Source organism: Rattus norvegicus, chromosome 3 (assembly GCF_036323735.1).
Source record: "Rattus norvegicus strain BN/NHsdMcwi chromosome 3, GRCr8, whole genome shotgun sequence".
Lineage (NCBI taxonomy): Eukaryota > Metazoa > Chordata > Mammalia > Rodentia > Muridae > Rattus > Rattus norvegicus.
In genome coordinates this window covers 35,795,283-35,917,178 of record NC_086021.1, presented here as the reverse complement: position 1 = coordinate 35,917,178, position 121,896 = coordinate 35,795,283, and the positions used below count along the sequence as shown (strand labels likewise).

The window sequence follows — 121,896 nt, the reverse complement described above, 5'->3', positions numbered from 1 at the left end:
CGTCAGACCTAGGGAAAAGAAAACTCCATGCGTATCAACTAATGTCTTTGAATATGTACTAATTTGTATAACCTGCAGCCCCTTCCTGGCTTAGAGACCAGACACCTTGCTCCATTTCCCCAAGTCACCCTCACTCCACATTGAGGACATCTTTAGAATCCTGTCTTAAGGTTTTAAAATAACCAATACAATTATGGGAGACATAGTGACTGTCTGTGGACCCCACCACAGCACAGTGTGGCGTTCCCTAAGGTATTTTGGCCTCTCCTAGGTTCCCAGGAAGCCATGAAACAATATTCTTCCAATGACAGAAAATGGACAACCTGAGAAAGCATGTTTGGCTTTATTTTTTTTAGACTTTTTTTATTTAAATAAGGAGAGTTCTTTCATATGGAAAGACCTAGTACAATCACATATTTGAAAGGAGAAACAACAGGGACTGACCCGGAGGGAAGGGAGGGTGATTTCACGATTCCATTTCCCATCCGAAGTAAGAGGTTCCCCATATCACGTCTAAACAAGCTGCACAGGACACTTTTAGCATCGTCTGCCCTTTCAGATAGCTGGTCTAAGTGAAAGACAGAGGGAAGGCCAAAAGAAAAGCAAAAGAAACAAAAGGACCCTCAAAAAGAACAACCCCCCCCCCCCAAGTCCTTTTCTACAAAAGGTATGAGTTGGAAAGCAGCTGAGGGCACAGGACCCCTTTCCAACAGGAGCCTGCAGAGCCTCCACAGGACCTGCTGCTCCGAGACTGTGACATGCCAAAGACGGGGCCTGGGGACGTTGCAGGTCTGAAGCAGGCAACTGGGAGCTGCAGGTGTCATGCGCCTGGAAGATCACTAGTCAGAGCTAGTAGGCCTAGTGGAGAGCACAGCTGGGTGACTGTGCTCGTCCCCAACCAACACCGATGAGTCTGTTCCAAATGACCTAACTTGTCTTAGAGCCATCTCACAAAAGAGCTCGCTTCCCCACTCATCAAAGAAAACAGAAGATGGACTCCTGTGCCCTTGCTTGTAAGATTCCCCCGGACCCTCTAACCCAGACTTGCTGGGAATGAGGGCAAGGTAGACTGAAAGGAAACATGCAGGATGTTTCGGGGCAGACTTAGCCAGAGTTGCCTCATGGCCTCAGTGGGCACACCCTTGTGCCCTGGGCCCTAGGTGTCAAATCCTTCATGACTTCATCATGGACCCTCTGGAAGGTGGCTCCAGAAGACAGAACGGCAAGGTTGACGTTGACACATTATCCAAGAATCTAGAAGCAGCAGAGCAGCCCTGGCTTTGAAAATGAACCAGCTTTTCTGAACGTGCACAGCAGCCACCTGCTATTTATTCCCCGTAAGGAATCAGACCCAGAAGTGTCCTGTGAACTCTGAACTTGAAGATGGTAAACTTGGGAATAAGACAAGGAAAGCAACTGCTGAGAGACCAGACTAAATACAGCTGGCGGAAGTCATCACCAACAGATGCTACACGCTGCATCAGGACCAACAGACTGAAGAGTCCTGGTTGCCAAACCATGGATTTCACCGTCAGTGGCACCAGTGAAGCCACTGGCAGGAGGAGGTGGCTTCAGCAGACAGGAGTAAAGGATTCTGCCCACCTCCACCCATCTCAGCAGTAGAAAAGGCAGGGACTGGGCTTTATCTGTTCCCACCAAAGGCCATGGCACCTTGACAGACGTTCCTGTTTTTATGTGTGATCTGAAGATGGGGGTTTGAAACCAAAATAAGGCCCAAGTCCTATTACACTTTGAGCTTGACTCTAACAACCACATGAAGAGATAGATATTGCACCTTAAAACCTCTGTACTAAAACCTTGGCTTAACCAGATCATCTGAGGGCAGGGACCTTTGGCCTGAAGCCTGCCCTCTGTCCCCAGAGTCTAGTTGCAAATGTGCCTCTCAGAGGGGAGGGGCCCACAGCCGAGACCACAGAGGTGATGAGCACACCAAATTTCACATGCAATTTCCTGGCCTTCCCTGCAGAGTAATTCAGACATTATATAAACAGAGCAGTGGGACATTTACTTTTTTTTCCATCTAGACCTACAACATCAATACATATAAATAAATTCTAGTGTTTCTTGTTTTTATTTAGGGTGGGAGGCAGGAGGGAAATACAGGGTGAGAAAGGACTGAAAACAGGTGACCTCCTAATTTTTCTTAACAGGGAGTACTGCCATTCTGACAGCAGGCTCACCTAAAGGGCACACTTTGAGTTTGTAACAGCATCCTGTGAAAATTCTGAAGGAGAAAATGTTTGCTTCTTTTGACACATGCCCACCAAGCATTAGGTGAGGTGGGTCTGGCCGCATTTCTAAGGAGGACAGGTAGAGGTGACTGTGTGGCTTTTACTGAGTCTTACAGGGTAGAGCTTGGCAGTGGGGCAGAGGACTCAATCACTGGGACAGTAACCAGACACTTACAGGGGAGAGCAGTAGGGGCACAGGCAGATCTGTGCCAGCGACTCCTAAGTGGAGTGCTTTTGAGGAGGGATGCAAGAGAAGAGATGGGACAGAGAGTGGACAAAGGTCGGAGAGCAGAGGCGAGAAGGAAGGAGCGGACTGCTGCAGTTGCAATGGAACTCTGCACTAAGGCTGCCCTGTCTGGTAATGCTGGGGAGACTTGTGCTTCCTTCCAGCAACCAACTAGACAGGGCGAAGCCACTTCAGAGCTCCTAAGCTGCATTTCTGCTCTCATGCCCCTGGTGACACTTGAGGACAGACCCACACATTTGTCCCAGCCCTTGTCCAACTGTGAGCTCTTTGAAGCAGTCAGTCTTCAGCATCCCCAGGCGGATGATTAAATGGGGATCCCAGACAGCAGCTGAGCACCCTGAAATCCCCCTTCATTCTCCTTTGAGCAACGGGGAAACTTCCTCGTTCTTAGTGGAAGCAAGAAGCTTCGCACACAGGAGCTCACACAAACAGCAGCAGTGGAAGACGCCACCCTCTGAGGGAGGCTGTATAGGCTTCTCTGCAGGCCCTCTTATACCTTGACCCCGCCCAGTTCTCTAAGGAAGGGTAACACACTTGTTGCTTGGCAACCCTACCCCCAACAGCCTGCCCTGCTGCCACGGGTGAAGGACACAAGATGAGCGCCACAGTCTTTCCTGTGGCAAACTTGGTTAATGGGTGTCTACCTGTGTCCTTATATTGATTCTGGTGATAAGCCATGAGGGGTGGATGGATGGACAGGGATCCAGACGGACACAGCAGGCTGCACAAAGAGGAAAGGAAGTGAGTGGGGAACAAAGCCACCCAAGGGGCTAAAGCACGGAGCCTTAGCTCACAGTCCCCGAGTGGGGCCAATCTGGATTACAAAATGGTGACTAACTCCAACATTCCTCTGGTGTGCAGTACTCAGTGTGCCCCACGACAGCAGAAGGGCCCAGAACAGATCATTCTTATTCTGGAACATTAACTCCATGCCAGCGGCTGGAGCTAAACTCAGATACCAACTTCACAGTGCCCAAGATGGTTAGGGGCCAACCAGAGTGTCCATTCATGTCCTCCAAACCCCAAAGATTAGCCAACCTGTGTGTGTGTGTGTGTGTGTGTGTGTGTGTGTGTGTGTGTGTGTGTGTGAGAGAGAGAGAGAGAGAGAGAGAGAGAGAGAGAGACTGTGACTCTTAAGAATCACCTCTTAAGGTAGCGCTGTGACATGTCAAACAGGACAGAGATAAAAGGCGACCACTGGGGACAGCAGAGCAGAGAGGACAGCGAGGACTGTATAAAAGTTCAGCTATACAGACGTAGCTAGCATTTTGTTCTCATTTCCCCTTTGTAAAAACCTTAGCTGCTTTTTAAAACAAAAAAGCCTCCAGCTAAAATGACCCTGCTGCCAAACCACTGTGCCTAGGGAACGGGGCGGGCAGGCAGGTCTGCACTGCACTGAGGCTCACTCCACAGTCACCGGGCAGAGGGGCGGGAAGGAGGGAGTCTGCTCTTTTGTACCAAAGCAAGCAGGTCAATGCCATATATCCACGATGTGGGATGGCTGACGATGGAACTTTCAGGAGCTTTCGGGAGTGGAAGAGAGCTCTGTCCAGGCCAGGTGGTAGGACAGTGGGACGGTGGATCTGGCAAGTCCCAGGTGGTGGCTGTCCAAGCTGGTGTGGTGCACCATCCCTGTTAGGGTGAGGCAAGAGATGCCAGGCACCTTCAGGCTTTACTCCCCTCCACCTTGACTGCCCGTGGCTTGATTGCTCCAGTTCGCTTCATCTGGGAGGTGGCTGAAGAGGCCTCCTGCAGCTTCACGGTTCCCAGACTGGGCTTTTCATCCACTCGCTTGGCCTTGGGATAGATGGACAGGAAAATCAAAGTGACTGCAGGGCAAAATGTGTAGAGACCACTCCCTTCCTGCTCCGGTGTCAGACCAAAAGCTACCTTCACAAGACCAGGGAGGAGCCTGGTGTGCAGCCAGAACTGCCCTGGTCCCTCCCACGGGTGCAGTGATTCAGAAAGGCGGTAAGACACCCTTAGCGAACATTTCATGTCCCAATGCTGATGATGGGAAGGGCCTTTGCAAATCAGTGCACCCTGTGCCCCACTGGCAAGCAAACAGCCCCTTCAGCAGGCCAATCTACCCCATGGGCCTGGGTACCCATCTAACAGTAGAGGGATGAAGCCAACAGATCGCCTAGATCTTGGCACACGATTCAATCAAGCCCCCACCCAAGTATCCCTTGGCATTTCCCCAGGACCCCCTCTCATCTCAGGGTTCACTGGCCAGGACTCTGCATAGCGGCTGCCTGCGCGAGGCCTCGTCTAACTTCTGGGGTAAACTTTGTTGGGTGGTTTTTGTTGTTTTGTCAGCTGGAGTTGGAACCCAGGGCCTCACACAGGCTAGGCAAATGCTCTGCCCCTGAGTTATGCCCTCAGCTCTGGGAGAAAGGGTAAGAAACCCATCCAGGAGCAAGAGCAGTGACCTCCAAGGAACACTAGGAAAGGGAGGCAAAAAGAGAGCCATCGACCTCACAGTCTCCACCTGTCACTGACAAATTCATTAAGTTCCAGGCCTGACCAAGGTCCTGAGCTCTGAAGGCCCAGCCCAGCTTTACGGGAGGAAGAGAAAAGGGCGTACGGGGAGAGAGAAGCCGTCACTGTAAAGTGGGGGGGGGGCTGCATCCTGCCTGTGACCCCACCCAGGCAGACAGAGACATGCCACAGCACTCACTGACGCTAGCACACACACACCAGCCTCTGAGCTAACCCCGGGCCTAACCGTGTCTCCTCGAGCGCCAGGACAGCCGTAAATGGCTGCACATAGTACACCTTCTGGCATCTCCTGTGGGAACCAGGCTCCTCCCTTCTCTGCAGGACAAGGAAGGATCCAAACACCCATCAAGAGAAGTGCTTTTGCCAGGAGAAACTCAGGTGGCCCAGCTCTAAGCACTAGGGCACATTTCCCTTAATAAAAACGGTCCATCAGTTGGACGGTCCCCTCTCCTTTGGCGCTGGGAGACAGGCCTAAGTGTCCAGGGCTGCAGGGTCTGGGAAGCCATCTTCTACCTGTTGAACGTAGTGTCCCTGCACAGAGCCCATGTTAACTGCTGATCCAGAGGGCTTCCCACTGGGGCTAGCAGAGCTAGGCCTGAAAAAACCAAAGGCAGGGTTGAGAATACACACGCGTCACCACAGAGAAGGAGTCAACGCCTAGCAGCACAAGGAGGCAGATGGAGACAGGGAGGCTCTCTGGCCAGAGGCCTTAGCAGACGGAAAGCACAGATCTGAGACAGCCAAGAATGCAAACAGGGAGGAGGGTGGTCACACAGTGCCCACAGTGTCCCTCGGCACTCCCCGGAGATACACCCAGGAGAGGAGCAGACAGCCAGTGCCATCCTCGGGCTGTGGGATCTGGATCAATGTGATTCAGTGTCCACATGAAGGCTTGCAGTGGCTTCCCAGGAGCTATACCAGGGGTTGCCTCGTTCTCACTTGTCGGGGAGGGGAGAGATCTACAACTGCATTTAGGCCCCAGGGCTTAGATGTTTCATGAGAAAAAGATCTGTAAGAAAGAGTACAACGCAGAGGCCAGCGAGTCTCCCAGGGACGAGGCTGTCTAGTGCTAGGTACCCTCATAGCCCAAAGTTATCATGGGGACAGCACATCCCTTTAATTTCTAACTGAGGACTCCTTTTTTGCAAGGCATGTCTCACTTGCTCATTTCCTGAAAACCTTGGGGCAGTACACAAGAGTCAAAGCGATCCCTCTGGTCACCATGATGCCTGTGTCTCCCACCTCCAGCAGCCCCTCCATCATGTCACAGTCTGTCCCAGGCCTCACAGATAATTAACACGGTATGTACATGTAACTAGCCATGTTCTCCAGGAGATGGGTTTTGTCTGTTTTTTTTTTTTTTTTTTTTTTTTTTTGTTCTGTTGTTTTTTGGTTTGGTTCTGGGTATGGAACCAAGAGCCTCATGAAGTACACCTGCCCTCGACACTGATCGACTCCTAGCTCCTCCTTACCCTTGACAAATCCTCTCTCGACTGCTAACAGTCATTATGCAGACGGCAGCCATACCACACAGGTTAGAAATGGTGACAAGAAACCATTTTGGCCCCTTCCCACTCCCAAATATTTTCAATCTGTGGACAGAGTGCCCAGTTTCTTTCAAGACTGTTCCCTCCTTACAGCCTACTGAGCCCAGGTTTCCGCAGTCACACTGGGCAGGCAGGACTATGGTGTGTGCGCCTTCCTGAAGGTTCCTCCCTCCCTTCCTCCATTCGCATGACTCCGCTGTACGGGCCCTCGGCCAGGCATTGGCAGCAGAATAGAATGTATTCATGCACAAACAAAAGCCACAACAGCAGGGGTGTTAAGACAGACCAGGGGCCTTCACTTTATGGCCGTGACTTGGGGGAAAGACGGAGGCCAGCACGCCGGAGTGTCAGGAGAGTGGGGCCCGGCCGGTGGGACTCGACCTGCACGTGTGTTGCTGAGTGACCTCTAGAAAGACTACAGATCTGTCTGTCCCACTCGGTGTTTAAACACGAGGTATGAGGCTCTATATTCTCTCAGGCCCAGGCCCAGAGCGACATCCTCAACCCAGCAGGATGGAATCAGGAGCCCCTGCCATGATCCAACAGACACCTCTGAATCAAGCCAAGGGGAACCTCCAATGGTTACTGGAGGCAGAGAACCCAGACCAAGGAAGTAAACAGTAGGTACCAGTTTGTGGTTTGGGAAGAAAGGCCACCCACATCCAACTTTAAGAAGTTCTCTAATAGGGATCAGAGGGTGAGTTTGGATATGAGACCGTGGGGCTGTGGCTGACACCCCAGAAAGTTCTCACCTCTCGGAGCATCTTACCCTGTAGAATTAGAAACAAATCTGTTTTCCCTAGGACTCACTCTGCCATAACTAACAGTATGAGCACGTTGCAAGGATGCCTCAGTAACACTCAGGTATACAAGGGGGGCCATGCTACAATGCCCTTCCCTGGGCCCATGGGCTCTCTGAAGTGACTTATGGAATACTTGGCAATGAGCCCCAGCCCCCAGGGCTCATCTTACCTGTAGGCCTGCGGGGATGGTGCGGAGCCTCCGGTAGAAACATTCTGTTTATTGTCGGCAAAGTGGAAGCCTTTCAACTCCATCTGAGTGGACTAGAGTGGCCAAGAAGCAACAGAGTCAATCAGCAGCCCAGAGACAGCCTAGCCCATGGTGGCCCCCAACCCCAGCCTGGACCCAAGGGGAGGCCTGAGTCCTAGTGTTTATTCTTCCGAGACTACGCCTCACTCCATAACTAAGGCTGTCCTCGTCCCTTGACTTAGCTTTCTGAGTGCTAGGATTAAAAGCAGGCTCAAGAGTACAGGGACTCTTCCTTGAAAGGCCACGAGAGGTAAATATGCACAGCCATGGGGACTGGCTGCTCTGTGCACATCACCCAGACACCAGCCACATCAGAGCCAAGACCTGGCAAGACGCAGACTCCTGTTCTTATACAAGATTCTAGGTCCTGCATCGGTGTGGCTCCATGTGGCTCCTCCCCATTGGCTAAGACACTGGCTGTCTACCTCCCTTGCTGCCTGGTAGTCTGGCACATGCCCACGCCTGTCTTCCTGACTAGTTTACACATAAGCAAAAATAATCTGGCATCTGAGACGGCAGCCTTTGTAGTGGGAGAGACTGGAGGCGTGCCCTTTCTATAGTTGTTCCATGGTAGAGGCTTTGGCTGCACAGCGCCCCTCTCTGGGGCCACCTTTACCTCTCTGCTGGTGTTCAGGACTGGTGGTTGGGAGCCAGGTGGAGGAATCCTCCGGGGGGCTCCAACGGAGAGACTCTGTCCTGGAGGCAGCTGAATGGACTGTGGCAGGATCAGTGGCTGCTGCCCGGAGCCATACCGAGGCAGTGGCATAGTTAGCTGTTGGGTGACAGGACAGTCAGGAGACAGAAGGGACACTGGGGAGAAAGCTAAAACATGCATCTGGGAGGGGATGCAACACTCCTGAGTGGCCTCTGCACCTGCAGGAGGCTGTGTCCTCAGGCGTTCAAGTTTTCACTAAACGAAGGGTGCTGGAGAAGGGACAGGGCACTGTCAGGCATACGCAGTGACACCGACAGGGCAATGTATGTGACATGCTGCACACAGCTGAATGCGGCAGAGAGCTTCCCCACACAACAGCTGCACAGGAAGCCTGGCCTCACAGAGATGGGAACCACAGATCTTTGAATCAATGATGGCAGAAAAGAAAGATAACTGGAGCCTTGTGGAGGATGCCAGACAGAACACACAGCCCACGGGGCACAAAAGATCATGTCCCAAGTTCAGAACAAGCCTGAGGAGGAGGATAAGCACTGGGCAGAGCTGGGCCACTTGGGTCTCTCAGTCGCTGTCCTCTTCATCTCCCTGCTTTGAGTCCACAGTGGAGGGTCAGAAGGATCTATTGGAACCACATCACTGAGACTTATAGTGACACCAGGACCTCAGAGCAGAGCGCAGCTGGGACAGAGTAAAGATAAGCAAGGACGATGCCCAGCAGGAGACAGCCTGGCTGGGCTGCTGATTGCACAGGGTACTGAGAACCAAGGGCAAAAGCAGAGCAAAGAGTAAGGCTCTGCAGATCCGGCACGGCCCGGGGCAGGGTAGTAAGGATGGGTGTGTGTATGAGTGCATGTGTGCGTGAGCGTGTGCGTGTGACAGGAGCCACTGAAGGGCCAGAGGGGTGGGAACAGCAGGATGGAGTACTGCAGCTCAGATGAGCAGGACTGGAGGGAAACCAGGCCTTGGAGGCAGCATGCTGGAGCTGCCATGAGATACAAAGTGGCGATGCTGGGCAGCCACAGGGGACCCACGGTTAAACCTGGCAAAGAGCAGTGCTTGGATGACAGTGACCAGGAAGGAATGCAAAGACAGGAATGAAGGGCGCACCCACAATTAGATGGGGACAGGGAAGGAAGGAAGGAAGGAAGGAAGGAAGGAAGGAAGGAGGAAGGAAGGAGGAAGGAAGGAAGGGAGGAAGGAAGGAAGGAAAAGGGTGTAAGGAGACAGGAGAGCCAGGGAAAATGTCTTGAAGATGATTTTAGGAGTCCAAAGCAAGTGGGTGATGCTGTGATGGGGTGGCTGAGGGTGGGCTCTAAAGAAAACTCCTCAGTGAAGAGGTCAACAGTGAGCCTCCCTCTACACGGAAAAGACAGAGAAGGATACCACTAGGTGGCCTGCTGGACAAGGGGTATTTGAGGGATAGGAAGCAAGCAGTCAGGGGGACGGAGGACAGTACAGCATGGGGGAAGCATCAGGAAGTGACCCCTAGGACATAGGACTGATGGAGACAGAGTGCGTGCACGGCTCTGTGGGTGTACTCCCGGGGGTTGTGAGAGGGGCAGGTCCGGGAGTAGCCTGGGGTCAGAGTGCTTAGAGCACTGAGAATTATCAGGTAGATAGGCAGAGCTGGGGACCACACATGATCCTTACACACGGGCATGGACAAGGGCATCCTGATGGAGAAAGAGCGACAGGCCCTCAGGTGCCACACAGGAGGGAGGTACAATTCAGCAGGGGAAAGCTCCAATATGCAGAGAGGGCAGGCCCAGGTAACTCTGACTCAGGTTCTGAAGTGAGGACTAGGGATAGAGGAACAAATATGACACCTGCCCCATTTCCAGTCCCACAAACACCATTTCAGTGCAGACATCTCTAGACCAGAGCTCTAGAGGAAGGGGAAGCCAGGAGAACATGGCGCTGTGGGACTAGTAAGAGTCTCTGTGTCTAGGATATACATTTGAACATCAGCACACAAGAGGCAACTGAGAGGCAAGGAAGGAGGAGACTAACAAGAAACCAAACTGACCTGTGGGAGCTGGGAGTCCAGCATCTGGGAGGCACCCAGCCCAGCAGCCTGGCCGAGTTGGCCCTCATAGACCAGGGCCTGGTTTCCACTCATGGGCTGGTAGGGTGAGCCAGATTGTGGCTTCACCATCTCCAAGGGCTGTATGCCGGGAAATGCAGAGTATGGGGGTTTCAAGGCCGTGCCCCCAGAGAGGATCATAGTGCTGGGTGGTGACAGGCTGGGGTGCATGTACACCTGAGACCTGCAAAAGCCAGATGGAGGTCAGGACAGGTGAACAAGGTACAAACCTGTCTCCGACATGGGTGAGCACAGGGACCAAGGACTTGCTAATAGATCCCCACTTCCACAGAGAATGACTCAGAGGACTGGAGTGATCCTGATATTGCTGACCAGGGGACCATACCCAAGCTGTGGCAGGCCCGGAAGAGCCAGAGAGGCCCAAGACTAAAGCCACTGCACACACAGAAGGGATTCTCTGGGGCACGGGAGACGGGACAGTGAAGAGGGAAGGGCATGGGAAGAAGACCCAGCGGTCTGTGGTACACTGGGAAGGAGTACGGCGCATCTAATGACCCAGTCCACAGCCCCGGAGCAGCACCCAGGACAGCAGGGCAGCACGGGGGGTCTCACACCTGGCTGTCTCACCTGAAAGGCTGCAGGGAGCTGAAGATCTCCTGGGACTGGGAGGCGGGAAGTCCACCCCTCAGCCCAAGCTGCGCCTGTGCCTGCAGAGACGTGTGAAGGGATATCGGGATCTGCTGGGCAGTGGCGGCCTATGAACAGGAGCCAGGTGATGACTGCGTTGTCTGCAACACACCTCCCCGCTTCCACCCAGTCCTGGCCTGGCTGGCAAGGGCACCGCTCCACTCATCTGATCTGTCTTCCCACAGCAAAGGTCAGTGAGTGGTAAGACCAAGGCACGGTCGCCCTACTGCTGGAACCACATAGTACAAATGAGTCCAGCTCCACACATCAATGGAGGGGAATTCTGAGGATCCTTTTTAGGATATATGCAAGCTGGGGGTTGTGTCTTACTCGTGTAGTATCAACCCTTGGGTTGAGGCTACAGGACCTCTCTAAGTTCCAGCTCAGCCAGGGCCAAATAGTTCTAGGCCAGCCTGGACTAGAGTAAGACTTAAAGAAAGTGATAGAAAGACAGGTCAGTGTTTAAAAACACTGGTTCTTGATGAAAACCTGGGCTCAGTTCTCAGCATCCAGGACTGACTGTCTGCAGGTCCCGTCCCAGAGGACCTCACACCTTTGGGCTTCTGTGGGCAGTGTATGCACACAGTGCACAGACAAATGTGCAGGCAAAATCATCATAAAATAAAAACAAAATGAAGGGATATACTCAGATCCATTTAGTGCATCAAAATCTGAGAAAGCTAACAATGCCACGTCATAAGCGCTGAGGATAGCCCCAGCCTGTCTGGACTGGACCTGGAGTAGGAACACTGCCGGGCTTTGGGCTTTATGGGAGGCCAGCACCAGTCTTTGGAAGGAGGCTCCAAACCACAGCAGCCTCACACAGACAGAATCTCAATCGTGTGCAAAGACAGCACCCTACCTATCAATAAACCCGGCTCTTTCTAATGCTTCTGTGCCCAGAGGCTCAGGCCCGTCAGGCTCCCCTTCGCAACGTAACCCCACTGCAGCTAATCCTACGAGTCTGGGGTACCCCCTCCATGCCTGTCATCTCTCAGATTCCGTCTCCAAACACTCTCTGGGTGCCATGGCCTGCCAGTGCCGTGTATCATGTGGGGTGGGGGTTGGGGGGGGCAAGGTCACCAGCAAAGAAATGCAGTGACCACAGCCATGCTGCCTCTGACCACTGACCTCTGGCTCCCCGGCTTGCTACGCTCACCTGCTGGTAACTCTGTTGCTGAGGTATCGTCTGAGGAACCAGTCGGGGCTGACTTGCAAAAACGTGGCCATCCAAGTACAGAGGTGGGAGGTGGCTGCCTGGAAACAGAACACAGACAAGGAAGGAAAGGATCAAGCCTCCCATTGCACACAACTATGTTTCCCAGGGGACTCAAAGGGGATGAGGACATGTGTGAGCAGAGGCTGTGTGGCTTTCTGACACAGCACACCTCCCCAGGCAGGTGTAGGAGGAGAGCACCTAAGCCTTCAGCTACTCCCCTGTGGGAGTGCTGGGCCATTGGGAGGGCTGTTTATTATGGGACCAAGTTGCCTCGGTCTCTCAGTCACTGTCCTCTTCATCTCCCTGCTTTGAGTCCACAGTGGAGGGTCAGAAGGATCTATTGGAACCACATCACTGAGACCGTGGCAGCTGGGCCCTCAGAATCCCTAGTCACAAGCGAGCCCCTGCTTCAGGGGTACACTATCCTGTGGCTGTGTCATCAGCCCACTTTACTGGAGAAGAGAGCAGCTCGCCAGGGATTTGGCAATGACTAGAGTCTGACTCAATGCCATATCTTTGCTCACTCCTCTATGGCAATTCCAAATGTTGCCCTATGGCACGGCGATCCTGCTTCCCACAAGAGCAGGGATTGCGCTGGCCACAGCACGTGGGATGCTGTAACTACCTGACCTAGACACAAGTGTCACACACGCCCTGTGGGTGAAAGCAGAGATAGCAGAGCTTCTCCACAGCGAACGGAGAAGGCTCCCGAGCCTAGCTTAGGGGATGTGATACCTGGCATCGAAGCAGAAGGCGCTACAGAAGCCACGGGCATGGGCGGTATTGACACGCCACCAAAGGAGCTGTAGTTGACCCCGTTGGAGGCGCCCACAGAGGATGGAGGCTGGATGCCCGAGCCTGCACCGCCTGGAGAATTCTGCTCCGGCAAACTGGGGGAGTTTTCCCAAGCCTTGCGTGCAGACTCCATCTTTAGAGGCAAGAGGAGGGGAAGGATGCAAATTACTACTGGGGACAAAAGGGGACAAAAGGGGAGAGCAGCAACCTAAGGCCTGGGCGGGTGCGGGGGGGGGGCTCCCCCTCCCCCTCCTCATAAGCTGAGGTGTCCGTGAGGGCCCTAGGCCAGCGCAGGCCTGGCTTTACCTTCAGCGTGAGGTCTGCAGTGGGGAAAGACATGGGGGAGAGGCCGATGGCTCTCTGGATGTGGTGATCCCGCCGAAGGATGGGAATACTCTGTGTCAGTCCTGCCTGGAGACGGAAGAAAGAAAGTCATGGGGCACAGGCAGGGCTCAGACACAGGGCGGCTGGTCATCCAAGCACACCCTACATCGGTTTCCATGACGGAAGTCACCTCCGTACCCACACTGGCCCTCCAGTCACGTCCAAGCTGCCAGAAAGCAGACACCTGGCTCGGCAGAGACCTACCGCCTGGCTTGGAGATGGCCAGGTCCATACAGGAAAAAGTGGTTGGTGGCTGTCAATCAGCTCTTTGGGCTGTCCTAACATAGGTGGGAAAGGCAATGACTGGACCCTAGAGTGCTGGGCTCATTAGCCAATCCTAACAACTCATTCAGGATTGAAGCCCAACAGTTTTCATCCAATGACTGGCAACATTCTAGAGCACTAAAGCTCCTCCTCCAACCCTCTTGGGAACACTGTCTGGACCTCCTCCCTCAGCCAGCACACCTCCAGAGGACAGGTCAATGAGAGAAGCTATTGGCTGCTTCTCCAAGCGCTCACAGGGCTGAATCTCTCACTCTTTCTCCAGTGCACAGAACCCACCATGGCAGTCACACCTGCATTGAAGGAGCCTGGCTCCCAGGAGCCACCTCCTGCTTAACCAGAGTTAGTCACTAGGATAGTCTGTGCCCTGCGTGTGTGCGTGTGCGCACATGAATGTGCACGTGCGTGAATGGCTCAGTGTTAAGAGTGCTCGCCCCGAGCTCCCTCTCTAGGGAGAGCAGTCTGCACCATAGCTAGCAGCACATCATGGAGATGGAGCTAAAGCAAGCCAAATGACCCATTCCTTAAAAGGACTGATATCATCTCAGCCAAAGGTCCCCAAACCGCAGAGCCAGCATGGGCGGGTGCACAGGCAGAGCCGGAAGAGGACGTGATGACTTACATTACTAGCCAAGACATCCTGAAGCTTGGCGACTGGATTCCCCACGGGACCAGAAACAGACCCAGGTGGCAGGCTGAAATCAGAGTCCTGGAAGAGAAAAGCGCACAGCACCTGAGCCGCGGACCAGCTCACCCACGCTGGGCCCACGTCAGTGAGCGTCCGCTATGCACTCACACGAGAGGAGATGGCCACACACAAGAAAGGAAGGCACCTGACTTGTCTCCCCTACCCTCTGGCTGGCCTGAGTCCAGCTGTACCCACTGGTGCCACAGAGCGATCCAGTAACACCTGCCCAACCCTGCCTCTGTACTAACTTTCTTCCCAATAGCACTCAGTTCCCAGCTTCCCCTTCTCCTTTAGGAGACAACCCTAAGCGTTCACCTAAGTACAAAAGGGAAAGACTCAAAGCTCACTTTTGGACTGACTCCAAACTCGATGGGCGGCACAGGCAGCACGGAGTCCACATGAATCTCTACCCCATTAACAGGCGGGACGACGGCCCCTTGTAGCCGCTCGGCCCCTTCCGAGCCCTTTCTGTTTTTCAGAGACCGCTCATTGCCGATGGGTCCTGGTCTGTGTTCCTTGCTCTGTCCAGAGCCTTGTTCTGAGTCCTTGGTGGGAGAGCAGAGGGGTTGAGTCACACATGCTTCCAGGAAGACAAGACCAAGAAGTCCTCTTCTGCCCAGGCCCTGGCCCCCGTGTAAGGGACTTCTAGGTTACCTTGTGCTCAGACTGCTTCTGAGCTTGGTCCTTGTGGCTGTCGGCCTTGGATTCCGCCAGGCCAGGCCCACTCATCTCATCTGGCTTGAGAGTACCATAAGGGGAACTGCGCTGTGAGGAGGTCGCAGACGACTCCCGAGACTCCGCGCTCAAGTCAACACCACTATCTCCCTGGCTGCTCTTAAAACCCTGCTGTGCAGAGCACAAAATGGGTTAGATCCCTGACCCCAAACTGCAAAGCACGAGCATCCAAGAGGCAGCCTGTGGACGCCATCAGCTGCCTTCCTCCCCGACCACCGACATCCACTCCAAAGTCCAGACCTGCCCACGTGACAGTGGCCCATGGCACATACCCCGTGTAATGAATGAGCCAACCCTACCCAATCCTACCCAAGCTCAAGATCACTAGACCCTGCATGGATCTAAGACAAGGGCCGCTAAACTCATTTCCCTCAGAACATACAGGTGCCGGGCAAGCCAGCTCAAAGGCGGTTGTCAACTCAGCTCCTATCCAGGAATCTCCCCTTGCCTCTCTGCTCTTGTACGCACCACACAGAAACTAGAGACCAAAACTGAAGAGGGAGGGTGTCAAGCTAGGGACCACAGTAGGGTGCTTTGTGCAGGCCCAGCGTCGGGGAGTATGCTAGGGCACCAGGGCCCTGGGGTGGTGGCACTCACCTCTGAGGTGCCAGGCTCAGCACTGCTGAAGGCAGTGACAGCTGTCCTCCAAGAGTCGCTGGCGGCGCCCTGCACAGGGAGGGCTGCCAAGGAAGGGAGGGAGGCAAGAGTCAGGGTATCAACGGGGGACAGGAAGCTTGTGACTTCCTTTCCATCAGAGTGAACAGCGACTAAAAACGAGTTAACAGAACACCACTGCCCCCCCCCCCAACCCCTGCAGACGAACGAGCTTTGCGAATGAATCGGACGCAAAGGCACTAATGCAAGAGCTTCTCTCAACAACCAACCTCCTCACACAGCTCTGCCTAACCGGGAGCTCACGAGATCCTCCAGCCTCTGCCTCCCGAGTGCTGAGGTTAGAGGAGTGTGCCAGGATGCTCAGCCACACTCTGGTCTGTCCCACTTCAATTCTGAGTCCAGCTATGCTGACACTCTCCTACGGCTACTTCAAGGCCTTGAACGATGCAGGGAGGTAGAGCTCAACTCTGTGAGCCGCCTGCAAACCTTTCCTAGCATCCAAAGCCCACGAGCCAGAGCCCAGAAAAACACATGCACAGGATGAAGCACACAGGCCGTGGTCTGAACAACTGAGACCCTGCAGAAGCGCTGACCCCTGGAAGACTTCTGCGCTGCACTCAGTCTGGTGCGTGTGGCCTGCCCATTTGGCTATGGGTGTTTCAGGCAATGGTGGCAAGTTGGCTGCCATACACTGGCAGCAGGTAAACAAGTATCCTCCAGCAGCAGAATGTCACTGAGAAGAGCTGTTCTGCATCAGGACCAGAAGATGAGTGACAACTATAAAGACACCGATTTGTAGGAACCCGAGTCATCCATGGTAGCATTCGCTCTAACCTGGACTCAGCCACCGTTCTGCAGGGTGGAATCTCCCAGCTCCCTTACAAATTACAGAAACTCCAGGCAACTGTATGATCTTCTGGGTGCACTGTTGTGCAGGCCCCGCTCACTGCAGGCCTTCAAGAAGAACCTGATCAATTGGAGTGGCTTTATGTTTTAAAGTAAAAGTTTACCAGAAGCACAGCTCTGAGTGGGGCATTAAAAACTAACGGAAAAGCTTTAAGGAAATAAAAATGTAAGAAGGAAGGTGGAGGAAGGTACAACCCTGTCAGTCTGAGCTTTCTCTTTCCACAGGAATCAGCAGGGGGGATTCACAGGGCTTTCTCTATGTCTGGGAAGGGGCCCCCTACTCCCTACTGGCCATCTGTCAATCTTCCACTAGATAAAGAAACAGGATGCCTCCCCGGGGTGGCAGGCGTACAGAGGCTCTGCTAGTCTACTGGAGTCGTACGGAAACCAGGGATGCATCGCCCATCTGTGCCTGCCACACAAGTCAGCTCAGGTGCCACTCAGCACTGACTCTGCCTGGAGTCCTAGAAATAGGCAATGGCTCACTTAGACTGACGGCTCAAGGGTGGGGGTCTCAGAAGGCACCCCACCTCTACTGAGCCAGGCACCCACCTCACCTTGGCTGCTGCTCTCCCAGATCTCAGTGCCCAGGCTGCTGCCAGGCACGGCCACGTCTCCTTGCTCCAGACACAGGCCATTCTGCTTTTTAGCAAAGCGAGGAGGAATCCGTGAGGAAAGGCCTCGACCTTTGACCTGCAGGGGAGGAGAGCTGTTGCAGCCCAGCCGGTGGGACTGCCGGCAGGGCCTCCTAGGAAGGGCCTTGGCCCGTATTACTACTCAAATAGCTTGAGATGCCTGACACTGTCTTCAGAACCCCAGGCTCAGGGTGTACTGTCAGGATTGGCTCCAGGAGCAGGCTGAGAGAAGTGGCCAAATACAGGGTCTAGCCTCAAACACTTGCAGGAACAGGGGCCACCTAGCTAGTCTGGGGCAGTGAGGGAAGAGGAAGACTAGGGGTGCTGAGGCTGATCTCTGACCTGGCTGGTCACATTTTGACTGTTAGATCCTGGACAGGTCAGCCCCCCTGTGACTCCATTTTCTGCTGTCTGTTGCAGGACAGTTGTGACAGGTACCAGGAGACAATGCATGTCTGACAGGTATTGCTCCCTCTGCCCTCTGGCTCAGGGCGCTTACCTGAGCAGCCTGTTCTTTTTTCCTTCTCTCCTCCTCCAGCAGGCGGCGCTGCTTCTTGGTCAGGACTTCGATGAAGCCTTCGCCCACCATGGAGCCTACTTCATTCTCTTCCCCAGGGCTGGAACCACAGTTGTCAATGATAGCATCTGAACCAAAGGTCACAGAAAGAAGAAGGGGAGAGTCACCCAACAGTCACCTGATGTACTACTGCATGCTTGCCTCAGACGTCCACTTACCAAGGAGCAATTTCTCCAATGTCTGTGCAAATCGAGACACGGTGCCCTGCCCTTTCCCTGCCCACGTGAGCAGAGACACTGCAAGCACAACCCACTGGTGCTCAGACAGCACCCGCTGGAGATAGAGGCCTTTAAAGATGCAGACTCACATACCCAGTTCTGTTTCTTGCAAGCTCTGGCTGCCCCTTTTAAGTCGGGGAAGTCATACAGATGTCAAGGCTGCTTTGCAAGGCTGAAGCTATCATAAGACAGGAGTCTGGATTATTTTGCACCACCCTTTACTCCAACTCACTTCCATAGCCCAGGTCAAACTGCTTCCGGGCCTCTTCCTGCTCACCAGCCCTCTGGGCAGCCAAAGAAACCTCTTTCTCTGTTTTCTTACTGGTAGTTTCAGAACCGTCAGAGCTGCCATGAGTGGTCCTCTCCAAGGCATAGGGTGAATGGCTTCCAAGGCCTCCAGGCAAGGCCTCATCTGGAGACCTGCAAAGGAAGGAGGAGCGCATGAACTCTCCGTTACTCGAGGGCTAGAAAAGAGAGTAGGAGAAAACTCTGAATGCACAAGGTCCACACACAGACACAGCAGCTATCTAGTTCCAGTTCCTTCTACTGAGCCGTCATGGGTCACAAGAGCCTGCTCACAGGGCGTTCCACGTGCTGGTCCAGTTCTGTGGGCAGGGTGACGGCTGTCAGAGCACCCTCTTCCCAGCACTCTGTTCCCTCCCACTGCATGCTGCCTTTCACAGACTGCAGTGGGGAGAAGAGGGCAGGCGGAGGCACCCAAGAGAGGGCAGCCAGCCTTTCTGCACTGGGCACAGAGCAGAGAACAGCACAGGCTTTCTCAGCGGCAGGGCTCTTGAGCATTCACGATGCCTTGTCGGGGCTGGAGTTTGGTCACACAAACACTTAAAAAAAAAGAACAGACACTTTCCTGACTCAACTTCTTTGGGGTATGTACACCTGAGTTGTGAACTCTGGATTCTAAGGACAGCAGGGGTGAAACCTCTGCACCCCAGACACCTCAATCTCAATCTGAGGCACTGATTGGGAAGCAAGTTCATATTCTCCCTACAGGCAGCCTGGGCGATGAGCCAATACCCAGTGGGCCACCCTAAAGGCTTCAGTTTCTAGAAAAGCAGGCTCTGGCTGAAAGCGGCCTGCTCCCCTCTGTCCCTAGTGGCTCCAGCCATGTCCAGGCGGCAAGAGAGAAGCAGGGCCACTATGGGCAAGAGCCATCTCCACATGACCAAAGGTGAGTGATGCCTTCTGGCCAGCTCCAAGCAGTAACAAGCAGGCAGACGGCAGAGCTTGCCGGGCACCATACACAGGCAGTAGCCATCAGTGTAGAGTTGAGAATACATCCGGAGGCTGGCCTCTAGGAACACGGGCTAGAGCAGCAGTCACAAGAAGGCCTCTGGGGAGTAGGGCATGGGGAACTTTGGGTTTAGTTGATCAAGCCACAGCAACAACATCAACAATGACACACCATGGAGAAGCAGACAAGCAATGCAGGAGCAAGTGATGGAGACGCTCACACACAGCGGCCAGGGCCGCCTGGCTTGGCAGGGCGTGCATGCATGGACTTGATGCTGCTGCGAACAGGACAACGACAAAGGACCCAAGATGGTGCTGACGTGTTACCTTTTGACTTTCAGAGGCGTCCCACTCTGCTGGCTCTCGCAGCGGGGGGAAGTCTCACCCCCACCTGGCCTAACAGGCTTCTCCCCAAACCCTCCCGGCTCCAGCTTGCGGCTCTGTCTGTCAGCCAGGGGCCTCTGGCTGGAGAAGCTCCTCTTGGCCAGCTCTTTCTTTTCACCCAGACTGGCCCCAGAGAGGCCACCATCCCCTTGTGCTTCAGGTTCAGCTGCGAGGCCTTCTCGCCGCTCCCTACGCTCGCTGAAGTCGCTACTCTCGGAGGCGGTCTCCCACTCTTCATTGGCGTGATCAGAAGAATTCTGGTAGGAAAGCTCTGGGGATCTGTGACCTCCAGGACCACTCTTGTCCCCAGGACAGAGTTTGGACCGGCCTGGCCACTGGCTTGCCAGCAGATGGGACTCTTCTTCAGGTCCCCACAGGCCTAGGGACTCTCGCTCTTGACGGAGGCGCCGGAAGCGAGGGGGCTTGTCTTGACGTGGTGGCCGCCTCCGACGGAAGGGCCTGTTTTCTGCACCTTCAGAATCTGCCCCGTGGTCATCTTGGAAAAAGGACTTCTTGTCCTCCGTGCGGCTGTCCTCAAAAAGCCTGCTGCCAAATGTGTCAGAGTGTCGGTAGGAGTCTGGTATGTAGTCTCTGTCAGTGGCTCGCCGTGGGCCACACGGGTCAGAGGAGCCATATTCCTGCCAGGAGTTGCCTGGGCTCCTGCTCTGCCAGTGGGGAGGTTCTTTGGCAACAAAGGTTCTGCGGCCATAGCTGCAGTTGCTCAGGCGAGGTGGGAGGGCTCTCCCGCATGTCCGGGGTCCCCGGCTGCGGGCGTCTAGACTACCCTGGTCCTCTGTGTAAGTCCTGTTGGAGCGCCATGAGTCCTTCAGGGCGCCCTCGTCCCTCTCTGTGAGCATGCCCTCGTGGCTGGGCTCTGAGCCCCGCTGCCGGCGCCTCTTGGGTAGCTCTTCGTACTCGGAGCCCTCGCTGTGGGTCTCGCTGGCAATGCGCCGTCTTGGCTTGGCTCTGGGGCAGTCTTCTGGTGGGGGGAAGTCACGCAGGCCCCTGCCTCGGTTACTGCGCTGGCCACCACTGTACATGCCACGAGACCCGAGGACGCCTGTGCCACAAAGACCACTTGTACTGCTGCTTGTAGGCCGGCCGCCCCGGAAGGTGAACTCTCTGAAACCACGGCCACGGCTACGGGCCTGGGCCCGGCCCCCAAAGGCCTGCTCCTCATCAATGAAGATCCAGTTGTTTCTCTTGGGTGGCGGAATCTCACTGGCCTCCCTTGAGGGCCTGCTCTCCCAGGTCTTGTCAGTCTTTGCTTCTTCATCCAGCTTGCTAGCCTCATGGCCAAACCCACCCCGGGCAGCAGCCTTATCCTCCAGGGCCGAGGAGGCGTTGGCTAGGGCAGGGTTGTTCTCCTCATCCTCGTCCTCTTCCGCCCTGCACGGGGGTTCTTTCTCTGTGGCCCTCTGTGAGCTCTCCTCTCCAAGGCCCTGCCTGACTCTCTCCAGGGCTTTCTCCTTTTCTTCCACCTTCAGGGCCTTGAGAACAGGTTTCTTGATGGGCCCTGACCTCCGGGTCCTGCCGGGCTGCTCCTGCTGCTGGCCGCTGGAGCTCCGGGGCTCGGGTGTCCACTCGGGCTCTGGGTTTGGCTGTTTCTTGGGGCTCCCTTCCTTCTCCCAAGAGGAAACATGAAAGGAAGGCTCCTGCCGGGGCGCCTCCAGCTCGACACTGTTGGCCATGTCGGCAGCCTTTGGCTGGTGGCCAACATCCCAGCTGCCACACTCTGGCTTTTTCTCAGCCGGGACAAAGTCAGGCTCCAATGGGGAACACCTGAGGTTTGGGGTACAACCCCCAGGAGCACCCACCTCCTGAACATTTTCCTGGGGTGGAAATAAAAGCTCCTGGCCTATTCTTTGAGAAGAGATACAGCTGTCAAAGTCTGCTTGGGCCTTCTTGTCAAAAGCACTCAAGAACTCCTCCCCTCTCTCCTCAAAGAGATCGCGCTGGGCACTTATGCCCCCTGACCTTCCGGGGGAGGCACAGTAAGACCTTTCATTCCTGAAAAGGAACCAGAAAAATCAGTCAATGTGATTGGAGCTTGGTTCCTGGCCTCCATGCTGAACGGGGCTTAGTTTTGCTTTGTTTTGTTTTGTTTTAAAAAGAAAAAAAGAAGTTTTTTAAAAAGAAAAGAAAACACAAACATTTGGTCTAGCTTATGACACGTTGCTCGGTGGGCCTGGAGTCCGTGAGCGTGGAGACGTCAGTGGCGGCTCAGTGCGCCACCCTGGAGACAGAGGAGCTGGCGGTCCCCTGGAGCACTGAACAAGCTGGAGCCTGGGAGTCGTGAGCCTGGGCCTGGGGTGGCAGGGCTCTCAACCCCCTGCCTGGGAGCCCACCCACTGCCCCTTTACTCCATGCCCACCGTCCGACGACCACGGGGTTCCTCCTGTGCCTCAGTCCGGCCATCAGAGAGAGCCACTCACATCACACTCAAGCACACCCGCTCACACTCCTCCCCGCCCGCCCGGGGGCTGTGTCTCCTGGGGTTTGGCCTCTTCCTGGGGCCCTCCACTGGGACTGCGGAGTCTTCCTTCAACCGCAGAGGGAAGCTCACCTGACGTGCATGCCCATGGCCAGAGTGTCGGCAGACTTCGGGTGGGACAGTGAGTAGCCCTTGTTCTGCAGTGCCATGTAGCCCTCTGGGCTCCACACAGGAGCCGGGTCGATGGCGGTCACTTTTCGTTCTTGGAGTGAGGGCACACAGTTTTGATCTTCAGAGCGACAGCCAGTCCCACTGAGGGACTCTTGGGGCATCATGGGTTTCATCAGTCCTGAAGAAGGCAAAGGATCAACCTCTCTCATCTAACACAGAATGTGTGCCAGCAGCCGCAAGGCAGATCACAGCCTCGAAAGACGTAGCTGTCCCAAGGCCACACGGACAGCAGCTACCCCGTACACAACTGAGTCTTTGCTCTGCTCTGACCAGGAGAGCCTGCTGGCATACAGGCATACCATCTGACCCGTGTGTGGCCCCTGGAAGCCAGTGCTGGTTCCCAGAACAAGAATCCACTTGAAAGGTAATGAAAACAATAGAGGGAAGCCAGACCTCAGCCCAGCAGGGCTGGTCAGCCAGCACACCACAACACGGCACAGCTGTATGGACTGTATGAGCCAAATCCCAGCCAGCACTCAGCTTATTTAGACCCTCCTAGGAAGATTTAGACAGGGACTGGACTTCACTTCTTCGTATCCCTGCGGGAAGATGGACAAGGACACTGTACATTGTGTATTTGGAAATTCTGGCTGTTGGGGAGGGAGAGCCTGGAGTGGCCCAGATGGACCAGGACACTGTAATGTCAATCTACCAGCTGCATCGGGCTTCCCCAATCTCGCCACGTCTGCAGGTCTCGTCATCAGCATCCTCTCAGAACCAGGCATAAGACTTTCAATGCTTCTAAAATACTACCAAGTGTTAGGACGCCTGTGTCCTTTGGTACAGGGACTCCTCGGGAAGGACTCCAACAGACAAACCTTAGGAAACCTTTTGTTCCTTTGGGTTTCAAGGAGGGGTGGATTCAAATTCTGCCTCCCAGAAGAATGCAGAGGTCTTCCAGATTAACTAAGACTTGTTGTAAGGGTGGGAAGGCTCTGAGAGGAAGGCCCTGAAAGGTCGTCCTCATGTCTGAACTTAAAACCCAAAATGTCCTGAATGGGTATGAATGTAGTTTACTACAACTGACACTTTCTAGAAGAACACAGATATTAAACTTTATATTTTAATGATTAAAAAAAAAGATAAAAGAAAAATGAATTAAGCACTTGCTGTAGCAAACCTGTAATCCCAGAACTGAGGAGGGAGAGGCAGGCAGATCTCTGAGTTTGAGGTCACCTTGGTCTACAGAGGGAGTTCCAGGCCAACCACACCTACACAGTGAGACACTGTCTTTTGTCTTTTTGTCTTTTTTTTTTTTTTTTTTTTTGGTCTTTTTTTTTTTTTTTCCCGGAGCTGAGGACCGAACCCAGGGCTTGCCTAGCAAGCACTCTACCGCTGAACTAAATCCTCAACCCTGACATTGTCTTTATAAACAAAGAAAAAATTTCAAAATGGGAGCTGGTAAGATGGCTGAATGGGTAAAGGAGCTTTTCCAAGTCTGAGTTTGCTTCCTGGAACCCACACAGTGGAAGGAGACCTTCTGACCACCTGACCCAAAATGAGTAAATACATATTTTTTTTTTAAAAAAGGTGAGGGAAAAAGAAAATACAGAACAAAACGATTTGAGAAGTAAATCCTACTTCCAAAAATACACAGGCACTAAAATTTAAGGGGGTGGATCAGACATTTATGAAGAAACAAGAGAGCTGTGGACATGGTAGCACGGGGGCGACCTCCTTCCTACTGTTCATTTCCACACTTCCGTGCCCCCCCTCCTGTCTCCCGCTGGGAGCAAACCCAGCCTTCTTCAGGACTGGTGCCTTCCTGTGAAATGAACTCAAAGCAAAGTCCATATGGAAGGATCGCCTGCAACCCAGCAAGAGGCTGAGGAGAGGCTGGCACAAGCTCAGAGGTTTCAGACCAACCAACAACACAGTAAGAAACGGGGACAGAGGGAGGACAGGGACACAAGCACCTAAACAACATGAGAACAGAGGCAAACAGAGACCTTTAAAAATATTGTTCTTTGTGTCTGCCTGCATATGTATGTATGCACATCCGCACATATGCACATAAACGCTTGCCTGTTACCTGTAAAGGCCTGATCTGGAGAGGTTACCACGTGTGTGCCGGGAACGCTTAACTGCTAGACCATGTCTCCAGTCCACAAAGCAAAAATCTTATTCAGGGGGCAGGAGTGGGGGACCATGGTGGAAAGCAATTTAGACAGGGTTTCTCTGTGTAGCTCTGTCTTTCCTAGAACTTACTATGTAGACCAGGCTGGCCTCAAAGTCAGAGATCCATCTGCATCTGCCTCCCACTTGCTGGGGTTAAAGGTATGCACCACGATGCCCAACATAACAATAAACCTAAAGGAACAAGTTTTGGCAATTAAAAGCTACAGACTTTCAGTCAGCATCTTCTTACACAGGGAAAGATGCACTACTAAAAACCAGGGTCTGGAAAAGTAAACAGTAAAAAGCTGGAATCAAACAAATAGTGAAGAAACCTGATTGTGCTACTTTTAGCCAAAGTAGCAAAGCCAGAAAATACAACCAATTCCTTTCTATGTGTTTCCTGATACAAGAAGCAAAATCTGACAGTTTGCTGGGTGTAATGGCCCCAGTCTGTAATTTCAGCATATGGAGGATGACCCCAAGAGGACTTCTGTGAATGTAAGGCCAGTCTGGGATACATAATGACTTCTGGACCAGCCTGAGCTAAAGTGAGAGACCATGTCTCAAAAACAAGCAAAAAAGCAGGTGTGCTGGTGAATACCTTTAATCCCAGCACTCGGGAAATACAGACAAGCTGATCTCTTGTTAGTTTGAGGTCAGCATGGTCTACACTGTGAGTTCCAGAACAGCCAGGGTTACAACACACACACCACACACACACACACACACACACACACACACACACACACACACACACACACACACACACACACACAGAGGAAGTTTATTTAATACAGACAAGCTGATCTCTTGTTAGTTTGAGGTCAGCATGGTCTACACTGTGAGTTCCAGAACAGCCAGGGTTACAACACACACCACACACACACACACACACACACACACACACACACACACAGAGGAAGTTTATTTATAAAGCCACAACCGGGGCTGGGGATTTAGCTCAGTGGTAGAGCGCTTACCTAGGAAGCGCAAGGCCCTGGGTTCGGTCCCCAGCTCCGAAAAAAAGAACCAAAAAAAAAATAAATAAATAAAAAAATAAAGCCACAACCACACTGGATATTTATTTATTTATTTTTGGAGCTAGAGTTGAACCCAGGTCCTCATGAATATTAAAAGAATGGGCACTAAGTTAAACTCCCAATCCTGTGGCAAACAATCTTAACACCGTCAGTAACTGATCACAGGGATTTTAAAAATGAATGATCTGTATAACACAATTGGCAAACGCAATTTTACGGACTACTTCAATATGACTGGTGAGAAAGAGACTGAGACCACCTAAGAGTCTAGCCTGTGGTACCACCTGACAGTGAAACAAACAACATTGAAAACAGCACTATAAATATCCTATTGAGGGGTTGGGGGTTTAGCTCAGTGGTAGAGCCCTTGCCTAGCAAGCACAAGGTCCTGGGTTCAGTCCTCAGCTCCGAAAAGAAAGAAAAAAAAGATCCTATTGAAGTGAGGAGAGACAAGTGAGCACCCAACAGTGTTAGCTACAAAAGGAAGCACACGGTAAGACAAAAGCTTGATGAACCCCAAATATGGTTTTAGAGAAAAGCATTAGAGCCACTTTGGGCAGGAACAATCATGGCCAGAGAGACCCAAAGGCAAGGACATGGGGCCACAGCTGAGGACACACACGTTCATACTCATGCCAACATTGTTTGTTTTGGTTTGCCTTCTTTGAAGACAGTCTTAATACTTAGCCCAGGCTGGCTTCAACCTCACCATCTTTCCATCTCAGCCTCTCAAGGGCTGAAATTACAACATGTCTACCCCACACTCAGGCCCCAATAGCTTTCTGACAGGTGCAGAAGAATTGTGTCTTTATCTTTGTAAAACTCAAGACCAGTCAGACGGCCTGACAAAGGGGCCAGCCTGGACCACAGTGGGTCTAACCCTGCTGGTGATGTTCCTTCACTGTCCATTCCCTGGGCTCCCTGGGCTCACCTGAAGGATGCAGGGCTGAGGGGTAGAAGTCCACGGGTGTGCGCGTCGGGGTGATGCGCGGGTCCATGTAGGAGGGCATCATCATCCACCGTGGGTCAAAGCCCAGCATCTGGGGGTGGTGTGGGTAGAAGGTACGCTGGGGGTGAGAAGGTGGGGGGTACACCGGCTGCCAGTGTTGCATCTTGTACAGCTGCTCCTGGGGGAGAGGACAAGCAGTGAACAATAAGGGCGGGGCATGCAGGTGCTCAGGGCAGTGCCCTCCACAACAGGCACACAAATGCCCCTAAACAGAAAGCCAGAAAGAAGCATGCCCACAGCTCGCGGGCCTGTTCCTACTCTCAGGCCGAGGTCCCTCGGAGCTGGATGGAGTCATGTTGATGTCACCACACAGGCTGTGTGCACCTGTGGGAGCCCCATCAGATGAGGATTTCAGTTTGACTCAAAACCTCATAGAATCGGATGCACTTCCTACCAGGAATGCGCATGACTTCTATCTATAGCTATGCGTGTACTTTCCACATTTGCTGGCCCCAGGCTTCAGAAGAGCCTCCAGCACCTTCCCTGCTTTCTGCCCAACAGCCTGATCCCACAAGGTTATCGGCAGCCTACAGGGTTCTGTCAGACCTTGCCTCCTTGACTACTCCTCCACAATGCACTCCGCTCTCTGCTTCACAGTCCCATGGGCCCCTGGTCGACCATGGGAAACCCTGGACCTTGGACTATGATGCTCCTCTCCCCTTCATCCTCAAACTAAGTTTCCAGCATACACCTGCTCCCTCTAGAAAGAAGCTGCTACCAGACCTGACCAGATTCCCAGTGTGTGCTCCAACACACACTCCCGGCCCTTTCTCTGCTCTCACAGTAGCAGCCTCTCTAACTAAACCGTAGGAGTCGGTCAATCTGTATAGCTTGCTGGGGGCACTGTGCTCTGAGGTGTCTGAACAGACACAAACCATCGTGCTTATAAAGCAGTGAGACTCCACCCAATCAGCCATGAATCTAAAACTCAGGATTCCTGTGTTAGATCAGACTTCAAGGATAAACTCCACTGACCTGCCTAGTCCACTCTGGGAACAGAACAGCCTCGCTCCCGGCCTGCTGCTGGGGTGCAACTCTTGCAGGCTGCTGTCAGTGCTCACAGCATGTCTCTGAGGGGCGCTCAGTCACTGCGGTTCATTGATGTGAGGATTTGGGGAGCTAACTTCTCAGTCTACACAACACCCTCTGGCTAAACTGCAGTCCCTGAGGACTGGACCAGCCTGGCCCGGCTGCCCTGTCGTTCTCACACACTCTTGAGGAGAAACACACACGGCCACCCCCACCTCCCATCCCTACCAAGAGCAACTGGTGCTGTCTGGTTCGGCAGGTGTGACCGCTAACACTGCCCACTGTGCCTCCACTCCAGCCTCGAGTGACTGTGCGTACTTACATACCAACACCATGCCTCCTACGACCCCAAAGCAGAGAAACAGGGATGGGGTACAGGAAATGAAAAGAGATCCCTGGTCTCTAAGGCACACCCGCTCAGAAACAGTTTCAGATGAAAACACTGTAAGCCAGCGGCTGGGCTTCCAGCACCTACCCCATCATCTCAGTCTCCGTCAAAACGCATGGTTCCTACGGCTGCTGCTCCCTTGCATGCTGGGCACCAAACACTGAACCCAGACCTCACTCTGACGGTGAGCTACATCCCTGTCCCAATGACTACGCAACTGCTACCAGGCCGCACCAGCAGAGATCACCAGGCCCCAGGGACTGCTATGGTGGCGCCCTCCAGAGCAAAAATGCAGGCCCCTTTCAAAGTTTCACAAGCCGACACGGGCAATGCTCTAACACACTCCTAGGTGCCACTGGGTGCTGAGGCAAGCACCCAGTCTCTCCAGTTTACCAAAGAAGAGAGCAGACTGATGACTGACATTACCCACCTCAGCTACCCAGCGTTTGGGTGGGAGCCCTGGCTCTCCAACACGAACCCTACAAGATGGACATCCTCAATCCAAAGCTGACTTGTCCTTCTCCAGGAACCCTGAGACAGTGCAGAAGGCTACAGAGGCCTCAGAAGCACCACTGTGTTTAAAGGGGACCAGAGGGATGCTACTGAGTGACTCCCCACAAGCCGCAGCAAATGCAGCTCAGAGAGCACAGGACTCAGTGTGTAAGAGTTTGAATCACGCACGGAGCCTCTACTGATGGGAGATTTTCCAGGTACTGAGGTGTCACCTCTGGCCTCTGTAATGGCGGCCGTGATGTAAGGAAGGGTACTGCTACTTCTTTAAACTGGAAGTGACGGGGCAGGCATCTGCTCTGTGGTTAAGTCCATTAGTTTACCTGCTGTTGCTGCTGTTGCTGTTGCTGCTGCTGCTGCTGTTGTTGTTGCTGCTGCTGCTGCTGCTGTTGCTGGCGCTGGAAACGGGGAGGAAGGGACTTCTGGTACTTGCTGAACTCCTGTGCAGGGGACCCAGCCTCCCGGACTTCCTCCTCGATGCTGCTACTGCTGCTGCTGCTGCTGTTGTTGCTCTGAGCCACTGTTGGGGACGTTGCAGGTGTCTCTTCCAAGAACATGGTGGGTGCTTCTTGCACAGGGAATTCTGGGGAGCCTAGAGAAAAGGGAAGGAAAAGTCTCAGCGAGCTCACAGGAGCGCAGCCAACTGTGTGGTGAAGAGCAAGGGCTTCGGTCAACCGCCGCACACACTCCACTGGGGACCAAGTCACCGACCCAGGTGTAGTGGCCTCCACCCAGTGCTCTGTGGGCTCATGAATTTCTCACAAAGCACAGAGAGAGGGTCCTACCCCAAAAACAACAACAATAACAACAACAACAACACAGGAGCGGAGAGAGCAGCGCAAACTCAGTGACCACTTGCACATTCATCATCCGAACACAAAGGATTCAACGAACGCAGGTGGGAAGCCTGAGTCTTTCCTCAGCCCTGCTTGTTCAACGCAGTCTGAGTGCTGAGAGCAACCGTGTCTCCTCACCAGAACTTGAGGAAAGATCCAGTGAGATCCTGCACTGAATAGAGACCAACTAACAGCTTGTTCAAAACAGTTTCTGCACAGCCATGACCATAAGCACTGTGGCGGGCAGTCTCTACTCAGGCTGCAGAGAGCTGGCGTCATGAGGACACGGGCACGTCCCCGACACCGGAAGGGTACTAATAGCATAAGATGGCCACACACCTCGACACGTGTGGTTTACAGGACTTTACAGGGGCTGAAGCTCACGAGAGTCAGTCTCCCTGAGCTGACTGGGGGGACTGTCACAGAATATAGCCAATGGAGGACGTCTTCAGTCCTGCGGCTCATTACAGACGGCAGCCACTCCTATTGGAACTGTTACTGCCAGAAGTATATCCAACATTTGGAAAGACCCCTTCTCGTTTCCCGTGAAACAATGCTCCCCTTTTTCCACAGGCTCCCTGCCACACGTTTGGTTGAGCAGCACAGGAAGCAACAATGACAGCAAGATGGAGTCTCTGTACGCCACAAGCTTCGAGTAAGGCACCTGACACGGGCATCACAGTCTGGCAGGCAGGCACACAAACTTTTGGGGGGATTTATTTTATTTGAATTTATGTGCATGATGTATGTGCCTGGCAGCTAGTGAGACCAGAAGAGGGCATCCGATCTCCTGGATCTGGAGTTAGAGATGGCTATGAGCCACCACATGCATACTGGGAACTACACTCAGATGACCGTGAGAACGACCCGGGCAGCCACTGGGCTCCGTCTCCATTACCCACATTTTGAAATGAATTTACATCTGTGTCTGTGTTAGCATGCATGCAGACATCATAGCACAATGGAGGTCAGAGAACGATTTGCGGCTACGTGTTCCACCACGGGTCTATCAGGCTTAGTGACAATCTGAGCTACCTTGTCAGTCTGACACGTCTATAGATGAAGATCTATAGATGGTTTGTAAACATGTGAGACATTTACCCAGATCATTAAAAAGTCAAGATGGGGGGTTGGGGATTTAGCTCAGTGGTAGAGCGCTTGCCCCCTGGGTTCAGTCCCCAGCTCCGAAAAAAAGAACCAAAAAGAAAAAAAAAAAAGTCAAGATGGGGTGGCAAGATGGCTTAGTGCAATAGGAAGAATTGACTCCACAAAGCTGTCCTCTGACCTACACACACACACACACAGACACACACACACGCACATGCACACACACACATGCACGCGCGCACACACACACACACACACACACACACACACACACACACACACACAAATTAAAAATTAGACCAACAGCTGACGTGGGACCAGACAAGGTCCCAGGCCCACATCTGTCACATGCGTGTGTGCATGTGTTTAAGACTGGGTCTTATCAACTGCTCTGGAACTCTATACAGACCAGGCTGACATTAACTCACAGAGAGCCTGTCTCTGCCTTTTCCCAGCATAATGTGCTTTAGCCACAGGTCTGGCAACCTCATGGCCAGTGAAGCAGAGTCAACAGTTCAAGGCTCCCGGCTGTGGGGTATAAGGAGTCCTCTCACCTTTACGGACAACAGGGCCGTTCTCTGGTGGGGAGAGCTTCTCAATGCCCGGGGATCGGGGGACCTCCTTTTCCACTGGTTTCGGTGTCTCACTGGCCTTCTGAGCCTGCCTGCACTTCTGGTCTAGCTGCTTGAGTTTGGCAGCACAGGCAGCTAGCCTTTCCTCCCGGGCCCGGCGCTCCTCTTCTTCCCTGCGCTTTCGGGCTCGTTCCACGGCCTCGGACATCTCTGACTGGATGAACTTCTGCCGTGGGGGTGGCTTGTCCTCCTTGTCCTCGATGGACTGTGGGCGGAACATGCTGCCCATTGTGGGCTTCTGTCAAAACGAAGGAGGAGGTAAGGGTCAGAAGCCTGAGTCCATGGCTCGTTCCTCCCCCCCAGGCCCCACACTAGGAAAACAGTAAACGATGTTCTCAGTGACTCAAAGGGGCACAGGGCTGGTGATTCCACAGGAGCAGAAGGTAACATGCACCCTTCCTGAGGCACAAAGGGCTCCATGAGAATCCATGAGCCCTGTGTTGTGGCTTCAAACCCAAGCATCTACAGCAATGAGAAGGCGAGACCACAAAGATCTCTTTCGGGTACTTTCTCCATCCCTAGGTCTCCTGCTGGCTGCCAGTTACAATAAGAAACACATGGGAATTAAGGAGTTCCTCCTAAAAGCTACGTTTTCAGATCCAGAAGCAAGTCCGATGAGGAGAGAGCCTGGGGTGCAGTGCGGAAGCTCAGATGCACCATTTCACACTGCTCACTGCACAAGAAACTATCCTTTCACTTTGCAATGGAACAAAACATCTACCCATGCTGCAGAAATGGCCACCTACGCCCCAGTTCACAGCTCACCTCACAATGTGTGTATGTACACGTGAGGGCTATCGGCTTAGCGGCCAGAAGAGGGCGTCGGGTCTCCTGGAGGCACTTGTGAGCTGTTGAACCTGGGTGCTGGCAACCAAGCTCAGGTCTTCTGGCAGAGCAGAAGACACCACCTGAGCCATCTCTACGGGCCCTTCCACTGGAAAAAACAATTCTGTGTACGTGTGTCTGTGCACATGCACATGTGTATGTGCATTACATATACAGCTCTGGGGAGCTTGTTCTCCCTTTCATCGTCTAGTCCTGAGGCCCTTACTCAAGTAAGTCACCAGGCTTGGCAGTTGCCTCCTGTACCCACCAGGCCATTCTGACAACCCGCCTTTGTGCAGTCTATTGTTTTTTTTTTTTAAGATTTATTTTATTGGGCTGGACAAACTGCTCACCAGTTAGAAGCACTTAGCTCCTCTAGTGGACCCAGACTCAAGTCCCAGCATCTGTATGACAGCCCCGACTGTCTGACTCATTCCAGTTCCAGGGCATCCAGGCATGCGTGTGGTGCACAAATATCTAACTGCAGTCAAAATACCCATGTACAGGAAACATTTGTAAAGATTGATTTTTATCGGTATGTAGTTGTGTCTGCATTGGGTATGTGTACTTGAGTGCATATGCCTGGAGAAACCAGAGGTGTCCAGATCTACCTGAAGCTGGAGTGACAGGCAGTTGTGGGCCACCTGACTTGAGTGCTGAGACTTCAACTTGGGTCCTCTGCAAGAGAAGCATGTGCTCTTACCCACTGAGCCATTTCTTCAGTTCGCTTTTCTGTATTCTTAAACCTGATCCTCTCCTGCCCAAAGACCTAAGCAGGCTCAGAGGGTTCACAGTCACTGTGAGGCCTTCAGCAACACGGCATCTCCAGGTCGGAAGGCACAATGTGGTTTCACATGTGTCCTCTGCAGCCAGCACAGAGCCCAGGAACACGGAGAAGACAGGAGGAAGGCCTGGGCACTGGCCGCAAGGGCCACTATGTTTTTCCAGGGAATTCAATGTCCTTCTCTGTTTCCCAGCACTAGATAACTGACAAATCACTGGGTGTGGCAGGAGAGGTGGACGTGTCAGCTGCCAGGGAGTCAGTCTCCCGTGGGGGCAGCCAGAGCCCAGCAGGGTTCGAGAGGTGCACTGTGAGTGGTGGCTTCATTTGAGACGAGCATAGGATAAGGGTGTGGCACTGTGCAGCAAAGGTGACCCGAGTGGGTTTGGGGCGGTCACCTGTGCAATGTGAACTGTTCACACACAACAGCCGACCAAGGAAGCATCAGTGTCAGGACAACATGGTTTCTGCTGGAGGAAGGAGGGGCTGAGGGGAAAAGCACTTAACTGTACAATCATGAGGACCCAAGTTCTAATTCCAGAATCCAACAAAGCCAGATGCACAGTGTGAGTGACTGTAGCCCATGTTCCAGGCCCGCTAGTCAGGCATACCCATCAGAAAAACCACCAACACCCTCTCTTAAACTGGGCGGAGAGCAGAGATGGACACCAAAGCCGACCACCGGCTTCCACAGTGGAACCCAAGCTCCTACGCGCGCACACACACACACACACACACACACACACACACACACACACACTATAATGAGAATATAATTACATTATACAATACAGTAGGCTTTCAATGCAGACAGGACCGGAGACGGAACAGTCAGAGGCCATGTGTGGCCCCGTCCTCCCCAGTGAGAAGGCCCAAGAGCAGTGACATCCAATAGTAAGGAGCACTCAAAGGAAGCACAGTTCTTAAAAACACTGACCCAGACAGCAGGACACCCAGTGGATGAATTTTCCCTCAGGCAGCAAGGAAGAGCTCAAACTAAGATAAGAAACTGCCAAGGACCTGAGTTAGGGAAGTTAAATCAAAGATAGCATAGCCTGTCTCACACTAGACATGAGAGATCATCAACTGCTCAAACAGATGGATAAATTGAAAGTATGACGAACGGGGCCAGCGAGATGGCTTGGCAGGTTAAGGTGCTTGCTGCCAAGTCTGGCAATCTGAGTTCAGTCCCCAGACTCCCAGAAAGGTGGTCGTGAAGAACTGACTCCATGATGCTGACCTCTGACCTCCACATGCTTCCCCCTACACACACAGCACACGTACAGATGCACACAAGGTTTTAAAGACAACAGGCTGGCCGGTCTCAGCATTCTCCCCACGTTTCTCTATCATGGGAGAGAAAAGGACTGTCCGGTGTAAGCCTTGGCAAGATTGCATTCACCAAGAGACCAAAGTGCCAGTCACCAGAGCCAAGAGAAATCCAGAAAACAGCCCAGACGATCCGGTCAAAGTCAGAAACCCATGGGCCTGACAATGAGCAAGCCTCTGACCAAGGCAACCTGAGGGGCCCACCCTCTTCCAAAGCATCCGGGCAAGCGCTGAGGAATGAGCAAGATGTCAAGTGACTCACAGGTGACGTCACACATAGAGGGCTGCAGCAGGATCACCGCCCGCCCAGTGAAACAGAAACACACATTTGCAGATTTGACTCTAGAACTTAAAAAACAAACAAATGGAAAAAAAAAAAAAAAAAAAACAACCAACCACTGTCTGGACAGGAAGAAGACACTAGCATGGCCTGCAGTGAAAGCCTCAACAGGTAGGTGGCGCACTCCTCAGTCGGCTAGGAAAACAGACGGATTTTTGAGGGGAGGGGGAGTTGGGTGGGAGATGATGACAGGGTTTCGCTGTGCATTCTTGGCTGGCCTTTAATTCACTATATAGACCATTTTGGTCTTGAACTCACAGAGATCCACCTGCTTCTGCCTCCTGAGTGCTGGGACTAAAGGCATATGTTACCATGCCCACACAGTCTTCATACTGAATTCCATTTCAAATAAGGGAGGGCTAGGCACAGCGCAGGAAGCAGAACCTGTGTTTTGAAGCGAGACAATTTATGCTTCGATCTCTGGGAACCACATAAAGATTAAAGAAGAAAACCAACTTCATGAAGCTGTCCTCTGACCTCCACACGCATACCATGACACGTATGTCAGCACACCACCACATGGAAAATAAAATTAAATTTAAAAAGAAAGGAAAAAGGGAGAAGAAACATGACCCAGCACTTTCTGGAAAACCAGCCATGACATCAACATAGTACACGCTCTTGAGACAGTAGCTGGACGCCCCATCGCCTTCAGGAATGCTCAAGTGGATTGGTGTGTGTGTCCGTGTGTGTCTCTGTGTCCATGTGTGTCCGTGTATGTGTCTGTGTCCGTGTGAGTCTCTGTGTCCGTGTGTCTCTGTGTCAATATGTGAGGGTAAGGAGAAAGAGCATGCGTTCACTAAGTGCCCATGTATACACCAGGGCTGCAGGGAAACAGCCAGGTACAGACCCTGGGACCACAGTACCTGGTAGTCGGGGCCTGAGGCCCAGCTGTGAAGCTTCCTGGAAGGAGGCTGAGGCTCTGGCACCTTTCGGACGACACGGGACACACCTGCTGTTCCACTCCAGTCTTTTCCTTCCTCCTGAGTGCGCTTGGCATCGGTGCTGTCTGCAGAGCTCAGCGACAATGCTCTCTGACGCCTGGGGTCCCAATTGTTCCTAGGACAAATGGCAACCGTTAGGTTTCCCCAGACAGACAGGCCTGGCTGACTCCACTGGTCAGGGGCCTCTGGGGTGAAGAGAACTATTACACCACTTTATAGACTAATTTCCTTCAACACTGCAATCACCAAAATATGTGAAATGCCAAAATTCAGGTCCAAGTCACCATCAGTCATAAAGCCCTGGGAGAGGCCGGATCACTCGCACCTAAGGAGCTAGGAACTGGGGCTTCAGAGCCAGCTCTGTGGTTAAGAGCACTGGCTGCTTTTGCAGAGGACCTAGGTTCAATTTCCAGCACTCAGGTAGCTCACACCTGTTTTTAACTCCAGTTCCAGGGAATCTAACGCCCTCTTCTGATCACAGACACACGTGCGTGCATGTGGTACATGGACATATTTGCAGGCAAAATACCCATAAGGGAAAAGTTAATAAAAAATCTTAAGAACGGGAACTGGGCCTCAGGGAGAAGAAAGGAGCTGCTACCTCGGGGAACGGCAGGGCAGGGGGCTGTGCCTCCAGGCACCCTATCACTTCCCCTGGCTCTGCCTAGGGCAGGGCAGGGGCCCAGGCAGGGTTCTGCAAAGGTGCAACAGGCAGATACTAAAGGGCCACCACAGGGATTACAGGAAGCCACCAGTGTAGAAAAGGAGACAGTCCCACCCGGGCTGCTGTAAAGGCTGTGAGAGAGGGCGTGCTGGGCAGAGCGAAGAGCTGGGGCTAAACTAAACACAACCAAAGTCTCTCTCTCTCTCTCTCTCTCTCTCTCTCTCTCTCTCTCTCTCTCACACACACACACACACACACACACACAGACACACACACAGACACACACACACAGACACACACACAGACACACACACACAGACACACACACACACACACACGGTGACAAGTGGCTGGAGAGGCACACAGAATACAGAAAGATTAACAGCTGCCAAGGAAGCTAGGCATAGTGGCACATGCCTGTAATCCTAGCACACAGAGGCAGACAAACTCTATATGAGTCTGAGGTCTGCCTAGTCTACAGAGTGAGTTCCAGACAGCCAGAGCTACTCAGAGAAACCCTGTCTTAAATTAAAAAAGGAAAAAGAAAAAAAGAAAGGAAGAGAAGTGTTGGTAACTTCTGACTTGACCTTTGAGAATGGTCTTAGCCTCCCGGAACCAAACCGAGATCTTAGGAGATACAGCTACATATGTGTAGGGTGCACCGCAGGAGGCGGGGCAAAGGGAAGGAGACACACAGCCTGACCCTGGGAGCCAACCATGCACACAACAATAAGAAAGCTGTCCGAGGAGACGCCAAAGCTCCAAGTGCATCCTGGGAGCAGGACGTAAGTCGGGTATCGATACCCCTAAAATGCAAGCCAGTAACCACTGCTGATGTTAAGATAAAAATAGCAATGAGACATGCCTCCGTGTTTAAAAGCACTCGCTGCGCCCGCAGGGTGACTCACGATCACCTGCAACCCTGGCTCCAGGGAAGCACTGCCTCTGTCCTCTGCAGGCACCTGCCACCTCGCACGCGCACACGCGCGCACACAATTTTAAAACATAAAATAAAATGAAAAATAAAACCCTAAGTACAATGTCTTATTTTCCAAAGGGCACTAGGAAAGCTAGTCCAATGGGAAGGATCCCAGAGAGAGAGAGGAGGCGGACTGAATGCGGGCACTCTGGTGTGCATTGCTGAAGAAGCCGGTCTCTGAGAGTTCATGGGTTAACAAAGATGAGCCTTCGGTGGTATCCCACAAAAGCTTTTCAGGGTGCCACACCCACGACCATCAGAGGGAAATTACGTGCAGAGATTTAAGGACCAAGACAAACGACCAGACAGTCAAGCCTGGATGCATGCTGACTGGTTCCTGCATGCTCTCTTGAGCAGGCCTCTTTCCTGCTGCCATGGAAACCAGAAACTGCTCCTAGCACAGTGACCACCAGGCAGCAGCGTGAACTACCCGGTGCGAACTAGCCTGTGTGGGGTTGACAGCGCCACGCTAGGAACTGGAGTCGGGGTACTCACCACTTTGACCGGCCATCTTTCACGACGTCCTCCTCATCCTCATCGTCACTGAACTTGAGTTTCTCAGAATAGTCCACTTCCTCGTGGAGGCCTGCAACGGCAAAAGGACCCAGGAAGGTGAGAAAATACAAGGACAGTGTCCCCAGTGCGGCACAGACACTCTACAATTCCAACCTGTGGTGCTCCATCTGAGGTGAGGAGCTGCCTACCCCGCCCAGCTGCAACTCCTGACTGAGTCCTAGGTAAAAGCGATGGGAGGTGCCACAGACAAGACACCCTCCCTATGTGGCCCCCTAACTCACAGTTGTGGGTGCTTCAGAGTGTTGAGCCTGAAACTGTATGTAATCCAAGGCAAAAGAAAGGGAAACCAGATGGGGGTCTACCTCTACAACACAGACACTCTGTCAGAGAGGCTGTGAGTGTCCCCTGCCCCACACCCCGAATGGCACAGGCAGGGAAAGTCTGCAACCGATGTACAAAATGTGGTGGGTCCTCATAGCACCCTGTATTGTTGGGTTGTGAATATGAATGTGGATGACTGGGGAGATACATCTGTGCACGCACACACACACACACACACACACGCACACGCACACGCACACGCACACGCACACGCACACACCAAAGACAAACACGGGTGTCTGTATGCTAGTCAGACATTAGCAAACTGAATCTCAGCATGTAAAAAGTGGAGAATTTCGAATGGAGAAGGTTATTAACACATGTGCCATGTTGTCGAGACAAAGAAGGGAAGTCCTATGAAAATGTGCATGAGATCTACCCGCTAACACTTACAAAACCAAACCCAAAATGCTCAGCAAACTAAACCACAGGGGAAAGTCAGCATCTCACCTCTGGGTGACGTACGACCTTAGCACCACTCTAGAAACACTACAGCATACATCAGGAAAAAGGCATAGAAACTGGCAGAAAAGACAGCTGTGTGTGTCTCACACTGAAGCATTTGCTTAGCTTGAAGCCCCAGGCTCCATCCCCAACACCACAAAAACAGCAATCCTAAAATTTATTATTTAATTAATGTAAAACAGTTTTATGTCTATTTTTTGGAGCAGAGTCTATGTAGGCCCAGTGGTCCTGGAACTCTCTTTGTAGACCAGGCTAGACCCACCTCCCGATCGCCGGGACTAAAGGCACATGCCACCACACCAGGCTCATGAAACATAGGTTTAAAGGGTCAGGGATGTAATTTAGTGGCACATAACCAGCAAACCACGAGTGAGGTCCTGGGTTTGCTCTCCAGCCCCATCAAACCAAAGCACCTTTATTTACAAGTGACATGAGAGTTCATACAGAAAAGCCTAGGTCACGAAAAAAATAGTAAGGCTGGTGGCCCTGTTCTACGAAGACCAATGGAAAATCCAGCTGATATTTGTTTTTTAAAAAAAAAAAAAACTTCAAAATGATGGGGGGTAAATGCACTTACAGTAGTATCTAAAACAAAGTACCTGAAAACTATTTTCTGTATTTATTTGCTTAGGAGACACTGTCATGTGTCACAGGCTGTCCTTGAACTTGCTATGCAAAGTCCCATCCACTTGCCACCACAGCCCATTTATATGGTCGAGGGGATTGGACGCAGTGCCTTCTGCATGCCAGACAAGTGTGGTATCAGCGGAGCCACTCACACGCTCCTACTACCACTGTCAAAAGCAGACAAGGTGGCTAGTGCCCAGGCTGGTAAGGTGAGCTCTAACCTTAGCAGCCCAGGAAGCTGAGGTTAGGTCTGCAGGATGAACCACACTTCAGCTTGTTCACGTGCTGGGGTCGGAAGAGCATCTACAGAAGCAACTGAACTCTGCACCTCCATTCAAACGCTAAGCAGGCCCTCTATCCGTGTCCCTGTACGTGCTAAACAGGCCCTCTACTCACGAGTAAAATTACCAGAAAACATCAAGATCCTCTCCTCTGGAGCAGAGACACAGCTCAGCAGATTTTCCTAAGTTCAAATCCCAGAACCACATGGTGGCTCATCCATCTGTATGGGACTGATGCCTTCTTCTGGTGTGCATGAAGACAGCTACAGTGTATGTGTATGTGAATATATATATATTCACATACATACATACACACACACACATACATACATACATACATATATATACATATATATATATAATCAAATAAATTAATTTTAAAAAAGAATATGTATAACTCTTGCAGAGAACTCGAGTTTGGAGTCCAGGAACTATGAGTAACTACATCGTCAAGTGATCTGGTGCTCCCTCCTGGCCTTAGAAGACATCTGCACTCATGTGCATATAGCCACACAGAGACATACACATAAAATTAAATAAACCTTTTAAAAAAGATACTCTCCATTGACAACTCAGAACACTGATGAGAGAGAAGGAAAAAGACCTAGCAAGAGATTCACCAGGGTCCTGGAATTCAAGAGTCAAAACGGAGCAGCTGACATAGAAGCAGACTGTAAATTCTGCCAGGGCCGAGTACAAATTTGCACAAGTCCACAAAGAACTTTAGGAGTCAAACGTGCAAAGACCCAAGGTGGAAAGTTCATGCTCTCCGAATTTAGAATAGACTTTAATTTGCCAGCTGAACAAACAGCTTCGTGGAAATCACAACCTCCAGAAATAGGCAAGAATTTATATGGTCAATTGATGTTTGCAATGTGTGGGCAGCAGGACCGACGGACACCAGGGGACATCACTCCTGCCAAGGGAGGCAAAGATCACCTGGATCGGATGCAAACGGTGATTTAGAAAATTGTATTTTATTTTTACTCATGTGTAGGCAGGTATCTTCGTGTGTGAACGTCATGTGTGTGCCGGTGCCCATGTGAGCCAGAGGGGGCATCAGATCACCTGGAGGTCGAGGCTCAGGTGGGTCTTCTGCACCAGGACATGCTAACCACTGAGCCGCCAATCCAGCCTACTAACTAATGCACATCTCTTTCTTTTTAATTATTCATCATGTATGTGCGTGTGTACCTGTATGAGTTTATCAGTAGCACACGCATGCAGCAGTCCAAGGGGGTAGTGAGCTTCAGACCACTAGGCACGGGAGTCTCTGGTAATTATGAACTACCTGCTGTGGGGGCTGGGAATTAAAACCAGGTCCTCTGCAAAATCAGTGGGTGCTCTAAACCAATGTGTTATCTCTCTAGCCGGGGGTCTATTAATAGCCTGACCCCTATTTTTGTTTCTGGTTTTGTTTATTTGTTTGTTTTGTTTTACTGAGGTACGATCTCACATATAGCCCAGGGTAGCCTCAAACTCTGAGATCTGCCTAACTTTGCCTACTGGTGTTGGGATTAAAGGTGTGGGCCACCACACTGGGCTAGATTTTTTGTTTCTTAATTGATTTTTGTTTTTGCTTTTTATTTGTGTATTCTGCCCATCTGTAGAGGCCAGAGATGTGTTGGCTCCTTTGAATTACAGATGGTTCTGAGCTCCCATAGAGCAGCCCTGCGCCTTCTCTCTAGTGCCCTAAGATCCTGTTAATGAGACTTCTAAACAAAGCACAGTACACCGGTATGTCACAGGAGCACCAGAAACTACAGAAACATACAGGAATGCTGGCACATGCCTTTGATCACAGCACTTGTGAAGCAGAAGCAGGTAGAGCTCTGTGAATTCAAGGCCAGTCTGGACTACAAAGTGAGTTCCAGGACAGCCAGGGCTACACAGAGAAGCCCTGTCTCAAAAATCCTTAACACACACACATACACACACACACACACACACACACACACACACACACACACACACACACACACACACACACACACCCCATATGGGTGGGTACCTCTTTCCTGCAATCCTAGTGCTTAGAAGGCTAAAGCAAGGCCATGTCAAGGTCAGTCTGGGTTACATATCAAAACCTTACCCCTAAATCAGCAGGGTGTGGTCCAGCAAGGTAACTCAGAAGGTAAAGTGCCTGTTCCCAAGGCTGAGCTGGACCCCCAGGACACACATGGGAAAGAGAATCAACTCCCCTAAGACATCCTCTGATCATACGTGTGCCAGGACACAGGCAACTCGAGCCCATATGTATACACACATGTAACACAAGAAAAAAGAATCTTCAGGGAAGGGGAGCTCCTTGGGGCTGAGTAGGCAAACAGCCTAGCACATCATCAGCACCAGAGGATTTCTAGACAGGCATATTGGTAAATGCCTGTAATTCCAGAACATTCTTTTAAAACAGAGTATCACGATCTCCCACAGCTTTACAATTACGAACATCCACCGAAAGAAGAGCCAGTCATTCAAGCAGTGCCCTCTGGGCCGGCTGCATACAAGGGCTGCTGTCCCTCCCACCACTCACCTGCCCAGCCATCATCTGCGTCGGTGTCCAGATCATCCAGGCCCTTCAGATTTTCTGCGTTGATGATGGTGGGCCGTGGTGCCCGCTCCACCAGCTGCCTGAGTGGGCGCACAGGCCTTGCCACGCCTGGTCTTTCTTTCCTGGTGAGACAGACAAAAATGGTGGGCTTATGCCAACCTACAGGCAGGAACAGTCGCTTTCCAAAAAGGAGCCCCACCTTGCACAGTCCGGTGCCTGTGTGAATAACCGAGTTACTTCCTCTTAGAAGAAACATGCAATGAACAGTGACAAACCTTCCAGCTAGGGTTCAGTTCCATCCACAGCGCCCTGCTCACTGCCAGCCCCACCAGTCCTGCCAACCTCCTGCACAGCAGGGAGTTAGCCCTGCAAACCATGCTCCTAGCCAGGCCCAGCCCTGCCACCCACCCCACGGTCTCCAGAGCACAAAGCACTCATGTATGAGCCGTCTCACGCTGACACACATATGACCACCAGGTCACAGCCTTACCCATCTTGGTCATTCATCTGGAACTGTCTGAAAGGAACACGGGGTTCCAGGCGGAGCTGAGGAAGGGGGAATGAGCTTCGTTCCACCGTATTCTGGTTCTCGGATGACTGTGGTGAACACATCTGAAATATAGGATCAATCAGTAAGATTTTGTAACAATGGTCCCAATTACATGGTAAATGAGAATTCATTTTGGAAAGTGGAAAAGAGGGGTGAGGGGAACAGGAAAGAGTGGAGGGTTTTCTAACGAATCACAGTGCTCCATCTGCCTTGGGTTCAATGAAGCTGAGAATACTGCCTTCCCTTTTTCTAAAGAGTCAAAGCTACAGTAGCATTCAAACAACAGGGGCAGAAGTCAGAGGCAGTGGATCGGGAAAGGCCAGAGGGAGAGGACTCTGCTGCAGGCCACAGCGGTCTCTGGCTGCTATCCTGAGAGAGCTCAGGCTGAGTGGTGAACAGGAGCATCCAGTTATGGGACAGGATGCTCTGAAGACTTACAAAAGCTGGAAGCATGTCATGGTATGTGGGCGGCTGGTAAACATGTCCCATGAACTGTGACGCCCCTTTGCGGCTGGGCTGAGCCGGGCGGAGAGAGGGGTCCTTAGAATCGCTGGTGCATGCCGAGGAGGAGGCTCCATCTCCCCCACTGGAGTTTCTGCTGCCCAGCTCTGTTGGGGAGGCACTCAGAGACACGGCAGAGATGATGTTTCGCCCACCGCCCTCCCTCCAGCTTGACACATCTGTAAAGTGGAAAAGGACAAAAAGGAAAGGGGAGGAAGATTTGTAAGGTTCCGAGGGGCAATGGACACTACCCCTTCTTAAAATAACATCCCCAAATCACAGTGAAAACAGAAAAAGAAACCCAAGTGTTGTCAAGGCAAGTGGGGAGCAGGAAGCTATAATTTCTTATAGGGTACTGGATATGCCTGAGGAACAAGTAAGACCTGCTTCGGAGAGACACAAGAGGAAACAGAACTGGATCCCTATGGCTGAGACCACCCAGAGGGCAGAACGTGGGATCATCAGGACAGCCTGACTCCCTCCTTCAGCCAACACTGCCCCACCCACCAAGGCTAGCGTGACTCTTGACACGGGCTCACATTTAAACCACTGCCCTGGGGGCCTCTGTTTGGAACGCTGGCACCCTGTGATCACATGCGGCATACCCAGAGCACGCATTCAGTCCACAGGTAAAAATCTGAGGATGGAGCCTGTGACTGTGGTGTCTGTGTGGGCTGCCGCCAAGCTGATGACCTGAGTTAGATCCCCAGGGTTGCTGTGGCTAAGGGGAGGAACTCCCACAAGCTGTCCTCTGATCTCCACAAGCATGCTATGGTGTGTGTGTTCCCCTGCCCGACAAACACACACTAAATAAACGTCTGAAAAACTTAAAAATCTGACAGCTATCTGTCCCTGTGAGATTGGGCTTCCGGAGCCCACTCACAGACCCACACAGTCTGGCTTTTCTTTTTGGAGAGGGTCTCCCTTTATATCTCTGGCTGTCTTAGAGCTCTCGCTGTAGAGCACACTGGTTCAGACTCAGAGACCCATCTGCCTCTGCCTCCGAAGTGCTGAGACTAAAGGCACCGGCCGCCATGCTCGGCCAGATTGACTTTTCTTATACACACTTAAGATAATTTATAAAAGAAAACAAACATCCGTGGTGTGAACACGCCCGCTTCCACAGCGTGTGGTGGTTGTCATTGTTTCTCTGAACTCAGTTACTGCAGGTAACTCATGTGCCCATTGCATACAACAGGAAGGAATCCGGACTCCCCTCCATCCACTTCTGGTTAGGGGCTGAAACAGGGAAGGACCAGCGCTCTCCACCACCAAGAGAAAAAGAAACCAACATGAGACCAGGCTCCTCCTCTGCCACAGTCCTGGAAAGCCAGGATCACCCGTAGGCCATCTGCTTCTCACCTTCTCAAGGGAGGGAACTGCCTAGAAGCTGGTTCTGTCTCTACACTTTAGCCCCACAGGGTGACCCATCTCAGTCACAGCAGGGCTCCGCTAACACTGACCACCCAGTCAGCATTGTGCACGTTCAGCAAAGTTGCTGTTTTGCCCGAGTGGCACGGTGGTCACCTGGCTTCAGGACAGTGTCTCTGACTTGCCGTCAGTGGTACCTTCAACAGGAGAGGCCTCAGGGGCTGGGGATTTAGCTCAGTGGTAGAGCGCTTACCTAGGAAGCGCAAGGCCCTGGGTTCGGTCCCCAGCTCCGAAAAAAAGAACCAAAAAAAAAAAAACAGGAGAGGCCTCAGGACCAAACAATACAGGCGGACAAAAGATCCTTGAATTTCAAGAGCTGAAAGGAGCTAGTTCAGCTTCTTTGCTCAGGCCAGACAGAAGAATCCACACGGAAGGCCTGCTGGCAAAGCACCTACAAAGCCTGCCCTAATCCCTGGCACCAGAGGGCGCAACAGTGCCAGCTGCTGCAGAGTCACCTGGCCAGTTCTGATGTGGCTGGGGAAGGTGGAAGCCGGACTGTGACTGGTCCTGGAGTGACAGGCAGCATGTGGAGGGGCATGGGAACGGGCTACAGAACCAGGGACTTGATCAAGTTAGCCACAACCTGGATGTATCCATGAAGCAAAACCCAGCTTGGTGGAAGTAGTAATGGCTGATAAATGGACAAGTGGCCAGACCTGGCTCAGCGAGAGGGACGAGAGCCAGGTGAGAAACAGGCCAGAGGCAGCCAGGACAATCGTGTCAAGCAGCTACCTGCTTCCATGCTCTGATACCTAGGCCCAAGCAGCTGGGGGACACATGGAAGGGTAAAAGAAAGGGGTCTGGTGCCCACCGAGGACCTGAGGACAGGGCTGTCCTCCACTTACTCTGAGGGCGGAGGCTTGGTCCTGGCCCATACGACAGATCTAAGGCGCCCTTTTCTTTGCCAGCCTTGTCCTGCCCGCCAGCTGCTTTCAGCGTCGGAAATTCCTCGGGAGAGAAGGATAACAGTCGGCTTGAGCCCCTTAAACCTGCAGAGAGGCAGAGAGGACACAGGGAGCAAATGAGACAGCCAACCGTCCCCGCTGCTTCCTTAGCCCCATGCGGCCCGGCCGGGCTACAGGAGAGGGGCATCTGCACTGCTGGGCAGAGATAATGACTCCCTGGGCTGTCCCCAGGAGCTGGCAGGTGCCCACACAGGATGAGGGAACAGGATGTCACCTCTGCTCCCACACGTGTACCTTTCCACCCCTCGGAGTCACCTGGTACTTGTGCCTGCTCAGGGTGGTAAGACTGCTTCCTAAGGGGCAGCAAATGACCCTGCAAGGCTGTGGCCTGTGAGCTCTGAGGCTCACCTCTCAACCTTCTCCAGCCCTGCAAAGCCAAGCGTGGTCCTGGTGTAACCCCCAAGGCCATTTCTCCCTTTGGCTGTCATTCACTGCTCAACTACAACCCCCTTGGAAGGAAGGAGCAGCCCTAGTTTAACTCCACTCCTGACACACTGATCCCATCACTTCCTGGATGAACAGAAGAGAATGGCCCTTTAAGGTCCACGGTGGGAACTGGTCCTCTCTCAGTCATAGAGCCCATGCTGAGTATCATATGACTGAACTGAGAAGGGCCACACCACTGTCCCGCTGTGCCAATCTGCTGCTGGTACGGTCAAGCCGCACCACCCCTAGGTTTTCAGGACAATACACAGGCACCTGCTGACTGAAACCAGTGAGCACAGGGAAATGGTCAGGTCACTGCAGCAGTGGCCTGCTTGCTCCCACACTCGGTGACAACGCTGGGTGGCAACAGCCTGCCAAGTGACAGCATCAACCAAACACACCCTCTACCGGCAAAACTGAGAAAAGGTAGGAAGGTGGTCAGTGTTAGCTGTCAACCTGACACTCTACAACAGTGGCTGTCAACCTCTGAGGACTGAACAACCCTTTCACAGGGGTCACATCAGATATTTCCATCACAATTCTTAAGAGTAGCAAAGTCACAGTTATAAAGTAGCAATGGAAATAGTTTTATGGTTGGGGGATCACCACAAGAGGAATTGCATTAGGAGAGAGCCACTGCTCTAGAGCCACCCAGGAAGGGAGTCTGAAGGAAGGACTGTTTGGATCATGTTGGCTAATGGGGATGTCTGTGGGGGATAATTTTGAAAATGTTAATTGGGTGGGAACTCCCCACCCCTCCACTGTGGGTAGCACCATTCTCTAGGCATGGGTTGTCATGGATTGTTTAAGAGTGGAAACCAGGGTTGGGGATTTAGCTCAGTGGTAGAGCGCTTGCCTAGCAAGCGCAAGGCCCTGGGTTCGGTCCCCAGCTCCGAAAAAAAAAAAAAAGAACCAAAAAAAAAAAAAAAAGAGTAGAAACCAAGCTGAACACTCATGCACTCATTCATTTCATTCATTCATTCACTCATTCATCATTCTCCCCTTCTGTGGTGTGGCTGGCTGCTTTAGTGACCGACATCTTCACTCTCCAGTGATGACCAACCATAATGGAACTGTAAATTAAATAAACTCTTTTCCATCTTTTTATCACAGCAACAAAAAACAAAACTATGACAGGTAAATCAACCCCAACCACCACACTAGTGACCCTAAGATTTTAGCACTTTTACACGCCTGGCAATCTACCATGGGACAGCAAAGGTAATCAGACAAGGGGGAGGGGCACATGCCTTTGATCCCTGCCCTAACACATGCAATGCGTTCCTGATGAACCGAGTTAAAGATCATCTATGTGAAAAGCTGGGTGAAACGACAGGGATCTATAATCCTAGCGCTCCCTAGGAGGCAGACAGAATGTTCCAGAAACTCCTGGGCCAGCATGGGATGCAATGGCAAGAAAGGAGACTCCACTTTAACAAGGGGGAAGGTGAAAACTGACTTCTGGAAGCTGTCTTTTGACCTCCAAATATGTGCACTGTGGCACACGCGCGTGCGCGCACACACATGCCTCCCTAAGATTGTAGTTTAGTCGTCTGTGAGGCACTTTCTTGATTACTGGCTGTTGTATGGGACCCAGCCAACTGGAGGCAGCACTACCCCTGGGCAGATCACATATTAAAAAGCAAACTGAGGGGTTGGGGATTTAGCTCAGTGGTAGAGCATTTGCCTAGAAAGCGCAAGGCCCTGGGTTCGGTCCCCAGCTCTGGAAAAAAAGAACCAAAAAAAAAAGCAAACTGAATTGCCAGGGGAGTGAGCCAGTAAGCAGCATTCCTCTATGATGTCTACCTCCTGCCTCCAGAGAGGTCAGCCCAGAGTTCCTATACAGACTAATGGGCTGTGAGCAAAAATAAACCCTTTCCTCTCGACGTTGCTTCCAGTCATGGTGTTTTGCCATAGCAATAGAAAGTAATTTAAAACTGTGAGCTTCAAGGCAGAGAACCGGACTCAAAAAATGAAGTGTGTCACTCATGAGGCGCAACACGCAAAACCATCCTCTGACCTTCACACGAACACATGTGCACACACACTACATACCTCCATGCAGCATGGAATGACCACATGTGCGGACATGCATACACACACACACACACACTTAACCTCCATAGAGAACACAGACTGCCAGGCCTCAGCTAATCGTGCAGTCACTGCCCTGCCAGCCGCCTTTCTGAAGACCTCAGTCACCTGCCCTCCCTGCTGCCCATCTGTCACCTCACCTCCACCAGCAAAGTGCTCACGTGGTGTGTGGCTGAACCACCTATCCTGAGTGAAGCCATGCCCACTGTGCCCACCGTGCCCCAGGAGACGCTGGGACACTCACTTCTAACACAGCATGGACTTTCCTCTCCATCACAGTGGATCTGGAGAGAGTCATGTCCTCTGTGTTGCCCGTCCCTATCCACCAGAAGTCAAGTGCGACAAAGCCCCGGCTTGCAGGAACACATGGGAGTGGGAAGGCACCTCCAGGGCAGAGGACAAGACTGAGACAGGCTGCCAGGGCTGTTTCCCCACAGAAAGAGCAACGTCAGATTCCACCTAAGGGCTATACCAGGCTCCTCACCACTCTCCGTCCCTCACAGGTAGGGTTACAGAGCTGGGTCTTCACTGGGCATCAGAACAGACATAACCAGCTAACATAGAAGCCCCAGAAGACTTCATGTATGCTTCTACATTTATGGTGCTCTCAAAACCACCGGCTGGGAGCTAAAGAGCTAGCTCGGTGGTAAGAACAGTCTGCTCCTACAGAGGTCCTGAGTTCAATTCCCAGCACTGTATGTCGGCTCACAAACATCTGTAATTGTAATGTCATAGAACCAGATGACCTCTCCTGGTATGCAGTCAGATATACATGCAAACAAAACATCTATACACATAAAAATACATCTTAAAACATACAAACAGACAGACAACCTACCTGCTGACATCGGCCCCACCTCCAGGGCCACAGGGACTGTGCTGTGTGCCCAGCACTCATTTAAAGCATTTCACCTAGTCACACTTACCTGAGCCACTGGAAATACTCTGAACACTTCGTCCTGCAGCACGCTAGCCCTCCACCTCTGTCTCCACAGTGGACTGACCTTTTCAGAGCTCCCTGCCAGTCAGGATACTAACAATAACCAATCCCACCCAACCCTCCAAAGGCTTTGGGCCAATGTCTGTAATGGCTGCTCCTTCCCCATCCTGCCTTCCTTGGGACTCATGCCTAGAGCTGGGGTCAGTGCCAGGCCAGTGAGGGAGAGGCAGCTGTGTGGTAACATGGCACTGGCAGTCATTGAAGAGCCATCAGGGCCCGTGTTGGGGTTCCTCTGCCCCGCTTAAGAACACTTCCAGTAACCAATACTAAACTCAAAAGAGGCCAACGACCGCTGAATTGGCAGCCAACTTCACTCGCAAAGGACACCACAACACCAACACTGGCCCTTTGTGGAAGATTCCACAGCTTCTAGGGTCCCGCGTCTAACTGGACTGACTAGTCAGGGAAAGGAGCCATCCCTCCTGCACACCCACCCCATCCAAACCGTCAGCGCCCACTTACCACCTTCGTGTCCGACTGGCTTTCCACTCAGCTGTGCCCATGACTTTGGTCCACCTGGCACTGAACTTGTGTTCTAAGAAAAGGAAGGAAACAAGAAGAGACAGCTCAGCCAACCTGCTGTGCCTGGGAATGTGCGCCCCGCCGAGGCAGGGCCCAGAAGCACAGCCCTGGCCTGGCATGCTCGGGACTGGGGTCTGCCCCCAGCACCACAAACAGAAGTGGGGAGGGGGGGTGAGAGTTGCATTTTAGACTTAAGCCTCATGCAGAGGATAGATGGCCACTTTCAGGGCTCTCAGGGTAGCAGGCCCAGCCAGAGTCAGGAGCTAGTAGCACGGCAGATGAGCAAATGCCTGAGGGCTCACACCCACGCCCACACCCACGGGCACGCAGAACTCTGCAAACACTGCCAGGCTGTCCTGTGCCTACACAGCTGCCTTGCTCCTGAGACAAAGTTCCAACCCTGATTCCAGCCTCACATCTGGATCACTGATGAGTGTGGAGCACACCCAGGGAAATTAACGTGCACAACCATCCTCACACAAGTGCTGGTCGCCACAGTCTGACTCCCGAGAGGCCGTCCTCTTCAGCTCATCCACACTTGCCTGTCTCCGCCTTGGCCCTACAGGCAGCCTCTGATGAACGCTCACAAGGATAGCAACCCACGAACCAAGCAGTCCTACCATGTCCCTGGAAGGTCTGGACAGAGTCCTCATGCAGAAAATGTCTGCTATATCTGCCCAGCCCTAAGCACAGACAACAAGGGCTTCTTAGCAGGCTCCTGTGGCAAGCCTACAGATGTCTCCTGATGGACCACACAAGACATGCCCAACAAACATCGTGTGAACAGAGGAGCACCAGGGCCACCACCATTCTCTCTCCACACACGTCACCTGTGTCTAGAACCGCAGGGTGACACAGTCCTTACCAGGACACTAATTGGGGAATGACAATTCTGCTGGTGATTTCTATCTCTGTCAAGACCCTCTAAAAGTCCATTAAGACATGGGTTGTCCCTCTTCCTTTCTCCTCAAGTAAGCAAAAATCCCAGCGCTTCTAAGAGTTGATTGCTAGAGGAAATGACCCGTGTGGGGCAGGCTCCTTCCTCCATTGGCCAAAACTGACAAAGCCCATGCACTCCTTACAGTGGTTGCCAAGGACCCTACCCAGGGTCAGGGCAGAAGTGTACTTGCATATTCTGTTCTGCATAGCTAACTCTGAAGCCCCAGGGCTGTAATCCTGCTTAGCTTTAAATCTGGTTAACAGGAAGCCAACGCCACGCTGTGCTGTCACAGGCCCAAGGAACTGAGGCCAGTGTGCACAGAATGGGGTGGACACAGCGTCTTCTACGGAGGGAGGTGTCCTAAAGAAGCCAAAGGCTCCCAGACACATACTCTTCCAGTCACAGCAGACGACAGCTTTGTACCCAGGGGACAAGACAGAATCAAGGTGTCACGACGGCTAAGAGTCAGGCATGCTGACACTTGCCTTTAATCCTGGCAAAGACAGTGGATCTCTGTGAGCTTAAGACTAGCCTGGCCTGGGTTGGGGATTTAGCTCAGTGGTAGAGCGCTTGCCTAGCAAGCGCAAGGCCCTGGGTTCGGTCCCCAGCTCCGAAAAAAAAAAAAAAAAGAAAGAAAAAAAGACTAGCTTAGCCTACACAGTGAGACCTGGTCTCAGGAAAAGAAGAAAGAAAACAAGACGTTGGTGTGTCATGGCCAGCTGGTTGTGTTTTTGAACACACCAGTGCTCCCAGGAGCGGTGTCCACAGAGCACGTTGGGAAGCACCCAGCTCAGCCCAAGCTTCACCCAGGCTAAGAACCTGTCTTTTTCCAAACAGCACCGCCTGTCCTCAGCAACAGGCCTGCCTGGGGACCCAGCACCTACCTCCTGACTGATAGACTGTGTCGGTTTCTGCAAGTTGGAGACAGATTTCTGCAAACCCGGCTGCGGCTGCGACTCCGGCAGCTGAGAGGCTGTCACACTGGAACTAGAGAAGGATGCACAGTGAGTCGGACCCTGCCTGGGGCATCTGCCTGCCTCAACGGTGACCCATGTCCTAGGCTGACTCGATGACACTGCCCAGGACACGGGCCAGTCGGCTGCTCGCTCCCGACAGTTGACAAATGAGCTCGAGGGAAGCAACGGAAGATCTGTCAGTGGGGAAACTGAGTCACTGCTGTGCGGGCCAGGGCTCCTCTCCACCTCCTCAGAGCAAATGCTTTGACAACTGACAGACTCCTATCCTGCCTCAGCATATGCCTGCACTCAATAAAAATAAATGTATAAAAATCAGTAACAGACATGACCATCTCATCCCACATAGATAAACTCTGATTCCCACGTTTCCATATACATATGTTCATATAATATTTTTAACACGAGATAGCCCCATACATATAATTCCACAATCTCTTCTTCCAGTCCATTATATATATATATATATACATATATATATACATATATATATATACACATATATATATACATATATATATATATATATATACATATATATAAACTTCCTTTAATGGTGACTAACAGCCGTTGGAGGAGCTATAAGTTAATTAGTTCCTGCTCCTCTTTCTTCCCCATTACAGACAGAACTGCAACAAACATGTTAGACCACACGGGCACAGGGCTCTGGGCATTCTGGGTAAGTAACCCAGTCACACCATCACGGAGATGAAGCTGTCAGACCAAGCTACCACCAACTACCTCCACAGAGGCTGCAGCAGCGTGTGCCCACTGTCTGAGAGGACAACAGGAAGGGCTACGTGGAGCCTTCCGCTCTTCCACAGCAGAGCTTTGTACTTGACAGCCCACTCGGTGAGAAGCAGCCATTGCCAGGGGCCCGGCTGATAGCCTAACTCTGCGGACACTGCTAACCAACTCCAGCCACTCACCCATCACAAAAATGGCAAAATGAGGCTTCCAGGTAGTGGCACTTCTGTATCCCCAAGTCCCCACAGGAGACCAGGCCAGGGCAATGGGAGCCTCTTCAAGTGCTCCTCACTCCCTCCTCAGCAAGAGGCCTTCATCAGGTGTCTGCACTGCCCCTGCCACTGCTGGGAGACCAAGAGGGGTGGCCCTCTGCGGCTCTCCCCTCTGCAGCTCCTAGAAGTGGAGTCCAGCATCCCCACTGAACTGTAGCACATCTTACCATGGCTGCCATGCAAACGGACGGTGGTAACAGCCGACCCCCATGCAAACGGACGGTGGTAACAGCCGACCCGTGCGCACCCTCGGCGTCAGAGTGCACCACAGTGCCCTGGTGGCCACCCCTGGAGCTAGGGACTATTTCTCCCTGAAGGTGGGACCCCCCAGGTTCAGAAGTCCCAGCAAATCACAAATGACCTGACTGGAAACGGCAAGTGACCCTGACGGTTGTGTTACGCCCCCAATCTACAGCACCCCTCACAAACAGTATTTTTTGTTGTTTCTGTTTGAGATGGTGTCTCGCCATGTAGCCCGGGCTAGCCTGGAATTCACTATGCAGACCAGGCTAGCCTCCAACTTGTAACGATATGACCGGCTCTGCCTCCTGAGAGCCAGGGTTAAAGGCGTGCTCCACTCTCCCTGGCTGCAAACTGTTTAAATAGCCCAGGACCCAGTAGCAAGCTCCAACGGGAGGCTTTTGCCTCTGGAGCTCCTCCCCAGACTCGGCTTCCTCCCTGACACACACAGAGACGCAGGGAGCACAGAAGGCTCACCATCTGAGGAGCTTGTGCAGGCCAAGTGCCTGCTGTCTCTCTAGAGACGCATGGCTCGGGACTTCAGTCTCCTAAGGCTGTAGCTGCTAAGCTACATTCTCCTAACATGGAGCACACAGGGCCCTACCCCAACCTAGTGGTTCTCCGGGGACAGGTCTCAGTCACTGCACACATTCCCTTGGGGATATGGTTATCCAAAGAAATGCTACTTACCGAGCAGCTCAAAGGCCCAGCCAAACAAAGGCAAGCAGCAAAGAGCACAGAGTCACAGACACCTGTCCATACTCCTTACCCCCAGAGCTCCCTCTACACGGCCACGCCTGCGTCCCACAGAGCAGAGGGTGCAGGGCGCCCTGACAGCCCAGCCCCCCACCATCAACGTCCTCCCCAGTAACCTCCTCCTGCAGCTAGCTCACCTCTTTGGGTCTTGCTGGTCCTGCTTGTTGGCCCATCCTGTCCCGTCCTTGGGAACTATCACGATGTTGGGGTCGTTTCCTTTGTTTTCAGACTTCAGGCTTGGCAGGTTTGCAGGCGGTGGCATACGCCGGGCTGTGGCAACTTTCCCGAGACTCTGTAAGCCATGTCTAGGAATAACTGCAAGGAAAAGAACATGGGAGAGAGCACACACCTCACGGGAGGAGAGAGGCCAAAACACACACCACTGCGCGGGCTGAGGAGAAAAACAAAAGCCAAGCTAAGACAAGCATGGTAGTCGCTCCAGCCTCCGCCAGCTCCTCCCCCAGACTACAGACAAAAGACTGCGGGCATCTGCACTCTACCTTGGCAGGAAAGAGCTGGAGGAGCTCTTGCCAGGAAGGAGTCAGGCCCAGGAAGCTCAGCCCACAGTGACCACCCCCTGCACCATGACATGGTCCTGGCTGCGCCCCTAGAACCCCTAGGAAGGCCTTGTGGGTGGCGACAAATCCTACATGAACTTGTTCCACCAGGGTCCAAAAGTCAGACCCAGGAAAGTAAGAGGGGTGAGGCTATGTCACCCCTGCTGCCTGCCCACACTGACTAGTCTTCAGGGACACATGTGCCTGGCCGGGCCTGGCCATCTTACAAGGGAAGGAAGCGGGTGAGCATACAAGGGGCCTTCGCCGGGCCTTACCTGAGGATCTGACTGCGCCTACTGACCTCCCTTTATACTTGTCAAACAGGCTGAGAGTCGAGTACTTGCTTTTCCCATCCTTGCCCTGGGTTATTTGCCCCAAACGATCGGACATTGCGATGAAATGTCATCTAGTAAGGAAATTTTTCTCGGCACCGCTCCCGATTTGCCTTTGAAATGGAAAAGAGGAGGTCAGTCACCAAGTGGACAATACAGAGGATCGAATCCCTCAGGAAGAGAGGACATCCTGAAGGTGAAAGGACAGCCATGGACTCTCCCGAGGCAAAAGCCCTCAGCGTTTACCCACAGGTGCTCGCTCCAGGCCGCCGGCTCTGCAGATAGCCTGGGCTACCACACCCACACTCAAGCCATGCTGGTGAGACAAGCTGGAGAATGCTGCCGTGCCACACTGTGAATAGATTTTGACACACTCCGTCACTCTCCAAATCCAGGACAACTCTTTTAAGAGGAAACAACACTCCTGACTTCCAGCTCTTACCAAAGGCAGCAAGTTAGCCTGAGGGAGGAGCACAGCCCGCCGGAGCCACAGATCAAGGGAAACGCACCCCAGCAAGTGACCTGGGACCAAGGACAGCATGGGCCAGGGAGAGTCAGCACCTGGAGAACAGCAGCCATGCAACAGAGCGGGGTGGCTGTGAGAAGCTGTACCAGCACCTCCCCTCCACGAAGACAAAACCTCAAAAAGACTGGAAGCTTCTACCTTCCAATATGCCTACCAGCACTCTCCTTGTCTGCTCTTTAACTCACCCGTTCATCCATCCATCCACTCATTCCAACACTAAATGCCTGTCTACCATCGGTGAGCTCTGTGCTCAGTGAAACCAAGACCGAGACCAACCTTCCCCACCTTCTTCCCGCTCTACACCAGCCCTGAGTAGAGATGCTGAACTTGGCTGTGCAAGGGCCATGACTTCCTAACCCCGAAGCAAAGTATGGAATAAAAAGCAAGAGTATCCACCGAGTATCACAGTCACATGTCCTTCATGGCCTCACAGGATGTCTAGGAAAAGGGAGAAGGAGGAGACAGCTGTCACAGCGAATCTGCCATCCTGTGACTCTGTCCTGAAGCTACCTGGGCCAGGAGAACACATCAGTGTTCCTGGGAGGCATGTGGAGCCCAATAAGATGGGTGTCTGGGACAGATCCGCACACCACGACCTTAGACTATGAAGCACGAGAAGCAACACTCGATTACGACAGCTGAGACAGAGTCACTGATGCCACATCTTTGTCTCCTGACGCATCAGAGGCGCAGGTGGCAGCTCGGGCACAAACCATGAAGACTGGCCAGGTGCTGCAGGAGTGTGCGAACACAGTGTGTACCAGGAAATGCCCTGAAGAACTTCAGGTGAGCCAGGAGGTGGGGGTGCACACCTTTAATCCCAGCACTCAAAGACAGGCAGGTGAAGCTCTGTGAGTTCCAGGACAGCCAGGGCTACACAGTAAAATCAAAGTGGGGGGAATGCATGTGGGAGCTGCAGATACAGCTTAGTGCAATAAAGACATTTGCTAAACAAGCCTAAAAACCTGAGTTCAATGCCCAGAACCCACAGTGACAGAACAGAAGTAACCCCTGGAAGCTGTTCTCTAATCTCCACAGACACACACCATGGCATCTGTAAACACACACACACACACACACACACACACACACACACACACACACACACACACACACACTTTAAAAATACACATGGAGAGCTGGAGAGATGGCTCAGTGGTTAAGAGCACTGACTGCTCTTCCAGAGGTTCTGAGTTCAATTCCCAGCAACCACATGGTGGCTCACAACCATCTGTAATGGGATCTGATGCCCTCTTCTGGTATGTCTGAAGACAGCGACAGTGTACTTATATATAATAAATGAATAAATCTCTAAACAAATGCACATGGAAGGCTGATACTCATGTATGGGACATCCCTCTGGCCATTCTCCCCCCCCCCCCCCGGAAAGGCAGCACCTCCTCTCCACATGGTCACAGCCACCCTGGGTGTGTAGTAATTCCCTTCCTCATTCACATCCTAGTCCAGCGCTGTGGTGGAGGGGAGAGGTCCAGGAACACCAGGCTATCTGAAAGTGAAGAGTACGGGGAGTACCAGACCCTTTCACGGCCAAGCCCGAGCATGCAAAGAACTATGGCGCCCTGGGGAACTTTTACAGCACCTGACCAAAACCATCCAGTGCTCACTGGCCCAAGATCAGTGAGAGCCCTCGGCTCCATGTCCAGCCCAGAATCAGAGCATATGGGGCAATGAGCACCCAGGACCATGAGGGGCTGAGCACAGGTCAGATGTCCCTGTCCTAAACCTCTGTGGATGAGCTCAATCTACTCCACTCCACATTCCTCCCCACGGCGGGACCAGGCCTGGATCTGAGCCACGTCAGAATAACTAGCACTTCACAGAACCTCAAGTATATGTTGACTGAAAGTCTCCATGATGGTGGAGACACCATCTCACCCCGGTCACAAATGCCAATCACCAAAAAGAGAGGAAAAGCCCCACAAACGCCAGAAGACGGTGCGAAGAAGCAACAGCTGCTAAGAGTTGGAGGCACCAAGGCAGGGGTGGAGGGTCTTCAAGTCACAGGAGTCGATGTGAGCAGTGCTCCTGAGTACTTATGCCGACGCTGAGGGCAGCGAGGGAAGACACGGTGGCACCGCCATGTTTGCACAGCTCTAGTCACAACAGCCAATCTGTACACAGTCAACTAGGGTCTGTGGGCAGATGAACGGAAGTGTACACGGAACATTACCTAGCCATAAAAAAAGAAGAAAACTACGAAGCTAACACCCTCAGCACCACAAACAGAAATAGAGATCACTGTGTTAAGTGTGGAGACCCAGGTATCAAAAGACACACTTCCCACGTGGTGACTCACCGTGGAGGTGAGACGGAGCCCGCTGCCAAGCCTGACAACCTGAGTTCTGTCCCTGGAACCCTGGGGTGGAAAGAACCAGCTCCCAAGTTGTCCTCGTGATTTTACACACAATGCACGTGTAAACAAACACATCGAGGTTTTAAAAAGAAGCAGAAGGAAAGCAGTGCCTACCAGAGGCTGGGAAGTAGGGAGGGTAAAAGGGCAGGAGTGGGGAGAGAGGATCAAAGGGCAAGAGGGGGGAGGGAGGGAGGAATGCTAGGCTGGAGGACTGAAGTCTGAATAGTCTGGAGTGGAACAGGAAGGTCGGGGTGGACAATTAAAGGAGTACTTCAAAAGAGCGGGAGGAGAGTACGCACAGGTCCTGCCCAAATAAACAACCAACTTCTGCAGTGATGGGGGTCCGCTAGCCACACAGAGCTAACCGCGCACATTGCACACACATACTGAGATGTCAGACCACATTCCAGAAAAAGAGGCAACTGACTTGCTAAAAATAAAGATGTAAGGGTTGGAGGCGTGGTTTGGTGATCACGATCACCGACTGCTCTTCCGAAGGACCCAGGTTTGAATCACAACACGTGTCGCCTCAAATCAGCTATTACCCGCAGTTCCAGGGAAATCCAATACCCTTTTCTGGACTCCACCAACACCAGGCACACAGACCCAGTACACAGACAAACACACAAGCTAAACATTCATACATATAAAATAAAAGCCTCAAAAAGTTAGTTTCATTATAAACTGGCTAGGATTCAGTAGTGGACGCTGGTGTCAAATCAAACTAATAATCTGAAATACAATAGATGACTTGGGCAGAAATCCCCAACAGTCATAGTGAGAGTTCTGGTTTTGTGAAAAGCCCAGTGATGTGAATAAGTTTTTGTTTTAATTCCAGGGGTGGGATACGGGGCTGCTTCAGTTTGTTCCCACCCCCTAACTACGGGCACAACCTTTGCAAACTACGGATGGTTTAATCCTGGGAACTCTGGAGAAGGTATACACGAGAGAGTGGAGAGAGCCCGTGGCGAAGGCTGCTGCTGCAGTCTGTCACGAGCAAAAGAGACGAGAAGTTGGAGGTATCCTGCCGACAAAGACTGGACTTGCCCCAAGGAACCCAACATCCCTAATCAGCAGAAAGTAGTCTATTTTGTTGCCTGAAAGAGGTCTATGCCCCCTTTCCCCTCTAACCTTTCTCTCTTGCCTAGTGTTGGAAGGGAAGTAAGACCCCAATAAAGTAGCCTAAAAAAGTAGTCCCAACAGGCATCCCTGAAGGTGCACACTGTAATTCCCACAAAGCAAAGGCTGAAGCAGGAGAGTGAGACTTCAGGGTCAAGCCTGGTCTGCAAAGCAAGTTCCAGGGCAGCCAGGGCTACACAAAGAAGCCCTGGGTTGAAAACAACAAAAACAAACAGAAAACACTCGGGGTGATAGCCCTGGTGGTTAAACTGCTTACTGGTCTTGCACCCACCTGGTACCTCAGAACCACCATTTTCTGGCCCCCAGGGGCACCTGCACACATGTAGTGCACACAAATTCCCGGAGACGCACGCCCAAGTGACTAAAACTGTTATAAAAAAGACTAGATAGAACACGCACATATGCCTTTACCTTGAACGTAGGCCCTCAGACGCTCACCATGTGATGGGACCAGCACCTTAGGGCAACTTCGAACCTGAAACACAGGCCTAACGACAACCTATCTTTTTACCCTCAAGCCTAAAATGGCAGATTTTTCTTGTAATATTTGTCACAAAGAAATATAAATGCCAAGGGTAGAGTGGGGTGGAGACCTGTCCAGAGGTAGCAAGATGGATTACAAACAGGAACTGTGGGTGGGTGTGGTCAGTGTTGCACGGTCCCTAAACCAAGAACAAGAGTCCTCATTCCCTGAGCCCACCAGCAAAGGGAGCTGCCCAAGCTAAGGTCCTGGGGGGGGGGGGGGTGGCAAACCGGCTTGTACAGTGTCAGATGCCCAAGGGGGTCATGAAGGGTCCTCCAACAGGGTCAGTCAGAGATGTGGGAGGGTAGAGGCAGTTGGGAAGACAGAAGAAAGGACTACGAGCTGCAGGAGGCAGGCCCCCAGCACACGGCAGCCCTGCTGGCAGCCTTCGTACTGGGAGGCACAGCTCTGGTGTCTAAACATCAGAAGCAATAGAGAAGAGACCTCAATGTATGTAGTGAGTTACCACAGAAACAGAAGCTATCACATGCACGTGCTAACCCAACAAGGCCAAACCTGGGCACAACAGAGGACAAAGTGGGCATAGCCCCACCTCACGGTCAGTGTAGGGGCATGCCACCATCTCTGGCCTTGGTACAGGGACACACACTAAATGGCAGCCACATTCCTGTGGTCCCTGACCACAATGACCAGTGAGGAGGATGCCTCCTTCCCAGCCACACAAGGTGCAGCACGAGACTTAGCAGCATTAGTTGAAACTGAGATGAATTATTAATTAAAAACTGAGCCACGGGGTTGGGGATTTAGCACAGTGGTAGAGCGCTTGCCTAGCAAGTGCAAGGCCCTGGGTTCGGTCCCCAGCTCCGAAAAAAAGAAAAAAGAAAAAAAAAAAAAAACAAAAAAAACAAAAAACTGAGCCACAAGAGGAGACCTATGTCCAAAAAAAGGAAAGGACAGAAACAAAACGGACACTGGTGAGAAGGGGGCGTGAAGCCTTTTCGGCCACTCTTATGAGAGCATAGCTGGGTTGTTTTTTTTTTTGGGGGGGGGGAGCTGGGAACCGAACCCAGGGCCTTGCGCTCCTAGGCAAGCGCTCTACCACTGAGCTAAATCCCCAACCCCGCTGGGTTTAATTCTAAAGTAAATGTTGTTTTTTTGTTTTGTTTTGTTTTGTTTTTGGAAACAGTATTTCTCTGTGTAGCCCAGGCTGTCCTGGAACTCACTCTGTAGACCAGGATGGCCTTGAACTCACAGAGATCCACCTGCCTCTGCCTCCTGAGTGCTGGGATTAAGGATGTGCACCACTGCAGCCCTACTAAGGCAAATATTGTTTGCGTCAAAGGGCAACTCACATGACTCCGTTCTCTCCTGCCGTCAGGTGGGATGACAGGACTAAACGTGGGTCTTCATGCTTGACAGCAAGTGCCTTGATGAGTAGAGCCATCTCGTGCCCACATCTTTGATCTGGTGGGTGACAGTACCCTCAGGATGCCTACCTGGTATGAAACAGTGAGGCCAGGGGTCACCCATCCCCCAGCCCAAGGAACGGAAGATCAGAAGCCTGAGCAAATCCCCACACCGCAGGGGAAAGGCACAGGCCCCTCCTGAGAATTTAAAACATATCTGGGCGGTGATGGTCAGTGGCAGCAAGCTTGGAATTTTGGTTTCTTTAAAAACAGAAATATCGGGGTTGGGGATTTAGCTCAGTGGTAGAGCACTTGCCTAGCAAGCGCAAGGCCCTGGGTTCGGTCCCCAGCTCCGAAAAAAAGAAAAAAAAAAAAAAACAGAAATATTGTGAGACCACGTTTTCGTTTTGATCCCAAGTGTGGGATACGAAAGGGGCCACTTCAGATTGTCCACGGCCACTGCGGTCTGCCTTGTGCTCCGGCTCTAGGGGAGGTGTGATTCTGCCAGCCGCAGAGTTTCTGTGAGTGTGTAACGTTTTGCATTCCGCGGACTTTTCAGAGGGTATATAAATGTTGCTTTGTTGTTGTTGGTCATCGTTTGTTAAATAGCAGTGCACAAAGAAGAAACAAGAAGAAGAAACTCTCCCCTAAGGAACTCAAGGCCCCTAATCATCAGGAAGGAAGTAGTCTAACAGACCCCTGACCTTACTCAGGGATCGCTTTCTTTCCCCTCTCTTTCTCTCTCCCATCTAGTGTTATGGGTTGAAAGGGTGACAGGAAGATCCAACCGCAATGGTTTGTCTACAACTGCTTTTTTTTTTTTTTAAGAGTTATTTAATGTATGCGAGTACACTATAGCTGTCTTCAGACTCCCCAAAAACAGGGCATTGGATCCCACTACAGATGGTTGTGAGCCACCCTGTGGGTGCTGGGTCTTGAACCTGGGACCTCTGGAAGAGCAGTCAGTGCTCTTAACCACTGAACCATCTCTCCAGCCTCCACCCACAACTGCTTCTTGAACTGTATGTTCCCAGTAAATGCAACCTCACAAAAGACACCGTGTTCCTGTGACATCCCAAGCATGGGAAGTGGGTTGCCTGGGAATCTTAACCCAGGCCTGCCACAACTGCACAGCAGTCCACTGAGTTTGGCACCTGCTGGCCACACCGTTGGTATCACCAAACTTCAGTCACCTCATTGCTGGCTGGCTACTGATCAAGAGCTCTCAAGTACAGGATGACACCTCTAGCCAAATGCAGCCATGTGACTTTCACTTCTCTGTCAAACCAGCCATCTCTTCTCAGGCACAGGGGTTGGGGAGGGGCCTGGCATGGGTTCCATCAACAGTCACAGGTGGGGACCACACAAGTGGCATGTGGTCTGCTAGGCACACTGCACCAGAGGAATCCTCACTGGGAGTCATGTGCACCCCAAAAGATGGAGACGACTCTTTATAAAGTACATTACAGTCCCTGCTTAGAACACTATATGGGTCTAGTGAGCTACCATCCATAGCTGTTAAATTCCCACATTAACTTTCTTTCCCCAAAGCCTGTGGTGTTTGAGGCCTAGCCCAGCCCACACCCGCCTGGCTCTTCCGCCTGCCAGCTGGCTTTCACAAGCCCCTGGCTGTCAGTGGGCTTTCAACCAGCTCCAGATATCTGCCCATCTTCTATCCATCCACACACACACACACACTCCCACCCACCCCCAGCTTGGGGGCCAGGAAGACAGGAAACAAGCCTGGGCAGGCATTGCCTGTCAATCAGGAAGTCGCTGAGGCCTGCTGGGCAGGTCAGGGCCCAATGCCTTGCAGCCTGACTCACACCTGGGTCTATGGGACAAGATTGGCCCAGACACTCCAGGTCCTGGCTGGGAGCGTAGCCCAGCCTGGCGCACAGCCACAGCCGTCTGCTGCCTTCTGTTCTTTTTGTAGGTGACAACCTCTTTTTATCTCCAAACAAAATCTAATCTGGAACTTTAGTACTAGTGGCCAGCCTGGGACCGACCCTCCTGTCCCGCAGTAGCGGCCTTAAGCACTTCTATGGGGCCCAGATGCACTGTGGAAATCACTGGCTAAGGAGAAAATACTGCTTTTAGACAGATGAGGAAAAAAAAAATCCCTCATGAAGACAGGTCTAGAGAAAGAACTAATAAAGACAAGCCATTTAGAAGTCTAAGTATGCACACTTTGGCACATGATCTAAAGACAGCAGAGGCCCAGGCTGGGATGAAACAAAAGCCACCCAAGAGATTCTGGCCAACAAAGGCACTGACACCCAGGCCACGCCTCTCCAGACAGGGCCCGCCTGTCCAGCAGGTTCTGGCTGGCTGTCCTCCACAGGGTCTGTCTCCCGGCACACTATTTTATCAAAAGCCATTTCCGGGTAACAGGATTAATTTCACTCTGCATTTGGGTAGAAGCCAGTGTCAGATGACTGACCAGGCAATCTGGAATGGCCTGACTGGGGGTTGGGGGCAGCGACAGCTGCCATGGGCATTCCTGAGCATTGGACCCCCGCCCCCCAGGCACTCACATGTCACTGACTCTTCACAACACCCTTTTAGAAGATACCCCTGTGTCAGCCTGTTTGACCGGTCGGGGGGGGGGGGCAGTCATGTCCAGTTGCTGGGACAGAGAGATCTTATCCAAGGTCAAAGAGCCCAGGGCCGAGACTCCAGGCTGTGGCTGTGGCAAAACCCGTGTGGTTGCAGTAGGCAGGAAAGACATCAGATGGATCCTGACAGCCGCAGTCAACCCAGGCACTCAGGGGCGGCCTGCAGATGTCAGTACTGATGACAGAGCTCTAATTCACACCCTGACTTCACAGGCCAGGCGTTCACAAGGAGAGGCCGTTCTTTTCACAGCCTCCCTGATACTAGGACCATGTCCTGCCTTCTCAGCCTTCGCCCTCAAGACCTGGGAACTGCGTCACCTACAGATGGAGCACCTCTGCACCTCAGAGCGCAATGGCCGCTTGGAGAAGCCACACCATCGAGTGTAGCTAAGGCCTTGGCTGGGAGACGCCCATAGAAAAGGGGGTAGATGGGCTCGGTGTGGAAGGTAGGGGAAGCCATCAACAGACAAGATGACGGAACCATGACCTGCCCAAAAGCGAGGAGGTGAGGTAAATGACCTAGGAAACAGCTACAGGGTCTGTGGGATGGCTCGGCAGGGCAATGGTGCTTGCAGCCAGGCCTGATGTGCTGGTGTGAATGAAAACTGTCCTCCTCCAACCCCCGTAGGTTCACATATTTAAACACTCAGTCCTGGATTACGGTGTTGTTCAGGAAAAGTCGTGGAACCACCAAGACACCAGTTCAAATATTTACATTACGGTTCATAACAGCACTAAAATTATAGTTATGAAATAGCAATGGAATAAGTGTACGGTTGGGGTCACCACAACATGAGGAACTGTGGGCTGCAGCACTGGGAAAGTTGAGGACCTCTGCTCTAGGAGGGGCAGCCTTGCAGGGGGAAGTTTCTCATGTCAGTAGAGTTTTATAGCCTTGGCCCACTTGCTTTCCGCTTTTCCTGTTGAAGATGTGATCTCGCTTCCTGACTTGGTGGCCTGCTCTCAGGTCCCGAGCTTGCTCCCCAAACCCACGTGGTAGACAAGAGAGTAGCCACTCCTTCAAGGTGTCCAGATTGCCTCACAACATACTGTGGCATGGATGACCTCAAATACATTACACAAATGCACGAGCGCACGCACAAACAAACACACACACACACACACATTTTTAAATGCAATAAAAATTAAACTAATTTTCATAAATTTACTTATTATATCTCACCAAAAAAATTAAAGAATAACACAAAATCCAGGCAGAAGATCAGAACAGCCATCATTGTGGCAACATCTGCCAAAAAGCTATTGCCTAAGGAAGGCCCAGAGCCAGGGGCAGGGATGCATGTAATCTCAGCAGTTCAGAAAATCATTCATTCTAGGCCATCCTCAGCTACATTGGCTAACCTGGGCTATGTATATGAACCCTGCCTAAAATAAAGTTTTTTAATTCCACTGTTTATTTTCAGACACTTCGATGCTCACAGACCAATACATGCTGCAAACACTGGACCACTTGGTGCTGTGGGACACAGACACAATGAGTAGCCATCTGGTACACGGAGAGCAGAAAGTCCCCTAACGTCTCATGTATATACAAGGCCAGACAGCAAGCACACTGAGCTGTGCTGAGACCTCCTGCCTGATGTATCACCTTAGTGTCTAAGCATCCCAAGTAAAGAGTACAGGGGGGATGGGGGGCTCGTTCACAAATGCAGGGTCAGGCCAGCCTTGAGGCGGGGTGGCTTCCTGACTGGCTCTCATGTTCGGGTAAAAACAGCAGGGAAATGAAGGGGACTCCACGATGTCAGCGTGCACCAGTCCAGCTAGGGCCTCCTCCCTCAGGGCCTCTGTACAGCATTCAGTAAAGCAGGCCTTAGGGAAGGAGGGAGGGAGGGCAGCTCAGAGGTTGAAAGCATACTGATTACAGAGGTCTGGGCTGTAACTCCAGCTCCAGGGGATCTAACCCCTCTTCCGGCCTCTATAGGCACCTGCACGTGTCCACACCCTTACACACACAAGCACACAGACACAGACACAGACACACACACAGACACACACACAGACACACACACACACACACACACACACAATTTAAAATAAATAAAAAAGGAGTGGAAAGACGGCTCAGTGCTTAAGAGCATTCGCTATTCTGGCAGAGGCCCCAGCACCTACGTGGTGGCTCACAACAACCAGTTAACTCCAGTTCCAGGGGACCTGACCCCCGTCTTCTAGAATCAGTGTGCGCTATACAGGTAAACCACCCATACACACAAATAAAAGTATATCTTCTTAAAGAATCTAAATACATCTTCGAAGAATGAAAGGAGCGCGGGTGTGGGGCAGGCAGGTAAGATGGCGAAGCAGGTAAGTGCTTGCTTGCCTCACATGCCTGATGACCTACCTGAGTGCAATCAGGAACCCACGTAAAGGTGGGAGGAGAGACCGATTCCCAAGCTCTTATACACTACACGCACGCACACACACCACAAATAAATGTTTAATAGAGAAGCAGGGGTGGCCCTTAGAAAATGACAGTGAACCCACACGTCCATTCCGAGTCGGAAGCTGCTCCCTCTAGAAAGCTGACCCAGGCCTGAAACACCACAACCGAGGATCTCTGTCCTCTGTGGAAGAACAATCTGTCCTCACCGAGAACAGTCTGCCTGAAGCTCCCTGAGTTCAAGGCCAGCTTGGTCAATAGAGTACAGCCAGGGCTACACAGAGAAACCCTGTCTGGATGGATGGACAGGCAGACAGGCAAGCACAGAGGAAACCGTATGAATGCGGGGTTCTAATGAGCTAGGGTTATGACAGGAGATAGCACCAGAGGACCCCGAGCAAAACTTAGCACCCACAACTACAATAAGAAAAAAAGCCTCTTCCCAGGCTCAGCTCTCGGGCACTCAGTTCAGCCTTTCCATGGCCTGACACACATCAACCTCCATCTGTCGTCCTCAGGACCCTTCCTTCATCAGGGCTGCTGCTCAGACAGCAACTAGCTTAAGCTCACACACCCTCCCATCAGCCCACTGCCAAGCCTTAACGTAACACTATCTTACTCTCTCCCCAGTCGCAGATCTGAAACACTGGGTTGGCAGCTTGTCCCAACCCCACACCAGCTGTGACTTGAGGCCAGATTCCTCAGGGATTAAAGGATGAAAGGAGTCAGGAGTGTAGCTGAGTGAGTGTGATAGGAGGACCTGCCTGGCCTGCACAAGGCCCTGGGCTCGATGCTGAATGAGCACGCACGCACGCACGCGCGCACACACACGCACACACATGCACACACACACACACACGCACGTGTGCACACATACAGGAGATGAACTTGCTAGGTCTATTTTAAGGAACAGGACAATGAGCTGGGTGTGTGATCTACAAAGCCCCACACTAAGACTGAAGCAGGAAGGTGTGGAGTCAACCTTGGGCCAGGGCCACACAGAGCATTAATACCACATCTGAGCCAGGCTTCACTCTCTACGGGTTCTAGACTTAGAACAAATGCCCTGGGGCTGTTGTCTACCTAGACTGCCAGTGCCTGCTCTGTGGAACCACAGCAGCTCCCATTTCTCCACTCGTATAGCCTGTGAGGCCTGAGCTTCCCCAAGACAGCTTCTGTCCACCTCGAGGCCCCTGCTGTGCTGGACAGACCTGCTCCTCCATATACGAAACCTGTCCCCACACTGGAGTATACCCTCAAAAATCATGAGATCCAAGTTGTGATTGTACAGGATCTGTGTGAGTCAGGCCCTGTATGAGCCCTCAGAAGACAGGTGTACTGTAATTCTCAGAAAATTCTCTTGAGATCAGCAGTCCACTGTGGGCACACTTTAATCACCACCAAACTGTCCCAGTTCCAAGGCTCCCACATCAAGAAAACAGGGACAATCTGCATGGGTGCTTACCAGCGCTGCTTGGTTTTCTTTCTGCAACATCTTTTTTCTTTTTGCACACTCAATATAGACTCAAAGTTCCCATGCATGTGTGTGATGTGTGGTATCCCCAGCACTCACATAAAAACATGGTTGTACGAGCCTGCAGTCCCAGCACCAAGAAGCTCACCAACCAGACACTGCCCGAAATGTCCACCTTAGGCTGTGAGACCCTGACTCTAGACACTAGGGTGAGCGTGACAGAGAACAGACGCAACATGCTCCTGGCTTTTCACACCTATGCACAGCAGATACCCACACAGTTACATGTATGCATCATACAAACATGTAACACTAACACACACACACACACACACACACACACACACACACACACACACACACACACACACACCAGGTCCATGGCCTCACCTCCCATCACCTCCCATCTCCATCAAGGCCACCTGGACTCTCAGAAACAGCTCTGCCATGATGGCAATCAACTGCCTCCAGTTTTTGCTCTCTGTTCTGCTATGGGTTTAGGTATGCAGTTCAAGAGGTCACTGAGGGGTGGTATGGAGCTCAGTGGTGGAAAGTTTGCCTAGAATAAAAAAGACCCCAACTATCATCCCAGCACAGCAATAATAATAATAATAATAATAATAATAATAATAATAATAATAACAACAACAACATTTTTTTTAAATCATGGGTTGGGAATAATGGGGTAATGTCTTCAATTCCAGCATTTGACAGATCTCTGAATTCAAGACCAACCTAGTCTACATAGAGAACTCCAGGCTAGCGAGAGCCACATAGTGAACGTCTATCTCAAAAGATAGATGGGAAAAGAAAAGAAAGGCAGTGGTGGCACATGCCTTTAGTCCCAGCACTCAGGAGGCAGAGGCAGGCAGAACGCTTGTGAGTTCAAGATCAGCCTGGTCTACAGAGTGAGTCCCAAGACAGCCAAGGCTACAGAGAAAACCTGTCTCAAAAAACAAATCACCAAACTTGAACTCACAGGGGCTGAGACTAGACAGACAATCAGGGAGCCTACACGGGTCTAACCTAGACCATCTGTGAATGTTATAGTTGTGTGGCACCTAACAGGACGTGGGCTGGCTGTTTCTGACACTTTTGCCTGCTTTGGGGGACCCTTGTCCTCTCACTTGATTGCCCTGTCTATCCCTAATATGAGGGGAGGTGCCTAAGCTTTGCAACATGGTATGGCGAGTCTGGTTGATAACCCTGGGAGGCCTGCCCTTCTCTGAAAGGAAAGAGAGGAGCTGTGGATGGGGAGGGAGGAGCGAGGGGAGTGGAGGAGGTCAGGAGCAGAGGGAGGGAAGGGAAATTGTGGTACGGATGCAATATATCAAAGGGTAAATTAATTTAAAAAAAAAAGAAAAATTTAAAAAATAAAAGAATCATTTAAAAAAGAGAAAAAGAAAAAACTATCATCCACAAAGCTCACACAGCACTGTATCCCAAGTTCTAAATAGAGTTGCTATTTGTGTGTGTGTGTGTGTCTATGAGAAATTTTAAAAAGACACTAGAGAGGCAGACAAGCGGAGGAACACTCTGAGGCCACCATCCCGCCAACGGCAGCTGTCTCCGCGCCGCCGTCCAGCTGTGACTGTTTACACCCAAGGCCTCTCTGTGGATGACGTCACCCACAGCAAGCTGGAATCTGGGCAAACAGGAATGAGGCTGTGGGCCTCAGGCAGGAAGCAACTTTCTCCAGCCTGGGAGAAAGCAGTCCAGTCTACCACACGGGCCCTGCCACCTCAGTTCAACCCGAGGCAGCACAGACAGGCAGACCCAGGAGCGCTGGCACCCCAGCGACAACCCGCTCCGCTGGGAATTCCCGTGCCACAGAGGTGAAGTGGGGCCTCGGGCAGGGGACAAACTCCCTGCAAAGGCTTCTCTGCCAAAACAGCGGTGAGGAGCCAGGAGCAGGGAGGGGACAGATGGCTATTCACGGCCACTGCCAGGTGTCATGTCAACCCCAGGTGAGCACGGAGCCCTACGCCACAGAAGGCATCAATGCCGTGCCACACTGGGTGGGAGGGCTGGGAAGGCATTGTGAGAAGGCTGTGACTCAATGCTCAGCAACAGGAGATGTCCTCAAAGTCAGAGCCATGACGGACAGAGGGGCAGTGCCGCAGACACACCAGGGAGAGACTAGTGCACCAAACAGTCACACACACGTGTGCGTTCATCTCAAAGGGCCACTGGTCCCATCGGCTGGACTCAGAGCAATGATCTGGACACCCAGGGGTGTTCTGCTGAAGGACCACATACTCTTCTAGAACCCTCTCAGGTGAAGATGAATTTTGGGCGATTTTGGTGGCAGCAGGCCGACATGCTACAAGATGAGGGCTGTGGAGGGGACTGTCCTGTAACTCAGAGGAAACACCCTGGGATGGTGCCAGAAAGTGGTGGCTGCCTCTAAATTGAACAGGTCCAAGACTCCCTACTGAGTACACTGGCTAAGAGAGATCAAAGGGCACGGAGACAGGAAAGGAAAAAGCAAAAAAGGAAGCTAAACAAGAAACTAGGAGGGTCCACCACACCCTGTGTCCTCTCTGCATATCCCAGCCAGGCAGAAGTATGCTCCAGCAAGCAGGCAGGCAGGCAGGCAGGCAGGCAGGCAGGCAGGCAGGCTGACAGACAGACAAACCCCCAATCTCCCTCCCCCCACCACCACTTCTTCAGGAGTGTAAGAAATCATAAAATTAAAAATACAAGAAAAATTCCCAGAGTTGAGAAACCGGATTACCAAGGCACAGAAAGAACGCTCAAAGACACTAGGAGAACAGGCAAGAACGGTCGTGTTTTCTCACAGTCTGCCTCCATCCCAGAAGGGCCCCCTTAGAATGAAAGGAAGCAATGACTCCCAACCCTCCAGAGTTTCCGGTGAGAGTCACCATGGAGACCAGCCTCAGGGCGTGTCCAAGGGAGCTTCTAGATTAGGGCGGCAGCATCCCTCCGGCCCAGGGTCCCAGACTAAAGAACTTAGCAGGATTCATCTCATGCTCTTTCTCCTTCCTGGTTACAATGAGCCGTGACTTCACGCTCTACCACAATGCCTGCCTTGCTGTAACACATCACTCTTTAACTGGGGCCAAAATAAACGCACCCTGTTGCTTTTGTTGCAACGAAGTGAGGTCACTAACACAGACCTAGACTCCAGCGGCCAGCAGGCGTTATGAAAATGTATGAGAAGAAAAACGCCTCTCAGACTCATAAGCCAGGACTCATAGGTTCCTCCACCCCTCAGATGGTGCTGAGGCCCCATCCTCTTATCAAACAAGGCAGCCAACCCCCATGGCTAACTCAGTACCCAGTTTTCAGTGATAAATAAGACCTTGGAGCCCTGAGGAACAGAACCACTGGACCAGCAAATTCCAATGCTGACTGCTTCGAGACTTAACTTCACTCGGTGAAAAAAAAAATCCTCATTGTTTAAGCAGAGGCTGCCTTTTGATGCCTCATTTCAGAAAATGACACCCACCTGTAGGAACGGGAAAATAAGGGCTCAAAGAGACAATCAAACAGGTCCCAAAATGACAGTCATAGGTCACCTGAGAAGACAGCAGTGCTGTAGGGGAAGAGCCCAGCCAAGACCAGAACAGAGGCTCCAAGGTGTGACACTATTGATGGCAAAAGCCACTAAAGGTCACAAGTCAAAGCCTAGACTCCCCCCTCCCCCACTAAGGGAGATGCTAAGTAGGGCTTAGTAGCTGGTCTTCAGCTCAGAGTAGCCAATGCCCTTAAAAGGGACAGTGGAAGCCCAGTTTCCCCCATCCCCCTTCTTTTGAGGCTGTCCTGGTGATACTGGCTTTGTACACCAGGCTGGCCTTAAACTCACAGAGAACAGTCTGCCTCTGCCTCCTGACTAAAGGCCTGTGCCACCGCCTGGCTTTCCTGCCTTGTTACTCCCTGGTTAGTAATGAGTTGAGCATCACATGCTCCCCTCAACACGTGCTCCTCTGTCAGCCAACCAGCCATGGACGGGAAGCTGCAGAACTGTGGACCAAAATAAGCCTTTGTCCTTATTACGTAACTTACCACAGGTATGAGTTAACAGCGACCGGAAGCTCGCCAGTGCGAGGCAGAGACGGATAGACATCCTTGTCCTTCAGCTCCCTGGCCGTCCCTTCTGCCCCAACATCACTACCTCCATTACTGTGGCTTCCATGGCATCCTCACACCTGGTGGGACAGTCCCTCAGTTCTGCCTTTCAGGAATGCCCTCATTGTTTTTGGCTTTTTGCACTTTCAAAGAAATTTAAGGAATTGGTTTGTATATTTCTAAACAAACAAATGCCAACAAGAGGCTGCCGGGATTGTTCCTGGAGTTACACGAATCTGGAGATCAGTTTAGGCAGAAACTACACCCTCTCAGGACCACGATGGCGAGCCTGTGGGGCCATGGCAGCTCTGGGCACTGCTGGTGCTCTGCTAATCAAGCCACACCCCGCCTGTGACTGACAGAACATACAGGCTCCAACACAGAAGACCCGAGACTGTTGATGCCTCCGCGTGATCTAAACGGAAGTAGGCCAGATGCCCGTCACCCCTACAGTGGGTAAACACTATTCACTGTTCAGCAGTGAGGACAAATGAACTCAAGGACTCGTGGCTGAAGCCCACGATGGAGCGACAAGCAGAGAGCTACTCTGTAAAGGTCGGGGACCAGCCACAGACAAAAGAGTGTACCTGATGTGACTGCAGATACGCAGAGCCATTTTAAAATGAAAGTCACAAACACAAAAGCATACACACATTTCCACAGCTTGGTGCTCAAAGCTCACTCAAATAGGTGCAAGGAAGACACCAGCTCCTTGGGGCAGAACACAGATGCATTCAGAAAGGAGTTTGTATCAGCCTTGAGGGGAAAGTCCAAAGGCGGTCTGTGCCTAGACCCTAGCACTCAAGGGGAATGAGGCAGCAGGGTCCTATTAGTTCCAAGCTAGCTTGGGCTACGTATGCAGCAAGGCCTGGTCTAAATAAGGAAAGAAAAGACAGAAAAGACTGAAGAAAAGTCTCAGTAAGTCCAAAAACTTGATTTTGGGGGTGAGGAGGAACAGGATGGATGGTGGGGGGAGCAGGATGATGGTGGGGGAAGCACAGGATGGATGGTGGGGGGAGCAGGATGATGGTGGGGGAACACAGGATGGATGGTGGGGGGAGCAGGATGATGGTGGGGGAAGCACAGGATGGATGGTGGGGGGAGCAGGATGGATGGTGGGGGAAGCACAGGATGGATGGTGGGGGGAGCAGGATGATGGTGGGGGAAGCACAGGATGGATGGTGGGGGGAGCAGGATGATGGTGGGGGAAGCACAGGATGGATGGTGGGGGGAGCAGGATGATGGTGGGGGAAGCACAGGATGGATGGTGGGGGGAGCAGGACGGATGGTGGGGGGAGCAGGATGATGGTGGGGGGAGCAGGATGATGGTGGGGGAAGCACAGGATGGATGGTGGGGGGAGCAGGATGATGGTGGGGGAAGCACAGGATGGATGGTGGGGGCAGCAGGATGATGGTGGGGGCAGCAGGATGGATGGTGGGGGGAGCAGGATGATGGTGGGGGAAGCACAGGATGGATGGTGGGGGGAGCAGGATGATGGTGGGGGAACACAGGATGGATGGTGGGGGGAGCAGGATGATGGTGGGGGAACACAGGATGGATGGTGGGGGGAGCAGGATGATGGTGGGGGAACACAGGATGGATGGTGGGGGGAGCAGGATGATGGTGGGGGAAGCACAGGATGGATGGTGGGGGCAGCAGGATGATGGTGGGGGAAGCACAGGATGGATGGTGGGGGAGCAGGATGATGGTGGGGGGAGCAGGATGGATGGTGGGGGAAGCACAGGATGGATGGTGGGGGGAGCAGGATGATGGTGAGGGAAGCACAGGATGGATGGTGGGGGCAGCAGGATGGTGGGGGCAGCAGGATGGATGGTGGGGGAGCAGGATGATGGTGGGGGAAGCACAGGATGGATGGTGGGGGGAGCAGGATGATGGTGGGGGGAGCAGGATGATGGTGGGGGAAGCACAGGATGGATGGTGGGGGAAGCACAGGATGGATGGTGGGGGGAGCAGGATGATGGTGGGGGAAGCACAGGATGGATGGTGCTCAGGCTACACATGTCAGACAAGCCCTTGACCACTGAGTTCCACCCCCAGCTGCTAAAAACCCTTGAATCAATGAAGAACTCACACCCTTTGAAAAGCCCACTCCAAGTTCAAGGCCTCCCTGGTTTACATAATGTTTCATGCCACAGAGGGCTATATGGGACAGACACCTCCTTTCAACAAAACAAACCAAAACGGATTTTGAAATGGAGAACTTAAACAACCTGGAATGTTAAACACCCCTGTAACCCTGGACTCAGTAGGTGACTGGGAGGGCCTGCCTGACCTATGCTGCAGCCCCTTTCTCAGAAACCAGTGCAATGGGGAGGCCCTCTGGAAAGACAATTCTGCAGGTAAGACCAGAACCTGGTTGCCAGCATCCACAACAGGCAGCTCGCAGCCACCGACGTGCCAGGACACCCAGAGACTGTCTTCTGGACTCCTGGAGCCACGCCCACACACAAAAAGCGAAACCCATCATCTAAAACTAAACAAAATCAAGGCCGGTAGAAGACCTAGAAAATACCACAAATCGGGCCAGGACATTATTAACAACAAAGATTAAAACAAAAATACATGTGAACTCGGAGGGCATGCTGTGACTTCAGACAGGATGAACTGTGTCAAGCAAAGAAATCCAAAAGGTCACCAGAAGGTCAGGAAGAGGCACTGGGGAGGTGGCTCAGTGGTTACAACCACTTGTGGCTCTTGCGGAGGTCCCACTCAGGCCAACTCAGGAAACTGAAAATCATGAACCCCAGCCAATCCAACACACAGATCCACTGAGGACATGCTAGACAAGACAACCATGGGGCTCTAGGAATGACCACAACCGTCCACAGTGTGGTCAGCTCTGAGTGGCCCTCTCCACCCCCCATAAGGGTCCTGCTTTTATCAGCGGGGCCTGTGTTGCCAAGATCAGACTGATCCCGCCCAGCCGGTCTGCAGCACTCCTTGGCTCACTTTCCCTGGACCACTATTCTCCGAGGACCACGGCTATTACTAGGACTCCAGTTGAAGGATAATTTGTAACTCTACATCTGTAGAACAAAAGCTGCAGCCAGGGCTAGGGCGTGGCTCGGGGGTGGGTCCCTCATCTACCATTCAGGTCACCAGACCTAAGTTCAATCCCCAGAGGCAAGAGCAACAAAGGTTTTGTGACTTAATTAAAAAACAAAACAAAACAAAAAACCATAGGGTAGCATATACCATAATCCCGGCATTCATGGAGCAAAGTAGGAGCACCTCTAAATTCCTGGCTAGCCTGGTCTACACAGAGTTTCAGACCAACCAGGATATATACACAGTGAAACCCTGTCTCAAAAACCATAATTTTTATTTGTTATTGTGTGTGTGTGTGAGTATGTATGTGTGTGTGAGTATATATGTGTGAGAGTATATATGTGTAAGTGTGTATATGAGTGTGTGTGTGAGTGTGTGAGAGTGACTGTGGAAGGGGTATGGTGTGTATGTGTGTGTATGAGTGTGTGTGTATGTGTGTGTGAGTATGTATGTGAGTGTGTGTGTGAGTATATGTGTGTGAGTGTGGGGGTGTGTGGGGTGTGTAAGTGTATGAGTGTGTGAGTATGTTTGTGTGAGGTGGGGGGGGGGTCAGGACCACATCCACCCACCCATCCGTCCACTCGCCCACCCATCCACCCACCCATTCACCCATCCACCCATCCACCTATCCATCCTTCCACCCATCCATCCATCCATCCATCCATCCATCCATCCATCCATCCATCCATCCGTTCACTCACTCACTCACTCATCCACTCACCCACCCACCCATCAACCCATCCATCCATCTATCCTGTGGATCCTGGGATTTCACTCAGTCCAACACTATGCCTAGAGGCAAGCACCTCCACTCCCTGGGCCACCTGACAGGAGCAATCAGCCACCACACGCCATCCACTCGGACCAGTACATGTATACCACCAGACATTTCTTCAAACCACATTTCTTAGTTTGCATTCAAAGAATCGGAAGGCGGGAGAATGGCCGGGCAAAACCCCATTGCTCTGGGGATGATAAAAAGCATAGTCCACTCAAAACGAAGCAACACCCACTTTCTCTTTCTGCACCTTGGCCTGCTGAAGGAGGCAGAAGCTAGCAATGGTGGCCTCCAGAGAAGCCCCAGGGGCTCAGAGGTAGAGGCATGGGACCCATAATCTATTTTGAGTTTGAACCCCACCCAGGTTTCACAATGAGACTTTAATATTTTTTAAATCCCCAAGGAGACTCCTTCCCCAAGAGGCTATTCTGAGAGTCCCTCTGACTTGGGTGAGGCCTCACCTACCAGGCTGGCGCAACACCTTCACCCACAAAGAATTCTGGGGGTTGTAGTTCTCACAGCCAAGATGGCGCTCCCCCTCCCTCCCTACTTCAGAGCCACATACCTCTCCAGAGGACTGTTTACAAAGATGCTCACCAGGAACCAGCCCCCCCCCCCACCCCCACCTCCCAAGGCCTGGCTTCTCTCTGAGGAAAATAAAGGTTGAATTCTAAAGATAAAGGGCTGAGTTGGTCTCAGGAAGAGTTCTACAGGAAATTCACACTCTATTTCTTCCCCATTGTCTTAGAGAAAAGGCAGGGCAGTGGTGGCCACTGGCCCCCCTCAGACAAGATGGTGGTCAGAGGGGACAAGGCAGGAGAGAACTGAAAGAAAGCAAACTATGAGCCTGCAGATACCTCATCTGCTTATTCATAAGAAATATCACAGCCAGATGGAGAGACAGCATAGCGGTTAAGAGCACTGGCTGCTCCTTCGGAGGACCTAAGTTTGATTCCCAGCACCCACAAGGCAGCTTTTTGTAAGACCAGCCCCAGGAGAATCAAACGCCCTCTTCTGGCCTTTTTGGGTACTGCATGCATGTGGTACACACATGCAGGCAAGTGAAATCATACTCATAGAAAAAAGTAAATATTAAAAAAAGGAGGGGGTTGGGGATTTAGCTCAGTGGTAGAGCGCTTGCCTAGCAAGCGGAAGGCCCTGTGTTCGGTCCTCAGCTCCGAAAAAAAAAAATCACAGCTAGGTGTGGTGGTGCCTTTAACCCCAGCACTGGGGAGGCAGAGGCAGGTCTGACTTTGAGGCCAGTCTGGTCTATAGAGAGAGTTCCAGGGCCACATAGAGAAACCCTACTTCAAAAAAACAAAAACTAAAAAAAAAAATAAAACAAAATAAAGCACAGCACGCACCCACAGACATTCATCACGCAAACAGAACTGCCCACCACACCGCTCTGTGCCTATAAAAATCTTATCCTAACCAGTCCATATCTCGGCGACTTGGTTCACTTTGACCCATCTCTTTTGGGCCTTGAATGTCAGCATCAAATGGTGAGCCCTGACACCTCAGGAGAGCAGAATTCACCAGCTAATTAAATCTAGTCTTTCTTCCCCGTGAACTTGGCCAGCCCAGCACCATGATTCATCCAGGATGTGCAAAGATGCACAGTGGGCTCTTCCCGAGGGAGGTGCATCCCACAGGTCTTTTACATGAAACAAAGGCAGGCAGAAGCATGCTGGGTGTCAAAGGCTCAGAGTTCTTGTGGTAGCTGGAGCAGCCTCGCTGGGGCCTGTTCCCAGGACAGTAGTCCTCCGGATGGAAGAGAGGGCCAGCGGGGAGGAGCCATGGCTCCATTTTCTACTTCCCGTGTTTATGCTGCACATCTTTGTCACAAGTCTGGATGTTCACTGGTGCCTTGCTTTGGGGCGGGCAGGGGGCACCTCAGTGACATATACCATTGCTGTTTGACCAGGTTCCTCACCCTGTACCAGTACGTCCGGGGATTGTGTCAACATGCACGACAGTGAGATAGGACAGTTGGTGATGTGAGACAGGCTGCATCCAGCCCGAGCAGCTAAAGAAACTAAGTCTCCAGGCCGCTACCTGCCTTCATTCCCTCCCCCAGAGAAGAGACTCCGTAAAGGGCACCAGCCAGCGTTTGACACCCTTACTGGGTGGAAAAGAAGATGGCGGTGGAGATCGTAGAGGTGGGAACGGTGGAGAGAGCCCAGGGCACCGTAGACAACCCAGGAAAGCCAATGTTGGTTCAGGGGTCAGAGCTGCTAGAGGAAAAGGCAGGGCTGTTGGATCTGGGTCTGCAGCTGAGTTTAGTGCAATTAGAAGCCTCAGCATCTAGTAAACAAACGAGTCCCAAGTGTACAGCCTGCCTACTCCAAACCCCTAGGCCCTCCTTGAGTGCTGAGTTCAGGGCCATTAATAGCTCTCCTGTTTATTGAGAGCCTGCTTGCCTCGTGCCAGGTACCTTGTAAACGTTTAAGTACACGACCTTTCAAGTCTCCTCCATTCTATGAAGGTCTAACGCAGCTACAGCGTTCTACAAGCAGGCAGAACAGGGTAAAAAGATTTAAGTAGCTGGCCCCAGGTCACCAGTTCGGTGTTAGAACCTACGGACTTGAAGACAGTGGACCCCAAAGCAGGTCACCGCAGAGGGTGGCAGGCGGGGTGGCAGCCATGACTCTCTTCCAGTAAATGCCTAGATTTGGGTTCACAAGACACAACAGGGGTGGGGGTGGGGATGACGGCGCTCAAGTGTGAACTACCTCCTCTGGGCATGCTGTAGCCCTTCACAGATGCCTGACAACCACACCCCAAGCCTCTCCTGCTATACTCTTTCTCAGTCACTCTTTTTTTTTCTTTTCTTTTCTTTTTTTTTCGGAGCTGGGGACTGAACCCAGGGCATTGCGCTTCCTAGGCAAGTGCTCTACCACTGAGCCAAATCCCCAACCCCTCTCAGTCACTCTTTAGGAGTTGTAAAGCCGCAGCCAAGTCAAGAGCATCCTCAGCCACCCCACAACACACACACACACAAAAAGAAGATTTAAAAAAAAAAAAACAACAACAACAACAAGAGGCCAGTGAGATGGCTCGGCAAGTAAAGGCATTTGCTGCCAAACCTGACAAGTCAAGTTCAATCCCTGGACTCTATCTGGGAGGAAGGAGCCACCTCCCTTAAGTTGTCCTCTAACCTCCACACATGCACAGCGGCATGCATGCCTACCCGCACACACATACACATTTTAATAATAACTTTAATAATTTTATAATAATGTTAATAACAGTTACTAGGAAGGAGTTGGGGGAAATCTATGCAACAGCCATTATAGGAGCTTCAACTGCACACCACGGAAGGCCGCGGAAAACGCCAAAGGGAGGCATCTCTGCACTGCCTGCACCAGGCGCCAGTAAGGAAGGGCAAAGTTAATGTCAAGGACCATCTCTTTAGCCCCTAACAAGAGCAAGCTGGCCGTGTCCCACTACACTGTCTACGGGCCCTCACCTGACAGACCAGAGCAGCTCCCGCCACCGCCCTGCACTGCAGATACCTATCGGCAAATCAGCTCTGACACACCGACCTGCAGGTCACGACCTCTAACCTCCGAGAGAAAGACCTCGCACGGGGAGCACGCCCTCACAGCTCCGGTTTACAAAGAGAAAGAAAAGCAGCAGAGTCTACAAGTGCCCTTACAGTCTACCTAACGCACTTCACACTTCTGAGGGGAAAGCCGTCCTTTGACACACACCCCACACACACACACACACACACACACACACACGCACCACGGCACCGATCTCGCTCGAGCACACAGTTTCTGAGACAGGATCTCACTACGTAGCCGCGATTGGCCTGGAGCTCAAGAGATCCACCTGCCTCCCCAACGCTGGTGTCCAAGGTGTGAGCTACCGTGCTTGACTAGGTAACCTGGGTTAGCCTTGAATGGCAATCCTCCTGCCTCCACCTCCCAAGTACCAAGATTACACTGTGTGCTACCCATCTTGGTCTTGCTTTTCTCTCCATGACATAGTTTACAATTGTAAATAAAGTTTGTTTTTTTTTTAAGACTTTTACTTTTTGCCTGCTGGGTGCTGAGATTAAAGGCTCACACCACCACGCCTGTGTATATTAAGCTGGGCATGGTGGCTCATGCCTTTAATCCCAGCACTCAGGAGGTGGAGGGAGGTGGACCTCCTCGGAGCTGAAGGTAACCTGTATACAAAGCCATTCCCAGGCCAGCCAAAAAACAAGTAAGTCTACTGGGAATATTTGGGCCATGGGACCGAGCTATATATAGATGGTTGCGCTATTTTGTTTTGTTTCTATACATTTGTGCGTTTCTCAAAAACTAATAAGCACGATATCTAAAATATTAAGAATAAGTCCTATCTGTATCGATTAATAAGAAGAAACACTCAGTATGTTTGAAAACGCACCCTGTGATACAGATAGGTGACTCCATGGTTGATCTGTTTGTTTTTCTGTGCTGGATCCAAAATCCAAGACCTTGTGTGTGCTCTGCTTCTAAACTGCACCCCAGTCCCCCAGCTGCACCCCAGCTCCCACACCCCCGGGGTCTGTTTTCTGAAACAGCCTTTCCCTAAGCCCTTTAAGCCTACATTTACCCGTATACTGAGTCTGGTAGGATAAACACGGCGAAGTGTAAACAGTGCTTCCTCCCCGGGCGGGGGAGCTCGGGGGAGCTCACTTGTACTCCTCTTGGCGCCCCCCCTTTTCTTCTTGTGTGTAAACCGGTATTGTATATATGCATATGTACTTTTTAAATTAACTTGCTGGAAAAACAAACACCAGAAAAAGTCGTATTGTGTCTCAAAACAACCCCCTGCTCTCCCTAATGACTTCTAAACACTGAGCCCACTCAGTCCCACAGACGGGTCACCCAGGCAGGAGGGACCTGGCCCCTCCCAGACAGGGCTGTATTTTCTGTCCTTGTGGGAACAGAGCTGTTCTTTAAGCTCTGGGCTGTCTGTAAACACCACCTGCCCAAAAAGGCTCTGGAGAACACAAAGGAACCTGGGTAAGGGCGCTGGCCACAGCCCTTCTTCCACCCCTTCATCTGTACAAAAGCATGACCCAAGGCATGCTGGGAGGTTGGGCACTTACAGAATGTCCAAATTCAAAAAGGCCTCGGTACCCTGAAAAGCATGGGCGCTCTCCAGGGATCTGCAGTTTCTGATTTCAATGTAAGAGCCGTGTTTATCACCCCAGGCCTCGGCGTGCTGCTTCCAGAGGAGTGCTTATTTCAGTTCTGCCACAAACTCCAGGCAGGGTAAAGCTGATGCTGGTGGCCTCTAGTGAGACCCCCTTTTACAGGTGACCTGAGAGCACAATGACACAGGGAGCAACAGCTCATACTGGCGTAAACAAATCCCACAGACTAAAAACAGCTGTGCTTACTAGCTGTCATCCACGGATGGATGGACAGACGGACACGGACGGATGGACGGACGGAAGGGTGAAGAAAATACAGTACGCGGGCACATGCAAAAACAGTGTATGCACAGGGGATAGGGAGTAGATGTGGCAGGACTGTCACCTCTTGTGTGTGTGGGGTCAGAGGGCAACTACTGAGGTCTGGTTTTCTCCTGCTTTACCAGAGTTCCAAGGCCATCTATTGGGCTGGCATGGTCACGTGACATGCACCTTTACCTGCTGAGCCATCAGCCCCCGTCCTGTTTGCTTTTAAGATAAGGTCCAGGGGTGGGGATTTAGCTCAGTGGTAGAGCGCTTGCCTAGCAAGCGCAAGGCCCTGGGTTTGGTCCCCAGCTCCGAAAAAAAAGAAAAAAAAAAAAAAAAAAAAAAAAAAGATAAGGTCTGGCTCTGCAGCCTAGACTATCCTCAAATTCTTGATCCTCCTGCCTCTGCCTCAGGAAGTTCGGCAACCTACCACACCATGGAGTGAGCCAGTAACAAGACGATGAACGGTGGGTCATTCTGCTTATACAAGGGACCCAGAACCGTCAAACTCAACGAAACTGACTGGTGACAGGAGGCTGCCTGAGGCTGGAAGACTCAATCTTTAATGGACGGCCTTTCAGTTTGGGAGGATGATGCCACCTGAAGATGGTTGGTAATGAGTGTGTGCCCCACTCCACTGAGCTGGAACCTTACAAACAACACATTTTTACCACGGTAAAAATCATTTGTAGGGGTCGGGGAAGACAGTTCTGTGTGTAAAGTACCTGTGTATAGGCCTGACGCTCAGAGTTCAAATGCGCAGCACCCCATAAAGGTCAGGTGGGCACCCTGCAACCCAGTGCACCCGAGAGACAGAAGGCTGCGTTCCTAACTACACTGACCGGAGCAGTGAGTTCTGGGTTCGAGTGAGACCGGGTCTCATGTGAGGGGGAAGAGTGAGCCAGCAAGACGTGAAATATGTAACCTCAAACCTCCACAAGCATGCATGCATGCACACATGCATATGTGCAGGGACACGGTACACATACACACAGAAATTAAAGTAAAGGGTATTTTTTAAAACTTTACAAATTGTGAACAAGGAGCGAAGAAAAGCAGGACCAAGGCCGCAGCACACACTGTGATCTTGCTCCTTGGGAAGTAAAGGCAGGATTGCCAAGGCAAAGCCACCCTGGCTTATAAACCAGACCAGAGCACGTCAATCCCAGCACCCAAGAGGCAGAAACAGGCCGATCTCTGTGAGTATGAGGCCAGTCTGGTCTACAAAGTGTATTGCAGGCCCCATCGAAGGAAGGCTCCAGAGAGAGATTCTGTCTCAAAAAGAAACCACCACCCACCCTCTAGCTGGGGTGGTGGCTCTCACCTTTGATCTGCACACATCAAAAAAAGAAGTAATGACAGTTTGGGACATTCCCCCCAATGCCTCTCTTGGGGGGGAGCTTCCTGCCAAGTACCCACACGCCCCTCCCCCTCCAGAAGGACTGGGGGTTTGGGCCAAGCACCTTTCTACACTCAGTCCAGCATGTGATGAAAACCTTGAACCGGGGACTGGGGAGACGGAGAGGCACTAAGATCAATCAATTATTTTCTTGGCTCCTAGCGGGCACATCAGGCTAACAATCACCCGTAATTCCAGCTCCAATGCGTCCAGCACCCTTCTGGCACCGAAGTCCCGTGCCCACATCCACACGGATAAACACTAAAATAATAAAAATAAATCTAAAAAAATAAAAAGACCCTAACCCAGACAGAACCACCCAGAACCTGGTGATTCATGACGGAAGTCATCTCATGCTCACCATGAGAGAGGAAGGCAGGGCTGGAGAGATGGCTCAGCCGTTAAAGGCTAGGCTCACAACCAAAAATATAAGAGAGGGGTTGGGGATTTAGCTCAGTGGTAGAGCGCTTGCCTAGGAAGCGCAAGGCCCTGGGTTCAGTCCCCAGCTCCGAAAAAAAGAACCAAAAAAAAAAATATATATATATATATATATATATATATATGAGAGAGGAAGGTAACGGACAGGACTGGAAACTTAGGAGCTCATCGTGGTGATGAGCATCTTCAATCCCAGCACTCAGGAGGCAGAGGCAGACATCTATGAGTTCGAGGCCAGAGATGGTCTACGGAGCGAGTTCCAGGGCAGCCGGGGCCGCACTGAGAAACCCTGTCTCAAAAAAAGAAAACTTCGAAAGAGAAAAACCTTAGGAATTCCACTGCAGGAAGGAAGATAACCAGAAATAAAAACCAAGACAGAAAAGTCGTAAGAGAGGGGAAAGACGGGTAACAACCACCGAAATGCCTGGCAAATTGCAAGAATAAATAAATCAACAGATACATGGAACGCAACATCCACGAGGACAACCAGGTTGTCCCTGGTGCACAGTGCATACGTGTAGAATGTTCCAGTTGTAAAGACGCCAGCACGCTCAGGGCAGGCCTCTCCAGTCTAGCAGGTGGGGTAGGTAATTAATTGTATCTGTCTTTTCTTAGTAATCCTTGTCAGTGTCTCCTAATAATTTTTTCAAGGATCACTTTTACTAGGGGTAACGTTATTTTATAGGACCTTGCACAATGGCGGGGAAAGCCCTGTGACCACCGGAGTATCAGCTCCTCCCAGAGCCAAAGAGGAAGAAGCCAATGGTCAGAGAGAAGGGATAAAGGACCTAGGCTGGCTAGAGGGAGAGACACAAAGGCAAACATGCCAGACCACAGCCCCTGCCAGTGGACTTCACCCGGCATGGCCACCTCCTTCTGCTATGAGAAACCCCACACGAGCGTCACTACACAATCCACGATGTTCTGGAAAGATTATAGTAGAAGGGGGGGAAAGTACAGCAGAAAACAAAGCTCAAGCAAGTCACCAAGGCAAACACCCTTCTGGAGCACAGATTCCCCTCAGGCCCGCCTGTGTAAACAGCAGTGTCACCTGTGCAGAGACCCAGGCCTGCCAGCTCCCAGGTGAGGATGCCAAAGGGTCCCTGTGAAACCCAAATGCTCGTGGTAAACAATGTCCCATGTCCCCAGCTCCAGGAGGCTGTCCACCTATCTCTCTCCACGGCTCCCAGCACCACTAGCCCTCTCTGGCCCCATCCCAACGTGCCCAGGTCTATCCAAATCCAAGTAAGAAAGACTGAAGGCCGAGAGATGGCTCAGCGGTAAGGGTGACTGCGGCCAAGCCTGACAACCTGAGTTTGATCCTGAGGAACCACAGGGCAGAAAGACAGGGCCAACTCCCACAGGTTGCCCTGAGACCACCACTGGAGTACCATCGGACACAGGCGGAGACACAGACTCGATAAATATAATCGAGTATAATTCGAAAAACGCCTTAAACTCACTTAGCCCTGCCTCTGTATACTATACTCGTTTCAAAAGCAAACAAAACAAGGCTCACAGCACAGAGCCCAACGGATGTCTGCTGGCAATGTTCTTTCTTTCCCCCTTTTTTTTTCCCAAGAGAAAAAAAAAATGTACTGTTTTAAGACCTGCTATGGACAGGCCCTATTAATACCTGCTGGCCTGTAACTCGATCCGAACATTTGACAGCAGAGGAGTCTCATTATGGAATTTAGAAATACATGCACTGGCCCTCCCAGCCTATTCTGGTTTGAAATAGAAACTAACCCCGAAATGATCAATCTTAAACTCTAGAACAATGAGAGATGGAGCCAACCCACAGCCATTAGCTGTGAGCTGGTATTTTCTGTGAGGTGAGGGGGGTGGGGTGGGCTTTAAAATACAATAAAATAATCTTTTATTTTAAAGGAAAAAGGAACGGGGTGGGGGGCGGGTGGGAGAGAGCAGAAATTCAAACAGGATGGAGGGCGGCAGGGCAAAGCCCAAGGCTCAGGAACCAGTTCTGACCGGCTGTTCCAGAAACTCCACTCTCCCAAGGCTTTTGACTCTTAAGTGCCCTGGGATTTCCCCGTCCCTCACCCTCTCCAGACCAGGGAAGAGTGGGAAGGACAGGAGCAGGTCCCACACAAGCAGCATCGGCATTGCTAGAACTCCCCAAGAATTAAAATCCTGTGGCCAGGACCAGACAGGGGAGGAAGGTCAGACAGCAAGGATGAGCTAAATGGCAAGCAAATAAAAGCCAGGAGGGACATGAAAGTGCCTTAAAACTCAGCAAATGGCTAAAGGAAATGAAACGACACAACACACACACACACACACACACACACACACACACACACACACACACACCCCTACCTACCTCCTGGACTGCAAGTCACTGTTTATCCAAGTGGGGATCAGCAAGTTACCCAGGGTTGTCCAAGAGGAAATCTAGGCCTCAGTCATCACTCAGAGCGAGACCAGTATCTGTCTCCACATTGTATTAGCAGAAACCCTTTTGTAGTCTCCCATTAGCAGCAGCCCAGGTTTTAGGCACAGGGTGATAAAGAAATATCAAACAATTTGCTGGCCACGGCATTTGCGGGGGGCGGGGGTCCCCAATTCCATAAGCCACACAACAGGAGGGAAAGTCAGGAATTAAAAGGAACCAGCAAAACCAAGAAACCTACGAGAAAGTACAAGTCTACCACCTTCCCGGGCCGGAAACACTCTGCTGTGAACCTTACCTGAGGCTCCCACGAGATACACCGGCAGTCTTATTAGTCCCATTTTATAGATGCAAGAGCTGGGGCTCAGAGACTCGGATAGAGTCACTCAAGAGAAACTGAACAGGGCTCCGAGAGGCACACTTGCCTGAACAAGCTGAAGGCTCCCCAAACAATTACTTGCCCATCCCCAAGGAGGGCAGTTACCTTCCAAAGTCAAGACTCGAGAGTTCCTGCCTCTCCCATCCATCCTGTACGGTTCCAGTCTACGCAAAGCCAGCTACCCTATAGACAAAACCCTGCTCTAACGAAGGCTACACACGCCTTCCGGTGCTTACTCCCCACAGAGGCCCAGCACTGACCGAGTCCCTAGAATGTGGGTATTTTGTTGGGTTTTCACTACGTAGCCCAGGCTGGCCTGGAACTTCCAGTCGTCCTACAACACCCAATGTTTTGAATCCCTTCTCCAACGCTGCCACTTCAGACCAGCACCTGTGGCATGCCCCAGCATGGATGACACCACAAGTGGCCAGCCTTCTGTCCTAGGTTGACAGCACGGAGAGACTACAGGGCACCGACGACGGCATGCCAAGTCATGCCTCTCTGCCAGTGAAGGCTGAGGAGTCCCTCGGTTTGGAGGTGGTGGCAGCAAGCATCCCGCTCCACAGCCTGTACCCCTCAGGTCCCAGCTTGCACCACGACGGTGCAGACATTACGATACAATGCAAGCCCCTGCAGTTGTACTGCCTAGAAAAAGGTCGCTGAGGTTTCAGACAGACGGACTGAAAACCCAAGTGAGATATACAATGCAGACAGACAACACACCGAAATACACGCTAACCTGTCCAGGAAAGAAACACCGTAGGCGAAATGTAACTATCGTGCAAAAGACAGCTTTTATAAAGGTTTCTCCCAGGCAGCCATTTAGCAAATGACACACTCCGGAGAGCATCGGCGCCCCCCTTCTCCCACTTCCTTCAAGCTCACCACTGCCTGGGGGGGAGGGGGGAGCGACACCTATTCTTGCCTAACAGTGGGCTCCGTCTCCCCACGATATTTACAAAGAAAGGAAGGCAGCAGCGTCCACTTTTGTCCAGGCAGATCCTCTACAGAGAGGCCCACCATCTCAATAGGTCTGCATTTCTCTCTTAAAAGGTAGACGAAGAAAAAAAAAACAAAAAAAACAAAAATCAATCTGGCAGGCCCCGAGCAGCGACATCCTGTTTATTATTAAACATTTTTAGCGGCGGCTCCGGGTGCCGTGAAAACACCTCCCCGCTTCCCGCAACCGAACCCACCCGAGCCGGGGCGGCGCTCGGCCTGCGGTTCCGGACGGCCTCGGGGTCCCGCGTCCCTCCGCCCCAGCGGCCTCGTCGCTGTCCCTGGGCGCAGGAGAGCCCTCGGGCTCGATCCCAGCAGCCAGCCTTGCCCGGCCCCGCCCGGCCCGCCGTCCTCCCGCCCTGGCCGCCAAGACACAACAATGGCGAGCTGGGGAGCGCCGAGCAGGCCGCCCAGGCCGCAGCCCCGCGCCCGCCGCAGCGCACCGCCGTGGAGACAAAGCGCAACCCCGGCCCCGGCCCCGGCCCACCTGGTCTGCGTCCGCGCGCGACGGGCCCGGGCGATGGCGGTCGGGCGGCGGCCGGGCGCGGGGGCGGCGGATGGCGGCGGATTGCGCGGCGGCGGCGCGGGGCTCGGCGCTCTGCGCTCCTGCCTCCTCCTCCTCCTCCCGCTCCTCGGCGCTCGCTGGAGCCTCGGCGCTGTGGCTCGCCGCCGCCTCCCGCCCGTGCTCGGCTCCCCGCCCCCCGCCGCCGCCGCCTCCGCCTCCGCGCCGCCCCCGCCCGCCGCCCGCACGGTGGCCCGCGCAGCGCCCCCTGCTGCGCCGCCCCTGTCCCGGGAGGGAGGGAGGGAGGGAGAGAGAGAGAGAGGGAGAGAGGGAGGGAGGGAGAGAGCTTGGGGAGCGAGCTGGGCCGCGGTGCAGAGGGGCTGCGGAAGAGAGGGACCTAGAGAGAGGAGGCTCGACTGGAGAGGGGACGCGGTGCAGAGGGGCCTTGATGGACAAGGAGTCTAGGTGGAGATGGGACCTGAATGGAAAGACCTTGATGGAGCCTAGGTGGGGAGAGACCTTGATGGAGAAGGAACCTAGGTGGAAAGACCTTGATGGAGCAGGAGCCTAGGTGGAAAGGGACCTGGAGAAAACCCGGGTGCAAAGGGGCTGCAATGGAGAGGGCGGCTCAAATGGGGAAAAAGTAAAGGAACTGGATGGAGAGGGGCGCCCAGTGGCAAGATACATCTATAGAGATTCAGAGGGATCTTCGTGGAGAGAGGCTCCTGGTCAAGAGCGATCTCCGTAGAGAGTGGATCAGGATGGAGAGGGTCTCCTCGACGGGTGGGGGAGGGGCCCTTGAAAGAAGTCGGAATAGACTGGGAGGGGACCCCAGGGAGAGCTCTGAGGTGGGAATGAGAAGGGGTGTGGGGAATAAAGAGGACTCTGAAGAGGACTCAGCGCCCTAGAAGGCAGGGAATTCAGACCTGAGGCCTGGAAGGCCAGAGTTAAGGGAGGACTCAGAAAAGGGACTGGGCCTGGATCCTGCCTCCCACCACCCGCAGAGCTGCAGCGCCTCAGGACAGACCTTCTGAGGTCCCGCCTGTTCCGACCTGTTAGAATGTGACGAATCAAGAGGGAAACACGCAGAAGTAGCACATTGTTCCGTTCCATTACAACGTTTCCCTTCTGTAACAAGTGGACAGCATAGACACTTCAGCCCTTTTGTTTAAGAGGTGTAAACCACCCCTCTTGGGTGTGTATTCGTGTGAACGCAAAACAAAAGGTCTGGGAGAGTGAGAGAATGGCTCCCCTCGAGGTTACCTGTGGGGTGCTACCTTTGGAGAGTTCTCCTAGTGAGTCCACATACCCTGGCAATTAAAAATAAAATTCAAGAAACGAAAACGTGAATAAAAAAAATAGTTGGTGCTATAACTCAGTCGAACTTGTCGTTTCTATGCAAAAATGTAGGACCACAGGCATCTTAGGCATTTTCTGGAAGATACTAAAGCCCAGCTGCCCCTGGGCCCTATGTTAGCAGGCTGGGCTTGTGTGATTGAACGCCAACCCTGAAGCACTTATTACTGTGCCGATTAGCAGGTAAGAAAAAAAGAGGGACTAGGAGGATATATAGCTTTTCCAAGGCCCTGGAAAACACAAACAAAAAACGTCAATGGAATGTCAGGCCCAGTGCCTGGAGCTTGGGATTCTGGGTAGTTTTATAACTTTCTTATGCTTCTCCAACCTTACTGCTTTCTAGCCATGGCCACTTCTAGTATCTCCTCTTTAAGTTAAGCCTGCCAGCCCAGCCGGGAGGTGGAGGCACATACCTGTAATCTCAGCGCTGGAGGAGCTGAAGCAGGATTACTGTTAATTTGAGACCAGACTCAGCTACACAGTGAGCCTTAGAACAGCTAAGGCTATGCAGCAAGACCCTGTTTCAAAGATAAATAAGTCAAGCAGGATGTAGTAGTGTAGACAGGTGTGGAATCCCAGCACCTAGGAGAGAGAGGCAAGAGTCAGAAGTTCAAAGTCATCCTGAGCTACATATGGAGTTAGAGGCCAGTCTGGATGACAAGGTAGCTTCTGATGCCCCTGCCTCCACCTCCCAAGTGCAGATTACACATGTGTAGTTCACTCCGTGCTGAGAACCAAACGTAGGGCTTTGTATGGGCTAGGTCAACTGAGCTACAGCCCTCTGCCCCCAGCCCTGGATTCTCACTCAACCCTCACCAAGCACAAAAGATAGGCATTGATGCTCTTCCCATTGGGGAGGGAAGAAAGGCAGACTTGTAGCAGGCACAATAAAGCCACCTCCACCATCAGTGACACCCCGTTTTAACCCACGAGTTAGAATGGCCAAAGGGGACATTTCAGATAAGACTCAGTTAAGGGTTCTGGATTATTTGGGTGCCTCCAACATAAATAATCACCGAGTCTTTGTAAGAGCAGCTAAGAGGGGGGCCAAAGAGATGGGGACTTAATGGTCTTCTGGAGGACCCGAGGTTGGTTCTCAACACCCAGATCAGGCGTTCATAACCACCTATAACTCCAGCTCTAGGAGATCTGATGCACCCTTCTGTCCTCTTTGGTCTACTGCACACACACACACACACACACACACACACACGAATAGAAATGTTTTTAGAGAGAGAAAGATGGCTGATGAAGCAGAAGTCACTGTAGAGACAAATTTGGTGTTTTGGTTTCATTAAAAATTCCCAGCAGGAGCCTGGAGAGATGACTCAACCATTAAGAGCACTGACTGCTCTTCCAGAGGTCCTGAGTTCAATTCCCAGCAACCACATGGTGGCTCACAACCATCTGTAATGGGAACTGATACCCTTTTCTGGTGTGTCTGAAGAGAGTGACAATGTACTCACATACATAAAATGAATAAATCTTTTAAAATCATTTCCCAGCACCCAGCATGAAATACTATAAGACTACCTTGTAGTTTTAATCCCAGGTGTGGGGTACGCAAGGGGCTGCCTCAGAATGTCCGTAGCCGCTGACTGTGATTCGCCTTCTGCTCTGGCGGGCATGTGATTTTGCCAGCTACAGATAGTTTCTGGGAATTTGTGACTTTTGGAATCCTGGGGACTTTTTCAGAGGGTATATAAATGCTAGGGCCCCGAGAGGCTGAGTGAATTCTTACTTGGATGCCGGTTGCTGTCAATTGCTGTTGACCATGGTTTGTTAATTAGTCACACACCTAAAAGAAACATGGAGAAGTTAGCTATCTTGACTGGGAAGATCAAACAAGGAATTAATTCAACACCTCTAATCATCAGGAAGTAGTCTAACAATAACACCGCCCCCTTTTCGACCCCTGACTTTATTCAGGGATCTTTCCTTTCCTCTCTCTTCCCACTATCGTTCTCTGCTGTCTAGTAATAGGGGGTGAAACTGGGGGGGGGGCAGTGAATAAGTGGGGGGAAGAACCTACTAGCAAAGACTAGCTACACTGGGTCATTCAGTAACACATATATGGGCTTCAGGGGTTGATTAGAGGTAGAACACATACATGCATGCAGGAGCTCAGTTTTGATGCTAGTAGCCAAGAAAATAAAAATTGGAAATACATATGTTAGCCAAAGTTAGCAGCAACAGACCTGTAAACCCAAGAGTCTCAGGCAAGACGATTACAAATCCGAGGGTGAACTGGACTACATCATAAGTTCAGAGAAATTTAGTAAGACCATAAACAAGAAAAGAAACTGAGCTCAGGGCTGGAGAAATGAGGTAAAGGCCCTGTTGCCAAGTTATAAGAACTTTTAGTTCCACCCCTGGGCTCCACAAAGAAAGAAGTCCTGAAAGTTGTCCTCTGAAGTCCACGCTGCACACGACACGCACGCACACATGCACAGTCACGTTTAAAATGTTCTAGTATGCAAGGCCTCAGAGGAGTCACATGTCTTCAGTCCAGAAGCTGGTGTATTAGTGAAAGTTCAAAGTTCACCTCGTCTACATAGCAAGTTCCAAGACCACCCCACCAAAAAAAAAAAAAAAATTCTAGTGGACACATTTAGAAAATAAAAGGGAGATGTGTGGGGTTGTGCTGATGCCTGTGGTCTCAGGACATGATTACCACAATTTAAAAGCCACCCTTATTTACATAGAGGGTTCCAGGCCAGGGTTACACATAGCAAGACTTTACCCTCTACCCAAAATAATAAGAAGAAAGGAAGGTTTCACTTTTCAGGAGGAGGGCAGGAGTTTGTCATAGAACCCAGGGCCTTTTCCAGGCTGAACTACATTGCCGGTTCATGAAATGAAATTAAGTTTAGCTTTACAGCTGGCTGTATGCTTCCACAGGTCCCACATTCTCAGACTCAACCTGATGTGGATCAAAAAGCTTCAGAGAAGCCAGACTTGGTGGCTGGCTCACATCTGTAATCCCAACAGTGGTGGGGACTGAGGCAGGAAGATGACTGTGTTCAAGGTCAGCCTGGACTGCAGAAATTTCCAGGCCAGCCCAGACTATGGAGTGAGATCTTATCTCAAATTTATTATTATTATTATTATTATTATTATTATTATTATTATTATTAATTTTTTACAGTCCAGTCATTATCTCCATTCTGGGTCACCCTCTGTCTGCTCTACATCCCATACCTCCTCCCTGTCTCCAAGAGAATGTCCCCACCCCCAATCCCACCCTACTAGACCTCCCTACTCCCTGGGGCCTTGAGTCTCAAGAGGGCTAGGTACATCTTCCCTCAGTGAGGCCACTTATCTCAAATTTTAAAGAAGAAGAAGAAGAAAAGAGAGGGAACGGGAAAACTGTACCGTTTCTTGACACAAACAGACTTTCACTCCTGTCCTTATTCCCCAGGTAACTGGGGAGAGCAGCTATCACATGGTTCTTACGGTGTGATGGGTGGTATGAGTAATCAGAAGATTTAGGATACGGGAGGCTATGCATAGGTCAGAGGTCAATGGCTCGGCATTTTATACATGAGACTGGAGTATACTTGGATTCGGGGATTCTCTTTGATTTTACTTAATTAATTTATTTATTTTCATTTATTCATTCTGTTTTTTTCAAGACAGGGTTTCTCTGTGTAACCCCAGTTGTCCAGAACTTGATCCATAAAGGAGGCTGGCTTCAAACTTAGAGAACCACCCGTCTCTGCCTCCTGAGTGCGGGGATCAAAAGCATGCACCGCCACCGCCACCCCTACCCCGCCACCACCACCCCTACCCCACCACCACCACCCCTACCCCGCACAGAGTTCATCAGTCAGCCAGCCTAGCCAATCAGGAAGCTTCAGGTCCAGTGGGACGCAACTGAGTAAAATATATTTGACACAGCGCCCTGGCAGATATAGGCTGACACCATACCGTACCCCCTTCCCATGCAGACTCACACAGTCTTATCTTTTAATGCTCCACTCTCGAAACAAACCTTTAATCACTAGTTGAGTTTACTATGAACGACTCCCATTCTCCGTAGCTCTAGCTTGTGCTTGTCACATGTTGTCCTTATCAACGCCAACCACTGCTTCCTTTGAAATGAACCTCCTTATTCAGATACATGTCATTTTGAGGCAGGGTCTCGGGTTGTTCACAAATGTACCATGGAGCCAAGGATGACTGCGATCTCCTGCTTCCACCTCTCAGATGCTGGGACTGTAGGTGTGTCCCACCCCATCCATCTCTCAGATAGCTCTGCTTCAAACAAAAATGCTAACAATACAGTCCAAATATATGTACTGAGAAAAAAAAAGGGTAGGGATATTTGTTTGCATAACTAGACCGTCATATTTCTATAAGAGCAGAAATTTGTAGATGGCAAGTTAAAAAAAAAAAACACGCAAGTCTGCTGGGCATAGTTGTGCAAGACAGAGGCAAGTGGCTCTCTGGGAGTTCAAATCCAGCCTGGTCTACATAAGCAAGTTCTAGGAAAGTCAGAGCTATGTAGAAAGACATTTCAAAGATAAATAAAAAAGGAGGCTGGGTTTTGCAGTGTCTGCAGGGCCTGGTAAGGTCAATGCTATGTCAATAGTTGTCACACCACACTGCCTAGGAAGGAAGGCAGCCTGTGTTCCTGGCAGACATAAGCTTTGCCCCTGTGTTTCTCTATTTTTTTTTAAGATTTTATTTATTTATTATATATAATGTACACTCTAGCTGTCTTCAGACACACCAGAAGAGGGCATTGGATCTTACTACAGATGGTTGTGAGGCACCATGTGGTTGCTGGGATTTGAACTCAGGACCTCTGGAAGAGCAGTCCATGCTCTTAACCACTGAGCCATCTCTCCAGCCTGCCCCTGTATTTTTCTAGTCCTGGTCAGTTGACTGCTGATAGGGACCTGCAAGCATGGTCATTCCATTCCTTTGTGCCACGGAAGTGCCTTTCTCATACTGGCTGGTGTGTCTCACAGACTCCTTAAGAAATCTGTCCCCCGGGCTGAGGTTTAATTAATTATTTACACCATTTCATCAAGCCCGTTCCTAAGAAAACCGGCTTCTCGGCTGGCTGTGGAAACCTAGGGATGTAGATGACCACGGTGACTTGCATGGTTTCCCATCACTGCCTTGACTTGTGGGAAGGCACCAGCTGCTCTTCCCACCATTCCACTGGCAACACGGAGACAAATCATCGCTTGCTTTAAAATGGAATCTAGGATGTGGGGATAGCTCAGTGGGAAAAGTGGTTAGCACACGAGCGAGCACGAGGCCCAAGTTTGGATCTCCAGCATCCACTCAGCTGTTGAAGGGGCATGGCGGCCCTCCTGAAGCCCCAGCACTCAGGAGGTGAAGACACAAGGTCATCAGAGTCTGGCCAGCTCTCACCAGCAAGCCACCTGGCCAGACTCGCTGGGCTCGCAACCTCAGTTGTTCAGTGAGGTACCCCACCTCAGAATAATGTGGGGCAGGGCGTGGTGACACACATCTTTCAACCCAGGAGTTCCGGTCATGTAGGGCTGCATAAGGAAACCATGTTTAACAAGGAAACAGACTGATGGAGCAAGACGCCTGATGTCAATCTCTGGCTTTCACAGACATGTGTACACACGTGTGCACACGCAAACTTGCAAACACTGGTACATGCACACACACACATACACATGCAGGAAGAAAGGAAAGAAAGAAGAAAGAAGGAAAGAAGGAAGGAAGGAAAGGAAGGAAGGAAGGAAGGAAGGAAGGAAGGAAGAAGTTAATTGCTTTAAAATAGAAACATCCAGGAAGTAGCAGCTGGGTCACAGAATTGTTTCCGGGAAGTAGAAGCTGGGTCACAGAATTGTTTCCAGGAAGTAGCAGCTGGGTCACAGAATTGTTTCCAGGAAGTAGCAGCTGGGTCACAGAATTGTTTCCAGGAAGTAGCAGCTGGGTCACAGAATTGTTTCCAGGAAGTAGCAGCTGGGTCACAGAATTGTTTCCGGGAAGTAGCAGCTGGGTCACAGAATTGTTTCCGGGAAGTAGCAGCTGGGTCACAGAATTGTTTCCGGGAAGTAGCAGCTGGGTCACAGAATTGTTTCCGGGAAGTAGCAGCTGGGTCACAGAATTGTTTCCGGGAAGTAGCAGCTGGGTCACAGAATTGTTTCCGGGAAGTAGCAGCTGGGTCACAGAATTGTTTCCGGGAAGTAGCAGCTGGGTCACAGAATTGTTTCCAGGAAGTAGCAGCTGGGTCACAGAATTGTTTACTGAGGTATCACTCAGAAGTTGCTCAACACATGTTTCATGATTTTTTTTTCTGTACACAGTACTGGGGAGTGAATGGAACCCTGGACATTGGGCCTCAGAAGGCAAACGCTGTACTTGCGCGCCACACACAAGCCTCTATTTTGTGGCTGTTGAATGATGGCGTCCTCTTCCCAAGCTTACTACAAGCCCAGTTCTGCTCAGCCCTTTCCGTACACCATCTCCCTGAGCAATGAGCCGTGGCCACCAGAGCACAAAGCCTCGGGTAGCAGCCATGTCTAAAATGGAGGCCAAACCCAGAGAAGCACTCAAGACTGTACTCGTTCTTATTTTATTTTGTGACCAAGTCTCCTGTAGCCCCTTAAACTTGCTATGTAGTCAAATATGACCTCGAACCCCTGATTTCCCTTCCATGTCCCAGTGCTGGAATTACAGGTCAGGCCACAACGCCCATTTTAGTGGTGTTTTAAGGTCACTAATTTTAAAATCAAAAGGGGTGGCATATACCTGCCACCCTGACTACAGAATGGACAACAAACCAGACTGTCTCTAGACATCTCAAATCACTGTGGAGGACACACGACTGAGCAGACTCAGCACTGTCCTCCCAGGAGCCTCTCTGCAGCGATGCCTCGGCCGAGCGGGTCAGGGTGATAATGGTTGTCTAGGTTACTTCTCAAGGACTTGAAGGCTATTTCTGTGGAAACTACAGGTGCTTTTCTGGGGCCTGGGCAAGTGTCTGCTGGTGACTTCTTTGATCCAGGGGGTTGAAAGCTCTGCCCTAAGATTACACTTAGGCCTCCATTTTCTGCACTTGTATCCAATGAGGAGTCTCAGAGGCTGATTATGCACGCAAAGACCACTGCGGCACCTCACCTCCAGATGACAGACACTCAAACCGCTGCGCCTCTTTATCCCATAAATACCCTTCATCCTGTCCTCGGGGGAGGCAGATTTGAGTAATGCTTCCCCTCTCCACGATTGGCTGCCTCCTGCATAAAGCCTCACTGGCTTCTGCAAACCCAGTCTTTTCGATGACTGGCTTCCTGCCCGGCATGCCCTGGGTCAGTGACACAGTAAGATCCTGCCCTGTGGTGTCTGATGTCAAAGCTTCTGCTCTTAGCCACGGGGCCAGACTGAATGCATTTTCTGGCACAGATTGAGGCATACACGAGGAGGAAGATTAAATGCAGGCTGGAGGTGTAGCTCAGGGGTAGCGTGCTTGCCTAGCATATGTGAGGCCTTGGATTCAGTCTTCAGCACACCTATTACCAGAGTTCTCAGGACAAGGGCCTGGGCCCTGGGAGTCCTTGCAAGATAGGCTCAGCCACTCATCAACAGGCCAATTAAACACACACACAGACATGCAGAAGTGGGAAGGGAGAAAGGTTTACTCAACATGGCCATATTGGGAAGAGCAACATGTAGGTTCAGTGACTTGCTCTCTCTAGCTCAGGATCTTGACATGAGGTTTAAATACAGGGCCCTAAGTCAACCCGTGGCCCTACTCATCACTGACCCACTGTTGCCCCAGTCCTTCCTGCAAGGTGCTCTGCCAAGTTGTATGAAACCTCTTCCTGAGAGACAGGCTCCCCCACCTCCCCACCCTGCACGCTGGTCAGCCAGCACCAGGGGTCAGCCTGTCCTGCTCTCTGCACTGGATTCCCTGGGAAACTGCAATCTCTTGGTGACTGTTGTGTCAACAGTCTGATTGTCACAGGAAAGGTACAAGGTCCCTTTAGAGTATCTTTGTGCCTTCTAGCCCAGTTACAAAGTTTTACAAAGGAATATTTAAGGAAAGTTTGTAAAGACATCCAGGTCACTAAGCTGATCTTATGACTCTGTCATAACTTCCCAAGTGCAAGCTGGGCTTGAGATAGTCCAGCCGCCTGGATATAGCAGCCAAAGGCAGGATGGTGTGTGTACTTTGTCACTGGTCCACAGTCACAAAGGATGAATGCTGCTGTGAGACAGGTCTTCCACACCCCAGTGGACACCAAGCACAATCACCACAGGGGGGATGACAAAACAGGGTGGCCCAGGTGTGCATCAAGGATAATGAGAGAACAGGGTTCTCGGGGCCATGTCCCCATAGGTCGGGGGCCCGAGGAGTTCAATTCAGAGCTGTGAGCAATGGCTTTTCCCAGATGCTCGGCCAGCCCTAGCCTCAGCTCTCAGAGGATGTTACAGGCTCCAGTATTTTCAAAGGAGAATTAACCAGTGAAATGCCAGTTTGGCTAAGTCTCAGGCCAGACGTCTGGAATGTTTCTGGCCTTGTTGACTTCTTCAGCCTCATCTCTTGCCTGTTTCCTTTTTACCCACAAGGCTTTCCTTCACCTCTGGACCTCTGCTGGTGTGAATCCTTCCCATTCCCTTTGCATGGATGCGTCTTACTCACCCCTCCTTCAGACTCAGCTTTTGCAACAGTTCCCAGTGGGTGCCCATCTCCAAATCACCACTGTAGGATTTTCTGACCTCCCTCCCTTGGTCCCCACTTAACTGCTTAGGAGATGGGAAACAGCAGTCTGGTAGTGTGCACTGGAGAAAGAGGAGGTGGTGTTGTGACGCCATGTCCATTGTTTATTAGGGTTTAGGCATCCTTTTGAACATGTTGATACAAACTCACTTGACCGTCACAAAAACCTAGAGTTAGCTTCTGTTAATACCTTCATTCTAAAGAAAATATCGCAGGAAAGGGTTACAAGCCTTGCTTGAAATAGCTAAGAATGTATGTTCAGGGCCTGGCCTCAACCCAGGCAATCTGTCTCCAGGGCTTATACACACATTTGCCAGGCGCCTGCCTCTCGACAGACAATAAAAGGAAAGTCTGCAAAGTGAGTGCTACTACCCTGGGGAGGTACAAAGGGATCCTCTGGGATAAAAGAGGGAAACATGATCTTTCTATTTCTGACTATCTGATCTTAAAAAAAAAAACCCACTTCAGTAATATGCATTATACAGACTGACCAAGGACCCTCACCTCAGCTGAGGGTCAATCTGTGTAAATCCATATTAGTACAATTTAATTTTGTTCTGACTTCCTCAAAGAACCAAGCAGGCATCAGTTGCAGTGCTCGCTAAGTGGCTCAATGCCCTAAGCATTTCTGTCCTATTTAAACGAATGCTCATAGAGTGCACGAATTTTTAAAGAGTCACATTCATGAGGGTGTGGTGATGCTCGCCGAAATCCCAGAACTAAAGGGGAGGAGACAGAAAGACAGAAAGATCAGTTCAAGATCCTCGGAAACACAAAAAGTTCAAGCTAGGCTTTATGAGACCCTGTCTCAGAAAATCAAACAAGCAAACAAAAAAAGATTCACCCAGTGTACTACGCATGGGTCACCAAAACCAGGAAAAGAACAGCCCGCAACGCCCCAGCCTTTTCGCGCATGCCCACGTCCGCGCAGTCACGGGGCAGAGGGTGGGGCCTTGTAGTAGCGTCCCTTTCCTTTCCCCTCTTGGTTTCTTGAGGGGTGAGGGTGGGGCAGAGATTTGCTGCCTCACATTGTGATTGGACAAGCTATGATCGGGGTAAGCGATTGGGTGAAGTTTCCGCCTCTCTCCCAGAAGCCTGCTCCGATTGGCTGAAATGCAGCAACGTGCTGTGAGGTCATCCGTACTGCGACGTCCGTCTAGCTGTGGGGCTGACTGAACGTTCCCCGTGCCTATCGGCTGCTGTACGGTCCTGGTCTCCTGAGATCCGGTCGCCGTGGGTTTGCTTGTGTTTGGACCCCAGGCTTGGTGACTTAGTAAGCAGATGGGAGCAGCCAGTCTCCTGCAGATACAGGACATTGAGAGGTTTGTCTTGTGTTTCAGAGACAGGGTTTCTCACTCAAGCCGCTCTCAGTCCCGGCAGCGAGCTCCAGTCATCCTCCTGTCTCCGCCTTCCCAGCTCTGGAGTTTGCCACGATGCATGGTGCTGGTGATTGAAATCACGTCCTCATGCTTTCACGGCAAGCCGTTTTCCCACCGAACTCTTTCCTTAGACCCACTAGTCAAAGGCCAATTGCTAACAGCCTTCTAGGCCTTGTTAACCGGTCTCTGGTGGCAAGAGAGGAACTTGAAGGAAAGTGTGACCAGTCGAAGTCTTTGCAAAGTTGGTCCGAAGCAAATCCGTTCCCAAATACATTTTGCTGTTGATTTCGTGTGGTTTTTTTTTTTTTCCTCCAAAACAAGATTTCTTTGTATAGCCCTGGTTGTCCTGGAACTTGTGCTGTAGACTAGGCTGCCCTTGAATTCACAGAGGTCCGGCTGCCTCCGCCTTCCAGGTGCTGCCCTCTTCTGACCTTCAAAAGCACCAGTCATGAATACAAGGCACATGTATACATACAGGCAAAATACTCATGCACATAAAATATAATAATAATGATATCGTCATCATCATTTCGAGGATCCCGAGATAAGGGGTGATTCTGGATGATCCCAGTGGAATCCTTGGATCTGACCACAGTGGCAGAGGTGATGGTTGTGCCCTTGGAATATGGGGAAGGGACCATGAGCTAAGGGACTGAAGATACTTAACATTTGAATCTCTTCAGGAGCAGGCTGAATGCAAGAAGCCTGGTGTCAGAAGTTAGGGGCTCGGGGAGGGATAGAGGGCGGGGTCACAAATGGCCTGAGAAAAAATGTGAAGATATCACTTCTTCCAAAAACTAATTTTATGTGCATTGGTGTGAGGGTGTCAGATCCTCTGAAACTGGAGTTACAGACAGTTGTGAGCTTCATGTAGGTGCTGGGAGTTGAACCCAGATCCTTGGAAGAACAGCCAGTGCTCTTAACCACTGAGCCATTTTTTCCCCCCAAGACAGGATTTCCCTGTGTAGCCCTGGTGCTCCTGGAACTTGCTTTGCAGACCAGCTACCCTTAAACTCAGAGATCCACCTGCCTCTGCCTCCTGGGATTAAAGGTGTGGGACACCTCGGGCCAACCTGTAAAAAAACAAAACAACAGAAAGCAGCAACAAAACCGTAGCAGAAATAAAACAGTCTGTGGAGGATCTGAAATTCCGTATCAGTGAGTGTTGAAGGCTGGCAAAGCCAGGCTGCCACAAGTCAGCAGAGAGGGCTCTACACAGATGCTGCAGATGACACTGGCATGTGCTGTCACCAAAAGTAAGACATTTGTTTTGATTTTGAGACAGAGTCCTACTCTGTAGCCCAGGCTAGTATTGAACCCATAGCAATCTTCTTGCCAGCCTCAGCTCCACCTTGGTCTACATGAGGCCGTGTCTCCAAACAAAATCCCATTTCAACTAGATAAATATTTGCAACAAACTAGAGTCAGATGCAGTGGGACAGAGACAGGAGGATTGAGAGTTTGAGGCCAGCCTGGGCTACAAAAGGAAATTTCTCTAACAAAACCAAACTACCGAGGGGGGAATGAATATATATATATGGAGACAGAAAGAGAGAGAGAGAGAGAGAGAGAGAGAGAGAGAGTTAGTTTCTCTGTGTAGTCCTGGCTGTCCTGACTTACTCTGTACACCAGGCTGGCCCTGAACTCACAGAGTTCTGTCTTCCTCTGCCTCCCAAGCACTGGGATTAAAGACGTGTACCACCACTACCCAGCTAAGGTACTTTTTTGTTGCTGTGATAAAACACCATGACCAGGGGTTGGGGATTTAGCTCAGTGGTAGAGCGCTTGCCTAGCAAGTGCAAGGCCCTGGGTTTGGTCCCCAGCTCTGGAGAAAAAAAAAACAAAAAACACCATGACCAAAGCAACATATAGAAGGAGCTTGTTTGTGCTTACGGCTCTAGCCTCTGAGTGTTTGCATGTATGTAGACGTGTGTGTGTGTGTGTGTGTGTGTGTGTGTATGTGTGTGTGTGTGTGTGTGTGTTGTGGAGGCCTGAAGTCGACGTTGAGATTTTCCTCCATCAACTTCCATTTTATGCACTGAGGTGGGGTCTCTCACTGTCTCACTGAATCGGCAGTGCTCCTGTTCTGACTAGTCTAGCCAGCTGGTTTGTCCCTGGGATCCCCCCTGGCCTTTTACCTGAGTTCTGAAGATTTTTTTTTAAATAATTTATTTATTTGTATACTGTACACTGGAGCTGTCTTCAGACACACCAGAAGAGGGCATCAGATCCCATTACAGATGCTTCTGAGGTGGTTGCTGGAAATTGAACTCAGGACCTCTGGAAGAGCAGTCAGTTCTCTCTCTCTCTCTCTCTTTTTTTTTTTTTTTTTTTTTGGTTCTTTTTTTCGGAGCTGGGGACCGAACCCAGGGCCTTGCGCTTCCTAGGCAAGCGCTCTACCACTGAGCTAAATCCCCAACCCCTTAATCAGTTCTCTTAACTGCTGAGCCATCTCTCCAGCTCCCAGGTTCTAGGGAATCTTAACTCTGGTCTTTTGCCTTTTCAGCAAATCCTTTCTTCATCAAGTCATCTCCTCAACCCAAGAGTAAAACTGTCTCTTCTTACTCCCTTTGAGGCGAGATCTGTGGTTTGTATCCATGCATGGGATGTTCCCCTACCCACTCCCCTAGCCTGTTCTTCTCTCCTCATCCTAGGGAAGATCTCAGCCCAGGCTAGATGTCCAGGAACCCTTCCCTTACCCCATGCCTTTCCTGACTCCGACCTCCTTGGAAATGCTGCCATGTAAAGCTCTGGAAGAAATCACACACACACACACACACACACACACACACACACACACACACACACACCCCAGGACCTCAACACCTTCCTGGGTCAGTGTTCCTGGCTGGATGCAGACTGGCACTTACCCAGGGTCCCCTGCCTTTAATACTTGTCCCACCCATGATGGGATTCCAACGGCCTTCCATACAGAGCGTTTACATCTTACCCTGCCCTGCACCTCATTTCTGATCAGGGACTTCCTTGCCATCCAGGTTCTATGCAACGTCCTGCTACTTCTCCAGACATCAAGTCTAGACATCTAGACCGTTACTAGTGTGTCCTGCAGCGCCCTCACCTGCCTTCAATAAATTTCCAGCAGACAATCACCTTTTTTCGGTTCTGGGGAGACAATTGCTGTGCTATACCTGAAGATGGCCAGCAGGGGGTGCCACAAGGTCTGTATTTGTTCCAGTTGCAGTCAGTCATCTGTAGCCAGCACTGGCTCTGAAGATCTGGAAGGAGGGTACTTCACCGGAATACTGAGACTGGGTACAGAGAGGAATTCAGAGAATATTGATTGAGCTGAGTATGATCTAGACATGGCCTAGAAGTTTAAATTCAATAAGATACTGGTACTAACTCAGGAGGCTCTTTGTCTTGTTTTATTTGTAATGTTTCCAGTGTTTATTACATTGCGAGGATTAGGGCTAGGGTTTGGGTACTGGTACTTTAGTTTACTAGAGACACTGTAACAAAGTACTACAGGCTGGGTAGCTTAACGGCTAGAAATGTATCGCCTCACAGTTTTGAGGATCAGAGGTCTAAAGCTAAGGTGTGAAGACACAGGGAAGGGCTATCTAGGTCTGGCCCCTCCCTCCCCTCTGGCCCCTCCTCCCCTCTGGCTCCTCTCTCCCGTCCGTGCCCTCCCTCTTGTCCTGCCCCGCCCTCCCATCTGGCCACGCCTCTCGGTAACCTCTGACTCTTATTCCTTTCCTTGTGAATGCATGGCTGCCACCTTCTGTCTGCACAGACCCCTCTTCCTGTGCCTTCATGTGCTCTTCTCTCTGCTCGGAACCCTCCCTGCCCGCCCCACCGCGTGTGTGTTTTCAGTTGACTCTATTTTTTTTTTTTTTTTTTTTGAGGCGAGGTTTCTCAGTGAACCTGGACTTCAGCATGTCAGCCTGACTGTGGCCAGCATGCCTCCTGTCTCTGTCCCCCAGGGCGGGATTGCAGATGCACACTACTGCTCCTGGCTTTTACACGGGTGCCAAAGGGGCTGACCTCAGTTCCTCACACTTGCGAGTAGCGCTCCCAGTTCCTAATTTCACCCGTTCTGTTTGCTAGGTCTGGGGCTCAAACCCTGGGCCTGGTGTAAGCTGTGGTTTGCTTGTTTGTTTTCTGGGTTTATTTATTTATTTTTTATTTTATTTATTTATTTATTTATTTATTTATTTATTTATTTATTTATTTATTTATTTATTTATTTTTGGAAACCAGGGCCTTGTGCTTGCTAGGTAAGCGCTCTACCACTGAGCTAAATCCCCAACCCCTATTTTTTTTTCTTTTTCTTTTTTCGGAGCTGGGGTTTTTGTTTTGTTTTGTTTTTTTTTTTTTAATAAAGGGATCTTAGTAAGCTAGGGCCACCCAGGTGACCTTACTGTAGCTTCATAATGTCATATCTGAGGGCCTATGGTTAGGTCCCAACACATCAATACTTTATGGGGAGCACAACTCAACTGTTAACCCTCTGTAAGCTAAGAGAGACAGACAGGCTAAGTTTTCACATCACATCCTCGGGGCAAAACTCCATCCATCATGTCTCTACTGCATACCCTGGCTGAGGTCAGGATGGATGCTCATGGCCGGGCTGGAGGGTATGAGAGCTCTTCAGGAACCCTATGCCAGGGCTAGCTGGAGGTCTGTGCCTCGTAAACAGACTGAGGGCTAGCCCTGGCTAATGCTGCAGATGGGAAAAACTGAGGTTAGCATCAGGCCACAAGGATACTGGCTGATGGGCTGGGCTTGGATGGGACACTGGTCCATATGGCCCCGCAACCTGGGATCATTGCTCTGCACCCTACTGCAGTCATAGTGACACTTAGCCTTCTGTGCCTGGCTCCCCACCAGCCTGGATAACTTTGACCTTCATGGGCTTTATACCCTCTTAGATCTTTCAAGAGCCCTCCTCTACTCTTGTTTATCAGCTGTGGTCTCTCTGGCTGCCTCCTCCTGGGTCCTCCAGTCCCTCTCTCCAACACCTCCCCACAAGGTCTCAGGGCCTCTTTGCAGATAAAGACTCAGGAGTTCAGAGACCTTGTGGTTTGTCCCACATTGAGTCCAGATCCCAGGGCTTAGCTCACAAGTACCCAAATCATTCTGTCCGGTCTTTTTGAGCATCCAAAGGGAAGGGGGAGGGGACCCCTGTCTCCATTTGTAGTCTGCTTTGCTACAGAGGCTTGGATCAGAAAGGATACCTGATGGGGGCTAAAGATTGTATTCAGTTGAAAGAACTGTCCTAGCATGCAGGGAGCCCAGGCTTCCATCCCCAGCACCCAAAAAGCCAGGGCTCACCCCAAGGATGGGAGAACCAGTTTGAGCTCCAGAAAGGAGGGGGCATATTTGCTTATCCTATGATTCTAGTACTGGGGAGGAGGAGGGAGGGTTACTTTCAGCTAAATAGAGAATTGCAGGCCAGTCTGGGCTACAAAAGATCCTGTCTCAAAAAAAACAAGCAGAAAAAAAGGAAAGAGAATGAAAGGAGGAAGAGAGGGAAGGAAAAACCCAAAGAAACCAAAAACGAAAAAAGAAACAGGCATGAGTCCACGAAGATCGATCCTGCTGCAACAACAGCTTGTAAACACTAGAGGGCGCAGGAAGACGGAAACTCAGTCTAGAATGTGCTGCCTACAAGGTATGTGGAGACCCAGAGATGCGGTTACAGGGATGACAAGATGTCAGTCCCAAGACTTGCTCTTTGTGACAACTACTACATTTTGTCCTCACAGCAAACCCAGAAATGAGAAGCCCCAGTAAGATGCCCACTTTACAGCAAGAAACAAAAGTCCAACGTTATTAAGTGGGAACTTGCAGGTGGCCACAACAGAAACCAGAGGCTGGGGCTGAACGTGGCTCTGGCTTAACAGCCCAGATGTTGTCCTCTCCTCCACCGCTGTCCCGTCTTCTCTCCCAGCTCCCTTTCAGGTGGCTCTCTTAAGCCTGGAGAGCTATAAGGGACTGCTTAAGGGTGGGGAGGGAGGTCTATCCCTAAGATTCCTTGTAGAGAAGGTGGGCTCTGGGGCAGCAGGGAGTTGGGGGAGGGGAGAAATGAGGAAGCAGCCAGGAGGTGTGGGATTAGCCATGGATACAAGGAGTTCCTGTCTGGAAGTCCTTTCTGACTGGCCCCTGGCAGAGCTGGTCCCCTGGGAACCAGCCAGGGTTATTAATACACTGCTGAGTCAGGGGGCTCTTGAGTTGCAAAATCACAAGACATAGCAGGGTATGTCTTGGTAGCAGGAACACTCTTGACTCCAGTGTTTCCTCCCTCCCACCTGCACTGTCCACCTCAGGCTGAACCCTCTATGGTAAGTGGCAGCCAGTGCCCAACTTGGGGCTGTCCTCAGAGAGAGTTAAATGCTCTGGTGCTGAGCTACAAGGATTATTCTAAAAATGGCTTTGGGGAGGGCCCGCTGTGTGCCCATCTGGGAAGCCAGGGCTCCTACTAGTCAGCTCATCATCTGCCTACACAAGGCCCCAGTCACAGTCAAGTGGACTCTACTAGGAGCCCCGTGTTTAAGCTATCGAAGGCACCCATGTAGCATTAGCTTCCAGGGACCTGGTTAATCTGGGTAGGCACTGGCTGATGGGGCAAGGCACCCACATGGGGCCAGCTATGACAGTGAAGAGGCAGATGAGAGGAAGGACTGAGGGTCCAGATACCTCAGACAGAGGCTCTCGGCTCTGGCTCTGTGGCCTCTGTAACCTTTCCTGTCCCAGACTCCAGGAGCCTCCCCAGGCCTCTGCCACCTTTCTGGCATAGCTGTCGTAGGCTTGCTCATGACTTTGTAAGAACAGGCTCACTCCTTGGCCACCTGGCCATCAACATTCCAGCATCATGCTGTGAAGGCTATCTGCTGAGAGTTTTGGGGGCCACTAGATTCCATCTTGAGCATAAAACCCATACCTACTGTCTCCTCAGAATGGAGACACGGACACCTACAAGACAAAGCCATCTGCTCCTAAGGGATGAGAGATGGTTTTGAGCTCAAGCCTGAACTGATTCTGGAGCTGATACTCACATATCCATCCATTCATCATCACCATCACCACCATCACCATCATCACCACCATCACCATCATCACCATCATCACCACCATCACCATCATCATCATCATCATCACCATCACCACCATCACCATCATCATCACCATCACCACCATCACCATCATCATCACCATCACCACCATCACCATCATCACCATCACCACCATCACCATCATCACCATCACCACCACCATCACCACCACCACCATCATCACCATCACCACCATCACCATCATCACCATCACCACCATCACCATCATCACCATCACCACCACCATCACCACCACCACCGTCACCACCATCTTGATAATGGTAAAAATAGTAATAATTATTATTTCTGTAACCTAGACTGACTACAAATCCACTCTGTGGCCAAGGATGATTGAACTTCTGACCCTCTGACCTCCAGATCCTGAGAAGCTGCTTTATGAAGTGCTGGGGATAAAACAGTGTGACTAGCTCTGGCTTCCCTGATCTCTATTTGTAGGCCAGGCTGGCCTCGAACTCACAGAGATCCGCCTGCTTCTACCTCCGGTGTGCAACACCACACCAGGCTCACTGTGTAGCTCAAGATAGTCTCAAACATGAGCTCATGCTGCCTCTGCTGTCCAAGTGCTGCGATTTCAGGCCGGTACCACCAGGCCCAGCAAATCATGGGTTGCGTAACTCAGTCCTTCCCTGTGGTATCTGTAGGATTTGACCAAGGGTTAGAGGCTGCATACACCTGGCATGTTCCTCCTGGCCTCTGGGACACTCTGAGGGCCTTTCCTTCCTCCCCCTCCTCCTACACCACAAGACATAGCCTATGCTAAGCCCCCATGGGACCCAGGTCTGAGACCCTTTCTCAGCTCTGGTCCGTAGCACGGCTTCAGCTCCAAGGCCCCTGCAGAGAACCCTTATCAATGAGTCCCACACATCCCCGAGAGCCTGGGACGAGTAGCCAACCCGGATCCCAGCCCTTCATAATCCTGTTATCAGGAGACACATTCCAACCCAGGCTCTTTCTTCCTGTACAGAGTAAGATAGAGCCCGTAGTCTTCCGGGCCACGTGAGAAGGGGCACCAGGGGAAACTCGGGTTATCTCATAGGAAGCCACACTGCAGAGCTGTTTCTTCAGACAGTTTGAGAAAACACAGTTGGGGTCAGCCCTGCGGGGTCAGCCTTCAGCCCGGAATGGACTGGCTAGCTAAGGACCCCTGCTGGGGCTGGAGCAAGGAAGCTGAAAATCTGTTCCCAGGAGCCAGTGGGTGACTCCCCAGAGGTGGGGAGGCTCCCTAACACCTTTCTCTGAGGTCTGGTTTTCCCCTAAGAAAAGGGAGCACCTGGTTTGTGGGAGGGCTTCTCACCACAGCTACTGAGACAGAACAGAGAGCAGGCTGCTTCACAGAGTATAGACTGTGGCAAAGACCACATGTGTGTTTGGTAATCTATGGCAAGGGTAACCTACCACCGGTTACCTGCAGGGCTAGGGAGTGGAAGGTTTGAGACAGGATTCAGGAGACTGAACCTTCCTGGTTTGGTTGAGTCTCCATTTATCCTTTCCTTCCCTTCCCTTCCCTTCCCTTCTCTTCCCTTCCCTTCCCTTCTTTTCCCTTCCCTTCCCTTCCCTTCCCTTCCTTTTCCTTTCCTTTCCTTTCCTTTCTTTTCGACAGGGTCTCACATATGTTGTTCTGTCCTGAAACTTGCCCTGTAGACCAGGCTGGCCTCAGACTCACAGAGATCTGCCTGCCTCTGCCTCCTGAGTGCTAGGATTAAAGATGTGCCAGTACACCCAGCTTTCATTTTCTAATTTTATCCTTCCTTCCTTCCTTCCTTCCTTCCTTTCTCTCTTTCATTCTTCCTTCTGTCCTTCCTTCCTTTCTCCCCCCCCCCTCTCTGTGTGTGTGTTGTGTTTTGAAACAGTTTTTCTCTGTTCTCTGTATAGCCCTGGCTGTCCTGGAACTCGATCTGTAGACCAGGCTAGCCTCAACCTTGGAGATCCACCTGCCTCTGCCTCCCAAGTGCTGGGATTAGAGGTGTGCACCACCACTGCCTGGCTTCAATTCTCGTATTATTTAAGCTATGAACAATGGAAGTTTGTGTCTTAGGTGGCACTGTCTTAAAGGGCTTATTAGAGTCTAGGGCCTAGGCTGGATGTGGTCACACACACACATCTATAATCCCAACACTTGAGAGGCAGAGGCAGGTACCTCCGTGGGTCAGAGGTCAGCCTGGGCTACATAATAAGTTGAGTGAGTACAGCCAGGGAGACATAGACAGACAGACAGACAGACAGACAGACAGAGGACATATAGTAGGCACCTCTGAAAGCCTCTTCTATATATATACACACAAACACTTAGAGAGCTGGGTGTTTTGATGCACACCTATATATAGTCTGAGCACTTAAGAGGCCAAGGAAAAAGAGTTTGAAGCTAGCCTAAAACTACAGAGCAAGGCACTGAAACACACACACACACACACACACACACACACACACACACACCCCTTCCAAAAACCCAAATACAAAAATACAAACACACCTACTATTGCTCAGTTGGCAATCATATGCCAACCTCTTTAACTTTTTAAATTTTTTTTAATTATTTGTATGAATGTATGTATTTGTGTGAGTACATAACTCCGCCTGTCACTCCAGCTCCAGGAGATCTAGCGCCCTCTTCTGGTCTCTGGGAGCATCAAGACACAATGTACACCCACCTACTACACACTTGGCCACGGGGGAGCCTTCCAGACCCTGCACAGGCACCAAAGAACCTCGGTGATCTTCCAGCGCTCAAGTGCACAGAAGCAACAGACCAAAAGGAGACAAAGGCTTAGGTCACCCAGGCACAGAAGGCCCCTGAGACCAAGGCTCCCTGTAGTTCTGCCCGCAAGGCCTCATAGGGGAACATTCAGGGGAAAGATAGGAACAAAGACACCTGGGCCACCTAGTGTGGCAGCACACAGCCTAAGTGACAGATGCTAAGCAAGCAGGAATGGGGTTCACATGTCTAGAGTGAAATGTGGGTACGGAGGTGCTAGGGTACAACATGGAACCAGACTTCTGGAGTGTCCGGGTGGGCTGGGACGCTGGAGGCCTGGTTCCCACGGCAACCATGGTATGGAGGGATTGAAGCTGTGACACAAAGCATCAGGCAGAAGCTTAGCGTGTCCTTTCTGAAGGCAGATGCCAAAAAGGAGCTCTAAGTCAACGGGAGTCATGACCTCATGGACAGAGATTGATTTGTACATAAAGGCAAGCCTGCTGAGGTGAACTTGAAAGCCCGGAAAGGCTGCAGATACCTAAGGGACAGCTCTGACTGGGAACATGGATTGGTCAATGTGTCACCTATACTATGACACTAAGGTGCCAGGAGATAAAGCTGACAACAGGGGCTCAGGAAAGGACAGACACACATACACGTGTGTGTGTGTGTGTGTGTGTGTGTGTGTGTGTGTGCTTGAGTGTGCGTGTGTGTGAGTGTGTATATGTCTGTGTGTGTTTGTGTGTGACTGTGTGAGTTTGTGTGTGAGTGTGTATATGTCTGTGTGTTAGTGTGCATGTGTGTGTCTCTGTGTGTGTGAGTGTGTGTGTCTGTGTGTTTGAGTGTGTGAGTGTGTGTATGTCTGTGTGTTTAAGTGTGTGTGAGTGTGTCTGTGTATGTGTGTGTGTGTGTGTGAGTGTGTGTGTGTGTGTGTGTGTGTGTGTGTATGTTCATGTCTGTGGATGCTCATGTATGCCTGTAAATATGGAAACCAGAGGTCAATCCTAGGTTCACTTTTTTTCTTTTCTTTTCTTCCTCCCTCCCTTGTCCCCTCTCTTCCTTCCTTCCTTCCTTCCTTCCTTCCTTCCTTCCTTCCTGTCTGTCTTTCTTTCGAGATAGATCTCAAGGTAGCCCAGGCTGGAGTTGAACTAAGGATGCTCTTGAAGTCCTCATCTTCCTGCCATCCCTCCCGAGCGTTGGGATTATGGGTGTGCACTGCCAAGTCTGGGTTACGTGGTGCTGGGGAACCAACCCAGGGCTCTGCACTTGCTGGTGAAGTGCTCCACCCACTGAGCCTCAGCCCACGCTGGTACAGATGGAGAGCAGTAGGTAATCCGCACCAGTAGAGAGAGGGGAAGAAGCCAATCAAAGCAACTCAGAGAGGCCCAAGAGATGAGAAAAGAGGAACCAAAAGGGCAGAACCAGTACAAAATGAGTCAGAATGAGTCCAAATACACCCATAAAATATTAAATAATATAATAAATATTAATATTAAAATAAAATATTAAGTAAGTGGAAGAAGCCAGCTCAGCGCCGGGTCCCAGCATCCTCTCCAACTCAGACCTTCCTGTTCAGGCGGCAGTCATTTTACCTGCTGAGGCATCTCCGGAGGCCTCCATCTCAACTTAAAAACAAAACAACGCAAAGTAACAGAAACGACACTTGTGTCTGTCTAATGATAAATAGTTGGATAAGAAGTTTAAGGTGGGGGTTGGGGATTTAGCTCAGTGGTAGAGCGCTTGCCTAGCAAGGGCAAGGCCCTGGGTTCGGTCCCCAGCTCCGAAAAAAAGAAAAGAAAAAAAAAGTTTAAGGTGAGCAAATCAGTGGTGGCCACCCCTTTAATCCCAGCACTCTGGAGGCCAAGGCAGGCAGGTCTCTGAGTTCGGGGCCAGCCTGGTCTACAGAGTGAGTTCCAGGACAGCCAGGGCTACACAGAGAAACCCTGTCTTTTTGTTTGTTTGTTTGTTTGTTTGTTTGTTTTTTAAAGATTTATCTTGATTACTTCATGTATATGAATACACTGTAGCTGTCTTCAGACACACCAGAAGAGGGCATCAGGTCCCATTACAGATGGTTGTGAGCCACCATGTGGTTGCTGGGAATTGAACTCAGGACCTCTGGAAGAGCAGCCAGTGCTCTTAACCGCTGAGCCATCTGTCCAGCCAGAGAATCTCTGCTTGAAAAACCAAAACCAAAAAAAAAAAAAAAAAAGTTTAAGGTTCAGGTTTATATAAATTACAAAGATCTAAAAATAAATTATAAACATCTGGGGATATAAAAAGTCTAAATAAGGTTATGACAAATTATAAACAATCATAATATAAGCTGCAGGGAGTTGAAAAATACTGTGGCTTAGGTCCACATTGGAGCTCACCACTCCAAAGGACTGTAAAGTAAGATCAGCTGAACGCCTGTCAAACAACAGCCTAAGCTCCCCTGCCTTTGACTGCTCCTGACAGGGGAGCTCCAAATATAAACTTCAGGCTGGAGGGGTGGCTCAGTGGTTAAGAGCACTGACTGCTCTCCCAGAGGTCCTGAGGTCAAATCCCAGTACCCACATGGTAGCTCACAACCATCTGTAATGGGATCTGATGCCCTCTTCTGGTGTGTCTGAAGACAGCTACGGTGTACTTATATAAAATAGATAAATAAGTCTTAGAAATAATAAAGATTTTTAACTTCTGTCCCTAGTCCATATCTGTCTTGACAGAGTTCTTTCCACTCAGCTGGGAGACACATCCAGAAGTCAGATGCGGACTATAAACTGCTCCAAAGGTGATCTCCCCTATGCCAGCCTCAGGAAGCTCTATAAAACCAGAAAGCCCTGGACTTGCTGCAAGTGGACGTGAACCAGCCTAGTGGATGTGACTTCTCCTTGTCTCTTCAGCTGGGTCAGTGAACCAGATGCTTCTGATAAGTGCCCCATTGCCTGAATCCCTTCCTGGCTTTTGACAAACATTCCATTCTTCCTGGGCCCTGACAAGGGAGTCCTAATTTCAGCAGGAAATAGTTACAGAAAAGAGGGTGTCATCCCTTGTCTTCAACAAAGGTTTGGAGTATTATTAGGTCTGAGGAAATTCCCAGACAAACGGGACGAAACAGCTTCCTATGTAAACTATAGTGTGCCACAGTTATATGGACTTAAAATATTTGATCTATGTACGCTAACAAAACAGGTATAATTTATCTTTTGATACATTATAAAGCCTCTCCCCCCCAGATAAAGAAGTTAAAACCATATCAAGGATTTAACAGGGACAATAAGACAAGGGGAAATGAAGAACCAGCCTATCTCCATCTTGGGCTCAGAGGTCATCTTAGTAAATACAGTCTAGATTCAATCCTGTTTCTGGTTAAACCTCTGGTTCTCAAGGACTGGGCTATGCCCACCTGTAACCTTAACTACAAATGGTTCTGCACTGCCTGCTCCAGGAATGGCAATCAAGTCTTTGTTCCAGAAAGTTGTTTATAACCATCTTCCAACCCTACCTTTGTTCCAAAAGGACCACCTCTGATCCACTGACTACCTGCTGTTATGGCTACTTTGTTCTGCCCACCTTGCAACATTGTCTTTGTTTGAGGCAGTCATTTGGACTAACCTGTATGCTTACAGTTCTGCCCCTGTAGCCCCACCAAATCTCCCATTTGGATACCCCCTACCCCTGAGCTCTAAGAGCTTCCAAGGCTGACCTCTTGAGCCCCACCTTAGGGGAAGGCAGCCTGTGTCTACAAGTGAACAAGCTTGCTTTAATTAATTGTTTGCTTTAATTGATTTGGCAGTGATGAATTGGGTCGGTGATCTTTCTCCTCTCATCTTTGGGATTAATAATGCATGCAGACAAAACAGCTACACACACTGAAACTTAAACGACAGCGACAAAAACCACAAACAGAAAATAGCTAGACAAGATCCCAACCAGGCCACCACGTCAAAAGCACAACTTCTGGTTGGCGGTATAGAAACAGAAAGTAGGAAGGAAAAGGTAGGTCACCAAAACTCTATACCTCTATACAGTTTGTGTTGTTCAAAAGTTGTCTACACTTTTACAAATGCAGAGAAAAAGACACTGCAAAGGACTGACCAAAACATTTTTGCCTTTGGTATTCCTGTGTAGATTCTGATGAAGAAGAACTGTGTGTAACCAAAACACAGTGATAAGCTGATGATTGGGTCATTTCTTAAAGAAATTCTCCCTGTTCTTTCCAAGGCTCTCCAGAGACCGGTTGCACATCTGCAGGCCAAAGGCACAGGGCTAATAGACTTTCTTTCTTCTAGGACAGGGAAAGGAGGTGACCTAGGTCATCCCAGAGGCCAGAGTTCCTCACTGGAACTCCCTGACTCTAAGTTCAGGGTGACCCAGGACCCTGCTCACAGCCAAGCCTCTGCCACCCATCCTGGGTGGAAGGTCAGCACTGCAGGCAGAGATTCCACACACACTGTCCTCGGGTCCACAGCAGAAGCAACAGAGCAGAGGCCGAGGTAGCTTCAGGACTCCAGATGTTTCTCTCCAAATCCCAGCTGGATTCCCCTTCTCCAGGCTGTCCCTGGGTAGGCCCTGGGGGAGGGGAGGCTGAGCCGCTGCCAGACTGCACAGCTGGGATGTTGGTGGGAGGGGATTGCTCTGCGCCCAACAGACCTACAACCCTCCAGGAAGAGAACTTTCCCATCAGCCATCAGTAAGACTCATCCTGGGGCCAGGTTTCCTTTCTCTCCTCTCCTCTCCTCTCCTCTCCTCTCCTCTCCTCTCCTCTCCTCTCCTCTCCTCTCCTCTCCTCTCTTCCCTCTCTCCTCTCTTCCTTCCTTTGTTCCTTCCTCCCTCCCTCCCTCCCTCCTTCTCTCCCTCCCTTCTTCCTTCCTTCCTTTTTGTTTTCTTGGTGTCTCTGTGTCTCTGTCTCTCTCTGTCTCTGTCTCTGTCTCTCTCTCTGTCCCCCCCCACATCAAGTAGTTCTGGCTGACCTAGGACTCACCATGTATGTAGGCCAAGCTGGCCTTGAACTCAGAAATTTTTCTGCTTCTGTTTTAGTGCTGGAATTAAAGGCATGAACCACCATATCCATCTCTCTCTCTTTTTGGTTAAAAATTTGAAAAAAAACCCCAAACCTCTACTTATTTATTTATCTATTCATTTAGTTGGTGTACATGTATGTTCTGTGGCATGCATGTGGAAGTCAGAGGACAACTTGCACAGGTTGGCTCTGTCCTTCTACCATGTGAGGCCTGGGGAACAAACGCAGGTCATCGGGCTTGGAGGAAATTGCCTTTACCCACTGAAACATCTTGCCAGCTCTGGGGCCAGGTTATTAAAAGCTGTAAGTAGATATCTGGGGTTTTGTGGGTTCAGAGAGCAGCTGTAAGCCAATGACCAGACTTTGAAATTCTTCTGGCAAAATAGCTGGGCTTGGTGACCCTAGTGGCTTTAGGGCTTGCAATGTGTGTGATCTGTATACACGAATGTTGTCAGGTAAAACACAGGGCACTTGAGTTCAGGATGTAGCTCCGCTGGGAGAGGGCCTGCCTGGCATGCATGAGGCCCTCGGTTCAAGTCCTAGCACAGCATAAACCAGGCATGGAGGCATAGGCTGTTTCCCAGCTCTCCAGACTTAGAGACAAGAAGATCAGAAATCCAAGGTTGGAGAGATGGCTCAGTGGTTAAGAACACTGACTGCGGGGGGGTGGGAGGGGGAAGAACACTGATTGCTCTTCCAGAGGTCCTGAGTTCAAATCCCAGCAACCACATGGTGGCTCACAACCATCTGAAATGGGATCTGATGCCCTCTTCTGGTGTGTCTGACAGCTACAGTGTACTTAGATTAAATAAATAAATAAATAAATAAATAAATAAATAAATAAATAAATAAAGTCCAGGACCGGCTTTGGCCACATATCAAGCTGGAGGCTAGCCTGGGTTACATGAGATCCTGTGTCAAACAAAAGCAAGACGCTGAGTTGAATTTGAACTTGACATAAGCAAGTTGTTTTTGTAGTGTGTGCTCCTCCACCCTTAGCCAGCTGGGTTTTTATTTGCTAAATCCGGCCCGGAGCTAAGAATGCGTGCACACCTGCACCTGCAAGAACATGCACGAGTGTGAGCGCGCACACTAGGGCAGCAGTGTGAATGTGTAGCTGTGGATGGCTTTAAAGACACACGTTGTCCAGGGGTACATGTGCGCAAGAAAAAGGCCTAGGGTTTCCCGGTGTGTTTGTATGACATGCCTATACATGTGCATCAACACACAAGCTCACATCCAATACCTACATGCATGTGAGCTCTGACACATGAAGAGTTAGACACAGGTCAGTGATCACTGTGCAGAACATGCAGGCTAGGATCCCCTGAGTGTGAGTTTACACAAGAGAAACACAGAGCCCTCAGCCAGCCACGCTGCATGTGCGTGGGTGTGCATGGCGGGTGTTGGGAGGCTGGAGGACAGCAGGACTCCGAGTTCTCACCTCTGTCAGTTCCTGCAGCATGCTGTCAGCTCGGCCTATGACTGACCCTCCCTGACTGGGATATCTTTTCCCCAAGCAAGGAAAAGTCAGATGGAGGAAAACCAGCCATGGCTGCTGTGGGCTGGTGTGGGCCACGTGCACACCCTGGTTACATAAATGCTATGGTCCCAACAGTGGCCAGATGTTCAGTCCTTGCTGAGCCAGATGGCAGTGGATCCTGAGATTGTGGGATTTTCTAGTTCCTGCTCTTCCCCCCCCCCCTCGTCCCTTCTGAGTCGTCCCTTCCTAATTCACACAGCATTTACGTTGGTCTTGCTTCCTCCTGAGGCTTCGCTCAGGCTGTGGTTCAGTTCTCTCTTTGTCTTACATGGTGGCTTCCTGTGGGTGTCTCCTTACATTTATTTTTAAAAAAGATATTGTTTGCTTTTTGAGTGTGCACGTGTGTGAAGGAGGGATCCATGTTGTGTGTGGTACTTATGTGTGCACCTGTGTTCGTGTGTAGAGGTCAGAGGTTAACCTTGGGTGTTATCCCTGAAGGCTGTTCACTAACTTTTTAAGTCTAAACAAGCTGATCACAGTGCCCCAGAGATGAGCTATCCTTGTCTCTGCTTGCTCAGCACTCAGGGATGTCTAAGCGCACAGATACAATTTTTTTTTTTTTTTTTGTGAGTTCTGGGGATAAAACGTAGGTCTTTGGGCTTGCCTGGCAAACTCCTTATATCCTGAGCTATCTCTCCAGTTCTGCTTTTTCATTTTGTTTTGAGACAGGGTCTCACGGTGTAGCCCTGGCTGTCCTGGAGCCCACAACACAGACCAGGCTGGCCTTGAGTTCACAGAGATCCACCTGCCTCTGCCTCCTGAGTGCTGAAATTAAAGGTGCACGCCAAGAGCTGCGCTTTTGGTTTTTTGAGACAAAGTCTTCCTCTGTGGCCCAGGGTGACTTAGAACTTCATGATCCTCCTGCCTCAACCTCCTGAGGGTTGGAGGGACAGGTGTGCACTGCTGTGCCTGGAGTTATCTTTTTTTTTTTTTTTGGTTCTTTTTATTCGGAGCTGGGGACCGAACCCAGGGCCTTGCGCTTCCTAGGCAAGCGCTCTACCACTGAGCTAAATCCCCAACCCCTCTTTTTTTTTTTTTCTTTTCTTTTTTTCGGAGCTGGGGACCGAACCCAGGGCCTTGCGCTTCCTAGGTAAGCGCTCTACCACTGAGCCAAATCCCCAACCCCTCCCTTTTTTTTTTTTTTTTTTTTAAGATTTACTTATTTATTTCCTGTGAGTACGCTGTCGCTGTCTTCAGACACACCAGAAGAGGGCATCGGATCCCATTACAGATGGTTGTGAGCAACCATGTGGTTGCTGGGATTTGAACTCAGGGACCTCTGGAAGAGCAGTCGGTGTTCTTAACCACTGAGCCATCTCTCCAGCCCGAGTTATCTATGTTTTAACTCACTCTTTACTACGTCAGTTTAGATGGAGACCACTTAGTCATCTCTCTCCAAACTCATTCACATTCTGAGGCCCTCAGATCAGGGCTCCTGCATGCGAGTCAGCTCACAGACCCCTACTTACTCTTGAGCAGTTTTGTCCTAACAATGTCACCATGCCAGTTATGTGTACACCGGGTAGGAGTGGGGGTGGGGGTTTCAGCTCCCTGCACTTTGTGCTGACAAACTCGAACTTTACTGATGATCAGATGGGATCTCTGCACCAAGAGTTCAGGAGTGACATCTTCAGTCACATCTTCAGTGCTAGCTCCATTGTGAAAGGAAGGGTTAGGTCACACATCTCTGTCATTCAGCCCTTTCATTATCTCATGACCCAGAGTCAAGGAGCCAGCAGGTTGACAGGGAGGGACAGACTCTGGAATGTCTGGGGTCTTGAGGGAACCTCAACACCTCTGGACCTCACTTTCCATATCTGTGAAATGGGGCCCTTGGACCGCATGATTCTAGAGACCTCATGTTTTGCTGGTTGTTGGGCATTTGGGGAAAATGAAATTGAAGCTAAAGTGACCTCCTCAGTAGCTGTGGGCGGCTGAGGTGGGAGGAGCCCCTCGGTGTCCCCTATCTGTTTCCTGTGGGTACATAACAGATCACCACAATCTTAGTGGCTTTAAGCCACACACTATGTCTGCCCTGCCTCTCTGTGGGACAGAAGTCCACAGCAGTCTTGATGGGCCAGACAGAGGTGCTGTCTGCCATACTCCTTCCCAGCTCCCTCTGTGGCTCGTGACCCCTGGTGACCCCCTTTTGCACCTCAAATCTGTCAGGCCAGCACCTTCTCATGTCCTGGCCCTCTGAGCTCTTCCTTATAATTCCTTTCCACGTCAAGGGTCCTTGTGACCTGTGGGCTCCTAGAGCTGTCACCTTGTTTGTCAGCTGTCTAGCAGCTGTGTCCCATCTGCTGCCCCACCCTCTTGGAGTGCCTGTGGCAGAACACACCAGGCCGAGGAGTTGTTAAGCAACAGAAATGTCTTCCTAGGGTTTGGAAACTGCATTCAGACGTCAGGTGCTGGTGAGGGAGGGGCTAGGTTACAGATATTGGCCTTCCTGCCTTCCTCCTCCACACTTAGTGGAAGGCTGTATCTCCCTGGGGTCTGTTTATGTGGGTTCTGCTGTCAGGACCTCATGATTTCTTTGAAGTCTCCTCCTAAATGCTGCCCCACTGTGGTTGGGATTCTAACACATGAATTTGTGGGGAACACAAATTCTCCCTCTATGGGTCTATAACACATAACGTAGTTACAGGTTCTGGGATTAAGATGTGATGGATGGGACTGGAGAGATGGCTCAGAGGTTAAGAGCACTGGCTGCGGGGTTGGGGATTTAGCTCAGCGGTAGAGCGCTTGCCTAGCGAGCGCAAGGCCCTGGGTTCGGTCCCCAACTCCGAAAAAAAAGAAAAAAAAAAAAAAAAAAAAGAGCACTGGCTGCTCTTCCAGAGGTACTGAGTTCAATTCCCAGCAACCACATGGTGGCTCACAACCATCTGTAATGGGATCCAATGCCCTCTTCTGGTGTGTCTGAAGAGAGCAACAGTGTACTCACATGCATAAAACAAATAAATCTTAAAAATGATGTAGTGGGCGATGGGGGTGGGGATCACTATTTTGAGTTCACAGCATCATGTCCTGGAACCATAAGACATAGGCCCTGGAGCTTGGGCACACATCTAGAGTCACCTTTCCCTGTAGGCCCAAGCTGCTACTTTGTCCAGGTCTTTATGGTGACCTGGTGAGAGAGACCTAGAGGGATCAATGTCCTTACAGTATGTCATACATAGCCTGAGTGTTCAAAGATGCCCTTGACCAACTCACTTTCTGGCCCCCATCTCCCAGGTGCTGGGATTATAGCCATCACGTCCCTTTGTGCAGAGCTGGGGGGAGTTGAACCCAGGCTCTGTGTATGCCAGGCAAGAGCTCTACCCACTGAGCTACAGCTCGGTCCTGTTTCCCGCTTGTCGTCAGGGTTCATCAGGCCTTCGCAGATTCCACTCATGGAGACAAACAACACGTAAACATGATTGGCCTATATTCCGTGTTGGCAGGCTCCGGGCTCCTGTTTTACGTTCTGTGATGCAATCACTATGACCTGACAGCTGAGGTATCGGACAGGTGATGCTGGCTGGGTGGGATGAGGAAAGAAGATATCAAGGAGGCAGGAGGGCAGAGCAGACCTCAGGGCTGACCCCAGGCTCTGGTTGAAGAGCCTCACACAGAGACACTGCTGGGTCTAGGTCTATGGGACCATGGAGCGGGGAGGGTGCAGGAGACAGCATAAGGCGGCATGGCGGCAGTGACGAAGGGTAGAGGAGGTGTTTATGGAGCCTTCTGGGGGCTGTGGAGAGACTGTTCAACCTTGTGTCCAGGCAGGATGCAACCCGTGAGGTCAGGTCAGTGTCTCAGAGGACACTGTGATGCATCGGGATTTCCACTTCTGTTTTTAGAAAAAGAAGGAAAGAATGAAAAGGCCAGGTGAGGTGACACGTGTCATCGATCCTAGCACCTGGGAGTCCGTTAGGAGGATTGCAAGTTCAAGGCCATCTTGGGCAACTCAGCAAGACCTTGCCTTAAAATGAGTAAAAATAGATATACATGGTGGGAGAGAGCTTGCCAACCTTGTGGGAAGCTGTAAGCTTGACTGTAACACTGCAAAATTAGAAGGCAGGAGACAGTAATCAGCTCCTCCTCCTGGGTGCAGTCACCATTCCCAGGAGTGTACACACTTTCTGTCTCTGTCCCTGACTAGGGGGCCTGCAGCTGTCACCAACCACCTGCCACCTGCTGGCCTCACCCAGGCTTTCTCCAGGAGCATAGTAGATATGGGGATCCCAGAAGGGACAGCAGTCTCTTCTTTGTTCCTTTCTGTTTCTCCCCGAGAATCTGTCCTGTGTACCAGAGTGTCATCTCCTCCACATCCCCGGGCCTCCATGGTCGGGAGCTGCTGGGGTAGCCACTTCCACAGACAGCAGAGTGTAAGCGGGACCAAGTCCAGAGACAGCCAGGTCAGACGCTGGGATGGACACTGAACCCAGACTGTGCCAAGCTCCCATGTGGACAGTACTTCCGAACTTTTCAACAGCCCACAGGGACCAATGTTATCGTCTCCAGCCGATGAGGACTCAGATGGCTGATGCTGCCATCACACAGGATGCAGCTTCAGGCAGTAGCCGGCCATGTTCCCATCTGCCTCTGCAGCCTTCTTCACCCCCATCAGGTACTTTGGCGCCTTTCATCTGGGGATGTCTTCACTGTGCTAGAGACTATCTAACATCACTCCACAACCCTTCAGAGGCAGCCTCCGTGGGCCATGTCCTTCCAGGAGCTGTGGTTCCTGGAGGGAGGCAGAAGCCCAGCCCAGCACATTCCTGGTTCTGCATTGAAGGATGATCCCAGAGTGGGAGTGAGAGGAGACGATGCCTTCTGCTCAGCACCCTGCCTGGCACTCTCAGCTCCCGTGGGAATGTGCAGAGGTATTTTAAAGATGTTGGAACCAGCCGGGACTCAAGGTTGGATGAGACTTTTTAGTATCTGCTGCTTTGGAGTGTCTGCAGGAGAAGCAGGTCAAAGACCTCCTGCACCCCAATGCAGCTGGAGACACAGAGGCTCCATAAGGCAAGGGGGCCTTGAGAGGGCAAGTGGAGTCTTGAGAGGGCAGGTGGGGTCTTGGGAGGGCAGGTGGGGGCTTGGGAGAGCAGGTGGAGGCCTTGGGAGGGCAGGTGGGGTCTTGGGAGGGCAGGTGGGGTCTTGGGAGAGCAGGTGGGGGCTTAGGAGGGCAGGTGGGGGCTTGGGAGAGCAGGTGGGGGCCTTGGGAGAGCAAGGTGGGGGGTCTTGGGAGGGAAGATAGGGTCTTGGGAAGGCAGTTGGGGGTCTCGGAAGGGCAGGTGGGGCCTGGGGAGGGCAGGTGGGGCCTTGGGCACAGGCACATCACCACAACATGTGTCCTAGCTAGAAGGCAAGCTGGTAGATACTGTGCCCACTTCTGGTCCCTCTGCCTTAGCTGTTTCCTAGATGGCTGAGGAACTGTGTCCTCCAGTCCTAGGTGGGCAGGACAGAGGATGTTTCTTCACTCTCTGAGGATCAACAGTGGGCTTAATGCCCCTCCTCAGTGATGTTTTAAAGTCCCAACTCTTGTATTCTACCTATGGTGATAGCCCTTTGTAGAAATGAGGTTTTAGGTTTCTGGTTTTGTGCATGCTGGGTCCTCTGGGATTGGCATTACAGATGGTTGTGAGCCACAAGGTGGGTTACTGGTCTTCTGGCAGAATAGCCAGTACTCTTAACTACTAAGCCACCTCTCGAGTCCCCGATATCTTACCTTTAGAGATCTGGGGTGTAGCCCAGTTAGCAGAGTGCTTGCCTAGCATGCATAACACCCTGGTTCCATTCCTAGCCCTGAATAAACTGGGTGTGGTGGCTCACGCCTTGAGTGCAAGAGCGAGGGAGACAGAGGAGGACGGAGGGAGACAGAGGAAGGGCATCAGAAGTTCCAGGCTATTTCCTGCTACAGGCAGAGTTCAGTCAGCCTGGGCTAACCAGTCTCAGAAAAAAAGAAAAGAAGATTTAGGGCTGATGGAAGCCCATACCTTTGAACCTAGAGTTGTAAAGTGAGACCTTGTCTCACAAAAAAAGAGTACTTTACGTGAGGTCATACTGGAGGAGGGGCTCGGACAACATGATTTCTTCTAAGATGAGAGAACTGGGGTGACAGACACATGCATGGGCCTGAGAAGAGGATTATGGGATGGCGGTAGCATAGAGAGATGTGGCCGATGCCTCAGAGCAGCCACCTCCACATGTCCAGAGGCTGCTGGTTCCCGCCCATGTGCTCGCTAGCCTTGGGTAAGCCGCTACCCACCTGGGACTTTGGCGTTCTCATCTGCCAAGTCGGTGTGTCACTCACCCCACTCCAGAGGCTTGTGAGGGAGCACTGGGTACTGGCTCCAGGAATGTGGGGGTCTCTAAATCACCCCCAAACCTTAGCTCCTCCAGGCCTGTGAGAGCCAGACTCTGCCTCCATTGTGTCGCTTGCCTCACGTTTTCTCCCCACCCCCACCCTGGCCCACGCTCACACACCCTCCACCTGTATATAGACTTCCAACATGTACACCCTGGCACCCTACTGACGCCTCCCCCTCCCCCATAGTCCACTCCCAGGAGACAGGAGTCTAGCCTTTTAGATTGAGGGAGAAGCCCTGGGAGGACTTGAGGCTGGAGGGAGAGGGCCTCAGACTTCTCTATAACTGAAGAAATTCCCCAACCCAGACTTGGACAAAAGGGCAGTGCCAAGTGGACCAAGCCCTAATCTGTGGCCTCCAGGAGACACCAAGCAGCAGAAGAGTCCAGGAGCAGGTCAGGGTTCCCTTTTTTTGGGACCTTTCCCTCTTTTCCCTCTGACAAATGGCACTGTCTTCCCACCAGGGACCATCCCTGTGCCCTGGCACATTAAGAACCACACAGGACAAAGTTACATTTGCATATCACTGTATTGTCACATGAAATGCGCATCCCTAAGTGTCTGACTTGGAAACGACCTATTAGGTCACACAGAGTCCGGCCCCTGGGGGCCAAAGCAGCTTCAGTGCCCAGAGACCATGGCAGGAACCTCCTCCAGGTCTTGCTGTGGGCACCTGCTTTCCCCAGGCCTCAGGGCTGGGTGTTGGGAAAGGCGAGCTCACATCCCAGGTCCTCTGGCCCCTGGGCACCAGTTTCCCAGATTCAATAGGTTCCTGGTAGGTTAGAAGCTATTTCTGAAGACAAGGCTCCTGTGGTCAAATACATTTCGGAAATGCTGAGCTAAACAAGACTTCAATGGCTGGGTTTTCTATAGGACATACCAGTGCCTTTCTAAATACTCTGCACTTGTGAACATCCACTGTGGGGCCAGTGTGCAGGACTTCCCAAAATGCACTGGATCACAAAAGCCTTTTCCCAAGAAGTATCTTGAAGGCTGGGACCTCCAGGCACCATTGGGAGCGTGCTACCCTAAATTGTCTGTGACCACTGATAGATCGGCTCCTGTGTTGGATGAGTGGTGGGCGTTCTTCCCTGAACTTTGTGCCATGGTGTGGTGGCACAGTACAGCTACCACAGTCATGGTGACGAGGGGACAAGACTCTGCCCCTCCTACGGCCATCTTGTTCTTGTCTGTTGCCTTCAGACAAGGAATGGAGGCTAAGCATCCATGTGAGCCATTCCGGCTACCTCCGAGGATGCACAGAGTCCAGTGAAGAAAACGAAAGCCCCCACAGTACTAACAAACCAGCCTCTGGCCAGGTTGGAGAAGTTGAGTCAGTCTGTCCCCACTGACCCACCGCTAGCCACTTCTCTGGGGCCAGCTCTGCCCAGAGCCCAGGTGGGTGGTGGGTGGCGGCTCACCAGGCAGAGATGAGCATCTGGCAGGTGTTGGAGGACATCCACACGAGCTCCACCAGGCGGAACTGGAAGTAGCCGATGATGAAGCCAGAGATGACGTCTGTAATGTGGTGGCGTCCGATCATCACCCGAGACAAACCCACGCAGAAGGCCCAGAGCACCAGCAGCACTCGTAGCGGCACCGCCAGCACCAAGTGGCTCAGGAAGAACTTGGACACCATGGCGGCACGGCTGGCGTGGCCAGCAGGAAAGGCGTAGATGTCCATGGTGAGGTAGTCCAGGAGCCCAGGGCTAGTCTCATACGGGCCGCGGCGCTTGATGAGCTTCTGTACTCCAGCCACTGTCATGATGTCCAAGAGCAGGGCTGTGGACGGAGCAGAGGCCTGC

At 51.3% G+C, this 121,896-nt stretch overlaps 2 protein-coding genes, 2 long non-coding RNA genes and 2 other non-coding genes across 19 annotated transcripts in view; 2 read left to right on the top strand and 4 right to left on the bottom strand.

The window, feature by feature from the left end:
* Positions 1–324: 324 nt before the first annotated feature.
* Prrc2b (proline-rich coiled-coil 2B) lies at positions 325–86,162 on the bottom strand. 11 transcript variants are annotated; one of them, XM_006234005.3, is made up of 32 exons: positions 85,934–86,162; positions 53,959–54,128; positions 53,264–53,441; positions 51,022–51,124; positions 49,138–49,210; positions 45,036–45,179; positions 42,697–42,938; positions 42,199–42,320; positions 41,691–41,830; positions 37,383–37,473; positions 35,167–35,359; positions 30,948–31,263; positions 28,774–29,042; positions 26,446–26,641; positions 22,258–22,474; positions 19,635–21,701; positions 18,289–18,476; positions 17,761–17,906; positions 17,184–17,319; positions 15,703–15,785; positions 15,025–15,216; positions 14,718–14,915; positions 14,305–14,391; positions 13,323–13,427; positions 12,957–13,149; positions 12,162–12,259; positions 10,943–11,070; positions 10,298–10,538; positions 8,215–8,370; positions 7,521–7,612; positions 5,515–5,596; positions 325–4,296 (listed from the first exon to the last, which is right to left on the bottom strand). In XM_006234005.3, exons 2-32 carry the CDS (start codon positions 54,071–54,073, stop codon positions 4,165–4,167), a joined length of 6,723 nt encoding a protein of 2,240 aa, XP_006234067.1. In that variant the 5' UTR covers positions 54,074–54,128; positions 85,934–86,162; the 3' UTR covers positions 325–4,164.
* LOC103691765 (uncharacterized) lies at positions 4,296–11,641 on the top strand. 2 transcript variants are annotated; one of them, XR_005502078.2, is made up of 3 exons: positions 4,296–6,302; positions 7,027–7,168; positions 10,647–11,641. It is a non-coding gene; the product is annotated as an uncharacterized LOC103691765 (long non-coding RNA). The 2 variants fall into 2 exon arrangements; XR_010064752.1 differs by having other exon boundaries at positions 4,296–7,168.
* On the bottom strand, positions 8,829–8,913 carry Snord62b (small nucleolar RNA, C/D box 62B). Its single transcript, XR_005503047.1, has one exon. It is a non-coding gene; the product is annotated as a small nucleolar RNA SNORD62 (small nucleolar RNA).
* Snord62a (small nucleolar RNA, C/D box 62A) lies at positions 12,497–12,581 on the bottom strand. The gene has a single exon (XR_005503045.1). It is a non-coding gene; the product is annotated as a small nucleolar RNA SNORD62 (small nucleolar RNA).
* Positions 86,163–96,522: 10,360 nt separating the features above from the next.
* LOC120101521 (uncharacterized) lies at positions 96,523–101,496 on the top strand. Its single transcript, XR_005502079.2, has 3 exons — positions 96,523–97,339; positions 99,903–99,983; positions 100,393–101,496. It is a non-coding gene; the product is annotated as an uncharacterized LOC120101521 (long non-coding RNA).
* Positions 101,497–120,601: 19,105 nt separating this feature from the next.
* Plpp7 (phospholipid phosphatase 7 (inactive)) overlaps positions 120,602–121,896 on the bottom strand; it is a 14,363-nt gene continuing 13,068 nt past the window's right edge. For all 3 annotated transcript variants that reach the window (XM_039104753.2, NM_001012349.2, XM_063283491.1), the window contains exon 2: positions 120,602–121,873. In XM_039104753.2, coding sequence (XP_038960681.1) covers positions 121,509–121,873 — 365 coding nt within the window. In that variant the 3' untranslated portion in view covers positions 120,602–121,508. The remainder of the gene's footprint in view (positions 121,874–121,896) is intronic.

Bases quoted from the DNA above. Each gene is read 5' to 3' on its own strand.
- Prrc2b (XM_006234005.3), bottom strand. From the start codon at position 54,073: ATGTCCGATCGTTTGGGGCAAATAACCCAGGGCAAGGATGGGAAAAGC. The intron at 53,442-53,958 runs GTAAGGCCCGGC...TTTTCCTTGCAG, and splicing joins AGGCGCAGTCAGATCCTCAG to TTATTCCTAGACATGGCTTA. The intron at 29,043-30,947 runs GTGAGAGGACTC...CCTTTTCTCTAG, and splicing joins CGGCCCTGTTGTCCGTAAAG to GCTCCCCAGAATTCCCTGTG.